At 41.1% G+C, this 144,179-nt stretch overlaps 1 protein-coding gene and 1 pseudogene across 2 annotated transcripts; one reads left to right on the forward strand and one right to left on the reverse strand.

Annotated features, from left to right (window-relative positions):
- Nucleotides 1–5,509: 5,509 nt before the first annotated feature.
- On the reverse strand, nucleotides 5,510–115,806 carry STMN2 (stathmin 2). The gene is made up of 6 exons (XM_084774215.1): nucleotides 115,803–115,806; nucleotides 55,793–55,864; nucleotides 28,847–28,942; nucleotides 24,763–24,935; nucleotides 15,906–16,097; nucleotides 5,510–6,887 (listed from the first exon to the last, which is right to left on the reverse strand). The coding sequence occupies exons 2-6, from the start codon at nucleotides 55,809–55,811 to the stop codon at nucleotides 6,828–6,830; spliced, it is 540 nt and encodes a 179-aa protein (XP_084630341.1). The 5' UTR covers nucleotides 55,812–55,864; nucleotides 115,803–115,806; the 3' UTR covers nucleotides 5,510–6,827.
- LOC311596746 (large ribosomal subunit protein eL34-like) lies at nucleotides 84,496–84,846 on the forward strand (annotated as a pseudogene). The gene has a single exon. The product of its transcript is annotated as a large ribosomal subunit protein eL34-like (transcript).
- Nucleotides 115,807–144,179: the final 28,373 nt, after the last annotated feature.

The following is a 144,179-nucleotide window of genomic DNA, read 5'->3' on the forward strand; positions in this document are numbered from 1 at the left end:
ATTTCTTAGCCCATAGTAAAACGCAGACCTCATAGCTTGGTCATGCCTCCTGTCTCCTACAGAGGGCGCTGTGCTCCATCAATGGCACCTCTATGACTGGTCACAGTGCAGAGGGAGAGAGGGCGTGGCCAGCCATTATTTCCTCATGAACCCTCTACCTGAAAGTAGTGAGTGCCATTTCTACTCATTTTTATTAGTGAAGTCGAGATGCAGTTCACATCTTCCTTCAGGTGCAGGGCAAGTACTCTCTGAAAAGGACTGAAACCGGAGCTATTCAGGCCACCGCACCAAGGGCAGCCCAGTGGAAAGGGACCGTTTGTCACTCCTGCTGGTAGCTGAAAAAGTCTGTGGTCTGTGCTACAGGAAGCTCGCTCTGTCTCTCCTGTGTTCCCTGCCTTTCTTCGTCCTGCACAGCCTCAGAAACTGAGCTCTCCACACAGCACCCGCAGGGTTCCCGATCCCCTGTGTTTCAGCTGCATTTGGCCAATATGAATTCATGATTAGACTGAAGCAAAGGAGGGAATATATCCTGGTGTTTCTTTGCCACAGCTCTACTCCCACTCGCTGCTGGTAGAGGTTGCATTCCCCTTTGCAGACCAGAGCTCCTAGGTCTTCTGACCAGGCTGGGGGAGGGTTTCTTCTGCTTGCATTTCCCAGACCCTTCAATTGCCTGCACTGGCTTTCCTTAATTTGCTCAGCTACCTCTTATAGCATTCTTATGAACCTTTCCTTAGTCTTTGGAAGGTGCTATTTCCTGCTAGGACCTGTGCTAACAGGACAATCAGTAAAACTGTAATGACCCTTGAGTGTTTGAGCCTGGTGGGTAGCAATGGGCAGAAATACATAGATGCCAGACTGGCATATTTTTTGATGCCCCTGTAGATATAGCCATGAGGAGTAAAGGGCCAGGAAGACAGGTTAGGAGGACAGAGCAGGGAGCTGGGGAGACAGCTCAGTGCTTAAGGTGCTTGCTGTGCAAGCATGAAGACTGGAGTTCGGATCCTCAGAAGCCATCTAAGGTCACCTGCAATCCCAACATTCAGATGGCAAGGATAAGGGGATGGCAAGAGAGAAGATTGTAAGTTCAGGGGTCAGCTAGTCTAGCTAACTACAGAGCCTGTTTCAAACAAGATGGAAGGAAGACAGACATCTGAGGTTTTCCTGAGTCCTCCACACATGCATTGTGTCATTTTTGCATCTGCATTCACACACAGGAACATGTACACAACACATATACAGCTGTCTCTCCCCCTCTTCCCTCTCTCTCCCTATCTTATTCCCTTCAGCTCTGGGGATAAGATAAGGACAGATTCAAAGAATATTTTCAATTCTAACCCTCACAAGGTCTGGCCAGTGGGGATGACAGGATCTCTGTGATGGCTGAATGCTGTGCATCTCTTACATTGGAATGAGCCCAGCTGTGGGCTTGTCCAGTTCAATTTCACCTGTTTCCCAGCTGGGTATAGTGTGTGGGGAATAGTAACTTGATTTTTAAAATTGATTTTGGTTGACAGAACTCTGTGAGGTACTCTTTGGTGTGGCAAAACACCCGGATTAAGCAACTTAAGGAAAGCAGAGCTTGCTTTGGTTCGTGGCTTGAGGGTACAGTCTTCATGGGGGGGGGGCGTGGAGGGAGAAGAGGGAAGGCATGGTGACAGGAAGGAGTGGGAGACCGCTGGTCACATTGCACCTGCAGTCAGGAAACAGTCAGAACACTGGTGCTCAGCTTCTTTCCTCTTTTTCCACTTGTATCCAGTCTGGGAACTGTGGATGCTGTTGCCCATGTTTAAGGTGGATCAAGTCTCTCTGGAAACAGCCTCACAGACACACCCAACAGTGTGTTTCCTAGGTGGTCTCAAATGCAGTGGAACTGAAAATGGAGACTTGTCCCTAGGACTCATGGGTCGATGGAGGAGGGAAGGGGAAAGGCTGTGAGGTCTCCATATTGAGCCTGACACATGACAAAGTGGGAACTGATAGTTTTCTATCTGGAAAACTGTGTTGACATCGGGGTGAAAAATGTATTGAACATTTGGTGGCCAGCAGGGTGGCTGTCTCTAATGCAGCTCACCAAGCATTTTAGGTTTTCTTCCTGAGATTATGATGGGGTGAACAGTCTTCTTCTTCTTCTCCTCCTCCTCCTCCTCCTCCCTTTTCTTCTTCTCCTTCTTCTCCTCCTCCTCCTTCTTCTTTATTTCTTTATGATTTATAAAGTGTTCTGCCCACATGTATGCCTGCATACCAGAAGAGGGACCATATCTCATTATAGATCGTTGTGAGCCACCGCCATGTGGTTGCTGGGAATTGAACTCCTGGCCTTTGGAAGAGCAGATAGTGCTTTTAATGCCAGAGTCATCTCCCCAGCTCTGTAGGGCAAACCTTCTTGTCTGTGTGATGTTGAATGGGCTCATAGCACTTGCTTTGGTGTGCTGTATGACTTCGAGCAGAAGCTTTGGAATAGGCAGTGCTTGGCAGTCATGTTTGTCATTTCCCTTCTCCCCAGTGACCAGCAAAGTCAGCTCCACTGGCCTTTGCCTTCAGAGGGAGCAACGTTACAGAAACAAGTGCACAGTGACCCATGTTCCATATGTCATAGGGACAGCAAAAGTATTGTGGTTTGAATTCATTGTGATACAAAATCATTTTAAGATCACAGCCTGACCTAGACTTTCATCACAGCTTGAACTGTAGTGAACATAATTTTGTGCAGAGCATGGCATGGGCATGACATGTGAAGATGGTGGGTGAGGAGCCCATTGGCAAGTACTTAAGTTTGAGACTGGAATGCTCCCCAAGGTTTCTCATGTTAAAAGCTTGGTCCTGAACACAAATGGGGCCTGGTGGGACTTCCCTCCGTCCCTCCGTCCCTCCGTCCCTCCATCCTCCTCCTCCTTCTTCCTCTTCTCTGTCTCTGTCTCTCTGTCTGTCTCTCTGTCTGTCTGCCTGTCTCTCTCTCTCTCTCTCTACCCCTCTCTGCCTCCCCCTCAGGTGAGCAATTCTGCTGTGTCTCACACAGCTACCATTATGTGTTACTTTTCCATGGGCCCTAGCATAAGAGTTAAGCGATCATGGGCTGAAAGCTTGAAGATTATGAGCTAAAACTTTCTTCTTGATTGATTGTCCTGGGTGTTGTGTGCAGTTCTGGTAGATCTTCTGACACACTAGGCTCTGAGGAGAGGAGAGTATTTGCTGATCTGTGGTTGTTCCATAAATTTTGGATAGAGAACACACAGGAGAGATGAGAGACTCATCGGCTCAATGGGAGTTTGTGAATTTGCACACAACATTTTAGTGGCATTTACACAAATTAGACACAACATTCAACGGAGCAAGGGTGTGTTAAAGAAAATCTAAAGTGGATTCGGGCTATGCACCGGGTACGTCAGTAAAGGGTATCACTCCCACAGATGGCTCTTAGGTCACTGTAAAGGGGCTGGGGAAGCCTCAGATGTTGTAAGCCTTTCTGAAACAATGTGCAGTGTGAGATGCCAAGTTGTTGTCTGTGGACCGCGCTCCCGTTTCTTACCCTTCCCGCCTCGGCAAATCTTTCCTCTACACTTTCCTTAGCACACAAGCAGCACTTCATTTCTTCCTTCTTGGATCCTTTCCAGCCTACCCTTACTGCTTGATCAGGATTACGTGAGTTCCCCTTCGTCCCCTGGGCATCATGGGATGCACTACAACTGAAGCAGATACCCTCTGGGCAGCAGCCTCTGGGACTTGCCACAGGACCGGAGCAGAGTGTTTATAGTGAGGGTTGGGAGACCGTGGCAGCCGGGAACATTGTGGCGTCAGGGTACAAAGCTCGGGGATAAATAGTGGAGGTCAGCAATCCAAGTTTTGCTACCCCGCCTTTTCCACCCCAGTGCTGAAGGTCAAACCCAGGGTCTATAACTTGCTGGGCAAGCGGACGATCTACTGGTTACAAGCTCTCAAAACAACCTCGGGAGCTGCCGCTCTCCAGTAACTTCACAGACATAGTCTGTCTTCAGAGAAATGAAATTTGGGGAGTATTTGCTGGAGAATAACTGTCAGAAGGCGAGGTGTGGGAGTCAGGCACTGCACTAGAGCTGCATCTCTCACCTCTCTGTGGCCTGATTTTATTTTAACATTAGGCAGTTGGAGTGGGTAGGGACACACCGCAGTGTGAGGGCATGCCCATTATTTTTGTACTCAGAAAGCCTCAGAGGAACGATGTTTCTCCTCAACACGCTGAGTAAGCTAACATATCACTTACTGTTTGGGAGGTCAAATCAAGCTTTGGGTCTGTGGTCAGTCATGGTCAAATGGTCCTAGTGACATATGTAAACTAGTATGAAGACAGTGCTTTTCCTGTCCTAATCAGGAGTCCCAGGGGCATTGGAATGGGGTACCCGGCTTGGACGCCCAGCATTGACCTGGAGGTGCACAACCATCTGGAACTCTCTTCTGGCCTCCTTAGGCACTGCACACTGACAAGTAGGCAAAACACCCACCCACCCACCCACCGCCCCCACACACAAATAAAATTTTAAAAAAGGTTTAAAAATTGTATTATTTATTTATTAATTTCAATGTATATGAGTAATCTGTCTGTACACACACACACACACACACACACACACACACACACACTCAGAAGGGGGAACTGGATCACATTACGTATGGTTGTGAGCTACTATGTGGATGCTGGGAATTGAACTTGGGACCTCTGGAAGAGCAACCAGTACTCTTAATCACTGAGCCATTTCTCCAGCCCCTGTGTGTATTTTTTTTTAAAGGACAGGTTCTTACTGTATAGTTTTGCAATTCCTTGGGAGGCAGAAACAGATAGTGAGCTTAAGGCTAGACTGGTTTACATAGACACGTATCCTTAATTTCAGCATTACACAGTGTTAAAAGGATGTCCAAGATATAGACCAGGTGGCCTCAACTTTAAACTTAGCTGGTGTTCTTGTGGGTGACAGCCCAATTTACTTATTCACAAATCTGCATTGCTTAAATTATTTACGACTTTCTGCTCAAACTGGATGCTGCTTGTCTGGTCCTGTAATACCCATCTGGGTCTCTGGCCGGACCCTGCTGTGTCCATGTGTGCAGTGTGCTCATTGGCAGGACACAGTGTGGCAGTGTGGCAGGGAAGTCACATTTTAACAGACGGCCCAGGCTGGGGGTGTCCTGTGGGCAGCGTGAGAGAACTTGAGGTGGTTCCAGGAACCCCGCTATGCCTGGGATGAGGCTTGATTCCTCTGCAAGACTAGCCTGGACCTTCAGCCTCTCTTTCACTTTGCCTGTTGCTAAGGAGAGCAGGTTGAAGGCCTTTCCTACTGTGCTGGCCTGTCCAAGGGAGGGGTAAAGAAATGGCCTGCTGGGACGGGGACGAAGTAGCCTGCTGCTTCACAAAGGAAGTCAACCAGCAGGCCATTGGCTTCCTCCAAACTCATGACTGCCTCTTTGCTCGTGAGACAGCCCAATCTGACAGCCATCGCACTACAATCTGAACACCGGGCCAAGAGACCAGACCGAACCGTTATTAGTTCACAGAACTCCAATTCTTTATTCATCACAGCTTGCTCACAATGACATACAGGAAAATAGCACTAATGAAGAGTAAATATGCAGGCAGCAACCTTCAGGAGGTGGGAGTTGGGGCGGGGAGGGAGAAACGACTTCAGAACTGCAATAGGTCCTTATGCTGGGTATCTGCTGATTCTTTAGTTGGCACAAGCACCCTGCCTAGCACCCCCTAACTGCGTCAAGCATCACAGATGGAGCGATTTGGTCTTACGTATAGGCAGGATTGCCCTACACTGGGGAGAAAAGACCAGCTTGAGTGAAAGTCCACAGTGTTTGCGATTTTGTTTGTGTCTTTAATGCAACAACCAGCTCACAGTCTCCAAGTGGAAAAAATATCCAGTAGCGTCATGTGCTTGTACTACAGGCAAAAGCTTAAAATGAATATCATCACCCATGGCACCCACAAATAAGCCACCCAACACGATAATTACGTCATTCCATCAAGATAACTGAAACAAGAGAAGGAAGCCCACTTCATGAAGAACGCTCTCTCGGCTGCTTGAACCCTCTGGCTTGGCGTTTGCGCTCAGCCCTTTAGAAGGTTCAGCCTTTTGCTTCGACCCTGACTGAGCTCAGATCTGTCTTCCCACCCATCTCTTTCCAAAACCCGCACACATCTGAAGCACATAACACCCACGAGAGGCAGAGAGAGTGCTATTAATGGTTGGTGGATTTCCTTAGCCTGGCTCTGCGGATTCTAGGCAGGAAGCAGGTTATGAGCAGACAAACGTGGAGGCTCCCGTGGTGACACAGGACCTGGAATCTAGATGTGGTCTTGGTCAAGCTCAGAGATTATGGAGTCATCTAGGTCATTAGGCAATGGTGGGTTTCTAGCACCATAGACTGTCTACTGACCTCATTTTTCTGTTAGAGTGAAAAGGGCAGGGACCGGAGTTCAACATGGAGAGCTTTAAAAGGAACAGACCTAGCAAATTCATTTGAGTGGAAAGACAAAACGTCAAAAGCCTGTTACAGGACATGTAAGATTATGAAATAACTTGCATAATGCAATACTTGTATTTTTTAACAAAAATGTAAATATTTACAAAATAAGATCCAAGGTACTTTTTTAAACATCAAGCAAAACATTCTGCAAAGAGACTGCATTGGTTTTATTTTATTTTTTGATTCTGTTTTTTGTTTTGTTTTGTTTTTAATAAGGAATTCTTTTTAAACCATGTCATACATTTCCCATACTGATATCGAATGATCCATTATAATATAGGCAGGGGGATTTACTATGGGAGGGGCGTGCCATACCCGCCATTGCTTCAGCCAGACAGTTCAACCTGCAGCTCCTTGTTCCTGCGCACCTCAGCAGCGTGCCTCTCCTAGAAAACACCAAAGGCAGAGGAGGTCAGTTGGCCTGCTCCAGAGAATGAGGAGAGCACCCTTAGCCATCTCAGGGCATGCATGCCAGGCATAAGCCAGTGGGTGTCTACCTAAAGATAAGAATTCCCAAAGGAATTTTCTTTACTTTACAAGGAAAACGTGGGCCCAAGAAACGTCATGGCAGAGATTAAAAGACACATAGTAGATTTATTATTCTATACAATTCCTCCTTCTGTGTCAATCTCTTATAATGGTCAACCCCGGAACCCAGGGTCTTGTAAATGATGGGTAAGCCTTTTACTGAAGAACTGTACCCTAATTCTGGACAACAAAAACAACAACAATGACAATAACACTGTCCTTTGTTTAAACTATGATCAAAAGGTCAAATGATGATTTAAAAATTCTTGAATATATTGACTTCTATATAAATTCTGAGACTGGTGGAAACATATAACATTGGTGGTTTCCCCATCATCTTAATGTGTTCTTTCCCTTTTTTCAGACTATTTTAAGGAGTCTATGTTTGCCTATGAGCACTTAGGGAAACTGAGATCCAGAAAGGAGATGTTTGTACTATGTCCTGACACTCTGTTTGTGAAGGCCTTTCTGAGCTCCAGTCAGCAACATTTCCAGCCTTGCACTAGCTCTCTGGCACACACTGGACTGACTAGTCCAGAAGAATCATCTTTCCATGCTTCTTCAAATGCCTGGGGTTCCTAGCCTTGCATGGCTATTGGTTAAGACTGTAAGCAGATACTCTAAGGCCCATCACGGCCCTCCTATCTGCTTAAAGGCTTTTCATGAGACCACAAACCAATTCAACATGGGGCAGTTACATAGTTCTAAACGGGAGATTTTCTGCTCTTGTCTTCTTGGCTGTGTTGACTAAAAGGTCTTGCCTGTGCCATGCTTGGCACATTGCATGTTGTTGGTGGGTATTTATTTGCATAAGGAAGCTTTACTAATAAAGATGCTAGTCTTGTCCTGAGAAGTGAATTCTGTAAAGAGAACTGATGGAGAAAATGTGGGTCTACTGTTTTTCAGTTTGTGCTTCTACATTGGATGACAATAGACACATACTTTTGCATAAAAGTCTAAATGGCTGTTGAATCAAAATTTGAAATGCAAATTACTAGTAATATTATTTATTTTCTATTTAAAACACTTAAAAATTGCTTTTCTTCCCATATAGCTCCTTTGATTCATTCTCAATGACCTTGACCATCTATGAAATCAATCTTGTTATTTCACTCTTTTAACACCAAGGCACCTGTGCTTACAGGGTTCTTTGTACTATAACACCAAGCATGTATTTGTTGCCTAATGTATACCACAACTATATCCATATAAATTTTGCTTAGATTAACTTCCTTAATGCTCACAATATTGTAGTAGAAATTCTGTTATACTTATTTTACAGAGTTAAAAAACCAAGGCACAGTAAGGCTTAGTACTTTTCCATGCAGGTGGTTAGATTCAACATGAGTTTTTGTGAACATGAAAATACTTCCTTCCCTCAGATTTAGGATGGGGGGGGGGAGGAGTGCCACATACCCTGTACTTCCTCCAAAGTTGTAAATTGGTGGAAGCAGGAAATAGACTGTAGAGAAAGATTTTCAAAGCAACGTAATTTAATTGGTTTAAATGAGCCTTTCATAGATCTTGAAGCACCATAAAGAGAAGGAAAAAAGTGTATATCGAGAAATCAAGTTATGTTTGGAAATGTGGGGGAAATTGGTACAGATGTAGCTGACTCCTCTTTTGTTCAGTTATTATGAGGCAAAGCTGTAGCAGTGTCCCTTTTTCATGCAGCTAGGGACTCATTGGTGAAAGCTGGGCTCTTATAAAACTGGGAAGAACCCAAGACGTTCCCTGTGCTGGAAGACAAAAGAGCTTCCAGTATGAAATACCACTTCGCAAGAGTGATCACTAGAATTAGCATTATTACTCTACTTTAAAATTCACTTCTTACTCAAATTAGTAAGGATGACAGGCATCAAAGATTTAATCTGAGATTGAGATAACTTTAAAAGGAAATGTAGATAATCCTCTGAGTTTCTCTGAAAATATTTTTGGAAATTTTGGTTGATCTACTATCTGGGAAATTTACATCCACAATATGAAATACATGCTCCTGATGTGTTGATGTGATGTTAAAAGAAAATGTTGGAGAAGTCAGTGCAGGCTTGTTCAGGGAATAATGTCGCCAGTCAGTGTTCCTGATCGGAAAACCGCTCAACGACCAGAAAACTCCAGCTGGGAGCTCATAAGGTAGTTGTGAGTCTCTGACTAGGGAATTCACTAAGGATGCTGTCTGTGGAGGTCACTAAGGATGCTGTCTGTGGAGGTCACTAAGGATGTTGTCTGTGGAGGTCACTAAGGATGCTGTCTGTGGAGGTCACTAAGGATGCTGTCTGTGGAGGTCACTAAGGATGCTGTCTGTGGAGGTCACTAAGGATGCTGTCTGTGGAGGTCACTAAGGATGCTGTCTGTGGAGGTCACTAAGGATGCTGTCTGTGGAGGTCACTAAGGATGCTGTCTGTGGAAGTCACTAAGGATGTTGTCTGTGGAGGTCACTAAGGATGCTGTCTGTGGAGGTCACTAAGGACGCTGTCTGTGGAGGTCACTAAGGACGCTGTCTGTGGAGTTCACTAAGGATGCTGTCTGTGGCGTTCACTAAGGATGCTGTCTGTGGAGGTCACTAAGGATGCTGTCTGTGGAGGTCACTAAGGATGCTGTCTGTGGAGGTCACTAAGGATGCTGTCTGTGGAGGTCACTAAGGATGCTGTCTGTGGAGGTCACTAAGGATGCTGTCTGTGGGGTTCACTAAGGATGCTGTCTGTGGAGGTCACTAAGGATGCTGTCTGTGGAAGTCACTAAGGATGCTGTCTGTGGAAGTCACTAAGGATGCTGTCTGTGGAGGTCACTAAGGATGTTGTCTGTGGAGGTCACTAAGGATGCTGTCTGTGGAGGTCATTAAGGACACTGTGGAGTTCACTAAGGATGCTGTCTGTGGAGTTCACTAAGGATGCTGTCTGTGGCGTTCACTAAGGATGCTGTCTGTGGAGGTCACTAAGGATGCTGTCTGTGGAGGTCACTAAGGATGCTGTCTGTGGAGGTCACTAAGGATGCTGTCTGTGGAGGTCACTAAGGATGCTGTCTGTGGAAGTCACTAAGGACGCTGTCTGTGGAGGTCACTAAGGAACGCTGTCTGTGGAGTTCACTAAGGACACTGTCTGTGGAGGTCACTAAGGACACTGTCTGTGGAGTTCACTAAGGACGCTGTCTGTGGAGGTCACTAAGGATGTTGTCTGTGGAGGTCACTAAGGACACTGTCTGTGGGGTTCACTAAGGATGTTGTCTGTGGAGTTCACTAAGGACACTGTCTGTGGAGGTCACTAAGGACACTGTCTGTGGAGGTCACTAAGGACACTATCTGTGGAGGTCACTAAGGAACGCTGTCTGTGGAGTTCACTAAGGATGATGTCTGTAGAGGTCACTAAGGACGCTGTCTGTGGAGTTCACTAAGGACGCTGTCTGTGGAGGTCACTAAGGACGCTATCTGTGGAGGTCACTAAGGATGCTGTCTGTGGAGGTCACTAAGGACACTGTGGAGGTCACTAAGGACGCTGTCTGTGGAGTTCACTAAGGACGCTGTCTGTGGAGTTCACTAAGGACGCTGTCTGTGGAGTTCACTAAGGACGCTGTCTGTGGGGTTCACTAAGGATGCTGTCTGTGGAGGTCACTAAGGATGCTGTCTGTGGAGGTCACTAAGGACGCTGTCTGTGGAGGTCACTAAGGATGCTGTCTGTGGCGTTCACTAAGGATGCTGTCTGTGGAGGTCACTAAGGACACTGTCTGTAGAGGTCACTAAGGATGTTGTCTGTGGCGTTCACTAAGGATGTTGTCTGTGAAATTCACTAAGGACACTGTGGAGTTCACTAAGGATGCTGTCTGTGGAGGTCACTAAGGACACTGTGGAGGTCACTAAGGATGCTGTCTGTGGAGGTCACTAAGGACGCTGTCTGTGGAGTTCACTAAGGACGCTGTCTGTGGAGTTCACTAAGGACGCTGTCTGTGGGGTTGACTAAGGATGCTGTCTGTGGAGGTCACTAAGGATGCTGTCTGTGGAGTTCACTAAGGATGCTGTCTGTGGGGTTCACTAAGGATGCTGTCTGTGGAGGTCACTAAGGACGCTGTCTGTGGAGGTCACTAAGGACGCTGTCTGTGGAGGTCACTAAGGATGCTGTCTGTGGAGGTCACTACGGATTTGCTTCTTTATTAATATCCACTTCATTATGGATCTCCTACTTAATTTGTCAGGTGCACTTAGAGATTCTGGATCTCTAGTGACTAGGCCCATGCATATCTAAATTGACAAAACAATTTTTTCAATTTTCCTCCTTGCTATTCCTCCTCAAGAGACGTGTAGTAGTATTTTGAGATGTAAACAACAGTTTTAAATGAAGACATCTAGGAAAGGGGGTTTTAGGAAAACTCCCAATCCTCTGAAAAAATGTGACTTAGAGATTTCTTATTGGGAGTCAAGAAATGTAAGGTCATTTCTTTTACTTCCTTTACATCTCAGTGTCTCCTTAATGTTCATAGGTATCAAATATAATAAGAACAGGAATTAGATGACCTCAGGTAATAATTCTATGAAATGCCATTATCTAAGTTTATTTAAATGCAAGATGATGCCAACACCATCAGGTTCCCTGCCTTAAATCAATGCCTATGACCTTGCAGTGTAAAAGAAAGATCAGACGTGAGTTGGAAGAGCTCACAAATGCTGGTGGTCATGGGATCATGGGCAGCCACGCCTATCACTTCTAGTACTTTTGTTGAGAGTGTTTATGGTGTAGTATTTAATGACTAATTAAGAGTAACAACTTCATCTTAGAACAGTTTGGTCTGGGGAAGGCCTGCATTTGTACCTCACTCTTCGCTCTGCTGGCTTTGTAATCTTGTAACGCACCAGGCTCTCTAAAGAACAGGCTCTTTAGACATGGAAGGCAAGAACAATATTGGTAGCACTGCCTGGCCTACACTGAGTAACCAATCCCGGCGGGTTATAATCCCTTTTCCTTTCACTGTTTATTCATTTGACATATTCAGTAGGAACTGGTCACACCAATGGCACTCGTGAATCACCAGGAAAATGAATGTACGTCCGATGGGAAGAATGCAAGGTGGCAAGAAACCTGACTTGATAATGATTGAAATCTATACTTATGCATTATCAAGATTGCCTCTTAGGAAAAGAATCTTGTTCTCTTGAGAAAAAAAGGTCTTTTCACTTTAAGCAGTATCATATTATACTGCTGTTGTCAAGAACATAATGGCCACAGGGCAGCTTCTTGAGGTGGGGTGGATGATTAGACACAAAGTTGCTAACCCTGTAGAGGTCAAGTCAGCTCTGCACTTCTGGTTGGCGAGGGCAAGCCTGATTGCGTGAACTCTACCGGAAGCTCCTTTTCCAGGAAGGAAACTTTTCTTCCAGAAAGAAAGCATCCCTTAGAATTATTCCTGCTTGGTGAGCATGGGTCTTTTCCCTAGTGTGGGAACATTGGTGTGGGTTGATGTCTCCTGATAACAGATAAGTGGTAGGTTTTTCTCTATTTTATTTTATTTATTTTACTTTTAAGACAAGGTCTCACTTATTATGTAGCTCAGTCTGACTTCAAACGGCTGCCAGTCCAGTCTTCTGAGGGCTGGAATTTCAAGTGAGGCCTACCATCCCTGGCCAGCGCGTGCCTTTTTCTATTATTTCCCCTTCCAGGTTTCTAAACGCACAGGAGAGACCCCCAGAGATGCCCACTAAGTGATTAACTCATTAATGTGTCATTTCTGAAGAAATCACCTTTCTGAACGTCAAGTTTCAGAGAAGCACAATACACTTTCAGCATTGCACGACTCTTACTTACCTTTTTTCACTCCACTTAACCAAAAGGCTAGATATAGGTCATAACAAATTTACTTTGTCCTATTTTAGGAAAAAAGGTAGTTTTGGTGCTTACAGGCATAGACATAATAGAGAATGACCATTTTTGCTCTACATCTGCACTTCATTTAAAATGTAGCACTGAGGAGGGGATTTGGTACCTCCTGTGAGGTGTTTTCATGTCACTGAGGAGATAAGAGATTGCATGTTAGTGGCCAGAGTCTACATGCTTTGAGAAGTATCCATTTAACCATGGAAAGAAAACATGGCCCTAGCAATGACCTGGGCTGCCCTTTATGATGTGGGCTAGAACAGAATCCTGTCAGCTGGAATTTATCTGGGAATAGGTGACAGGCTAGTCCTCAAACCTAGCTGTACGCTGGAACCATGCACAGCTTTCAAAAGCAAATATGGATGGCTGGTATTATGGTTTGAGTGAGAATGGCCCCCCTTGGATCATGTGCTTGAATACTTGGCTCCCAGTTGGTGGAAGTTTTTGGTAATGATCAATGGCTTTGTGTCACTGAGGGTGAGCTTTGAGTTTTCAAGAGCCCATGGCATTCCCTGTGTCATTCCCTCTGCCTCATGCACATAGATCAGGATGGAAGTCACCCCGTCCTCTGAGACAGTGTTTCTCTGTGTAGCCTTGGACAGCCTGCACTCACTTTGTAGACCAGGATGGCTTTAGAGATCGGCTTGTTTCTGCCCCACTGAGTGCTGGTATTAAAAGCATGGCCAGAACATTCTCCACAGTTGAGTGGAGAGTGGGATATGACTTTCTCATGTACTCTGGTGCCTCACATTTGACCATGTCCCCTGGAGGAAGGACAGCAGGTTACCAAGAAGAGACTTGATACCCTATGAGCATATACAGGGGGAGGTAATCCCCCTCAGTCACAGTCATAGGGGAGGGGAGCAAGGGGAAAATGGGAGGGAGGGAAGAATGGGAGGATACAAGGGATGGGATAACCATTGAGATGTAACAAGAATAAAAAATAAATAAATAAAAGCATGTGCCACCATGCCTGCCTCAGATACGTTCTTTTTCTTTCTTTTTTTTAAAAAAATATTTATTTATTTATTATGTATACAATGTTTTGACTGCATGTACCCCTGCATGCCAGAAGAGGACACCTGATCTCATTATAGGTGGTTGTGAGCTACCATGTGGTTGCTGGGACTTGAACTCAGGACCTTTGGAAGAACAAGCAGTGCTCTTCACCACTGAGCCATCTCTCCAGCCCCAACAGACATAAGTTCTTAAGCTACTTCTCCAGTGCCTGTTTGCCCACCTCCTGCCGTGTTCCCCAACATGATAGTCATGGCGTTGAATCTTCTGGAACACGAGTCCAAAATTGAACACTTTCTTTTATATGTTTTTGTGGTCACGGTGTTTGGTCATGATGATAAAAAAAGTAACTAAGCCAGCTAGGTGTTTCCCAGGGATGCTGGACCCCGATTCCACGAATTAAAAACTTCTCACAGATGGCATGTTTTTAGGGTATTTCAGGTAGAAATGCATGCTTACACATATGTAAAGCGGCTACTGTGAGAAAGAGGGGCAGGGGATGGGTCAAGATCAAAGCACATAGGGAAAAATGAATTGCTTCTTAAAAGTAATACTTCTAGAAATGCTAGTTAAAAGTACGCAGATTTTACGAACTAGTTTACAAATAAAAGCAAGAAGGATACGCTACAGGCTTGCGTGCACGTTATTTCAAAACCAGTGGTGTTCCTGGACTGCTAGTGATGCAGACTTGTGCGGATACGCCGCAAGGTGAGGCTGAGTTAGAGAGTGAGGCGTGCATATTGCATCCCTGGCAATTTTTTTTAGAGCCTATGAAAGTTGTTCCAGGGTGTATGGTGGAAGGAAGCAAGGAGCTCCTCAGAAGAGATGAGTAAACCGAGGAAAAGAGGACACAACAACAAAGGGAACTTTGCTGTCCTGGCTCTCAGAAAAGCACGTGCTTTGGTACCACCACACGTGACCTGTGAGAGTCACAGTCTGACTTGAGACCTTGGGAGAGACAGGATGCTGCTCTGAACAGCACGGGGCATGCGGCTTATAAATGTAAAGCCATTTCTAACGTTGGCTCTCCCTGCTTCTGCCTGCGTCCCTAGGATGTGTTCCCACATCTTCAAGGGCCTCAGGATTTCACCTCTGTGCCGGACCGTGCAGCCTTTCTCAGGCAGAGCTCCCGAAATCTCACGAAGAGCACACCCGCCCAAAGAGACCTCTGGGAAATCATGTTTTTAAAGACTGTGGCTGGGTACAATGGTGCGTGTCTACAATTTCAGCCCTAAGTCTGAGGCAGGAGGGTTCTGAGTTTGAGCGTCAACTCTCAGTGCTTTGGGGACCACGCTGTCTCTCACATCTGCGGTGCCTGATATAACAGGGCTGTGAGAACAGGCAGGGACGGTGAGAAGTGTAGATGCATCTTTTCCAGACTTCCTATTTTTCAAGCTTAATCCAATTTCTGGAAATGGACAAATCAAAACTACTTATTGCTACATTCTACATCTTCTCAAAGGCAAGCTTTTGGGAGATGGAGTGTGTGTGTGTGTGTGTGTGTGTGTGTGTGTGTGTGTGTGTGTTTGCACATATACAAGGGGTTAATGAAAAAGACCTGAGGATACCAGAACATGGTGAAATAATATTCCCTCTGTTACACTCCCGTAGAAATCCCAGATTTCTTTGTAGATTTTTTTACATGGAGAGAATGGGCTTATGATAAATACAGAATTTAGTTCTTGTATTAAAAATGTATTATTTTAAAGAAATATTATTTGTTAATTTTATAACAACATTTAGTATTAGCGCATTAATAAAATCAGTTAAGTATTAAATATGTATAACTTGGTATTTGTACAGATGTTAAAACCACCCTTCCTGAGTCCGCCGTGAGCGCGCCAGTGCTGGTTTAGCGGGGCCCTTTCTACCACAGGGTCAGGCCTCAGAGTCCAGCTGTGTCGTGAAAGAGCAGCCCTGTCCCCCAGCCCACTGGCACCGGCAGCTGTGCTGCGCAGGCTTGTCCCTCTGCTCCTCCTTGCTCCCCTGCCCCGCCCTTACCTTTTCCTGCAGACGTTCAATGATAGCAGCTAGATTAGCCTCACGGTTTTCCTTGATTTGTTCCATCTTCAGGATCAGCTTCTCCTCCGCCATCTTGCTGAAGTTGTTGTTCTCCTCCAAAGCCTTCTGGAGGACTTCTCGCTCGTGCTCCCTCTTCTCCGCCAACTGCTTGAGCACCTGAGCCTCCTGAGACTGGGGAGGAAGCACACTGGGTTGCGGTTATCAGGACTCGAAACAGCATTAGCTCTCATCGAAGAGTTTCTTTTCTTTCATAATTTTTTTTTTAAAACAAGATGTTGCTAAGGATTTATGCAACAGGAAGTGCTGGAATGAGCCACTGGGCCTCGGCATCCTGTGGGAGCCTGAAGGAAATAGGGAGGGCCTAGTGTCCGGATTTTCTTTTCATTCTGCCCTTTTCTTCACGCCATTGTTTTCTGACTAACAGCGGGCCCTATAGGAGCTTCTGAACTTGTCCATCAAGTTGACTTTCTGTTTTTATTACACGCCTATCCTTCCTTTTCCCCAGGAGCAGCTTATGAAATCTCTTAAGTTGGAGATATGGCTCAGTGGTAAAGGGCGCTTGCTGCTTTTGAAGAGGACTAAGCTTCAATACCTAGCATCCACAAGGCAGCAAGCAGCTGTCCTCAGCTCCAGTTCTAGGGAAATCCAGTGCCTTCTTCCAGCTTCTCAGACACCAGCATGCACACAGCGCACAGACATACATGCACACACACACACACAAAATAAATTCTCTGTAGAGACGTGAAAACCTTTATGCAAATTTAATGTCCTCTTGTCCAAAAACAGAAGAAAGCCCTGGTTCTGGCTGTCACTCTTCAGTTGGACCAGAGGGATTGCTGGAACCCTGTGGTCCTTGAGGAGGGTCAGCAGATGTTGGAGTCAGCTGTGTCTTGTGCCTGCTCTCTCTCCTTAGCATCAACAGGATGTAGGGTTCTCTGCACGTGCCATCACCTGGGCCTGATAACAGCCTAAAGACTCCAGAACCTACCTGCTGAGATCAGTTTCCAAGGTTCTTTAGTGAGGCCTAGGAATTTATACTTCTGATTAACAATCCCAGAGATTCTATTGCTGGCAGGCCACAGTCTATCCTTTGCAAGACACAATGGCTGTCTTTCTGCACCAACCTCTAAGTTCCAGGATTAAGGGAATGAGCCACCATACCTTGAAGTATTAATATCTCTCTCTCTCTCTCTCTCTGTATGTGTGTGCACTCATGTGTACAAGTATACTCCCCTATGCAGGTGTATGTTGGTGTTGGTGTTGGGTTGTAATCCTCAACTGTTTCTCTTATTTATTTATTTATTTATTTATTTATTTATTTATTTATTTTGAGATGTGGTCTCTTGCTAAACCCAGAGCCTGCCAATTTGTAGAATAGCTGACCAGTGAGCCTCAGGACCTACCCACCTGTCCTTGCCGCCTGAGTGATGTACTTAAGACAAGTGATCAGGCACGTGCAATAAGCATTTTACCCACCAGGTGGTCTACCCAGCCCTGGACTCAGTGTTTATGTAAATTCTTCACTAGAACAGAGCTCAGGGGCTCTCAAGCTCTCCATAATTCTGCAAGTGCTGAAAGTCAGACTTAGTGCTTCTTTTATCCAGCCTGTTAAACTCTTTCTGCCTATAACGTCCCTGGCTTTATTCCTTGAGAAACGAATTCCTCCCTGGATATGGATTAATCTTGCAGCTGTTTCACCAAGGGAAAAAAAATTGGCGTTGATTCCAGAATTTGTGTCAGTGAGCAAATAAGCATTAACTTGAGGAAATTACACAAACACGTGGCTTAAAATGAGTGAGAGGCTGAATATGGCAACACATGGTCTGAAAGGGTGAAAGCATGTTCCTGCCTGCATGCGAGAGTGACGTTCTCAGGGCACGCTCACACATGTGTGCCTGCTCGGTGCTGTGGTCGGGCAGATTAGCAGGAAGGCAGGTGGTCTGAGTGGGTTTAGAGAGGGCTAGGGAGATGGAACCTGGTAAAAGTTGTCACATATGAATTGTTCGAAGGTCAGCATTTGGCCTTGCAGGAACATGGCTGAGGGTGTGTTTTAGAAGTAGGTCTCTGAGAACGGAAATGGAGAACTGGGCAAGATAGTGGCCAATTGATGCAATGCAGAAGCAAGTTAAGGAAAATACGGAGCTGAATCACCCAAATCTCACTGAGAAATTTGCTCAGTACTCAATACTGAGAAACAGTAATGAGACAGGGAGAAGAGTCATGGTCCATTAGGAACACTTGAACACTTTGTAAAGAGCCTGAGTGGGATCTCTTACATCACCAAGTCTACAAGTTTAATTACTGCACAAAGGAATTGGATGAGTTAACTAGTCTATAAGGCTCACTTCTTCACACACACAGAAGAGATTTAAGGCTACACTTCAGATGCCACTGGGTTTCCATTACATGGGAAGTTCACCCATTCCTGTTGTTTTAGCCTCGTGTGCCCACGCATCATTTGGGGGGGGGTATTACTTGATACTCAGAACCATTCATTAAACACCAAATCTCTTAGTTCCAAGGTGCCCTTCTGCTAGTAGGCTGGGGACTGCCTCTGTAAGGACCGGGCTTTGTGTCGAAAGAGCATTGTTGACCTGGCTAATGGCACAGAAACATGTGCCAAAATGCAACAGTTAACAGTTGAGTGCAATTGTGTGAACCAAAGACCACAGCACTCACTTCATGCTGAAAAGCCAGTGGCACAGAAAGAGACACGAAAAGAAAATCGTGGGGCTGCCCAACGAGCCCTGCTCATGCTGAAGCCTGTTTCCCACCCAGGAAAAGGACTTTGGGTGATCTTCCTTGCCAAGAAGAGCACAAATAGGAAGATTTTTTATGACTGTGAAGTACACTGGCTTTCTCAATACCGAACTGTGACTGTATAAAAACTGCTCCCTCCCAAGTGTCATTAACCAAGTTAAGATGACAGCTGCAGGTGACACTTCTCAACAGAATACAAACTTGTCTGATGAGTCCAAATAGACTGATTGGGAGGCAAGTCAGTGTGAAGCATTGGAGTATTGCAGGGCTAGGACCTAATTACAAGTTGTCTCAGGCTATGTTGGGCTCTTGAACTGTCACCATCCTCCTTTGTATGTGACCTAATGTCCTGGAGAGCATCATTTGGAACCCCTGAGACATGTTGGCCTAACAGTCGATGAGATTTCACTAACCCAAAGCCTCACACAGCGAGGCCTGTAGCGGAGGGCTCTCTGCCTTCCTGTGATCTGTCCATTGTCTGTTTCCATCAATGCATTTGAAAAGTGTCTTGATTTATGGCTCTGTTTGTTCTGCTGCCAAGAATCTGGTCATCCACTTGGGATGCGCGGAGGCCTAGTTCTGTAGCCTTGCTGACTTGAGTGGGCATGGTGCTTGACTGGCCAAAGTGCTCACATTATTTCCCATTGTGGTTACTTGCAATATGAAGAGTTTAATTAAAGAAAAAACAGGCACCGATTACCAGGGGTACTTCAACAAGGAAGAAAAAGCAAGAAAAATTTCCCTCCTTTTCTGAATAAGCTTTGCTATCAGCTAAGCCATGGAGCATTAGTTCTGGCTGGAAGGAGCCTATGAAGTACCATCCAAGCTCATCAGCAGATGGTCAGTGCAATGACAGTGTGCGCAGGAGGCCTAGGGACTTGGGGGAACTGCCAGGATATTTAATACACAGTGCATCTGGTCCCCAATGGAGACAATGTTCAGCAGCCTTCCAGCCCTGACTTCAGAGAGCCCCAGGCCCTTGCTTCTCAGCGACAGGCCTTAAACATCCCAATAAGTGGGTTTGTGTTTAGAAAGTCCTAATAAAAATCACATTTCAAACCTCTGCCCATGTCTACCTCTGTACTTACCTGGAGTTAGGATGATGTCAATTTGGTGAGAAAATGCTTACTATCTTAAGATAGCTAGGGAGTATTTATCAGCAGTAAAAACTGAATTTCTTTATAATAATAGCAAGATATTCTTAACACACATGCAAATGCCATGTGATTTCTTGGCAGGATCTTTACAAATTTGTAATGTATGGGAAAGGAAATAGGCTCAGGGCAATGTGACCTGTGACTATGGCAGAATCCCGTTTCTCCGGTTTCAACAGTGTTTTAAATGTTTTTAAACATCTAGAAGCATTTATATTATGCAAAAAATTATTATCCCTTTATGGCTTACATAGTGGAGTCTGGCCTGGCACTCCCTCCCTACTGGCCTGCCCACTAGTCTAGATCACTGCCTTCAAAACATTTTCTTAGCCAAGCTTGGTGGCACATGCCTTTAATCCCAGCACTTGTGAGGCAGAGGCAGGGGGATCTCTATGAGTTTGAGGCCAGCCTGGTCTATAAAGTGAGTCCAGGACAGCCAGAGCTATTACATAGAAAAATCCCGTCTTAAAAAAATCCAAAACAAACAAATGAACAAACAAACAAACAAAAAACAACAAAAACCCATTTTCTTTACGCTTGCCTCTGTGTATACTTAGTATCTGATTTTTTAGTCTATAACAATGTCTGGTTTTACCTATTTATCTAACACCAGGTTTTTCCTAGTTTATCCATCTAAAAACAGATTTTTCTTTAAAACTGTGCTGTGATTCACATCATGCACTGACATTTTCTTTCTCTGCCTTCCTTTCACATGAACTCACAGCCAGGCTCCTTAAAGAAGCGCCTCTGATGTCAGCATCTTCTCTGTCTCCTGTGCTCGGCATTTCAGTGTCACAGGCCTTCATGGTGTTTCTCACACACCCGGAACCTTCCTGCCCCAGGGCCTTTGCACTTGCGGCTCTTCCTGCTCAGAACACTCCACACTCACGGCTTGTTTCATGGCTCATGCTGCATTTTGTTCTATATGCTATGCGATGTTTATGGCTGGTTCCTTAGGGAAAGGAAGCTTTTTTTATCTTATAAATCATATGTATTTTAATATATTAATTAAATAGCTAATTAATATACATACATATGTACTTTTTATTTTTTTAATTTAATTTTTTATTTTTTATTGAAAAATAAAATCATTCATATTACATCTCATTTGCTATCCCATCCCATGCATCCTCCTGTTCCTCTCTCCCTCCTGCCTTCACCCCATTCCCCTTCTCTATGACTGTGACTGAGGGGGACCTTCTCTCCCTGAATATGATGCTAGGGTATCAAGTCTCTTCTTGGTAGTCTGCTATCCTCCCTCTGAGTGCCATCGGGACTCCCCATCAAGGGGACATGGCCAAATATCGGGCACCAGAGTTCGTGTGAAAGTCAGTCCCTAGTCTCCACTTAACTGTGGAGAATGTTCTGTCCCTTGGCTAGGTCTAGGTAGGGGTTTGATGATGATTGCATGTATTGTCCTTGGTTGGTGCCTTAGATCGAGCAGAATCCCTGAGCCCAGATCCGCCCATCATAGCGTTCTTGTAGGTTTCTAGGACTCTCTGGATCCATCTATTTCCCTATCTCCTATAATTCTCTCACCTAGAGACCCAATAGGATGTCCTCACCTCTATCCCAAGGTTAATGAGGATTCCTTGGTTCCAGGAGTCAGGCTTAGGATGACGAGCGGGTCCTTGATAAACACCTGTCAGTTGTGTGCATTTGACTTCAGGACGTGTCGTTTGGAAACTTACTGCCTATAATTTTGCTTTGGGATGGGAGTGTGGAATACAAGGTTTACGCAGCTTACATAGGAACCTTAATTTAAGAATTGTTAATTCACTTAAAAGAGTAAAACTTGAAGTGATATAGCCAGGCACTCTTACCACATATCTTTACCTTCATGAAGTTTAATGGAGGTGAACGCAAATAACTGTGTCTTACCAACCATGCTAAGTCCTGGGAAGGGAGGTCTGGGTACTGTTAATACAGCAGAGAGTAAGAGAGCTGCACCTGGTAAGTCACAGGCAGACACTATGTGACCAGAGACTACAGGAAGCCAGAAAGACAGTGTGGGGGCCATAGGCCCTGACAACACAACGAGGAAACCACAGCATGGGATGGCCTCTGCTTTCTAAATGCCCATGCCAAGCTAATTTCTAGAGATTATGTATTTCAAAACACTGAATCTGAGTAGTTATTTGGTATCAATTTGAAAAGGAGATGCTAAGTTTTCCTATTGCTGAGAGAAGTTGTTTGGTTTATCAGCATGTGGGCCGTTCACCTGAGTGGCTACTGGCCACAGCTGCACAGAGTGGATTGAAATGTACTGCATGGGTAAACCACACTCCACACTTAAGACAGTATGAGAAAGAGAAACATCTCACTTATTAGCATTCCTCTACTGGTCACAAATTTGACACAATGCTTTGAGTGTGAATAATTTAAAGTACTAATAAAATTAATTTATCACATTTCTGAATACTAAAAAATTTAAGTGTGTAAGTGGCTACTGGGTTTCCAATCAGTAGTTTAGGTTTATGCAAAGGCATGTACACATAGCTTTTCACTTTTTATTTATATTAAAAACAACCACACAGGGTGTCATCAGGCAAAAGAACTACACGAAGAGCATGTGAGCTAAGTCCTGGTTGTTTCAGTAATGATACTTGTGGTTTTGAGTCTCTGAGACTCACTCTCACCTTTTTCTGGTGAGAGATCTTAATTTTCTTTTGCCTCATCCCCGGATCCTGTCTACCCATTTTTGTTGGCAGTGGGGGAGGGAGTGGACAACAGCCCAGACTTGAGCATCACACCCTGCATCTCCTCAGCTTTGGTACAACTGCGGCTGCCACCTGATTGTAAGAAAGAGAAGTTCTATTGCTGCTAGAACCACTGTGTTGGTAGGAAGTTACCAAGGGCAAGTAAACTCTCCTGGAAGTGAAACCAATTAGAGACAAGAAGAAATGTTGGCCTGAAAAACAGAGTTTCCTGATGACCACGCATCATTATGTAAATTCAGCTAGCCTGCTTCTGCAGTCACTCCTTGGCTGTTTGGTCCTGCACTCACATTCTGTTTTAGCTGGCACAGTTGCATTGGGGTTATTTGTGTGTCCTCACTTGATAGTCACTGAGATATATACACTTAATTGCTGAATAATCTTTAAAGTGAATTAGCAGTTTTTCACACGAGTGCTAATTAAGTCAGCACAATCCAATAGAAAAACAAAATCAATGGATGACTGTTTAGGTTGGTACTTTCTCTTAATTAGCTGTACTTTTTCCTAATTAAAACTCTAAGACTAGGACAAAATTACATAGTGATTTCTTGACTGAAAAATTTCCAAGTTGCACAATAAATTTACGGGGATACACCATTTTAAAAAATGTTCCAAAACATTTTTTTTTCTGAACATCAAAATGCTGGCTGGGTCCATTTGTCAGTGTCCTTTAGCTACATGGTTAATATTTAGTTTGACTTAATTCTTTAAACAACTTTTAATAGTTGATTGTTGTCAGGATGTAGGAGTTTTACCAGAACCATTAATTAGTTGCCTCAGTGAGTTTTAGAAGTTTTATAAATTAACACCCAGTTAAATTTTATTACCTCTGTGTTCTTTCTCCTTCATCCCTTTTCTGTGGCTTAACTACAGTAGCTAGAAATGCCATCAGTGTACTAGTCTATGAAGAAGAACTTTGCTTGCTAATTTTTAATTTTGGACCAGGCTCTGTGTCAACTTTAGATATGTGTGTGTGTGTGTGTGTGTGTGTGTGTGTGTGTGTGTGTGTGTGCTCCATGCATACACCTTCCTGTGCTATGCTGTGCCCATTAAAGAACACGAGGCTATAAAAATCTTAAGTCCTATGCATTTGCTTGGGTAAGTAGCTCAGCTTCTCCATCTTTTTTCTTTTTCCCTGAGACAGGGTTTCCCTGTGTAACGTTGGCTTTTTAGGCTATGTTGGCCTCAAACTCACAGAGATCCACCTGCTTCTAGCTCCCTGAGTGCTGAGATTACAGGTATATGCCACTGTGCCTGGCTCCATCTTAAATCTAAATGTATAACAATATTAATAGATTATAGTGTTTAATATATTGGCCAATTTTTTTGTAGACAACATAAAAATGTAAAAAAGCATTGAAATGAAAGTTTCATTCACATAATAAAGCTGTGTGTACAAGATACACTTAGCGACCAGATGAGTCTAAAATACGTCATGATAAAGCAAGTGGAAAATACAGTGCTGGATGAGTTATGTAAAAGAAGGCTTGATAGGAAAATACAACCCGTTGGGACAGATTCATCCGGATAGAATTTCTTTAATGCATAGATTTGCTAGGATATCCTAGTGCCCTTAAATCTTTTAAAATATGTATTTTTAAGTGTGTGTGTGCGTGTGTGTGTGTGTGTGTGTGGTAGCGGTGGGTATGGTATGTGCCAGGAAGTGTTGATTCCTGTGAAAGCCAGAGGCAATAGATCCCGCTGGAGTTGCAGGCATCATGAGTCCCTTTGATGGACTTGCATCCTCCGTAAGAGCGGCAAGCACTCTTAACTATTGAGCTATCTCTCCAGGCCCCGCCCTCAAATCTTAATGCTCATACTTTTCTTAGTATCTTATTGTAGAAAGTCAAAAGTGTTCAGACACTGTAGGTTCATCTAGATGTCACTGTCTTTTGGAATCTCTACTTGAAAATCTCTCTCTCTCTCTCTCTCTCTCTCTCTCTCTCTCTCTCTCTCTCTCACTGTGTGTGTGTATGTGTGTAAAAGAAAGGAAAGGAACAGAGGGGAAGAAGGAAAGAGAGACATTAAAAACATCTGTGATTTTGAGGACAGCCTGGTCTGCAGAGCAAGTTCCAGGACAGCCAAGGATTTTAAAGAAACAATCAAAAGCAACCAACAAAACAAACTCCACAAAACAACAACAGCAGCAGCAGCAGCAACAACAACAACAACAGCAGCAGCAGCAGCAGCCATGGAGGAAGTTACCTTTCTTCTTTCCTCTGCAGCCTCCAGCTTTTTCTGGATCTCCTCCAGAGACAGGTCTTTCTTCTTTGGAGAAGCTAAGGTTCGTGGAGCTTCTGAGATGGGAGATGGCGGCTTTAAGATCAGCTCAAAAGCCTGGCCGGAGGCACGTTTATTGATCTGCTTCACCTCCATATCTACGGAAGGAACATTGGAGATCGTTAGGCAGGCAGTTGAATCTTGCAACTGCTTTAGTGACTTGGGGTCCAGCGATGGCAAGTGGCATCTTATTCTAGGAAATGGAAACCAAGTGGTGCATAAGTCACCAGCTCTAGATGGTTTTCAACTTGTATGAAGTTCTACCTCTCAACTGTGTACATACTTTAACAGCATAAATGTTTTTTTTGTTGTTGATAAATTTAGGACATTGTGTCTTTTGCAGCAACACAGATAAACCTGAAGTGCATTGTAGTAAGAGAAAGCCAGGTACAGCAAGACAAAGATTTCCTGTCCTCCTCGTAAGATAGGGTGTAATGTGGCTGCCAAGGCTGATGGCTATTGGGCAGATGTTGGCTAGATGGTACAACATTTTGGTTAGCCAATTAAAATACATTCGTGAGTGCCCCAGTATGCTGTTTGTCACTGTGGCAAAAAACAAAAACAAAAACAAACCCAAACCCAAACCAAAACAAACAAACAAACAAAAACCATGACCAGAAGTAACTTGGGAGGAAATGTTTTATTTGGTTTATGGTTCCACATCATAGTCCATCACTGAGGGGATCCAGAGCAGAGACTTAAGCTGAAACCTGAAGGCTGAAACTGAAGCAGAGACCACGGAGGGACACTGCTTATGGGCTTCCTTTCCGTGGTGCATCCAGCTTGCTTTCCTATACAATCTAAGGGCATCACCACCCACAGTTAGCTGGACCCTACCACATCAATCAGGAAGATGCCCCAGAGACATGTCCACCAGCCAGTGTGATGGAGTCAGTCTCTAACTGAAGTTCCCTCTTCCCTAGTGACTCTGGTTTGTGTCAAACTGAAAACAAACAAACATCCATCAAAAAAACCAAAAAACCAGAACAAACAAACAAAAAGCCCAACCAGCACAGTGTGATCTACAGAGATGATAGTAACAATGTATTGTGTTATTTTCACATTCATATTCGCACCCCCACTTTCCCCTCTTGTCTTCTTCTGTCTCCCTTCTGTTGATCCCCTTCTTCCCAAATGTTCGTCCTTCTATTTTCACATCATATATACATTTTACATTTACTTATTTAAATGTATATCTACATGAAAACATATGAAAGATGAGATATGTGTCTTTCTGATTTTGATTTATTTTGCTAATAAAATGATCTCCAGTTCCATCTATTCTTGCAAATGACATTTTTTTAAAATGACAGACTAAAACTCCATTTTATCACCAGTCGAAGCATTTTTAATTTACTTTCTCTGATTAGCTTCTTGCCAGAAATACACAATAACACATGAGGCATGCATATGTTAACTAAGGTGATTTAGCCATCATAAATGTATATTTCAAAACATGTACACTGTGGACACACGCAACTTTAATTGTCAATCAAACAAAACCCAGAAAATTGCTTGCCGTGGCTCTCACTGCCTTAGGTATTAATCATGAGTAGATTACCAGACTTTCAAGTTTTAATCATATGTAGTATGATTGATATGCTGATTATCAGACTTTCACATTTTAATCTGGTGATATCATTTATAATCTAAAATAATCTATAACATTAAAAAGTAATAGTGTTTTTGAGGACATTATAACATCATAGCTCTCATGTAGGAAATTGTAACAATTTCTTTAAAACTTGATTGCTCAGTTTTCAGTCTTAGCTGAGTGCTTTGCTTTGAGATCCATACCACTGATCTTTGTTTGAAACCAAAATTTTCTTGCGATGAAGCCACTGCTATGCATCACTGATATTTCAAGTGTAGATACCTCTTGCTAGCCTCCAGGGTGATTCTAAGACCCTCCCCCCCAGGGGATTCCAAAACACTCAACGGCCAAATCTCTTACTGTAATGCATAGTGGCATGCCTCCAGAAAGGACACTTCACTTTATCACTTCATGGCTCAGTTGATTACTAGCAAGACAGAAAATATGAGGCCAGGTGACCCCTTTGGGAATCTGAAAGTCTCCACTGAGTTGTTTGAAGTGGTGCGTGAGTAATGTGGAGCTGTCTCCAGTGTCAAACAGCTCACACAGCTTTCCTTCCACCCCTCGCAGTCCCAAAGCAGCAGAAGTGATCCCAGCCCTCCTGTCCCAGCCATTTGGCATCCTCCTTGCTCATCATTTGTATTTGAAGACTGTTTTATAGAGCTGCGAGTCAAGGAAGGCAGCGGGCATGCCGAACTCATCACTGGGTCTCAGCAACTCCTCAGATTTTAGACTCTTAAGAAACACAGCCTGGTGGTGCATGGTGGTGCAAGGCTTTAATCCCAGCACTAGGGAGGCAGAGGGAGGTGGATCACTGTGCGTTTGAGGCCAGCCTGGTCTACAAAGCGAGTCCAGGACAGCCAAGGCTACACAGAGAAACCCTGTCTGGAAAAAAACAAACCAAACCAAACCAAAAGCAACAACAACAACAACAACAACAACAAAACAAAAAAACAAAAAAGAAACGCAGCAGGAGTCCTATTGTCAGCAACATCAGACAGGATTGACTCAATGAACTGCCAGGAAGTGGGCATGCTGCACGCATTCTTGTGGATGTTTTGGTTGGAGATGGATTGGCACATAGAACTAGCTACTTCTAGAAAAATAACCAGCCCTTCTAATGTGTGTGCCATCAGCACAGCACTGTAAGAAGAATGGCTGAGTTCTCAAGTAGACTTTAAGGCACTTAAGGTCAAGAGCCTGCCCTTTACCGTGCTTTTAATGGTCTTTATATATGTGGGAAGGTGGAGTAATTGTAAGCCACAGGTAGGTCTGGGGCAGACAGCTGCCCTATATTGATTACACTGGCTGAACTAGGTGAGGTTGGTAGTAATAGTGCTGATAGGGGATAAGTACAGAACAATTAATTACTGGGTACCTCTTTTAGGCACCAAGCTAAGATATGAGATGCCTTCTCACAAACATCTCTAAGAAGACAGTAAATGATGTTTAAGGAGTCTAAGCATCGTCTTGCCTGAGGCTACACACAATGTAGAAGATTCCAAAATCCTACCAAATGAACCTGATCACCGTGATTGGGAGCAAACAAGCCTAAAATGGTGCACGTCAGTAAAGTCACCTGGCGGCCTGGCAAGGGGGTGGACACTTTTAATCCTAGCACTTGGGAGGCACGAGGCCAGCCTGTTCTACACTGTGAGTTCCAGGGCAGCCAGGACTACATAGACAGACCCTGTTTCAAAAGCAAAGCAGAACAAAACTACAATAAAACGCAAGCAAAACAAACAAAACCAGAAAATAAAGTCAGCTGTTGTCAACTGTAGAGTGTTGCTTAGCTTCCTTCAACATGGTCTTAAGTTCTAGCTTAACCTTGAACTTGCAGTCTTCCTTGCTTCAGTCTTCCAAGTGCTGGAATTATAAGTCTGAACCATCATGGGTGGTATTAAGTTATTTTCTTCTTAATCCCTCTCTGCTTGTGACCTCAGTCATAGTCAATTTTATTTAGGAATTTGATTGTTATCATCAGCTTTGTTACATTTACCCACAAAATATGGGTGCTGTACATACTGATGATGGTAGGTTTTCTCTTCCTTGAGTGGTCTATGTAAAAAAAACAACAACAGTCTCTTGTAAATTAAGATGCAGTGTAATAGTTTAGTGTGTGTCATTATCTGAAAAGAAAAACTTTGGACATCCTGTGGATGGTGACATGCTGACGAGGATGCTGACAACAAGCCAGCACTCCTTTTAAGAGACATTAATGTGCTATTAGTAACACCGACTTCAGACTGTTGAGCAATAGGCAATCAATAAGACCTAATGGCTGGGCACAGCCGAGCAACACGGAGATGCAGAGAGTGCTCCTCTAATTATGTTAGGAGCGCTGAGGGGGAAGCGCGTGTGTTCACACTCCTGAAAACTACGCAGCTGGAGTTGCGTCTGCTGCAGGCTACTCACCGTCGTAAGTGTAGATGTTGATGTTGCGTGGCTCCGGGTAGAAGCAGGAGCAGATCAGCGACAGCATGGACAGCTCCTTCATTTTTTCCTTGTAGGCTGAAAGGGAAGAGTCAACATTAGGATGCGTCCTTCTCTGAGGTTCCTCTTTCACGCCCCTCTAAATCTGAGCAATAGTTGCAGCCTTCTGCAGAAGGCAGGCTGCTTTGCCTTGCTTTTCCAATGATGGAGCGATATAAGCAACCCTGATGCACACTGCAGTCATTGCTACAGACGATGAGAAGGGCGTATTCCAGTAGGTTAGGAAAAAGTGAAAGCAAGGTAGAGTAAGGGAAAAAGGACTTGGAATCCAGCAGGAAAGAAGAGGAAAACTGGGAAGACAGTGAAAAAGAGAACCGGGGAATTAGCAGAGGCAGGCGCGTTCTAATTAATGTGTGTGTGTGTGTGTGTGTGTGTGTGTGTGTGTGTGTGTGTGTGTGAGTCTTCTCACATAAGTTAAGGTTCTCCTGGGCTCCTCCCGCATCACCACTATTCCTTTGGGGATAGTCATAGAGCTCATCGGGAGAGTTGTTAAGCAGTTTTGCCCTCCAGGGAACTCTGTTGCTGGTTTCTATTAATCCCCAAGTGCATATTCTTATCTCGCCTTCTTCCCACACACTGAGATCTGAGATGTGGTCAGGATCTCCCTCTCTCTCTCTCTCTCTCTCTCTCTCTCTCTCTCTCTCTCCCTCCCTCCCTCCCTCCCTCTCTCCCCCTCTCCCTCTCTCCCTCTCTCCCTCTCCCCCCCCCTCTCTCTGCTACACAGTCTGGGTACCAGCCTCCAAAAGGAGCTATAGCACATCTGACTGTGATAGTCCCAGTCCTCCCCTCCTCCTCTCCACTGTGTGCTCTCCTTCATCCTCTAATCCACCTGCCCAGGTAGACCTGGTGAGCATCTCATGGCTATCAGGAGGACAAGTGTCTAAGGGCAACAGAATTGGGAAGAGAAGGTGGGACATTTTCACTTCTGTTGGTTATTTCATTGATGAAATTACTTAAAGAAAATGGATGGAACATGATGACGATATTATATAGTAACTTATGGTAAGGAATTGGATGTCTATGACCTAGCATTATAACCTCATGTGTGACACCTATGTCTTGGCAGGATCTTTTAATCATCATTGTAACCCAAGGGGCAGTGTCTAGACCTCGGGGAGAGAAAGAATCCCTAGAGGATGAATTTGAAAATTATTGACAGTGACTTTTTTTTTTTTTTTTTGCTGAGCAGGAAACAGATCCTACAGATGTTTAACACAGACTTCAGGTCACACGCAGGCGAGGACAGCTGTGACTGTAGGCCAGCACAAGATTGTAAATGTACCTAAAAGTATAGGAGATTTATTGTTTTTTGTAGCTGAACTGTGTGCTCCCCAATTCTACCTTTTGCTGACATGCCACAATGTCAGGAGGTTGACAAGAAGTGCTAAACTAAGAAGTTTCTAAGAGATTTTTAAATCCACAGTCCACCTGTTCAATAACTGGTTTTATGAGTGAGAAAACTGAGTCTCACAGAGGCCAAAGTCACTTATGCCTGACAGCAAAGATGAGGCCTCTGGTTAAAAAGCAGAAGGACAGTCCATGTCAAAGTCGCCAAGGAGTCATCCAGGCCTACTTCTGGGATAAAGTCGAGTGGCCACAGGGTTTAAGGTAGAAGGATATGATCCAACCACACGTAAGGATCAATACTTTCAATTTCATATAGTTCAGCGTACCACACATCCACATGATCTGCTGAAGGAATTTCTGCTAGATTGTTTCCTAAAAAGGAGAAGCACAATCTGTTCTGAGTCATGGGCATGTTTGACTGCCCATTCTGAGATCTTTTATTAAAATTTCAGTTTTAGAAGGCTGAACCATGCTTCTTTGGCTTGTTTCTTTACTCGACCAGTCACTTACAAATCTCTAAGAAAGTTTTCACATATATGTTCAGTGTGGATTAGAATGTCGGTCAGAGGATGGTGTGTTTGACGGCTTAACACACCGACTTCCGCAAATAAACTGAAAACAAGAGAGCCAGGCCTGGTATGTTAGAATTGCTGCCCTTCTAAAAAGTGATTACGGTAGTGCACTGCAAACATTTTGTTAAATGATGTAGGCAGCTAGCTCTCCACATCTTTGTGGGCTAAACCCATTAATTCAGCAAACCTCAGACTGAATATATTTGAAATAAAACTGCCTTTTGCAATGGTATGTGATTCCCATGAAATCAATACTAGAACAGTATTATTCAAAGCTGCTTTGTGCAGAACATATATAGATATGTTTCTCTGATTTCTTAAAGATTTAGTTAATGATCATTTACATAGTGTTTACATTGTAATGAGCAATCAGTAGCTGACTTAAAACCTAGGACTGGACATAGATAGGTTATATGCAAATACTGTATCATTTTCAATGAGGGACTAGGACATCTGTAAATTTTGTATTCCCAGAGGCCTCTGGAAGCAATTTCCATGCACACTGAAGGATGGCTGCGTACCATATGTCCATTATAGATTCAAATTTTACTAAGAAGTAGTCTAAACACAAAACTAAAGAAATATCAAGTCAAAGCTATAAAAACACGTAGGTTTCTACTGATTACTCTTCATATCTGTCATTTGTGGCAGATAATTAACGTCAATAATTTTCAGTAAGACCTCTCAGCTAAGAAGAGAAAGGTGAGCAGACTGCCTATGGCTTACACATTAGAGTCCCTGTGTATAATGAACAACAACTTATGCTAATAAAGGAATTATTTTATCCTCTGTCCAAAAATTCAGAGGGCAATTTTAACTTGTAATTTGGTGATATTTGGATGTGAAGACTTTGGGGATCCAGTAGTAAAATCCAAGTCTTCATGAATGGGTCTAATGCTCTTGTAAGGGGCCAGAGAGCTGGATTCATCTCTTACTGCGATGAAAACACAAGCAACATTGTCTGATCCTTGAAAGAGAAGCCACACCAGAGTTCCACCATGCTGCCACCCAGCTCACAGACCTCCAGTTGTCAGAGCTTTATGAAACCATGTCTGTTGTGTCAGGCAAAGAAAAAACATTGACTAGAAGAAATATTAGTTCTATGCTGTCCTAGGTGATCTGGAAAAATGTAGTTGATTTCTGTGATTTCATTAACAGTATCTTTACTTTTCAGTATGGTTTTTTTTTTGAGTCAAGGTCCCATTATTTAGCTTTAGATAGCCTGGAACTAACTGTGCAGGCTGGCTTTGAACTCACAGAACAAGCTGCAAGTATCAGGTGAATTCTGATTGTCTCTCTGTGGCCAATGGACACCTGATGTGAAGGGCATGCTTTCACAGTGACTATGCCTGAACATTCTACCAGGTAGGGTTACATGTGAATATTTGCTCACTCAAATCTTCTCCAAAGCAGGTCTTAATTCAAATCTCCATCCCCTAAGCACACTCTTTCTTATTGCCTTCTTCATTGACCTCAGTAGGCTTATGATATCTCACTTATAAACTGGGTCTTTTGATACTGTTTTCTGATACATAATTTTTTGTTAAACTATGTATTCTTTGAAAGTGCACACTGTGTGCTCACTAACAAAACAATTTATAGAATAGTTCTGGAGAGATCAGAAAGTGATTGCTCAGGGACTTAAGATCAGTTTCCGTTACAAGAACTTAGGTTCAGCATCTACGGGCAGGCGTTTCTGCGCATGCTAATATTCTTACCATATCCCAATACCAGGTAGAATTGAAGGCATCTTTGCAAAAATGTGGGAATTAATAGGTAGTTCCACACATTCCTTTTCAATGGTGAGTTGGATGACTTTGCCACAAACTACAAATGTTTACAAATAGGTACATTTGTCTAGCGAATTCATTTAAAATTCATCCCACATGAATTATGACTATATAGTAATTGTCTCTTAACCTAACGATGTATGAACACTAATTGAACTTCTTCATTCTTCCAAATGGCTACAATAAATCGTGAGTAATGGTAACAGCTGCTCTTTGCTGAGCACAAGCAATGAGCTAAGGCATCGGTAGACATTTCCCTGTTCAACCATTTCAATGAGGCTCAGAAAGGTCCAATAAATACTCCAAGTTTATAGGTGGGGAAGAGACTCAGAGATGTGGGACTAAGTTCTGATGGGTTCTAAAGTGTGATGCTCAGTTTTCATAAAGATCTGCTTGCCTCTTTCCCCTCCTTTAATGCCGTGCGATGCTGCTCACCTTCCTATCAATTGCTTTCCGGGTCTCTCTCTCTCTAGTGTTGGTTTTGAACTCAGGGCTTGTGCATGCTAAGCAAGAGGTTCACATTGAGTTTTAGGCCTGGGCGCCTTTCTAGCAAATTGCTCAGGTGATTGCCTCTCATTTTAACTGTCTACATGTTTTCAGCAAGAAACTAATAAAATAAAACTCAAGTCCTTTGTCTTTGGCATTTCCTCCCTTATCAGAACACGTGGATTCTCAGGCTTCCTGAAGAAAGGGTGTAGTATTTGGCAATTGCCTATGTGTAGCTTCTTTTAGTGCCTCTTCCTTCTGGATACCTTCTAAAAATTATTCTGCTTTTGAGATCATAATATAATTACAACACTTCTTTATTCATTTCCTTCCCTGAAAACTGTTCCACATACCCATCCTTGCTCTTTTTCAAATTCATGGCCTCTTTTCCACTAATTGTTATTGCATGCCTGTATATATACATAGTCTGTATGATGTATGTGTATGTTTTTTGAATAGTTTAAACCATCTCTCTATTATTTTCATATCTAACAATATGACAACTATGATATGGCAGTAAATATTTGTAACGTGCTTGGTTCAGGGGGTTTTGATATTAGTACGCATACATTTAATAAAAAGATTCTTTTGAATATTTTCAATTTGTGACTGAATTTATGGATGCCAAATCAGAGGGATGACTGGGTAGTTTTACAGAAAAAAAATGCACCACATTTTAGTGTGTACATTGTCTATGGGTAATAAATATTGTATAGAAATGACTGGAAACATCAGGAACAACTTCTCAAAAGAATACAAAGATTTCACAACCAGCTGAGATTGTATTTTAGATGAAAGTATCATGACAATTAGTTTACTTTAGAAAACAAAGCATGAGCGTGTAAACATGTCTCCCATTCACCTAAATGGGTAGTCACAACCTCTGAGCTCTACCCATGCTTTCAAACCCATCTTAACTTACATGTGTCTTGCTTTAAGTAGAAAATAATATACATTATTCATGATGTTATACTCCATTATTTTTTAAAGATCCAAACAATTAGAAGTAAATGGCTTAAAAATTTTCAATTTTCCACTTCATTTGGCTTATGTGGGAGTAACCATTAATATGACATTTCATACATATCATTTTGTTGTTATTTAATTTCAAATTGACAGCCTTATAGAAAGTCCTTCTGGTTATTCATTCTGGAAAAAATTATCTGAGTTCTTACTTTTGGCTAATATTCAATGCGAAAAGGAATAATATGTATTAGATTTTGTGCTAACATATGAAAGATGGTACAGAAAGTTCTGGAGATGTCACATTGACATAGTACTTTAGTAGAAAACAACTCCTTGGGCGTCTTGGCAAGTCTTAAGCTGTCCATTTGGATATAAATTCTTGGGTCAAGACTTACTAATTTTTATAAACAGCGACAAAACACTGTTTTTTTTTTTTTTTTTTTTTTTTTAGAAAAGAATGACTCTGTCATTTCCAGGCAGAAGAATCTTTAGTATTTAACTAGGGGCCCTGTTTCCCTTACAGTCTTTGTAGCTTGTTCCAAAGATTTATTCCATTTTCCTCCAAAGTAGAGTCTCATTTTGCACTTTGTAGACCAGGCTTGTCTCAGATACCCACCTTCCTTTGCATCCAGAGTTCTGGGATTACAAGTGCGCACTCACCACTTCTGACTCATGACAACACACAATGAGAAAACACTAGATTCTGACAGGCTGTGTGTGTGTTCAGTAGCTGGCGCAGTGGTCCACTGTGAGTCACTAAGTCAAGGTCAAATTATTTACGCTTCACTCAGATGTGCCATTTCATCTAAGAATCTATCTATCTATCTATCTATCTATCTATCTATCTACTTATTTATTTTTAGGTTTAAGGTAGGGTCTCATGTATTTAGGGCATCCCTCAAATGTGCTTTGTATCCAAAGATAATCTTGAGCCTCTTCCTTTCCTGTCCATGTCTTTCCAATTAGAGGCATGTGTTACCATGTCCAGTTTATGTGGTATTGGAGATCCAATTCACAGCTTCATCTGGGCGGCATAAGGACTGTACAAGTGCACCGCATGCCCAGTACCTTACTTAACAAGACTTGGAAGCTCCCTGTGGTGTTTAGAGGTGAAATAGACAGTGTCTGAATCTCATCTGACTGCAGCACCTGCTGTGCAACCCTGAGGACCCTAGTTTAGATCCCCTGCTTTTATACCAATAACTCGGCGGGTATGTGGGGGTGGAAGTGGGGCAAAGACAGGTGGACCCCTGAAGCCCACTCAGCCAGGCAGCTGAGGCCCCTGAGAGAGAGGCTCTGTCTCAGAACTAAGTGTGTCAAATAATCAAGGAAAGATACTTGACATTGACTTCGGGCCTCCACATGCATGTGCACACACATGCATGCATACCTATATGCACAGGTGCACTAACCACTTTAACAGGTCCTTATAGCACACTGCAGCACACAAACAAAGAAATAGATTAGTATGAATTTGCTTAAATATATTTTACATGCAGCATTAATTTAAATTGGGAGAATTAAAGTACTTTTATTGATGAATAATGTAACTGAAGATATATCACTGAAAAAGAAAACTGAATAATCCACAAATTTAAAGGCCAATTTTAGCATCTTTGAAAAGCGCTGATATGAGGCAATGCTTCTAGACATTTCTGATGGATGATGTAATGTTAATTGGTTTAGTATAAAATTAGATTCAGTTTCTAGTCTACCCATCTCTACCCACAGGAATTATGTCACCAAAGCCAGAGAGGTTCTGAAAGATCCATATTTTGGCCAGCCAAGGCGTTCCAGTATTCTTTGTAGGTTATAGCTCTAACATCAAACGAAAAGGACATTTAAGAGAGTTAAAGCAGTATCATCCATCACCAGGTCTTACAAAATTGTCTGACGCGCTTAACTTTCAATTCAGTGGATTCTTGGCACCAGCAGTAGTGACAAGGAAAAGAAATGGGCTGATGCGAGTCAGTTCTGATCCACCCTGGTATCACTTGGGAACCTCACAGTTCTGACTGATCGCAGCTCCTTCAGTAAAAAATTTGTACAGGGCACGGAGGGGGTGGGGCCGGGGGGAGGGGGAGGGGGAGGGGAAGGGGGAGGGGAAGGGGGAGGGGAAGGGGGAGGGGGAGAGTTGTCCCTTAAACCTCTCTTAAAGTGAAAGATTTTAAGGTCCGCGGAGGCCAAGATGCACTGCAATCTAAAGAAATCGTAGAAGCAGTTTATTTTGCTTATGTTTCAGATTTTATCACCAGGCCTAACTGTGAGCTCTGATGGATGCCTTCCTCTTCAATTTATATTTGATACTGCCGGGAGCAGCGGCCATGTTTGAATAGTTTGATTCAGCGCTGGGACGGTGTACAGGTGTACAGTCAAATCATGGAGGGTTCTACAGCAGTTTGTGATTCAATCTCTAGCAGTTGTAGCCAGCTTTCTTTCCTCTATCAGGATGAAAATCCCCTACAGGTTCAATGCATTTTTCTGGAAGTACTTGCACACAAACCTCTGCTTAAAACTGATACAGAGCTTCACTGCATTCAAATGGCATTATGTCACTGTTTTAGTTCTGAGTTTATCTTAAAACAAAACAAAACAAAACAAAACAAAACAAAAAAACCATCATGGCTTGTGTTTCAGTTCTGTTAGTGTCCAGGGCTGATTGCTTTGGGAGAGCTGGGTTCTGGAGCTCCCATGTTGCTCTGGCTTCTGTTGTTTGTGCTTTTATGCTGGCCTTTAGCTATACTTTCACAAAGACACTAAGAGAAAGGCAGAGAGAAGTGGATCTGCTGAAGGCACACCAGCACTTATCTGGGTTTTTTTCCCCCCGATAAAAAAAAATTCACTTTATTATTATTTTCTTCAAGTTTGGCCATGCAATACACAGATTTTATAGGTGTTTGTAGTTTGAAATCCTAATTTGGAAAAAACTCAATGCTCTATCCAGGTGTGGAGCACTTTATCTCTTTAATCCCAGCACTCTGGAGGCAGAGGCAGGTAGAGCTCCGTGAGTTGGAGGCCAGCTTGCACTTTATAGAGAGTTCCAGGCCAGCTAGAGCAACACAGTGATTTCAGTCTCAACAACATAAAAAAAAATCCATGCCATGTATGTTAGTGTTAGTACCAACTGTGAAGAAAAATAATTTAACTTTGGTATTATTGCCAAATAATAGTTGTGATGTTTGCATGAAATAAAAATTCTTGTCCAGGTAGTGGTGTTTGCATTGGCGTTACAGCAGTTTTGCTTACTTCTGACTAGAAGGTAACTGTCTCAGGCACAAGCCACAGATGCTTCACGTGCCAGCCATCTTTTGTCTGATTCTCCAAACATAAGAGAAACACGAATAAAATGTACAAAATGCCCTGTACACAGCACTTACTTAGCAGCATCCTGGCAGGGGTATCTCCAATCATAGCTCACATAGTGTGAGCCAGGCACTCACTGAAGGAGCGTGCAGTATGTTTATGCATGTATGCTATGTTCATGCAAGCAGATGCACCAGAAAAGAGTTCTCTGGATGAAAGCAGGTCCTATGAGCTATAGTTGCAGCCACGCCTTATTGCTGCTCTGTGTTTCAAGAGAACTCAGCGAGTGCACACAGGAACAAACACAAGTGGAAAATGTGGGTGCTGTCAAAGGTTAGAACTATCTTGTCTTACACATGTGTTTTAGGAATTTTTATGATAAGGTAATATATACTGGGAAGTCTGTGTAGATTGCAAATGCTCTCAGCATACGCTCAGAAGGTGAGCACGGGCTGAGGGAAATGTGAATTAGTGTTTTAAAAATATTTCACAGTGTACAAATACGTTAAAGCATTATATGGAGTCACGCATCTACACCTACATTTTATTTGTTAATTGTATCTTAATGAAGTTGAGGGAAAAAACCCACCACAATTTAAATTTAAAGAAAGGGCCAATTTTTGCCAGCAGGTAGGGTTTGTACATTTATGCTATGATAAATTTAAGATTGCTGTTCTTTCAATGGCCCACTCTCACCACTATGCCTTTGGTTGTAAATGATGCCCATGGGGCCGAGAAGATGGTGCTGTGGAGGGCTGGATTTCGTTTACTTGAAACAATCAGCTGTACAACGCAGGAAAACTGAGAAGACTTAAGAGTGGCTATGCTTTCTTGTAGGTGATTTTCTAGACACGGAAAACCTTAAAGATAACAGGAAGGATTCCGGTGGGATCAGGTACTTTCCACGTGTTGTGAGGAGTTTTATTTGTCTTGGTTGTTGCATTTTAATTTTTCTCTTTTTTTTTTTTTAAAGAACTAGCTGAGTCTGGTTGGTAAGTATTCGCTGCAATGACTTCTAACGCACTGATGTTGAGGAGCGTAGATTATTGACAAGCTGGCACTTGGCTTCATGCAGTTAGAATCCCCAGCCATCAATGAGTCATTGCAGTGAACATTTGCAAGTAAAGCTGTGTGGACAGAAGGGTACACTGTGTGGCACACTCACACACTGCAGCTTCCATGGTGTGCATTTAATAAACAGTTCTATTTTCTATTTTCTTTTGCGGGGAGGTCACCAGGGCGGAGGACAGATATGGAAGGGACTGGGAAAGGGGTGGGTTTGGGGTGTGATGTGAAATTCACAAAGAATCAATAAGAAAAATTATGGGGGAAAAAGAATCCCTAGCCATAACAGCTCAGACTTTAAAAACCACAGAGGAAATTCCCTAATGATGTTCCTATAGATAAGGAAATCAGACCTGGTAGCATTTGTAGATCATCTGGGCTCCTCTCTCACTTTGGGGGTGCTAGGTAGTGAGTGGGTAGGAGCAGAAACAGGGTGGAAACCAACTGAGAGAGAGAGAGAGAGGTAGTGAATAGAGTGATGGTAAGTTTTAAAAAAGAAATATGTGTTTTTCATTTACTATTTAACTCCCTTTGTTCTAAATTTGCTTGTATGTTTTTGGTGTTGAATAGTTAATATGATTTATTTTCTTAGGGGCAGACCTCTTAGTCAATAATCTCCCCCAGAGAACTTGGGGGCAGACATGTTGCTGAAGTCTGTCCCCAGAAGTGAAGGAGGCCTCTGAAGATGGAGACTCGAGCCTTCATTAACGTGAGGCTGGAGTATAAATCCAGAAGTGTGGTGCTCGCCGCTGCTCCTCCCCATCGCAACATACATGCACATTAACTATTCCACCCAGTCTCCAGTTACAAAACGTTCATGAAATTGACATTTCTTTCTAATTTTATACATGTGTAGAATGTGCTCCTACTCTCTTAAGTGAAATAATGCTGATAAATATAGGTCAATATGTTGTTAATATAGGTGAATAATTAATGTGGATTGATTTCCCGTTATAGATTGGAAAACAAACTGTGAGGGATAAAGGTATTAAATGAGCTTTAAGACATTTTCATGACTTCAATTCCTTATCCTTGCCCCCGACTCCTTTTTTTTTTCTTGGGACTAAGTTCTCTGCCCAGGAGCACGTCTATAGCCCCAAAGGTCTGCAGCACCTTGAACATATCACCTCAGCTCTCTGGATACTATTGGATGTCATTATTCTTGATTTTTAACTACTCAATAGATTTGAAAATGGAGTAATTTCCCTATCACATACACTTTATGGTTTAATGACGTGAAAGAAAAAAAAAAGAAGTTTAATGTTTATATTTCTGTCAGATGTTTTCCTCTTTCTGGATCTTTGTGTCTCATAGTAGTAGTAGGTGTGTGTGTGTGTGTGTGTGTGTGTGTGTGTGTGTGTGTGTGTGTGTGATGTGTAAGCTTTATCTAATGCAACAAATGCTTCAGAAAGCAGCCCATGCCTCTGATTCCAAGTTGTTAAGTTCTCAGAGCAAATCCCACTCTTCCCTCTTGCACCATGAAAAGCCTGCTTTTGGCTTCAAATATTCTTTCTCACAAAAAGAAAGTGATACATAAAGCACAGCCCTCTGGACCTCTCTCTGACAGTCATTCTTACACTGTGAAGATTCCATGCTAGTGGAAGTGGAAGGATGGCCTATGGACTTTATTGGTGGCAGCAAATACTATTCATTGGTTAAATACACAATACAAATAGAATTAATCATTTGATCTGCATAGATAAATATAAATTGGAATTTGGCATGGTAATGTGCTATTATAAAAAAAATCACCAGTTGGTAAAGCATTTATCCAAAGACACAATGCTTGTTCTCCTCTGTATTCTAGTCACGCTGGATTTATTTATGCTAAATATTTTTCACAAAAGTAAGATTTTCAAGCTGGGCACAATGGTGCATGCCTGTAATCCCAGCACTCGGGGGAGGCAGAGGCAGGCAGATCTCTGCGAATTTAAGGCCACCCTAGTCTACAATGCGAGTCCAGGACAGCCAAGGCTAGACAGAGAAACTCTGTCTTAAAAATCAAACAACAAAAAAGTAGGGGTTTCCTTGGAATATTGCTGGCATTTAAAAAAATTCAGCCAAGGTGTAAGAGGTTGAGTGGCCAGAAGGTCTGTCAAGTAGGATGTGGTGACTACTTGTAGTTCCCAAAGCTACGTGTGTATTTCCCTCAAACCAGAATCAAATTTTTAAGTTCCTATTGCAAAGGCTTTGGGGTGCCTTTGACTTTTTGAAGAAACAGCCCCTTTCTGGGCTTGCTCTCCTCCACATTAGCCCTGTTTCCTTCCTATTGCTTTGTTTACTCATTTCTTTTCAACTCTGCAGTTTTTCAGAGGGAGAGAGGGTGTTTTTTTCTAATGTCCTCTGTTTCCCCCTCCATGTATGCATGTTCAGCAGCTACCACATGGTCTACAAATGCTTATCCTCTAGTTGCCTTAACGGGGGATGGGCTGCTATCAGGAGTAAACAATGGCTGCTGAGTTTGTCCCCTGACTTTGTCTTAGATACTGAGCTTAGCTGGTGATTAACAGCCCATCCGCAGCAAATAGTGTGGTGAAGCTGTTTCTCCCAATGAAAGTCACTAGCCTTGCCTCTTGCTTGAGAAGGCTTCCTCTTAGAGCAGACAAGTGATTGTGTGTGGGGGGTGGGGGGGGTGGGGGTGGGGGTGGGGGTGGGGTTGGGTTGGGGGGGTGGGGGTGGGGTGGGGGGGATGGAGAGGAGGAGATATGTAAATATTTCTTCTGGTACTTGCTTCCACTCTCAATAATAACCAGAGATGAGGAAGTAGTCCCCTAGTGTAATGGAGAAAATATGAAGTGGAAGGCAAGGCTTATGTTCCAGTTCTGGATCTAACCAATCATAGGTAACAGTGTACCTTCTAAACATAAGTTTGCCAGCCTTAGATAAATAGACCTTTTAAACTTGAGTTTGTCAATCTCAGATAACATATTGGACCTTCTGAACATGAGTTTGTCTATAAATGTGGGGGAGGTGATGCATTGAGAAAGTGAAATTCTGACATATTACTAATAAAGATGACTCATCACCAAGTTGATCTTTGTTTTTGACACATTAAAAAGCTATAGTTAAACCTGCTGGCTGGTTTATGTCAACTTGCTACAAGCTAGAGTCATTTGGGAAGAGGGCACCTTAGTTAGGAAATGTCTTTACCAGATTGGCCTGTGGGAGCATTTTCTAGATTAATGATTGATGTGGGTAGGGCCATCTCACTGGGGGTGGTGCCACCCCTGGGTGGGTGGTTCCAGATGGTATAAGAAGGCAGGCTGAGCAAGCCTTGGGAGCAAACCAGCAGGCAGCACCCCGCAGTTGTCCTTCGTCAGCTCCTGCTTCTGGGTTCCTTCTCGGACCTGGCTCAGTGATTGACTGTGATGTGGAATTGTAAGCTGACCAAACCCTTTCCTCCTCAAGGTTTTCTTGTTTTTGCTTTTGTTGTTGTTGTTGTTTTTTTGTTTTGTTTTTTTGTTTTTTTGTTTTTTTTTTTTGATCATGGTATTTTATCATAGCAATAGAAAAAAAAAGATGCTAAGTGTGTGGAACTTTGATTCTTACAATTCTCATTCTTTAAAAAAATTCTTTCACTACTGTATTATATATATGTGTACATGTGCTTTGATCGTATCGTCCCATTATCCTCTTACTGAACCAATCAATGAGCTCCCTTTTCTTACCAACAACTGCCTCTCATTTTCATAACATTTTTGTTCATTTGTGACCCCCTGCATGTTTTTATAACTTACTTCATTCTTACCACAAAACCCACCAAACCTGATCAGAACCCCTGTTCCATGCAAGGAGACTATAGGTTGGGATTAACTAAATGAGCTCTGGGTCAAAGCGACTTATTTAAAATTCTGACCCTAGTGACTGTTGGCTACATGCAATTGTGTTTCTTCTCTTTTCTCACATGCAGAGATGTAGATGATAATTCTTGCAAGGTTCCTGACACAGTCACACTAATAAGCATGGTAAGCAGTAATGCATGTTAGCCCACAGTAGTACTGCAAGGAACACACCTGCTATAATGAAGAAAAAGTAAGAGAAATATGTCTGGCTCCAAACCAGAGCCTGGTGGAGGGGAAAGCAAGAGAAAGAAGTGTCTTATGTTGAGACAAAAAGTATAAGCATTTCACATTGCAGAGCTGGGAAGGCAGAGGGGAGGCTGTGCCTGGTGAACAGTAAATGATAGGCAAGATGAAAAGAAAGAAAACTGTAAGGAGGCTTTATGTCTAGTTGCCAATTTTGTAATGAGATGATTCTGCGGAGCTTGCAGGAAGGAAAGATCAAGGAACGCTGGTTAGAGGGTGCCGGGGGGAGCTTTAAGGACAGCATACAGCAACCGTCTCTGGCTTCTTAGCTGATTCTTCTCAGACAGTGTCTTCATAGTTATAAAGTTTATCAAAAGTGACAAGATATGTAATGATCTGGACAGAACAGCAGCGTCGCTGTGTGTGCTTCCTCACAAGCAATAGCTTCCAGTTTTGAGCTATTTAAAATTTTATTTTCCTCCCTGAGGGCAGGTACACAGCTCAGTGCTCCTTGTCTCTCTCTCATTTTTCTTCTCTCTATCTCTCTCCCTCTCTCTCTCTCTCTCTCTCTCTCTCTCTCTCTCTCTTTCTCTCTCTCTCTCTCTCTCTGGTTTTTTGAGACAGGGTTTCTCTGTGTAGCCTTGGCAGTCCTAGACTCACTTTGTAGACCAGGCTAGCCTCGAACTCACAGTGATCCACCTGCCTAAAGGCATGCACCACCACGCCCGGTCAGTGCTCCCTCTCATGTGGCTTGCATGCATGTAAGTGTGTGAGTATATGTGTGTGTGTGAGTGTCTTCATTTTCACAAATGAAATCCAGCTCTTTTCAAAGCTGCTTAATTTCTCAGTGCCAGTCCTCAACCCAGAAAAATAAATGCACCCTAAATACTGAATTTGATCTTACTTGCTTTACTATTAAACTTTAACACTCAAGGCTGAGAGAAAAGCACCATGCCCTCTGCCTGTTTGCCATCAAGGGCACTTCAGACTCTCCTTACAGAGTTTAACGTGAGAAGAAAATGGCTACGGTTTTCAAAGCCAAAGGGAGTTCTGCTGTCCTGCAGTATTATGACCTTGTGAGGATTTAAATCATACTGGTGCTTCCACGCGGAGCCCCTTCTTTTCATTATTCCATGTTTATAAGGAAGTAGGGTTATATCTTATTACCTGATTTTTATAGCTTGTAAAGCTGACAAAATAGTGAGTGTTTTTATGTATATTATTATAAGTACCATCTAATCAGAAACATACTTGTACATATGAGTACAGAGTTCTCTCAGTGTGCCTATGGTTACATCATAAATATAACCCCTTGTTTATATACCGTATGTTTTTAAAAATTGCTCTTTTGGAGAAATAGCAAGGATGTTGGAAATTGAAGTGGGGGGGGTGCATGGCAAACAGCAATGAGATTGGGGGATGGAGCGGCCAAGAAGGAAAAAGAACTGGGGTCTGGGGAAACTGGTGATCAATAGCCTTTTAGGAAAGGTGTGTGTGTGTGTGTGTGTGTGTGTGTGTGTGTGTTGTTGTTGTTGTTGTTGTATCCTTTTTCTTACTCTTAAAGAGGCCTCAGTGTAGACTTATAGTTCAGAGTCAGTTTTAATTTCTGCTGATTTAGTTGACATCTATAGTGATGAGCCTTCCTGTGCAGGCAGGAGAGAAGACTCAGTTTTGCTGATGTTACCTACACTGTCAAAGTAGGATGAGATATTAATGTCAGGGAAATGTGACAGAAATACTATTAAAGATATATGCTTACCTTAATTATCTTTCTTGCTGGAGTACCTTGACTCAGATGAAATGCATTAACTATTAAATTCTGGCCTTTCTCGGAATGGGTTTTTCTTGGAGGTTTTACTACCTGGGCAATTGGGTAGAATGTCAGCCTTCCTTCAGCTGCTGGCAAGTGCTCATCCCCACAGCCTCAAGTGCTTTCCAGTGGGTTGTCATGATGTGTAGAAACTAACAAGAATTGAGGTGGTTAGTCTTAAAATTATGTTTATTTAGTGTTTTCATGATAGACTCAGGGGGTCAGAGAAGGTGATCAATCTCTTCTTAAACTGTCAAGTGCTTAGTATTCAGTTGCTTACCTAATTCTCTCCTGAGCAGGACATAATTAGGCATTAGTGCCCCCTGTTTGTGATGGTGGGTATTGCATTACTACTGTGGAATCAATGAGCAAAGTGCTCAGGGCTTCTCAGGCAGTGAGCAGGGTGGGGTCAAGTCACATTGATGTAATCCATGCATGTGAGCACCAGCCTCACCACAGATCTTCCCACCTGGAAGAGGCTGGTCCAGACACAGGAATTTTGGGGAACTGAAGTGTGCTTTTTTTCATTTCCACAGGGCTTGGCATTGATTACACTCTGTGAGCTGTGTCTCTCACTGCATGGAGTTTTGTCTTTCTAATGGGTCTCTTGAGAGCAGTTTTTAAGGAAGCTTCCAGTACATGTGAGTATTGGGCCTGGGTATTTTCTCTGATTAGGATTTGATCTGACTGACTCAGAGGTGGAGAGTGTCAAGATGATGCCTGCAGGGGCAACTGTAGAACTAAAGGTGGTTTGTTCTGTCTTTCTTTTATCAGCCCTTTCCTGTTTCCCTGTGTCTGTTTTTTGGGTACTTGTGCTAGGCCCAGAGATTCCTTCAGATGAGTACTTGCTGTCTTGGGCCACCACCCATCAGCCTGGCCCTGAAGAAGCTTAGATTGGGAAAGTTGAGAAGGGACATGGATGGGCCTTTGGGTGAGTTCATTGCTACTTCTCAGGAAGAAGGCTCAAGGGTGCTCAGCAGGGTTCTGGTAGCCAGCCCTCAAAGCAGTACATCTGCTGCCTGAGGAAGTCAACCATCATTTTAGCTCGCTTTTCATTATTTTGAAAGTGCCTTCCAAAAGCAAATGACTTCAGATTCAGACTGTTTTCCCCTTACTTATTCTAATCACATGCTCATTGCTATTTACACATGACCCCTGCCCCCAAATCCTGCCAAGCAAGTGTGCACACAAGTAATCCCAGCAATTGGAAAGTGGATTTGGGAGGGGCACACACATTTGTGGCCAGTCTGGGCTAAAGAGTGAGAATATCATCTCTCTCTCACACACACACACACACACACACACACACAGAGAGAGAGAGAGAGAGAGAGAGAGAGAGAGAGACAGACAGACAGAGAGAGAGAGAGAGAGAGAGAGAGAGAGAGAGAGAGAGAAGAGATAGAAAAGACAGAGACAGAGACAAAGAGACACACAGAGATGAGAAACATACAGTGACAGAAACACCTACAGAGAGACAAAGAGACAGACCCACAAAGAGACAGAGAGAGACAGAAAGAGAGACACACAGGCACAGAGAGGACAGTTATATCTAATGATAGAAGAACACAAGCTCCTGCACTTATGCAGTTATTTGACGGACTCTAATCACTTTCGCATTTGCTTCCTGGATCTAATTCCAATAAGGCAGATAGTATTGCTGTTTGGCAAGTGTTGAATTAGAGGCACACACACACAAAATCACCTTGACCAAGTGTAGTAAGAGTGAAGAAGTAGACCCAGGCTTCTCACTACAGCTCCCCATCTTTCTTCAGCGCAGCATCACAGCACTTCAGGAAAAAGGCTAGAGCTGTTCTTTTGAGTTTTGTTGCAGAAGTGCAAGAGGAAATCCTCCTGCGGCAGGCCCACTGGGCTCCTCACTGGTCACTGTTATGCTGTGTGGTGTACTCGGGTGTGGGACTAGACCAGCTGTGTGAGCACCATATGGGAGCCTGTGAGATAATGGAAGTTCCCAGGGCCAGCTTCAGACCGTGCTAGGACAGAACATCCCTCCAAAGTGCTACCAATGCCCCGGAAGACATGAGGAGTGCTTTTAATCAGAAGATTCCAAACAGCTTGCGGCATCTTTGAGATTGTGGTCCTTCCTAATTGAAGTTATTATGCACTGACTTGTCATATGGTTTGGGTGGCATAAGTGTTAGAGGGGAGAAGCCTTTTAGGCAGCCATAACTCTTGCTATCGCTTCTCTATTTTGTTGGTATGTATAATACCCCCTTATCTCCAAAATAGCAAATCACCCAAGACTGAGGATCAGACTCATTCATATCCTTAGAACCCACAGCTAAGGCTTCTGAACAGAGAGTTGTCCTTAAAGTAAGTAAATTAAGGACTGCTAAGTGTTTTTCTTAGAGACATTAGCTATCAATGCTTTTGATTGCAGACAAGTTTACCTATTATGCCATTCTTTTCATGCATGTTTGACTTCAGGACAGAGGACCAGGTGCTAACTATGATTAGTTTTCTACCCACATGTAATCTACATTGAAATTGATCTATGTCTACCTTGCTTACCTATGCTTTTTTCTTGCTCTACATTTGATGGATTAATTCTTCTAAGTTTAAACGGACTCATCCTTAGCAGAGTGACGTCTACACTATGTCCAAGACACAGGAATTACACAAAGATTCTTTTTTAAAGATGGAAGGAACAACTGAATGCTTTAAAAGGTGTTTGCCCATGTAGACAGCTTATGCTGTCTATTTTTTAAAATATTTATTTTCTGTGCATGGGTGTTTGTCTGTCTGTCTCTCTGCACCACCTGAGTGCCTAGTGCCCGCAGAGGGCATTGGCCCTCTTGGGTCTGGAGTTCTGATGGTTGTGAGCTGCCATGTGGGTTCTGAGGATTGAACCTGGGTACTGCAGAAATACAACCAGTCATCAAACAAACAAACCCCAAGCAAGTCTCAATCACCTGTGCTTATCAGCTCCTTTCTTAAAACTATAAAAGGAAGAATTTACTCTGACTGAAGTAGACTGAAAAGAGAGGTTTTCAAGAGGCAGGAGTGCGGCTCTTGCGATCTACCACAGAGACCTGAATTGACTATGATAATTTTCACCTGTGAGTGGTTATCAGGAGGAGGACGTGAGCTGGAACCTTGCTACGAGAGAGTAACAGAACGGCAGGAGATATTTGCGTTGGAAGTGAAGAGAACGCTGCAGTAGCGGAGACTGTGTGTTAGCCTGTGTCCCGAGGCAGGCTCCTGAAAGGCTGCCATCAGTCTAACTGCACAGCACGTTCAGCTGCCTGAGATGTCTGGTGCTCCCTAACACCAGACGTGGGCTTTCCTGGTCTCAGTTTTCTACATCAATATATACCATGAGTTGCTTTTTCTCCCCCATGGAAATTAGGTTTCTGTTTACTAAGGAAACCAAACTGGAAGACTATTAGGTTTACTGTGAACAGTTTTATTCAACAGAAATTAAACTTTAAGGGTGATACTCCTAGAAAAATAAAATCCTTTAAAAAGAGCAAGATTACTAATCAAAATTTAATTTAATCTTTAAAATATCTATTGTAAAATGTATTTGGGGGATAAGACTGAAATAGATTTGATCTAATTATCTTTATCTTGATATAAGGAATTTCAATGGGCTGGCCGTCTTGCAGTGTTGACGGTCTGTTGTTCTCCTAAGCTCTTGGACAACAGAGGAAACAGCACAGACTCCAAGACCCCAAGCATAATTACTGTAGAAGGACAGCCACTAAGCGGGTCCTTTCGACAGCGCTGCACTCCGACAGTGAGAGAAGAAAGTCAGCGCTAGACAATGCACCAGTGAAACAAATTTGCCTGAATGTGGTATTTGAGAACGGTGATTATCTACTTCTTGTCAGAAGCCAAATTTTCTAAGGTCAACAAAATTGTAAATAAAAGACATTCCTAAGGATTTCCATCTGCTTTATAGAAGAACATGGGGCTCCCGTTGGGCAGGAACCTGGGACTTGCTATTTCCAGGTGACAGCTTGCCGAGTGCCGAGATGCATTAATTAACCTTTACATTGACACAAACGTGCTTTGCGAGAACGAATGTACACAAAATGTTATCTTTAATCATGACTAATGAAAATGGGTTACTATAAACACAGGTTTTACTACTGCAAATGTCTCCTTGACAAATGATAGGGCCTGATTCTTTTATTAAAGATAATTAAAAATTTTGCACAAGGGAGTCAGAGCCTTCCCACAGATCTCTCTTGCCTGTCTGTTTTTGTGCTACTAAGATAATCTTGAAATAATATATAGTCCTATTAAATGTAGATGCTCAGACTGTACTTCTTTTATATCTAACTTTTTTAAAATAGAACTAAAGATTAAAATTAATCTGGGTCTATGCTGGGAGCGAGAGACGCAGCTGTAACAGAAAAAATGGTTCTTAAAGTGACACTACAGTAAAATTGTTATTACAGGACTGAACTTTTCTTGTTCATGTCCTCAGTTTAAATTTCTACTGTCTCCAAATGTTATTTCTAACACTGCCAGGATTAACCATGTAACACACTCAACCTCTGTAACACTGTCCCTAGCATTCCTTTCTTTAAAAACAAAATAAAATAAAGCAAATAAACCCAAACCAAACAACATATTAGCAACTACAGCAATCTAAAATAGCAATTCTCAACCTGTGGGTCACAGTTCCTTTTTGGGGGTTTACATATCCTGCATAGCAGACATTCACATTGTGACTCATAAAAGTAGTAAAATTATGGTTATGAAGGAGCAACAAAATAATTGTATTGTTGGGGGTCACCACAGCTCGGGGAACTGTATTAAAGGATCGCAGCCTTAGGAAAGGCGAGAACCACTGCTCTGAAGTTTTCAGTGTCCAGAGACCTGGAAAAACCTGGCACGACCTGTCAAAAACTATAACAAATGAAAGATAATCTTACTCCAGTTTTGGGATGTCACCGCGTCCTACCACCTGTGCCAGCTTTTATTTGGGATCATGTCTTAAATGCTCTCTTTAAGACGTTTTCTGTTTAGTATTATTTTTGCCCTGCAGAATTTACGGGTCTGTAGTAATGTCTTCGTGGTCTGCCACTCATTGCGTGGGTCAACTGACACATGGCATTTTTGATGATATTCCTTGATGACCTATTTTTCTTCCCTTTCTAGACCAACTTTTTCAGAAGAGTAATATTGAACAATGGAGGCTCTTTATTAACTTTTGAAAGCAGAATTTTTTTTTTTTTTTTTTTTTTTTACTTATTTGGTTTAAATTAGGGTCTCAGTATAGCCCAGGCTGGCCTTGAACCTAAACCCATCTTACCTCAATGTCCCAAGGTATGGTATTTACTGGCACATGCTATCTGCATTTGCCATATCAATCCTAATCTGTTTTCCGAAATAGGATCATACCTTATAACTCAGTAAATTCCTAATACTTCTTTTCATGCAGTATCCAGGATGATTTACCCTGTGGGAATTACCTGGGAAGTAATAACTACACATGTACACTAACCTCAGAATGGCTTAAACTTGTTTTACTTTCTCCCACATATGGAGTACATATCCTGAGTTAACTGTCTAGTAAATTGTGCATTATCTTCCATTTAAAAGGTTCTGTTTTTAACTTCTATTCTGAATATTATTTGTAAATAACAGCAGTCTGGTGTGGTCTATTATCTCTTCTTGACTGTGCCACAATCTATATTATTCTCACAGATACAAACAAGCATAGAATCAAACTCTTATTTCTCCTATAAATTTTCTTCAAAGTCTTCTGTTGAGTCCTGTAATGTAAATATATTTAAAACAATGTAATTTAGCATGAGTGGTGGCACAGAAGACATACCCTCAGAGGAATTAAACCCCTATGCATATGAGTTTGGAAGTGAAACAGTCTGTAACCCATGGCCGCAGATTCAATGGTCTTAGGACATATGAGGGACCGTGGACATCATAACTTCGTGTTCTGCCAGTGATGGCAAGAATTGGCATCAGCCAGCAGGTTGTCAGAGTTGGCGATTTCTCTCCACCCCGGCCTACCCCATTAGAATCTAAGCTGAAATGAAAACTAAAGTCTGAAAAACATATTATATGATACAATCAAATATCTTAAAGGTAGGTTATAGTTATATAAAATATATAGAAGAGAACGTCCATTTTCTTTATCATTGAAACAGTTTAGTTGGCTAATCATCAAAATTAATTTATACTTTTCTGTTTCTGCTTCTTTAAAGTGGGTATACGTTATTTATTAGACCAATAAAGCTATTTCAAGGTTTTAAGACTAATTTTTTTGTCATCTTTCAACAATTATCAAGTATAAATGTATTTATAAATATATCATGTAAAGATCATGATCGTTGCTGAGGTTGATGGAGGACACCTGCAATCCCAGCACTCGGGGGCGTAGAGGCAGGGGGATCTCTGTGAGTTTAAGTCCAGTCTGGTCTACAAAGTGAGTCTGGGACACCCATGGCTACACAGAGAAACCCTGTCTTAAAAACAACAACAAAAAATCATAATCATTGAAAATGCACAAAAATTGGATGGAAGTCACATTAGATTTTATTTTAAACAATATTTTTGGGGGAGGTTCCCCTTTTCTGAGAGACAGGGCATGAGGCATGGGATAAAATGGAGGGGGTAGGACTGGAATGAGAGGAGGGATTGAATAAATAAATTACTTAATATTAAAAGTCAATTTGCTTTAAAAAAAACCATTATTCTTTCAGAATTCAGGCAAGCAGCTGCTGTTAGTTGGGGCACACCTCCTCATGATCATATTTTTCTGCCTGCTTTACTTACTTTTTTTGCAGCTTCCCCTAAGGTGGAACCACTGCCAGTAGCGCTGTCCCCAGCATGGGGCATATTTAAATAAACGAATGAATAAGTAAAGAGAAATTTTAATTTATTCCTTTACTTATGGATTAAAGCATCTGTTTCTAGATAATTTTCCTATTACTACTGACATTTCCTACCATTTATATACCATACAAGCCCAGAAGTAACATAAATGATGTAATAATTATGCTGTAATGAAACTGGAAAGAAAGATCATGAGGAACTAAGTATCCTAGGGCGCTGCCAACTTGTAGATTACAATCACTCACGTAATGTACTCCCCTTCTCGTTCACTGGAGAAAAGCATGGCATTACTTTATTAAACGAACAACTGAACGATTCCAATAAAAGAAAAGGCTTTATTGAACAGTTAGTGTTGGAAGTTAGGTTTAAATCAATCATAGAGAAACTGATTGCCCTCTAGTGGCGTGAACAGTTAGTGCAGCCTCCATGGTCTCCGGATTACAAGAACCAGGAAGAAAATAGCTTTGGTTCTGGAAGAATTTGGGTCACTAACTACTGTGAGTTTTCTTGTGGACCAGCACATTCATACAGTGTTACAGAGTACATAGTAACAATACTGTGTGTTTTTCCACAAACAAAAGAAAATTGGCGAGAGCTAGGGTTAACTATCAGTGTGAGGCTGACCACACCCAGGTGTCGGTTTGTGCAGTTAGCTGCCACATGCTTCGAGACCAGTTTTAACTAGCTTTATGTAGGCAACTAGTTATCGAATTGACTAGAACAAACCCTTCATCTTAGTTAAGGAATAAAAACATCAATATATAAAAAATACATAGAATATATATTTTCTTGAAGGTATACTGTATTTATCAATGAGAAGACATTCAATATGGATTCTAGTTTTATATATTATATATATGTGTATACCTTTCATTTTATATTTAGTTATTTGGGTTTTATACAAAAATCTTGCTTGACAGATATCATTAAATAATCACAGAACTAAGTAACCATTTTGATCCTAGATTGCAAAAAGAAACTATTTTGTTATATGAACCAGCTTTATGACACAAAATGGAACTTCTTGCAGCATTTTTGTCACTTATTGTGCCCAATGACCTAATGCTTATTTTCTATGTCACTATTTATCCATAAGCAATTAAAAATTTAAATAAAACTAGTGGTAACTCTTTTAAATGCAAGAAGTCAAATCCTGCCAACATTTTTCTAATGACTAAGGAAGAAGCAACAGCTCTAACAAAAAAACAAAAAACAAAAAACAACAACAACAAAAAAACCAAATCTTTCTTCCTCTCTGCATAGAAACATTTCCCACAGATCTGTCTGTAAGTCAGTGCCAAACTATTGGGAATTCTGATGACAGAGGGGCCTAGATTTTTATTATTATTTTTTAAAGCTACAAAACTTGCAGTCTTAACGATCATTTAAAACCATGCTTTCCTTCATAGATCTTTAACATATGCAGGCAAACACCGCTGGATCCATGCATACACAGCACCCTGCCAGCGACTGACAGTGTGCTTCGCTGGGCATAGCCGTACTTGCTGCTGCCTACTCACTTGGTATGACTTAGATAAACGTAATTAATTGACAAAACATGTATTTCTTTCAGTTTTTTTCTTAAATACTGATAAAAATCTTCAGCCCTTTTATTTCTAGTTCTACATGCATCACTTTATGCTGTGGGCCCATTTGAGAAGAGAACGGGCAATACAATATGTACTTAGCACAGACATACTGAACGCCCTAATTGTTTAATGAGCCAGGAGAAAAGCACTTGCCTTGCAGATTAATCGGTTGCTTTCTGCAGTTGGGATGTTTTTTAAAAACCAACAAACAAAACAGCACCTTTCTGACTGTGGAGGCAATGTCTCTTCTCACGGTCACAAGAGCAGCCTAACTATGGCAGATGGGACCTTTGCACCTGTCATATGTGGGGTGGGAGTTTCATTGATTGGCGGTTACCATTTCACGATTTTTGTTTCTGGGTAGAATAGAGGCTGTATCAAAAAGCACTTGGAAGAGGAGTTTTGGAGGAAAACAAAAATTGCGTGCAAAAATCTACATTTAAATGTTTATAGATAAACCGTCCTGTGGAGGGCTATAACATCTCAGTTGTATTTTTGTCCATTGAAACCACACACGACTCTCCTCTGTGGATAATTTTCCAGCGCTCACTGGCACACAGGCTGTCCTTAGCAAGTACCAGTGCATATGCCCCAGACACACGAACATACAAAACAGCGACGGGAAGCCAACATGTATTTGCTTTGTAGAAACTTAAATGATCAAGCGGAGACAGGATCCTCTTTGGGTTGGGCATGGGGAGAGGGCGGAGGCTGGCAAAGATGATCAAGAAGAAGCAGCGGCAAGGGCTAATCCTTACCAAAAAGGGCACCAGCATCCTTTTAGACCAAGTGAGACTAAGGGAGAATAAAAGTGAGTCTTGGAATAACAATCAGGATGAATGAGAACTAGCCTGTGGTCTGCGGCGGAAACCTCTCCGTAGGAGTACATAGCACTAAGATCACCCCATCCCCATCAGTACCACCTCTGGGCACTCGAATTGACTGCAAATTATGGCATTCGGGAGTAGCTCAGGACACTGCGCAGAACCCTCTCCTGGGATACTCCTGTGGGGGCGAGCGCCCAGTTCCGAGAGGAAGGAGAGCGCTGCAGGACTGGCCCGGGTCCACGCGCGCCATCGCCACGTGCGCGCTCGCCAGGCTCGCTGCTTCGGGTCTAGCAGTGAGGGGTGGGGCCGAGCCACGCCCCACTGGAGGACCCTCAGAGGGGCCTCTATCCCGGAACACAGTATGGGCTTGCCTGGGGAAAAGGTCCTTGGGTTCTGTGTGGGAAAGGAACCTCAGCGAATGGGTCACCTCTGCGGTCCAAGGGCCTGGCAGGGCGCGGCCGCGTCTTTGTGTGGCCGGGCGGGGCTCGTCTTTCTGCACAGCCATCCATCCGCTGGGAGGGGCTTGGCCCTGCGACTGAGCCAGGCCAGGTGTCTGCACACCCTGAGGAGCTCGAGGTTGTTCTGGAAGGCAGGGCTAGAAAGAGGGGTGCCCACGACTGCAGACTGCTCAGTAGCCCCACCCAAGATCGTGGCCAGCCAGCCTGGAACCTGAGTGTCCTGGGCTCCGCAGACCGGGTGGGGCAGGGCAGGGCAGGGCAGGGTGGAGTCAGTCCACATGCTTTGCCCTGCTCTGCACCCATAACCAGTCCAGGGAGAGGGGTGACTCCAGCCGCCTTCCTGGTGCAGGCCCCTCCCAGTCTGTCCACCCTAAGGCCACAAGAGGCACAGGACCTATTTGGAACGAGGGCCCTGGATCTGGATTCTCTTGCGGTTTTACATAGCCCAAAAGATTTACTAATATTTGGCTCCGTCTGACCCACAAAATGGAAATTGCACGTGGCTCATCTTGAAAACCTTGACCTCTTTTGCTTTATATACCATGCTCACACATCTTTATCTGTATTATTTTCTATACACCCTTTTAGGTTCCCTAACCTTCTTCTCCCCTCCCCCCAAAGGACTTAAGGAGTTTGGAGTAGCTCCCCCCTTCTTTTCCTTTCCTGCTTCCCCCCCTTTCTTGCCATTATATAAAAAATTACTGTTTAATGTGGTTCTGAAATATATGTTAACCCATTGACCGCTCGCCCTACTGTAGAACAATGAGGCCAGGGTGGGGCAGCCGAGGTTAGTCGTCAGGTCTCTAGGAAGCAGGCTGCTAGTGAGTGAGCGGGGCGTGGCGGGGCTCCGCTGTCCCCGCAGGGCTTGATTCTCCAGTATCTTGCTGGCCCCAACTCGGGGATGGGGAGTGTGTGTGTGGGTGGGTGGGGGGGCAGCTTTCTACTGAGGTTGCGAAGCTGGGTCAGGGCGGGGACAGTTTGACTCCGCACTGGGTGGGGCGGTCCGCATAGTGTGCCCAGCGCTGCAGGTGCCCCCCACCCCCACCCCTGGGACCGTAGCTCCACACACAAAGAAACCCCACCCCGGAGCCTTGGGAGACTGGTCCCTCTACCCCTCCCCGCCGTGCACGCTTCCCCGCCCCTGCAGCTGCCCACCCGCGCCCTCCACGCCCTCCTTCTTCTTCCCCTCCCGCTCCCTAAAACAAAGGAGCTAAGGTCCTACTCCACCCCTCTGGCCCCCTTACCTCCCCGCACAGCTCCCCAAGACTAACGGGTTTTCCAACAGAGACAATACCATTAAATGTGCCCACTCCCCTCCCCCGTTCCCACCCATCTCTCAAACCGCCCGGATGGGACCGCTTTGACTTTGCGTTTTCTCTTTTCTTTCAACCTTATCCCCTTCCGTTTCTATTTTCTTTTAAAACTACAGGACGGATATAGGATGCTCCAAACCACTTTCCTAAATGTCCCTTCACCTCACCGAAGGCAGATAGTTAAGGTGGCCCCCTCCCCTCCAATGGCGCTTTAATTTTTAAATATGGAAGCAGAATAAAATTCCTACCCATCTGAGGGCAACTTACCTGCTTCTAGCTTTTTAGAACAAATCATTTGCTTTAGCTTTTCAAAGACACCTCTTTTGCCCTCTCATCCCCGCCCAGAGATGCCTCCGACCTTCCCAGCTCCTGGGTATCATGAATGGGTTTTCCTTCATAAAATATCTCTTAATGTCTTCAGAGCCCCGAGAGAGAAGGGAAGAGACTGGCTCTAGATCGAGCCTGGGGAGAGCGAAGCGCGATTCTTACCCATTGCTGTTTTAGCCATTGTAGGGATGTGCACGGCGCGGAGCGGTGGCGAAGGCAAAGAAGAAGAAGAAGGGTCCAGCTGTAGCCGCGGAGAGAGCGAGAGAGGAGTCTGAGTAAGGCACTGAGTCTGCAGAGGGGGACCGTGCTAGAGAAAGAGCAAGAGGCAGGAGCCCATGAATAATTATCACTCAGAAGCTCAAGCAGATTGGCTCCCAGGGTCCCCTGACATGACTCCCGCAGAGTCAGAATCTCCAAGCATTAAATATTGATCGGCCAATGGTGCTGGAGCACAAAGTACCAGAATGCAGTTTGAAATGGAAATCAGCCCTTGCCTGGAAGCTCCCCCCCAGTTTGGAGCCGGATAGTACAGTCCAAGTGGAGTGGTGCCTTAGCCTGGGAGCCTCCTAGGAGCTAAGGACTGGGCTGTGTCTACCTGTACCCAAGAGGCTATACTCTGCTCACACTTGTGCCATTGCATAGAGTGACAAAGAGAAGGAAAAGACCCAGGGGCCTGAGAAGTCACCCCAGTGTGGCGGAGTGGTGGAGAAATATGTTTAAAGCTTGTGTGATTACTATTCCTTGTTTTTTTTCTTCCACCTTTGGCCCTGTCCTTGGTGCATGCTGGACTCTCTCATAGATGATGGATTTCCCAAAGCAGCCCAGGTCTGGCTGTGGTGGCAGCTCAGAAGTGATGACCAGGGCTGCTGTTTTTCCTTCTAGCATAGCAGGGCTTCAAAGTCCATGAACTCAGGAGGGTCTCAGAGGAGAGGGAGGCCTAGCTTTACCTCTTCTTAGCACAGAGGAGGGAACTGTTGGCTCCTTGGGCATGCATATATGCTCCATCTATGGACGAAATGCAGGAGAGTAAGAGAACCTGCATTAAGGATGACTTTCCTGATTCACAGTCAGATTAAGCAGTATGACATGTAAGGGCCTTTGAAACAAGTCAAAAAAGGCATTCATTCATTCATTCATTCACCTTTTCTTTCTTTCTTTCTTTCTTTTTTTTTTTTACTTTTAGTCAATGTCCATTATTTCTCAATTCATATATTTACTGAGCATGTGCACAGCACTGAAGAAACAGCAGCGGGGATATTTTTTTGGATTTGTGCTCATGGAGCTTTTATTTATTTATTTTTTTTATTTTTTATTTTTTCCCTGAGACAGGGTTTCTCTGTGTAGCTGCTTTGGAAACCAGGCTGGCCTCAAATTCACAGAGATCCATCTGCCTCTGCCTGCCCGAGGGCTGGCATCACAAGGCGTGTACCTGGCTGCTCATGGAATTTTTAATCCACACAACTGAATTCTATTGTACTGCCATTGGATTGGCCTTAGTGCATGTAGAAATTGTGGTGTAGGTATTTAAAAATAGCAAAGAATAGCTAATTCCATCTCAGAGATAACACACACACACACACACACACACACACACACACACACACACACACACACACACCCCACACCCCAGAATATTGTTGCAGTCATGAACATGTAGGAAACACTGTCTCATTTCAAAAGTATTGAAAATTAAGATTTCTCCCATTAGCAAGTTTTTTGGTAGGTACTAAGTTACACTTTAACATTTCCTTTTAGCATCCTGCACAGCATGAAATGCAAATGCATGGGGTGAAAAAGGCAGAGCACTCTCCTTGGTGCTGAAATGTCTCTGCACTTCCTATAAACTTGTACAGGATGACTTGCTGAATGAGACAGGAAGCTACTGGAACAGCAGCCTTTCTGACCTGCTGAATCACGGAAAAAATAAAAAAAAAATAAAGTGAAGATCAATAAAATTATTTCTTGAACAGGAAGATCAGAAATTATTGTTCCTGTCATCGAACAGGCCCACGGTTATGATACGGCGAGAGTACAGTATGGAAATTGGCAGGGTCTGGAAATAAATGACCATTTTCTCCCCCTCAAAAGCCATTTCCAGTATAAATGTGAGAGCATCTTCCTTCTCAGTAGAGTAGTTAGAAGCTACAAGATGAGCAATCTTCAGCATGCCTGTGTGACTAATGTTTCCCCGGCACCACACCCCTTTCCCCCCAGGCTGTGTGTCATGTCTATACATTCTTCAACATCCTTGGAGGATAGGGCCTTCAGACGTGACATCATGTCTTTAACAGCTACCATTGGCAGTTCAGGGAGATCTATTGCGCTTGTGGGCACAAAACGAAACACTTCTTTTACTGTCCCCACTTATTTATTTTTTTTTAAGTCTCTGGTGAGTGCTCTTTCCAGATGGACAGGAATGTGAGAAGGAGGTCAGTGTTTGCAGGGGTCGATCTTAGATGAGTGCCTCTTTAAAAGAAAACTTTTGGCTTTTTGGGTGCTAGCCACTTCACCACAGCCCTGTATGAATTTTCCAGTAATGCCAAACAGAACCATGACAGGTTAATATAAATTACTGTAAAACACAAAGATAGTGAGTTATTGTCAACTGGATAAGAGAGTGAAATGAATCAAAAGATCTGGTTCTATGTCAGTTAATGCCTTTTGTTTTCTTCTGACATTGCAGTGTGCTATCATGCTTCTTGTTGTGGGAAATTATAGCAAAATGGGAACAGGAAAATTATTTCATATTCTGTACTTTGTCCATTAACTCACTTCTTCAGCCAGTTCATCTAGTCAACAGCTACTTATTTAATGAAGTTTGGGCTGTTTATAATACAACCTTAACTAAGCGTCTCCTTATTGTATAAAAAATAAAAAGTAAAGAAAAGCATAGACCCCTCTCCTGCCATACAACAGTAAACTTTGGAAGACGATGACTATCTTTTGAATCAGTTAGGGCACATTTAGTTGTAAATAATACAAATAAGACCACAACCAAACAATCACACAATACCTCTGAAAATAAAATGGCTCATGTAGCTTTAAAAACAGAATGAGCTCTAGTCATCCTTTCCAGAAGCAAATGTTTTTCATGGTTGTTGATAATCACTCAGATTAAAGAGCAGGTACCCTAAAAGTCCACTGTAAAATAAGAAAAGTGGCACAGGGATTTGGGTTAATGGGCAGATTATCATATATAAGTGTCCTGCATCACCACAGACGCACAACAAATTATAGGTTCTGTGACTGTCTTATAGCTTCTAACACATTTAAACATTTTTAGAGCAAAGGCTGAGTTGTGGATATTTTTGTTTCCTAATTCCACTTGGATTCATGATTCACTTGCTATGTTAATAAATGCTTAAATAATAATAATAATAATAATAATAATAATAATAATAATAATAATAATAACAACACCACATTGCTGAGCTCTATGAAGCCATATCAGTGTTTATAATCATGTTTGCTGAGTCCATGTTGAAAGCATGTACCAGACTGTTCGCTGTTGTCTATTTATGTCTTGCCCATTCCTTAAAGGGCAGAAGTGGATATGATTCACATCAGTAGGAAACCAATGACAATTTTTGTTTCCTTCAATGGTAAAAACCTGAGGCAGTGGAAGTCAAAGTTGTATTAATGATATTTAATATTTTTCTAGTTCTTATTGGACATTGTCTCTGAGAGGAGGTCCGAGGGGTTGGATTCCTTCCAAACTGGAGGATAACAGTTGTTTTGGATGCTGATGTCATCTGATACAGTCATATGATTTTGCTGTTAATAAACCAAATGTCTGGGAAAAATCTTATGCTAATTATTAAAAGACACCAATATAGGAAAATCATTACCACTCTTGAATTGTTTTGATTTGACTTAACCTGACTACAAAGAAAAATTGAAAGGAAAGAACCACAGAAGTTTTCTAGGTGGTTAGAAATTTAGTTTCTTTTTTGTAGTTAACAAAAAGAATATATGAAAAAATAGTTGGCTAGGAGGTTTATTTTATAGCATATTTATATCCTCATAGATTAGTAGGAAACAAATGTGTATCTTTTAATAGAAATGTACAATATGGCTTATTTGATAAGAACGGCAAGCCAAGGAGAGAAGTCTGCTGTTCCTTGTTAACAATCTGAATTGTTTAGCATTATTCTTCCTCATTTTTGTTAGCCCTTTAAGAATTTAATACATTTCAGATCCACCCCTTTCCTTCTTACCCAACTCTGTGTCCCCACCCCCTTTTTTTGTTTTAACACACTGAGTTCTATTGTGCTGCTCATGTACTCTTGGGTGTGTGACCATCCACTGGACCTTGGTTGACTATGAGGAGCCACATCACTAAAGAAAAATGATACTCCCTTTTCAAGAAGCTATCAATTGTTAATGGCTCCTCATCTAAGGGTGGGACTCTGTGCCTACCTCCTCTCTCTGCACTGATATTCTATCTAGTTTAGGCTTTTGTAGGTCTTTTTTATCCTGTCAGTTGACCTATGAGTTTTTATATAAACTTCCCTGCTTCTTCCAGAAAACATGTTTAATTATCCTCCATCTCTGGTTTACACACTTGCACTGTTTGCATTACAACTATTTTGACATGCAGAATAAATGACATTTTATTGTTTTCTTCAGAAATTACCTATCTACAACTGAAGGACATTTAGTTATCTTCTTATCTACTTTCTGTACCCAAGGTTTTCTTTACGTTTATGTGGGAGTTGTACATATTAATAATTAATATAATCCACCCCAGAAGCAAAGGGCCTTACTGAAATTAGTAAATCTTATTGCTGATTTTATATTTGAATTTCTGGGGATGAACTTGCTCTAATCATAAGAAACTGGCATAAACCTAATAAGCTTAATATACATTAAATTGATGATGTTGAAAAATTGCTTGCCATCTTGTCAGTCATTGCTGGAACATTTTTTCCCATCTCTTTTGAGTTGCTTTACAGCTTACAATCCAGGGAGAATATTAGTTGGACATTATTGAAGCTAAGAAGTTGGTTACCCTAGGGATTCCACTCAGCTTCTGAGTTTATAAGCCTTGAGAGAGCACATGAGTGTGATGGTGCCTAGAAAAGAAATCTGGAAATATGACCTACTCTGTTTCGTTCCTTAAAATTTAACTAGCACTAATTGTTAGTTGCTTAAAAATTCCTCTGTGTCACAGTATGGGGGAAAAGGAGGAGACTTAGAGAAATGGACCCCAAGCCTGAAAGGGCTACATGGTACTGGCTTCCACATTGACTTTCCTGTGAGTACTTTACTAACTCATTTTTGACCCTTTAAAACTCTCCACTCCTTCTTAGTCTATTATCAAATAGGATTAAATTAACAGACACAAAAGGTAGTTTGAAAAGTTCCTTGATAAAAAATTCAGCTCAGTAATAACATAGTCTTGAATGAAACTGCAGAACATAGAATATCATTCCAAATTTCCTTGTCTCTTCATACCTTGAAAAACCCTTTTCTTTCACCTTTTTAAAAAAAACTGTTGGTTGTTTTTTGAATTATAGGCTGAGAAACACTCCTAAAGTTTTTAGGATTCCATTCAGCAAAATGAGAGCAATGTGTCACTCTCTCCCACTTATTGTAGTATCTATATTGCTGCTGTATTTACCAGATACATTGTTGAGTTTTTAATGAAAGGTGCGCTTCTGAAAGAACACTTCAAAAGAACTGTAAGCTGTCAAATATTTATATCAGAGCATAAAGGCATCACACTTGAAATTTTGTCACAATGTATTTGAACTGATCCGAAGCAGGGCAGAAGGGCAGTATTGGCAAAGTCAAAAGGTTGCCAAGGTCACTCAGATGACGTTTGGCCAAAAGCCACAGGGTATGGGTTGGAGCAGAAGACACTCAGAGGCCTGGGAGCCATGAAGATGAGCAAGTAAGTGGTGCAGAGAAGGGAGAGAATCTGAATGGTGTGTGCACAATAAAGAGAGGCCAAACTGGAGACTTGAGGGTAGAGAGTGAGTAGCCTCCCCTGACACCTGAGGCCATGGTGGTGATGTCCTCTGCTGCCAGTGAGGATCAGGTCTGGCTCTGTGGCCTTGCAGTAGCAGTGGAAAGCAAGAATCTGTTTCGATGTTACCACCATAGGCCATGAAGAGGTCCCTGGTCTGGTCCGCTGCCTGGGGCCAGGTTGATGTCTGTGGGCAGTGCAGAACTGGCTATGGCACTCAGGAGATCAGCAAGTGAGCTGGCCCCACCTCTTGATGTGGCAGTGCTGGAGCGCTTGTCCCAAGGTCATGAGAGCTGGAGATCTGGCCCTGCACCTCATCAGCTGCAGCCCTCAAGAGAGTGGGCCCCGCACCTTTCCTGGTCAGCTCTGGAGAGATGGCCTTGATGGTGTAAGTATTGGAGATCTGGCTGGCTGACCAGCTCAGACCTAGATCTAGGCCTAATCCCACCCAGGCCTACATCTAGAGCTTTGAGTTGGCCCAACCCAACACCTACCCCATCTATGAACTGCTGGAGCATGTGAGGGGGCTGGTCCTGCAGAACCAAAGCAGCAGCATCTCCATGACACAGGACAACAGCAAGGTATCTGAGAGGAATCCCAGTGAGCATCCAGTATTGATAGTGTAGCAGAAACCAGAGGCCTAGAACCAGACCAATGGACTCATTGCCATTAAATATTTGAAAGTAAATATGTTTGGGCAAAATGATGTGATACACCATGACGTGCCACTGCTTCTACAACTCAGTTTTGTTAATTTCAATTTTTTGTTTTCTTTTGTGGAAGGGGTTGCAAAGGCAAAGGGTGGATATGGAGGGGTGAGGAAGATGAGTGGGATGGGGGTGCATGATGGGAAATTCACAAATAATCAAAAAGGCAAAAAAAAAAAAAAAAGTCACCAAAGTTTCTTTGCTTTCATCAATTTTCTTTCTTATCTTTACAGCATCCTTTAAAAGAAAACCTCAGGAGTGGGCCAAGGTCCTCTACATAGATGTAGGCAATGGCAGCTCAGGCTTCATGTGGGTCCACTAGTAAGGGGAGTGGGAGCTGACTCTGACATGGACTCTATTGCCTGCTTTTTGATCAATTCCTCCTAACAGGACTGCCTTGCCAGGCCACAGGGGAAGAAGACCTGCTCAGTCCTGGTGCAACTTGTTGGGGTGGGGTGGGTGCATAGGGCGGCTCCCATTTTCCAAGGAATAGGGGAGTGGGGATGAGGGAGGTGGGTGGGACAGGGAGGAGGGTGGGGGCTACAACCTGGATATAAAGTGAATAAATAAGTAAATTTTAAAAAATCTCAGACACCATTTAAGTTAATTCCTAATTTATATCCTTAAAATACCCACATTTCTGATACAAAGTATAATTCATTGATAACATTTAACACCCAGTCCACAATCACCTTTCTGTGATTATCCCAACAATGCTATTCTGTAGAGGCCTTGTTTGGTATAGGATCAAAATACCACCCAGTGTACTTCTCGAATCATGCTATTCTGTAACACAGACCCCTTATTTTTTTAGATTTCTGTCAGTTGTGTACTACAGCAAGTAGGTTTCTTGAAACTTTTTATACTTTGGATGTGTCTGTTTGCACATCTAATTTGTCGCCATTTAATTTGTTCTGATGCTTTTTGTAAGTGGAAGCCAACCATTGAGGTTTTAGATTCAAGATCATTTTATTAAAGAATGACTCAGGTGTATTGGACTTAATTAAAATACAGCTGACATTTAGTCACATGCGCCAAAAGTCGGCCGTGCTAAAGGAATCAAGGAAAGGGATTATAACGCAAAACTCACTGCAGACATAGGAACACTGAGGTGTGTTTTTGTGCATGGGCAAGCTGGTGAGTGCAAACTGATCAGGGGCAGTGCTTTCTATGAACTCCCTGCATTTACCAGGGAGTTGACTGCAAAAGAGTGTCACTGGAAGCAACACAAAGTAATGGTTTATTCCAAAATGTGGCTACTGTTGAATTTCCTGTTAGATCTCTGCTGAATACTTTCTCTCTTTCTGCATTGTGATGATTTTGGTCCTCTTTGGGTCAGAGTCTGCATGTGGAGCCATGAAGTCTTAATATCTTTGCTGCGGCACAGTGATGAACTGAAGTCTCCACACATCTCCAATTTATCTGCTGAAGCCCGATGATGACAGAGTTAGCAAGTGATGTTTTAGAGAGTGAATAGGTCACGACAGTGGATCCTTGTAAATGGCACAGGTGCCCCAGAAAAGAGACCCTAGTGATTGCTCTTGCTCTTTTATGTGTGATGACACAGCTAGAAATCTGCACCTTGGTCTCTAACCTCTTAGCTTTCAGAACTCTTGGAAACAAATTCTGAATGTTGATAAGCAGTCGATTTATGGTATGTTTGTAACGTCAGCACAATGAGACCACACCGCAATGTGGTCAGCATGGCATCATGTCAGTGTACTAATTTTCAGCATCTTCGTTATTCAGTAGAAAAATTAGCACGTTAAGAAATATCTGGGCTGGCTCTGGAGGTGTCAGCCTATAATCTCAGCTACTTTGGAGGCTTGCGGGAAAATTTCCAAGCTCAAGAGCTGCCTAATATAGAAAGCCAATTGAAGACCAGACTGGATAACTTAGTGAAAATGTTTTCAATATAAAAAATAAAATGAATGGGGCAGTGGTGGTGGTATACACGTTTAGTTCCAGCACTGAGAAGGCAGAGGCAGGCAGATCTCTGTGAGTTAGAGGCCAGCCTGGTCTACAAAGTGAGCCCAGGACAACCAAGGCTACACAGAGAAACCCTATCTTGAAAAGCCAAAAAGAAAAAAAAAAGTAAAGCCAGCACTAGGGATATAATTCAATGGTAGAGTTCTCAGCTAGTATGAGGCCTAAATTCAGTCCCCAGCATGACACACACATGCACGTAGGCATGCAAACAGGGAGGCATGTGGGTGCATATGTACCTTGGATTTCCAGTTTGTATCTAGTTTTCAACTGACCTAGAACTAACTAGGAGAATAAAGATCAGTCCGGCTAAACTTGAGTAAGTGTCTTACTTTTCCCTTTCTAATTAACTCTTCAGCTTTCTTAAAAGTTTTTTTTTTTAAATACAGGTGTTATTGTATTGACTTAATAGATGGTTGGTCTGCAAATAGTCTGAGACAATTTTTTTTTATTAAGTAAGACTATCTTAAGCAATGCATTTATGTGATTGGGTTTCTGAACCTTGGCCTGTTTATTTGTCTTTGGTCATAGTCTGTTATAAATTGTGCACAATGTATTTCAGTGTGAAGAAGAATTTCTCGTAGATATATGGTGTTTTGAATCCTTTCTGATGAAGCCCCGTACAGTCTTCCTCCAGATACACAAAGCAGAAAGTTTGCTTTCAATCTGCGCAAAGGCAGAGTGCTCTTGACCAAGCATAGGTCACACTTTGATGACAGCAGCCTGGGAAGATCATGCAATTTTGCAGGGAAAGTGATGCCTTGAGTGGGGGGGGCGGGGAGTGTGTTGAGAGAACATAAAGATGACCATCAGTTGGTGTCGGTTGCTAACTGCATGTGTTTTGTTCTAATTCCAAAGAACCAGCAGCTAGGTTGGATTCAGCAAATCAGAGCATCGTTCCCAATTGATTGATTGATGGGAAAATAGTGACCACAATTTGGAGTATTAATCATCCTTCTCTTCCTGTACCCCTACATTCCATGCTGAATTTGAGGCTCCTAATCATTAAATAATATTAGTAATTCTGGGTGAGGCTAGTACATGAGTTAGATAGGCTGACGTCAATACTTTTTAGAAGTTTAGAAGTTGGCTGCTATAGCAGTTGCCTGTTTATTCCTGTCAACCGCCTGCTTCTGTAAGTCTTTAGGTGAGTTCAGGACTAGATCTACGGAGCTGATACATGTTCACCCATTAAGGGTCTTAATGTGCTTGCATTGAGAAGGGTAAGCCCAAAGCTTGTGTTTGCTGGAGTGTGAGAGCTAATGATACTAGTGATTAGAAACACTTGACTTTTTTTTTTTCAATCTAGTTCTAAGCCTGGGTCCCAGTGGTGTCTCTTTGCATATAACCACTTGATGAGTATCATATAGAGGTGTTTTCATGGACAATCTCCGTAGGAAATGCGACGATAAGTGTTTGGTATGGTTTTGATCTGATCACAGGCTTTAAAACCAATCAAATAGATGAGAAGATGAAAGACAATACTGGCTAGTGAAGGAGTGAGAAGTTTTGAGGAGTTTATAATGTATTTTGCATCATCAGTAATGTCAAGGTAAGGAATATTAAATCTTTTTGTAAATAAGACCATGCTGATTTTAAGTAACAATGTATAACACTTAAACTCATTGATTGATTTTCTGTCTTTCAATAAAATAATATTTCTTGAAAATTTCTTGTTTGTATAATACAGTGACTCGCATATATTATAAGGTTAAAAAAATAAACTAAAGTAATCTCATTGTTCAGAGCCAGACTTCTTACTGTGGGATAATAGAGAATATATGTGGAGTTGGAAAAACTAGAAAAGAATTCTTTCATGTCAATAGAGCTAGAGTTACATGAATCCATGGTATACGTGCTTTATACATTTCTTTTATTAAGACTTATTTTTGATCTTTGAGAATTATGTATATGCATGTGTGTTTGTGAAGGGCTATATTCATGTGATTACTGTTGCCTGAAGACAGAGAAGGTGTCAGAGCTCTTGGAGCTGGAGTTACAGGTGGCTGTGAGCCACCTGACACGGATGCTGGAAACTTAACTCTGGTCCTCTGAAAGAGCATTGTGCACCCTTAACTGCTGAGTTATCTTTTCATCCATGAAAGCCTGTATTTCCTAAGAAATATGGAAACTTAGTCTACTTCCTAAGTGAACCTAAGAGCAATTATACCATGCTCTACTGAATACAGAGAGCACTCGTTATGTTTTGAAATAACCAGATATTGTCCTACTGTATAAAGAACTTGGATAAAATAAATACTTGAAGAGGAGAGAAGATACTGTCAAATGAAGGTAATATTGCCTAACTGCATAGAAAAAAGTATTCCTGCAGCTGCACTGGGGTTTTCTTTCTTTTTTTAAAAATTATATTTCATTTGTATAATACTTGTATTACTTAATTATCCTAAACAGCATGCAATATCACTTTCAAGGTATTGGAAGGAAACCTTGTATTATAATGGAGTTGTATGGGTACAATACCTAATATTAGAGTAGAAATACACACACACACACACACACACACACACACACACACACATATATGTAATTTTGTTCTGTATTTAATCTTAAATTTGAATTCTATACCAATGTATCAAAATTAAACTTATTTTGCATAAATATACAACATTCTATACCAATGAATTAAAAATAACCTTATTTGTGAGTAACAAGGCCTTTAGTTGAGGAGTAGATTCAGTAATCTGCTTTTTCTCCTATCATCCCTATATATTTCTATATCTCCTTTCTTTCCTTTCAACTCTTATCTTCATATCTATGAAAGAAAGATAAAGGAAAAGAGAGACATACCTTAGTTCAACCTCATTTTCTATCTGAATAAGACCAATAATAACTTATAACCAACTCCCAATGAAAATAAGCATCCATACCCAAAGAGAGCAAACAAAAACCTACCCAATCCCCACTAGGGGAAATGGGGCATCATTCTCTTAAGGTTTCTTCTAGATAATTTGGGGACAATAATACCTTTGTAGGGGCCCAACTAAAATTGGGGAAAATGGATGAAAAAACCAGGAATAGCATTTGTGGTTTAGTTAGTTGGGAAATTCCAGGCTTAATAGGAGTCCTGTGTGGGACAGTCTGAAATGTTGGACCAATTGAGATTGGAAGCTTTCTTCGCAGCTGTCCTGTTCTGATGAGTAACAGCAACTGAAGCACTTGGTGCTGGAATATGAAGGATGCAGGATGTCAGTGTCCAGATCGCTGAGAGAAATGAATCCTCTCAGGTCTGATCTGGAGTCAGGCATTGGGAGTTTTTATTTGGCAACCCATGGCTTCTTGTGGGGTTGTGAATCTTGTATTGTCTTTGTTGTTCCTTCATATTTGTGCTAATTATAGAAAAGGCAATGTTTATTTACTTGTTAAGGACTCTACAGAATGTTTCCCAGAGAAAATTGTGCATATATGACATACACATATAATGTGTTACATATTGTTAATTCTTTATATCCTTGGTGCTGGGGTTTGAACTTATGGCTGTGTACATGTACCCCAAGTGTTTTACTACTGAGATACATCCTTTTCTCTGACACTCTGTCCTCAGGCAAGTGGAATCAAAGGAATATAGCCCTTCACAAACACAGGCATACACATAATTCTCAAAGAACAAATTTTTGAGATATTTGGACCAATCTGCCTTTGCCACGTTGAGTGTTTTGTGTAGTGCTGGACGTTTATTTGGGTATCCCTGAATGAGTAAATAATTTGGGAATATCTAAATTTATCCTTAAACAATAGGTAATGATGGTATGCTTTCTCTTTCTTAAAAGGACAGATATATTTGATAAAGTTCTTGTGGTTACAAGGACTCAGAAAGGAAACTTTTATATAACACCAGAAGTAACAAAATCAACGAGTTGTGTTAGTTAAGCTTCTCTAGGTAAATAGAATGAATGCTTACCAATACGCACATGTGTAAGGTTGATTTATTTACTTATCTTAAGGAGTTGACTTGTGTAGTTATATAGGCTGAGCAGATGCTCAAATCAGCAGTCCAGAGGCCCAAGAACCAAAACAGCTGTTGGTTTAAGGTCTAGTCTAAGCTTAAAGGTACAAGGCTGAGACTGAAGCTGGAAGACCTTGGGCAGAAACAGAGCGTCTTTTCATCATGTTTAGGCCTTTAGGTGATTAGATGATGCCCAGGGATACTGGGGAAGATGCCCCACTCTCCATAGTCTATGGCTTCAAGTGATAATCTCACCCAGGAATTCATAAACACACTCAGAAATCAGGCTTGCTGTGGTAGTTTGAATGAGAATGCCCCATAGGCTCTTACATTTGAATGCTTGGTCCTCTGTTGGTGGAACAGTTTGGGAAGGATTAGGAGGTGTGGCCTTGTTGGAGGAGGTGTGTCACTTAAGGGTGAGCGTTGAGGTTTCATTTGCCCATGCCACTCCTAGTTAGTGCTCTCTGTCTTGTGCTTGTGGGTCAGATGTAAGCTTCCAGTGACTGCTCCAGTGTTATGCCTGCCCACTGCCGTACTCCCCTCTATGATAGTCATGGACCCACCCTCTGAACTGTAAGCGAGCTCCAACTAAATGCTTTCTTTAGTACGTTGTCTTGGTCATGCCGTCTCTTCTCAGCAATAGAAAAGTAAACAAGACACTTGCTAAATATCAGGCTATGTCAAGTTGACACATATATCTAAGCATTAGAAAGGAGTTTGTGTAACACAGTCTATGAACAGGTTGAATTTTTTTTTTCTCTGCCTCAGCAATGTGAGCTTTAGTTTCTAACAAAGATTTCTTTTGTACATTGAGCTCAGGCAAATAATTTCTTTCTTCTTCAAGATTGATCATAGTATTTTAGAAATTTAGAAAACCTCCTTGCTTGTATGCCTTGTCTGTAGATCTGTGTATGGATGCTGAATTTCCCTTCTGTATAGAAGGATCTAGTGTCTGGTTATCATTACTTCTAAAAATTATTTCCAGTTGTTTTGTCTAAATTGTATCATTCCCTGCACTCCCACCCCAAGACTCCTATACTTGGAACCTGGCTGTTTTTGAGTAAAATAACAGCTGTTCCTTCCTATCATGGGTCCCAGTTATCAAAAGTCACCCTCGCTCCAGAGATCCACACAGTGTGGTCAGAGGTCCTGTTTTATGATGGAGCACAGATCATTAGTATGCTCTGAAAAGCTTGCTTCATTTTTTTCTCTTTAAGAGATATTGAACTGCATTGTATAGCCTCTCACATGTTGAGGTTCCATGTGTGTGCCATCATGTCTGGTGTTTCTGTTGCTTTTCTTTCTTTTATTTTTTTAACCACATATAGGGAAAATTCACAGCTGTATGAAATAATGGCTATGTTAATTTGTTTTATCTTAGTAACTATTTTACTATATAACTATCTTATAACATCATGCCATATATCTTAATTTATTTTAAAAGAGTTTTATTCTTATTTTATGGCCTATTCTGAAGTCCGGGAAGCCATTATCAAAAGGATTTTTATAGGAAACTTGTCATTATATCAGCATAGAGGCATATGTTCTGGTACTTAGATCTAAGCTTTTTAAAAAATTGCTTTTGAACAGACAATAAATTTAAAATGAAAGTAATAGCAAGTTCATACAGATATTAGCAACCACGACCTTTTCAGAAGCAAAGGTTGTTCAGTAGAAATGCTATGCTGTACGAAATTTTGCTGGTGAGTCCTTGGCTTTTCTCCAAACCTGGACTATGCAAGGAGCCTGCAGATGTAGATCTCTTTGACATGCTGAGTCCATTGCCAGGATACAAGCTCAGAGGGTGGCTGTGCTACAAGAGCATTTTAAACTTTTGAGGCACTTACTGTTTTCCCATAGTTGCCCCACCATTAATACCACACTTAGATACTCTTCTAACACTCGGTCCCTTTGTCTTTTGGAAATAACCCTATGGATAAGTTTTTCGTGGCACCTCATAGTGTGTTGGATTTTCCTGATGACTAATGATGAGTAGCAACTCTCCCCACCTGATGGTCATTGTATGAGGTTTCCCCCCTTGATCTTTGTATTCCGTTTCATTGGTCTGTATGAATGATTTTTCTGCCACTACCAAGCTATTTGCTTTCTATAGCAATGATAGTTAATTGTGTGTGACAGTTTGGCTGAATTAAGGGGCATCTAGACAGCTGAACTGATCTCATTTTGCAGGGGTGTTCTTAGGGGTAGACTGAGATGCAAGTTGAGGGCTGAGTGGGGGGAAGACCTTCTTTCTGAGTGGTTGCACCATGCACTTGCTGGAGGTTCAGAGAGTAGAGGCACCATTTTAGGTTTGGTTCCTGTTACTATGATAAAGCACCCTGACCAGAGGCACTTAAGGGAGAAAGGGTTTATCTGTCTCACAGTTCTAGGCTACAGCCTTCATTGCAGGGAAGTCAAGGCAGTAGGAACTTGAAGCAGCTGGTCATATCTGGTTCATAGTCAAGAGCAGAGAGCAATGCATTAATGCGCATGTGCTAATGCTCAGCATACTTCTCCACTCTTATTCACATCAGGTTCCTCTTCCAGAGAGATGGTCTTCCCACTTCAATGGAAGTGGTTAAACGTTATTTTATTTTTATCTCTCTCTCTCTCTCTCTCTCTCTCTCTCTCTCTCTCTCTCTCTCTGTCTCTGTCTCTCTGTCTCTGTCTCTCTGTCTCTCTGTCTCTCTGTCTCTCTCTCTCTCTCTCTCTCTCTCTCTCTCTCTCTGTGTGTGTGTGTGTGTGTGCGTGCATGTGCATGTGTGAAGGCAAATGCCCACAGTAGATAGAAGAGGGCATCAGACTTCCTGAAGTTGGAGTTAAGAGGTGATTTCGAACTGCCTGATGTGGGTGCTGACAACAGAATTTAGGTCCTCTGCAAGAGCAGTGCTTGCAGTCTTAACCAGTGAGACACCTCTACAGCCCAAATTAAAAAGGAATTCCCAAAATGGATTGAACTAGAAATTATCATAATAAGTGAGTTCACCCAGAAGCAAAAAGAGTCAAATGATATATACTCACTTATATCTGGACACTAGCCCAAGGGGCATGTCCCATGAAAGTTTTAACTTACCAGGAAAGTGGGTCAGAGGGGAAGACATCCTATTGGGATTTTAAGTGAGAGAAGCAGGGGAGAATGGGGAAATAGAAGGATCCAGAGGGTCCTAGAAACCTACAAGAAGAACATTATGACGCGTGGATCTGTGTCCAGGGGTCCTGCTCAAACTATGGCACCAGCCAAGGACAATATAGGCAGTAAACTGTGAACTACCCAGATCTAGCCGATGGACAGGACATTCTCCACCGTTGAGTGGAGAGCGGGGTCTGACTTTCATGAGAACCCTGGTGCTCCATTTTTGACCATGTCCCCTTCATGGGGAGACCTGGTGGCACTCAGAGGAAGGATAGCAGGTTACCAAGAAGAGACTTGATACCCTATGAGCATATACAGGGGGAGGAAATCCCCCTCAGTCACAGTCATAGGGGAGGGGAGTAGGGGGAAAGTGGGAGGGAGGGAGGAATGGGAGGATACAAGGGATGGGCTAACAATTGAGATGTAATATGAATAAATCAATAAAATATAAAAAAACAAAATGAAGACAATCACCCACAGGCTAACTTAATCTACACCTTTACTCATTGAGGCTTTAGGTGATTCTGGATTGCGTCAAGGTGACAACTGAAACTAACCATCAGAGCTGGGACAATTGTTTCTTTTATTCCTAGACACCAGAACTCCAGACTCTTCCAACTTCAGACTTTGGGGCTTGCACAGTAGACTGCTAGACTCTCAGTTTTTACTTATAGACTGGTAGTTATGTTGTGCACTTCTGTTTCTATAGACTCTAAGCTGGGACAACCATTTTCTTGGCCTTCTTGTTTTTTCCAGCTTTAAACAGTCTACTGTGTGACTTCTCAGATTTGCATAATCACAATAATTATTACTTTTTTTGAGACAATGTCTCTCTATGTAGTGATAACTGTTCTGGGACTCTCTGTGTAGTCTATGCTGGCCTTTAACGCACTGAGATCTGCCTGCTTCTGCCTCCCAAATGCTGGGATTAAAGGCATGTGACCTGATGCCTGGTCTTTACATTAATTAATTTAAAAAACAAGTAATCAACTATTATCTTACTTTTCTATTATATATGTATTATTTATCTATCATCCATCTGCCTTCTGTTTGCTAACATGTATGTATGTATGTACGTATGTATGTACGTATGTATGTATGTATGTATGTATGTATGATCTATCTATCTGTGTATCTATTACCTATCTATCTATCTATCTATCTATCTATCTATCTATCTATCTATCTATCTATCTATCATCTCTCTATCATTTATCTATTATCATCTATCTACCTATAAAGTGGAAGTTTCTGGTTTCTTTGAAGATTCAATTGTTTAATGTAGAATGTGTTTTTTATTTTAGTCTCAAGTATAGCATGTGGGAGTGTTTTTCTGCTGCTGAAGACAACCTCGTGAACTTTGTTAGAGGAAAACAGACATGTGAGAGGGTGTGTGATGTTTTGCTGGAAGCTGTCTTGTGAGAGTGAGGGTGATGTCTTGCTGGAAGTTGTCTTGTGCAAGGGGCATGCATGCTTTTTGTTAGCTATAAAACCCATCTTGTATGGACTTTGAGAGGAGACAATAGAAACCCACAGATAGAGAGACAATGATTTTGAACCATTACACCTTGCAATGGTTTACATTGCTTTTTTGGTCTTCATTTTTTGATACTTTATTTCACAGAGAGAAATGTTCCAGAAGACTTTTTGTGGTATTCCTGCTGAGTCTGGCCACTTCTGCTGACTTGTACAGATTTGATGGAGTTTTGGTGTTTCTGCTGGATCATGCTACTATTGTTGATTCATGTTGCTGTTGGTGTTTTCTATTTGGCTGGACTGCTGGTATCCTGACAATGCAGAGTGGACTCACCCTAATAGGAATCATCTAAGAAGGTCCATATCCCCTACCTATACTAATCTTTGTTCTCTCCTTGCTCTGGTTGGTGCGTTGGAAGGGAGGTAGAAGCATTTAAGAAGAACCCTAAATAAAGTAGGTTTTTGAAAAATCTAAGCCTACTCTCTGTTTTTCATATTTATCTGTCTGTCTGTCTGTCTGTCTGTCTATCTATCTACCTACCACCTAATCTATCTATATTCCTCTATCTATCTACCTATCGTCCATCTTCCTCTATCTATCTACTCTCTCTCTCTCTCTCTCTCATCTATCTATCTATCTATCTATCATCAATGTATCACTATATTCTATTTGTTAACCTATTCTTTCTATCTATCTATCTATCTATCTGTCTGTCTGTCTGTCTATCTATCTATATCTATCTATCTGTCATCTGTCTATCAATCATCATCTTCACTTGGTTTTTTTCTCTTGGCAATCATGATTAATACAGTAGCTTTGTAGGTAGCAACAGATGTACCCTGGTATCTGTAGAGTATTTTCCACAGATACCAAAATATGAGGTTGCATAAGCTCATTATGTAAGGTAATGCATTATTTAGATATAACCTACAGACAGTAATATATATATTATATATATTAGCCCATATATAATATATATAGCATATATATATATATATATATATATATATATATATATATATGGGCTAATAAACTGTGGGCCATGATTCTATATGCGATCACATAACTGAATGTGAGGTTTGTGAAAAATATGGCAATGGTGAAGTCTTTATGAGTGTGCAATAGCCCAAAATTATTTCAAAATCAAACATGTAATGAATCCAAGTATTTTGTAGGTTAGTTTTATGCCAGCTTGACATGAGCTAGAGTAATTTAGAAAGAGGAAAATCTCAATTGAGAAAATGCCTCCTCTTGGAAACTTGATACCCTATGAGCATATACAGGGGGAGGTAATCCCCCTCAGGAACAGCCATAGGGGAGGGGAATAAGGGGAAAACGGGAGGGAGGGAAGAATGGGAGGATACAAGGGATGGGATAACCATTGAGATGTAACAAGAATAAATTAATAAAGTAAAAAAAAAAAAAAAAAAAGAGAAAATGCCTCCATTACAGTGGGTTTTGGATAATCCTGTTGCCCGTTTTCTTTTCTTTTCTTTGTTTCTTCTTTCTTTTTGGCTTTTTTTTCATGACAGGGTTTCTATATGTAGCCTTGGCTGCCCTTTACTTGCCTAGTAGACCAGGCTGGCCTTGAACTCACAGAGCTCTGCTTGCCTTTGCCTCCCTGAGTGCTGGGATTACAAGTGTGCACCGCTGTTCCCAGCTACGGTGCACTTTCTTAATTAGTGATTGATATGAGAGGGCAGCTCACTGTGGGTGGTGTCACACCTGGGTAGGTGGCCCTAGTGTATATAGGAAAGCAGGCTGAGAAAGCCTGGATGAACAAGATCTTCCATGGCTTTTGCTTCAGTTCCTGCCTTGAGTTTCTGCTCTTACTTTCCACAGAGATCAAATGTGACCTGGATGTTGTCACATGCTTTTTCAGCATTTAAGGAGATGATCACGTGTTTTTTCTTTCAGTTTGTTTATATGGTGGGTTACAGTGATGAATTTCCATACATTGAACCATTCCTGCATGTCTGGGATGAAGCCTACTTGCTCACAGTGGATGATATTTTTGATGTGTTCTTAGTTTTGTGAGTATTTTATTATTTTTAAATCAATGTCGATAAGGGAAATTCATCTGAAATTATTTTTCTTTGTTGGGTCTTTGTGTGTTTTAGGTATCATGGTGACCATAGCCTCATAAAAATGAGTTTGGTAAAATTCCTTCTGTTTCTATTTTGTGGAGTAGTATGAAGAGTATTGGTATTAGCTTTTATTTGAATGTCTGATAGAATTCTGTGCTGAAAAAATAAGGCCCTGGACTTTCTTTTTGGTTGGGAGACTTTTGATGACTGCTTTTTATTTTTTTAGGAAATATAGGACCATTTAATTTGTTTACCTGATCTTGATTCAATTTTGGGAAGTGGAGCCTATCAAGAAAAGTTTCCATTTTTTTTTTTTAGATTTTCAAATTTTGTGGCATATAGTCTTTTGAAGTATGACCTAATGATTCTTTTAATTTCCTCCATGTCTGTTATTGTATCTCCCTTTTCATCTTTTATTTTTGTTGATTTGAATACTCTCCCTCTGCTTTTTAGTTAGTTTGGTTAAGGGGTTGTCTATCTTGTCCATTTTTTTCAGAGAACCGGCCTTCGGTTTTGTTGATTCTTTGAGTTTTTCTTTGTTTCTAATTTATTGATTTTAGCCTTGAGTTTTATGATTTCTTGTCGTCTACTCCTCTTTGGTGTGTTGGATTCTTTTTGTTCTAGAGTGTTCAGGTGTGCTGTTAAGTTGCTAGTATGGTATCTCTCCAATATCTTTATGAAGGTACTTAGTGCGACGAACTTTTCTATTAGAACTGCTTTCACTATATCCCATAAGTTTGGGTATGCTCTTCCTTCATTTTCATTGAATTCAAGGAAGTCTTTAATTTCATCCCTGACCCAGACGTCATTGATTAGGGAGTTGTTCGGTTTCCATGAGTTTGTATGCTTTCTGTTGTTTCTGTTGTTGTTGAGTTCCAGCTTTAATCCATGATGGTCTGATAAAATGCAAGGTGTTATTTTGGTCTTCTTGTGTCTGTTGAGATTTTCTATGTGACTGAATATATGGTCAGTTTTGGAGAAGGTTCCTTGAGGTGCTGGGAAGAAGGTGTATTCTTCTGTGTTTGTGTGAAATGTTCTGTAGTTATCAGTTAGGTCCATTTGATTCATGATGTCTAGTAGTTTCATTATTTTGATGATCTGTCTATTGGTAAGAGTGGGGTGTTGAAGTCTCCCACTATTAATGTGTGGCATTCAATGTGTGATTTAAGTTTTAGTAATGCTTCCTATATGAATGTGGGTGTTCCTGATTTTTGGACACAGATGTTCAGGATTGAGACACAATATTGGTGTATTTTTCCTTTGATGAGTATGAAGTGTCCTTTCCTGTAGCTTTTGACTAGTTTTGGTTGAAAGCCTGTTTTATTAGACACTAGAATGGCTACTCCAGCTTGCTTCTTGGGTCTGTTTGCTTGGAATACCTTTCTCTAGCCCTTCACCCTGAGGTAATGTCTCTCTTTGTTGATCAGGTGTGTTTCTTGTATGCAGCAGAATGATGGGTCCTGTTTTCACATTGGCCACATTGGTGAGGAACAGAGAAAGAGAGAGAGAGAGAGAGAGAGAGAGAGAGAGAGAGAGAGAGAGAGAGAGAGAGAGAAAGAGAGAGAGAGAGAGAGATCCAAGCCCAAAGCTGTTCACATGCCCCACAGGCCTCCTCTGCTGAGTTCTGTCAGGATGGCAGTTAATGTGGGTTGTGGGTTTTGGTCCATGCCCACCTCACCTCTGTTGGTTTGATGTTTCCCAGATGGGCCAGGCAGGTGGGAGCAGGTGGAGAGTGATTCAAGTCCAAAGCTACCTGGCTCCCTCTTGGGCCTCCTCTTGTGTTATTTTTTTTTCATTTTTTAAATTAATTTATTCATATTACATCTCAGTTGTTAGCCCATCCCATGTATCCTCCCATTCCTCCCTTCCTCCCACTTCCTCCCTACTCCCCTCCCCTCCCCTAAGTCTGAGTCTGAGGGGGACCTCCTCCCCCTGAATATGCTCATACGGTATTTTATTTTTAATATCATTAAAAGTGCAATTGTTTTCCTTGCTGATATTATTTACTAGTATAGAATACTACTGATTTGCATGTCTTCTCTCATGCGTGAGATATGTATTTAAGTTTATATATATATATATATATATATATATATATATATATCATTTAATTTTCTATTGCTGTGAAGAGACACCATGATCATGCCAACTTATAAAATAAAGTATTTAATTGAGGCTGGCTTACAGTTCAGAGGATGGTTCCATGATCATCATGGTGGGGAGCATAGCAGCAGACAGGCTTGGTGCTGAACAGTAGTTGAGAGCTTACATCTGATCCACGGGTACTTGACAGAGAGAGACCTAACTTGAATGACATGGTCTTTTGAATCTTCAAAGGTTGCCCCCCCAGTGACACATCTCTTTCTAGAAAGTCACACCTTTTAATGTCTCCTAAACAGTTCATTAACTGCAGACCAAACATTCAAATATAGGAGTCTATGGGGGACATCCTCATTCAAATAACATACAATATATACACACAGACATACAGACACAAACACACATAGACAGACACAAACACACATATATAAATAGATGTGTGCACACATACATACAGACACACACATGCACACACATGCACACACACTGACATACACACACACACACATACACACACATGCACATAGACAGACAGACAGACACACACTCAACTTGACTTGATATGAGACCAACTAAGAGACATACTACTTGTGGGTCTGGGTGGGTATCTCTAAGATAAACTGTGGGGAAGAATTTCCCCTAGAGTGGGCTAAACTTTCTGGTGTGGTCCAGATATGAAGAGGGAAAGACAGAGATGCTTTTTTCCTACTTGCCACTGTCCTTGATTGAAAATGAATTTACTTTTCTGCTGCTATTGCTGTCACTCTTTGTGACATGAAAAGTCAGCCTCATCATCTTCCAGTATGGACTGAAGTGGCTTTCTAGGAATCCTCCAAAATTTAGCACCAGATTGGAACTGGCAAGGTAACCAATCTTATTGACTGAGCTCCACTGGGTCCCCAGCCTCTTTGGTGAATAGATTGGCATTGTAGGACTACTAATTCTACACTGTTCAATCCAATCTACTAAGTCCCCCTTGGAATACATATTCATTCTGTTGGATTATTTTCCTTTAGAGAATCATGATTAATAAGCTTATAAAAGACAAATTTCATATAGTCTGTCAGATATACAGAATGCACACACACACACATACATAGATACATACATTGATACATGACATGAAAGCAGAGGAAGAGGAAGACTCTTTGGGGAAAGAGAGGAATTCGTGTCTGTGGAGAGGTGGGCCAAGAGCAGGGGATAGAGACTGAATATGGTCAATGTTATTTATGTAACAAATGCCACTATTTTGTATACTTACGAACAATAATGCCAGTGATTTTTGTATACATGTTGGCTCCCTATAACTACTGAATTCATGCAATAGTTTTAAGTGTTTCACTGGAGACTTTAAGGTCTTGAATAAAGAAAATCACGACATCTGTGAAATAATAGGAGAACTTGACTTTTTCCTTTCCTTTTTGGATACATGTTATTTCTTTTTCTCGTTTAGTTGCTCTGTCTATGATGAACTGTACTATGTAGAACTGAAGTCATGATGAGGGTCATGTTCATTTCAATTCTGATCTCAAATGAAAATCTGAAAGCTTCTCACCATTGACGTGTATTAGCTGTGGGCTTGCCATACGTGGTCTTTGTTGTGTTGAGGACAATTCCTCTATATATAATTGCCAGGAGTTTCAATTATGAAGGAATGTTGAATTTCATCAAGTGCTTTTTTATGTATTATTTGAAAGGTTCATATGATTTGCCATTTGTTTGGTAGCTACTTTGTTTTGTTTTGTTTTTGTTTGTCAGATTGACACAAGCTCGAGTCAATTGGGAAGCAAAAACCTCCACTGAGAAAATGACAACACCAGGGACAGTTTCTTGATTAATGATCGAGGTGGGTGGCCCTTGGTCATTGGAGTGGTGCCACCCTGGGCAGATAGCCATGGGTGGTATGAGAAAACAGACCAAGTAAGCCATGAGAAGCAAGCCAATAAGCTACACTCTTCCATGGCTTTGGCTTTAGTACCTGCCTCCCGGTTCCTGCCCTTACTTCCTTCAACCTGAGAGTTGTAAGCTGAAATAAACCTGTGCCTCCCCAAGATACTTTTGGATGGGTCCTCCAACCCCCATACAGCAATAGAAACCTTAAGACATTAATTGGTACTAGGAGTAGAGTATTGCCATGTCAGAGTTGACCATGCTTTTGGGAGAACTGTGGAAGGACTTTGGTACTTTTGGGCTAGAAAAGTCATTCAGTCTTCAGAACTTAATAAGCATATGGGTCCTTATAAGATAATGCTGGAGCTGAGAAATTGTGATGATTAAGAAGAGAACAGTGCCAGACTGCTTTCCAAAGTGGTTGTGCAAGTTTACACTCCCACCACCAATGGAGAGGGGTGTTCTCCCTTTTCCATATCCTCACCAGCATGCGCTGTCACTTGATCTTAGCCATTCTGATGGGTATAAGGTAGAAACTCAGAGTCTTTTTGATGTGCATTTCCCTGATGACTAAAGATGTTGAACCTTTTCTTAAGTGTTTCTTGTCCATTTGACTTTGCCCCAGTCTATTAATCCTGGAGTAAGAAATTATGTATTTTGTTTTTGATTTTGTGGGAACCCACAATTATAAGACTTTGCATGTTTTAGAGAAACTTTGAAATTTGGGGGAGACTTTGTATATTTTAGAGATGCTTTCATCTTCGAAAGAGACTTTGAATGTTTAAAGAGATTGACCTTTCAAAGAGTTTAAAAAATTTAAGAACGGTGTGACTCTAAAAAGTTGGAATGTTTATTTTGTGATATTAATGTTAATATATCATCATGGAGACAAATGCAAAAAAGGTTGTAGTTAAAGTAGTGATGTGCTTGTGTGTCAAGTTGCCAAAGGGTCAATTATGCTGCATAGTTTTATGTTAATGGCATGAACTAGAGTAATTTGGCAGAGGTAATCTCAAATGAGCAAATGTCCCTATCAGAGCAGCCTGTGGGGCATTTTCTTGATTAATAATTGATGGCGTGGGCCCAGCTCACTTCAGGCAGTGACATCCCTGGGCATTTGGTCTTGAGTGGAATTAGGAATCAGTTTTACCAAGCTGTGAGGAACAATCCAGTTAGCAGCACTCTTCCACGGCTTCTGAATCAGTTCTGCCTCTAAATTCCTACCTAACATGGAGCCCCAGCCTTCCTTTCTTTCCTCCTGTTCTTTTACTTCTCCTTCCCTTCCTTTTTTAAAATTCATTTTGATTATTTGATACAGACTCTTTCTACATAGGTCAGGTGGGCCTTGAATACCAGGCAAGTGGCATTATCTTGACACCATATGAGCCATGTGTGGCCATGCATACCTGTAATCTCAGCATAGAAGACCCTGAGAGAAGATGCTCAGTAAGACCACAGCTGGCCTGGGTTACCTAATGAGTTTGAGGCCAGCCTGGCTACACTGTGAAAGGATTTTTTTTTTCTTAAAATAAAGCCAAGACAATGTCTAAATGTGCGTTGACAGTGTTGTAAATCTGATTACATCGTGATGATGTTAGAGAACAAAAATTCTTCCCAAATTGGGCAAAAATACATATTGGTAGTTTGTCAAATTGCATGACTATCACAGGTATTTTTGACAGAGCATTTTTATTATATTCACTTTTGTTCATGGCCTCTTTTTCTTTAGACGTTGCTACATATCTTCCTAATATAAAAACAACACATTCAGCCCGTACAATGTTACTTGTGTGTCCATGTTTTCAAGGCTGACCACTGAGGACTGGATAGCCAATTAGCATACTCTTTCCCGGGGAGCTGGGGAGGACTCCTTCTGCTCTTGGTGCTCCTTCATATCTGTTCCCTGTGTGCAGATGCAGCTTCCTCTCTTTAACATTAACATATCAATTAACGTCTTCCTTGTTCAGGGAACCTTCATGGGTGCAGTTTCTCTGACATTTTTAGGAGACGTGATCTCACAGTAAATTTTTTCTTCTTTTATCTTTTAGATCTTTGATGCTAGTGTGAAAAACATAATGTTTTCTAACCCTATTTGACAGCATCCATGTTTTTCTCACTGATTTACAATGCTACCTTCATTACACAAAATGATGCACTTTGAAGGTCCTGATATGAGAGGTAGATAAGACTTTAATATTTGACAGAAACAACATGCCTTTATTTTTAAATAACACCATCTTAAACTCACTCTCAAATTTAGCTACAGACATTTCATGCTGGGTCTTACTGAAAAGCAAACACAGTGGATTAAAAACAGAAGTACAATTTCCAAGGCAATGTCATGCCTAATACTTCCAAGATGCTTTTGGCGTAGAGCTCTGCTTAGGAGCTCGTACTTGAAAGAGAGATTTACAAACAGTAGTTCATTTTGATATAGTTTCAACATAAAGGCTGCTACCAATCTATGCTCAGGACCTGGAAAGATATATTTGTTGGTGTTCATTCTTCAAAAAATGTAAATAAACAAAGAATGTGAAGGAGTATAATTCTATGTATTATATTGTCTTTGATTATTAAGTTATTTGCTCTAATTTTTTAAATAGACCTAAATGGCAGGAAGTCAGTGCTGACAAGAAGAAAAAACAATGTTCAGACATCAAGAAGGGAGAAATGACGTGCAGGGGAGAGCATGGTGCTTGTGGAGCCTTTGGGCTCTTGGGGAGGAGCTAAGGGTTTCATGTTTCATATTTCATCCAGGGCACATTTTGGCATCCTAGAGACTTCCAACTCTTCCTGTGTTTAGTATCTGAAAGTCTAACCATTTGATGGAGGGTCTTCCTTTTTGAGAACTGGCATCTCCAGCGCAGGGAATGTCCGAGGGGCTTGGAATGGTTTTTAACCAAGTGGCAGATGCACCTGCTTTGTGCCCGAGGCTGTAATATTAATGGACTTTCCAAGACTTATTTTCCAGGGTTCAGAGTCCCTTGATGTCGAAGAAGAGTAGCTCCAGCCTCCACCAGCAGGCTAATTAGACTGCAATTTTTCTCGTTTCTTGCTTGGAATTTGAGCGATTGGAAGAACTTTCCCTCATTTGTCAGATGCTGAGGAAACTAACTGGAAAATGAATTCCTGGGACAAAGACATATGAGCCTGTTTTTTCACTGCAGCAGCTTTTCAGGAAGTGCCTGGGGTGAATGTATTTCTCCTTTGGAACAAGCTGCAGTCCCAGACTGGCACTGTATGTTGGAACGCTACCCTGGGGAGCAAGGGGATAGAAGGCACTGTTAAAGAGACGCCTTGACTAATAGCCTTTGTGAATAATAGCCTGCCATTTCTCAATCAATGTCATTCACAACTCCTGCAAGGAAATTATTTGTGGGGAGTGGTTATCTGACAATTCATCTATCATTTGGATATGCAATTGCCCCCCTGGATTTGGTCAGAGGGATTTAGGGTTTTAATTAAAAACAGGTACAAATTGAGGTGTGTCTTTGGAGTTGGCTGAAATGATCACATGCACTCACAAGCCTAGGTTGTATTTTCATTTATAGGACCACTATACTTACTTTCTTAAAGCTATGTAAAAAGAAATATTTGGGCACACATCATGGGGCATGATATAAGTAAGTGTCAGAGATACAAAGAAACAAAAAATTGAATACCCAATAAGCAAGCTTTGCCTCTTCTCACTCTTGAGTGGACTGCTGTCTGGAGAAGACCTGGAAGCTTGGTTTTCCTTCAGGATATCTGTGTAAATTAATTCTTTTAGATAGTTGGCTAACAGAATCAGTAAGTCCAACCATTTATATTAGTAATTTTACTTAGTGTGTGCTAGTGGTGTAATATACACTTTTGCTTTGTTTAACTGTCACTTGGACCTTATGAGATGGTCCCACAGTCTCCACTTTGCAGCTATGAAATTTTAGGCCTAAGGGGCTAATTGCTTGTATAAATTTCCAAAACCATTAACATTTGGACCCAGGCTGATGCGATTCCATAACACAGTAGCTCAGTGGTGGGCTATTCTTTACTTATGTAAAACTCCTGTGTTTAGACTTGAAACTGTATTTTAGATAGCAAATATATTTAAAATTTGGTGTGGTATCTTGGATAATAATGAGAAATTTATGAGCAGCAGTTTGAGGTCTGCACATTTGGTATATAGCACATGGTAACTAAGGAGGTATGGTTTTGCTATGTATCTATGAGTGAATGGATGGACTAAACCAGTGGTTCTCAACCTTCCTAATGCTACGACCCTTTAATACAGTTCTTCATGTTGTGGTGACTCCAATCATATAAATATTTTCATTGCTACTTCATAACTGTAATTTTCTACTGTTATGAATTTTAATGTAAATATTTATATTTTCTTATAGTCTTAGGCTACTCCCAAGAAGAAAAATCATTCAACTCCCTAAAGGTGTTGAGACTCAAGAACCATTGGACTAAACTTTTGATAAAGAAGTTAGTATTTACATACTAGATACATAAACTTAGGGATTTCTGAGCTAACTGATGGGAGTTTCATTCTGCAAGTTGCTTTTCAGAAATTTATTATATAATTTTCCATGAAAACAATGTTTACATCATGTTTTATGTGTTAGGGACAGCCCATAGAAATCCATTATTTTGAATTGTTAAAAACTGATACTAGAGGCTGAAGAGATGGCTCAGCAATTAAGAGCACTGGCTGCTGGGAGTCCCAGCATCTGTCCCAATGGGTGGAGTATCACAGAGTACATCTATGTTAGGTTAATATACTCTATCTGGGTGGAGTGCTGAAAATGGTATGGAAGAGTGGGGGAATGGAAGGACCCAGAAGATTCAGGAGCCCCACAGAGAAACCATCAATGCCAGTGGATCTAGACCCAGGGAGAGTCTGCACCAACCAAGGACAATGCATGGAGTAAACCTAGGCCCCTGCTCAGATCTAGCCAATGGACAGCTCATTCTCAGTTATTGTAGAGGGAGCAGGGATTGCCTCTGACACGAACTCTGTTGCCTGCTATTTGATCACTTCCCCTTGGCAGGGAGACTCTGAGAGCACACAGGCCAGGGATGCAGGCTAGCCAGATGAGACCTGATAGGCTGTGACCATATGGTAGGGGAGGAGGCCCCCTTCTGCCAGAGGTCTAGGGAATTGGAATAGGACAGAAGAGGGAGGGAGAGTGGGAACACGAAGATACAACCGAGGGGATAACAATTGGGATGTAAGACGAAGAAATTGTAGTAAATAATTTAAAAAAGAGTACTTAAAAAAAAAAAAGAGCACCATCTGCTCTTTCAGAATCAGCCTTTGATACCCTACCCTTATATGGAAAACAAAAGTTCTAACTCCAGTGCCAAGGTAGATGATACCCCCCTCTTCTGGTCTCTGCAGGAACTGCATGCACATGGATTATAAATACATGCAGACAAAACACCTGTACACATAAAACCAAAATAAAAAATTTAAATGTTCTTTAAAAAGGTACAGATACTACATTTTATCTGAGACACAAATCCAGAAAGAGCCTCTTCTATGGGCAGTGCATATATGCACTAAGAATGGTCCAGCATTTGACCTAACAACTTAGGCCCTCCTACAATACATCCTCTAAGCAAACTAGGTGTCTCGAACCCCTGGCAATGGGATTGTTTACCTGTACACCAAGAAGATTGGGAAAGCACCTAAATCTGCATGCGGTGTGTGTCCAGGCAGACTGTGAGGGAGACATGCTGTGAAGCCTAAAATCATTATGAGGCTGCCTAAGACAAAGGAGCACGCCAGCAGGGCCTATATGGCTCCATTGTGCCAAGTGTATCCATAACAAAGTCAAGCGAGCTTTCCTTATTGAGGAGCAAAAAATTGTTGTGAAGGTGTTGAAGGCACAAACACAGAGTCAGAAAGTGAAATAAATATGCAGATTGTTTAAGTAATAAAAGCCAAGCAATGGTCAAAAAAAAAATCTAGAAAAAATCCCTTATTTTACGTCTGTTTATGGTCAAGAATATTTTATAGAACAAATACATTAATAAATAGGTGAAAAAACCATGAAGAATAATATCAAGCATTGAAAAGATTAAATAAAAAAAAAAGAAAGAAAGAAAGAAAAAAGAAAAAAAAAAGAAAAGATTAAATCATTATTTAAATGATTTCTTTTGCACGTGCATTCAGACTCTAGGCTTTGGATCCATGTCCTGCCCCAGAGCACACTAGGTCATTTCTCCCAGGTTGGAGTTGGGCATCTGTCAGGCCTGGGATCACTGTTAAGGTGCAGGACTGAGAAGGGGCTCCTCATGAGGAGGACTTTGGATAGGAGCAGGCATGGGTGGTAGGGATGAAAAAAAGGTTAACGTGAAAGGAACACAGGGCAAAGTAGAGGGAAATGGTTTCCATGTTGTGTCATGTCTATATCAGATAGAAAGAAATCCTTCACCCTGGCTAAGTTGGCCATAACATCGCACAATTACATGTAGATAAGGATTCACGTGCATGCACACATGTTAAGTGGGCCTAACAATTATGTGTAAATCAACATACATGTGCATGTACACAGTGCAATGGGAAGAAGACTGTAGGCTTTCGTCTTCTAAAATCCTATTTTATTTGGGGTTCCTTAATGCCTCTATTTACCTTCCAACCCACCTACCCTAGACAGGAGAGGAAAAGGTTAATAGGGACAGAAGAAGTAGAACTTTTTAGATTTAGTCCCTTGGGAAGATTCCATTTTTTGTTATCAGGATTATAGCAGACTCCGTTAACCAGCAAACCCTGAAATTCAGCAAAAGCATCTGCAATTACAGTTGCTGGGACCTAGGAGTATTCTCTGGAGTGTTTCTCTCAAGGAGTGTATCAAAGAGATGGACAGCCAAGTGACGTGAAGTGATGCAAAACCTGAAAAGCTAAGCCTATGTTTTGGGTCTCAAATTTATCTCCTCTCAGAGTCCGTACCAGGATCGTTGTCAACTGGCAGAGACCATGTCCCCCACATGAGGCAATTCCTCTTCTAGTAGACAAACATCACATGCTCTCTCACAAGTCTGTTTCTAGTGGACAAACATCACACTCCCTCACATAAGTCTGTTTCATAGCCCACACTTGGGATAAAAAAAAAACATGTTTATATCCACTACAGAAGATTGATTTTTATTGCACAAATGGAGATGATCATACTAAGTGAGTTACGCCAGACCCACAAAGACAAATATCACATATTTTCTCTCACTTGTGGTTCCTAGACTTTCTGTCGATACATAAAACTGTGCGTGTGTATATGACATCGAAGTACAAATGAAACTGTCTAGGGATGTAGGGGACAAACAAGAAGGCAAAGTAGAAAAGGGAAATATGCTTAATGTAAAATAGATACTTGTATGAAAGTTAAAATATCAAGATAAAAAGGAGCAGCATCTGGAGATATGGCTTTTCGCTTGAGAGCACTGGCTGCTCGTGCAGTGGCCAGCTCAGTTTCCATCCCCCACATGGTGGCTCATGATCATCTGTAACTCCAGTCTCAGGAGCTCTGACTCCCTCTCCTGGCCTCCTGTGGGTGTCAAGCATGCATGTGGTATACATACATATATACAGGCAGGCAAGACACCCACACTTGTAAAATGAAAATTAAGTAAATGCTAGATCAAAAAGAACAAGGCACAAAGAACAAAGAAAATAGTTAATAACTACATAATGGACCATTAAGTGCAGCTAAGAAACAAAATAGTTCTGAAAAAATTTGAATGTCTCCTTCCATAAAGCAAAGTTTAAAAAAATTATTTGTTTTTACATGTATGAGTGTTTTTTCTTGCTTGTATGTCTGTGCACCGCATGGGCTTTGCTCAGGGAGGCAAGGGGAAGGCATCATATCCCATGGGGCTGAAGTTACAGACAACAATTGTGAGGTGCCGCCTGAATGCTGAGAACCAAACCTGAGTCCTCTGGAAAAGCAGCAAGTGCCCTTAATTGCTGAGCCATCTCTCCAGCCCAGGCTGCTGTTTTTTAACATGTGAAGCATCTTTTCACAAATTAACAGTTCTTAAGGGAGATGCTATGTGCAGGTGAATCTGGGAGAAGGTAGGAGTAGGGAAGTGAATGATCAAAACACATTACATGCAAGTATGAAAATCTCAAAGAATGAATACTATATTATTCTCAGTAAGGAAATATTGACAGTAAAGAGAACTCTTTAATCTTTTCCATCCACCAAGGCACAGCTTTATTTAGACTGTAGAGCTATTTACAGAAAAATGGGCAGGTAGCCTTCCAAGAAGAGCTCACGTCTAAGTTTCTAGGTGCAGACGTGTCCCTGGGGGCGGGGAACATAGTCATTCTTACAGCATGGGAACATGGGGTCTGCTGAAGTAAGTGAGCGAATGGATTTTCTTAGTATTCTCTTTCCTTTGGAATATGTTTCTGTTTTAATCAGTGATCATTTCACTGCCAGCTAGCAACTTTCAAATTGTTTAAGTGAAAGCAGCAGGGGTTTTTTCCTTTGTTTTTTTTTTTTTTTTTTTTAATAAAAGTGAAGCCAGTCCATCACAGAGGGCTGTGGTGAGAAGTGGAGAGTCACTTTGTCCACTGTGATTTTGTTCTGTGTCCCTGTTTCTGGGCTGACATGGTGCCCCTGAGCATTCTTCATCTCCCCTTAGTCTTTGTCCTTATCTCCTTTTATCCTCTGTGTTTTTTCCCCTCAACAGTTTGACTTACTTATGCTCATGGTAGAAAATGGCCTTTCTAGATTCCATGCTAACAGAGCAGAGACAATGTAGCATTTCCTAATAAATTCCTAGGAGAGAAAATCCTGGCCTCTCCTACGAATGACAGCTGCAAAAGTTCATTGCTGAAGGGGACTAATGGGACGTTTTCATAAAATAAAAATGGCAACAAGCACATATGCAGCATCACTATGATCTGCATGCTGTTTTGTGAGTCAGCTCACAGTCAGGAGGCAGTGTAGGCACGTCCCAAAAGGTGTGCAAAGCAGTTTGGCATTGTCAGGAACTGAATGGCCATCTTTGAGTTCTGTTAGATATATGTTTTGTTATTGTTTTATTTTTTTAATGTTTTTTCTCTTCTTTCTTATTAAATATTTTTTATTTTTTACATACACATTTATATTATTAATATATACAATAAACTACTTAGAGCAAGAAGAACCATGACACAGTCAGGAATCACATAAATGTTACATTCTTAATGTTTTGGTTATTTATATTTGACAACATTGAAGAAAACATCTTTCCTATCTTGGTGCATCTAAAATTCTGAATGTAAATTAATATCTATCATATCTTGTAGTTATTAACTTAAAACATCTATCTAGACCTAAAAATATCTTAACCCATAACAATTAAGCTTAAGTGTAAAAGTAAACTATCTGGTCTTCAACAACATCAGACACTTGAGAAGGAATAAAATTGATTATCTGAATATACTGGGAGTGCAGATTAGTAGCTTCCCAAATGAGAAAATGACAGAGACAGTTTGCTACCTGAATAGTCACCCTCTATAGTCACTCTCTGTAACATTGGAGCACCATCTTCAGCCTTCTGGTCCAATATATCTGAAAGACATAGTTGTCAGGCAGGAACTATTGAGGACTTGCTTACCCTGTTTTGGTAGAGTTTGGCTGTTGACTCTGTTTGCATCCAAGCTTGCCCTTTTTAAGGAAGAATTCTGTCTGTGGTAGAAATGAGAACATTTTCCCCAGTTGCTTGTTTGCCACATTTGAAGCCATCTCCAAAAAGAGGTTCTTTGATGCTCATCATCCTCTTTGAGGTAGGCTGGGTGTTGCCGGGAGTTAACTTGTCTCATTTGTCAGTGAATCTTTTAAATAATAAAAACATTTTAAAATGCCATATTCTTTGTTTCTGTGGTTTCTGAAGACCGTATCTATAGGTATCTATCTGTTACATTTAAGATGTTTATTCTTGTGATAAAAATAAACTAGTAATTGATATGACCATGATTTGGTCAACCAGCAATGAACTTGTATAACTTATTTATCCTAAGCAGCCTGCAATAGCACTTTCAAAGTATTGGAAGTAAACATTGTACTATAATTGAGTCATACCTCATATTAGAGTAGAAATATATATAATGTGTGAAGAATAATCCTACATTTGAATTCTATACTACTGTATCTAAAATTAAACTTATTTTGCATCTAAATACAAATTCTATTCCAGTGAATTAAGAATAACCTTGTGAGTGATAATTAAGGCATTAAATTGAGAAGTAGATTCACTAATCTGCCCTTTGTTCAATCTTCCCTATATATTTTTATATTCCTTCTTTTTTTTTCAACCCCTATCTGCAAACCTAAGAATGGAAGATAAAGGAAAAGAGAGACATCACTGAGTCCAACCTTGTTGTCTCTCTAAATAAGACCAATAATAACTAATAATCACCTCCCATTGAAAATAACTCTCTACAGCCTAAGAAAGCAACCAAAATCCTACCTGACTCCCTTAAAGGAATGGGGTGCCATTCTCTTAAGGTTTCTTTCAGCTGATTTGGGATGAATAATACCTTTTTAGGGGCCCAAATAAAATTGGGGAAATGGTTAAGCAAGCTAACAATAGCATTTGTCATCCAGTTGTAAATGTTGAAACATTCCAGGCTTAATTAGAGTCCTGTGTGGGTCAGTCTGAAATGCTGGACCAGTTGGGATTGGAGGCTTTCTTTGAAGGTGTCCTGGGAGCTGTCCTGTTCTGATGAGGAACAGCAACTGAAGCACTTGGTGATGGGAATCAGCAGCACTAGTGGTTTGTAGATCTCAGTTTGGTCTTTAGGTCACTGTGCAATCCTGTTGTCTAGTTACTCAGAAGCAGTGTGTGATCAGAGCAGCCATCTTGGATTTCCTCCTTGTTTTGTTTTTCAACACAGGGTTTCTCAGGTCTCATCCTGGTAGCCTGCTATTCTTCCTCTGAGTGCCACCAGGTCTCCCTGCCAAGGGTAAATGGTCAAATTGGGGGCATCAGAGTTCATTTCAGAGTCAGTTTGTGCTTTCCACATAACTGTGGAGAATGTGCTGTCCATTGGCTAGATGAGGATAGGGGTTCTAGCTTTACTGCATGCATTGTCCTTGGTTGGTACAGTAGTCTGAGCAGACTCCCCTGGGTCCAGATCTGCCAGCCTTAATGGTCTTCTTGTAGGTATCTAGGACCCTCTGGATCCTTATATTTCCCCATTCTCCCTTACATCTCTCACTTGGAGTCCCAATAGGATGTCCCAGTGTTTACCCCAATCTTCTACTAAGTGAAGACTTTCAGGAGACATCTCTGTTGAGCTAGTGTCCAATTATAAGTGAGTATATACCATGTGTATCTTTCTGGGTCTGGGTTAACTCACTCAGGATGATCATTTCTAGTTTCATCCATTTACCTGCAAATTTCAGGATTTCCTTGTTTTTAGTAGCTGAGTAGTATTCCATAGTATAAATGCACCACAGTTTCTTTATCCATTCTTTGGCTGAGGGACTTCTAGATTGTTTCCAGGTTTTGGCTATTACAAATAAAGCTGATATGAACATGGTGGAGCATATGTCCTTATTGTGTGGTGGAGCATGTTTTTGGGTATATTCCAAGGAGTGGAATACCTGGGTCTTGAGGTAGCCCTATTTCCAGTTTTCTGAGAAAGCGCCAGATTGATATCCAAAGTGGTTGTAGAAGTTTGCACTCCCATCAGCAACGAAGGAGTGTTTCCCTTTCCCCACATCCTCACCAGCATGTGCTGTTACTTGAGTTTTTGATTTTAGCCAGTATGATGAGAACCATTTTGATTTGCATTTTCCTGATGGCTAAAGACGTTGAGCATTTCTTTAAGTGTTTCTCAGCCATTCAATATTCCTCTTTTGAGAATTCTCTGTTTAGTTCTGAGACCCATTTCTTAATTGGGTTATTTGGTTTGGTGGTGTTTAATTTCTTGAGTTCTTTATATATTTTGTATAGTAGTCCTCTGCCAGATATAGGGTTAGTGAAGATCTTTTCCCAGTCTGTAGGCTCCTGCTTTGTTGTGTTGACAGTGTCTTCTGCCTTACAGAAGGTCCCATTTATTAATTGTTAACCTTAGAGCCTGGGCTGTTAGAGTTCTGTTCAGAAAGATGTCTCCTGTACCAATGAGTTCCAGGCTCTTCCCCACTTTTTTCTCTCAGCTTTAGTTTTTCTGGTTTTATGTTGAGGTCTTTAATCCACTTGGACTTGAGTTTTGTGTTTTATGGTGTGGGAGGAGTTCCCCTTCTGTCACAGACCAAGGGGAGGGAAATAAGATGAACGAGGGAGGGAGGGGGGAAAGGGAAGATACAAGGGAGGGCATAACAATTAATGTGTAATCTGAATAAATTACTTAAATTTTTTAAAAAAGTGGAAAAAGACAGTGTTTCTTTGTGTACCCTTGATTGTCCTGGACTTCCGTTGTAGACCAGGCTGGCTTTGAACTCACAGAGATCCACCTGCCTCTGTTTCCCCCTATACTGGGAGTAAAGGCATAATTAAAAGTAATATTTAAAGCAATGTCTGGATGCTCATAACTGCAATTCTAGTTACTTGGGGGACTGAGGTCAGAGGATTACAAGTTCAAGGCTTACCTGGGCTACAAAGTCAATTGAAGTTTAATATAGACAACCAAGTGAGAATATATTTCAAAATAAAAAGTGGAAAAAGGAAGGTGGAGACATACTTCAATGATAAAGCCAAACACACTTACCAAAGCAACAGTTAATGAAATGATTTCTGATGATACTGTGCTGTACTTATACATCAGTGCCTAGCTCAATCATCATCAGAGAAGCTTCATTTAAAAAATTATTCAGATTACAACTCAATTGTTATCCCATCACTTGTATCCTCCCATTCCTCCCTCCCTCCCACTTTCATCCTATTCCCCTCCCCTAGGTCTATGACTGAGGGGACGTCCTCCCCCACTATATGGTCATAGGATATCAAGTCTCATCTTGGTAGCCTGCTTATTCTTTCTTTGAGTGCCATCAGGCCTCCTCACCAAGAGGAAGTGGTCCAATATGGGGCACCAGAGTTCATGTCAGAGTCAGTCCCTGCTCTCCACATAACTATGGAGAATATCCTGTCCATTGGCTAGATCAGAGTAGGGGTTTGATGTTTACTATTTGTATTGTCCTTGGTTAGTGCGAAAGTTTGAGAAGAGCCCCCTGGGCCCCAATCCATCTGTCATGATGTTCTTCTAGTAGGTTTCTAGAACTCTCTGGGTCCTTCTGTTTCCCCATCTCCTATATTTGTCTTACCTAGAGTCCCAGTGGGATGCCCTCACATCTATCCTAAGAGAGAAGGTTCCTTAAGCAGCTAATGGGAGTAGATACAGAGACCCAAAGCTAATGGGAGTAGTGTTTATTTGCATAAAACACATGTAGTGATATTTCTCATGACAGTCACATGTTTCTAGACTTATGACGGTGTTATATTACAATATTACTTGTAAATTGAAAATATTTAAGTTAAAATTATTTTTTACAACTCACCTACTGATCATCACACTTTATCACTCTAGAACAGTGTTTTCAAGTTTTTCCTTTTGCAAAACATTGGACCTCTGAAAGCAAGAGCATGACTTCCAGAGAAAGGTCCCCGGATAACATTCTAAAAAACCTGCAGTAAACCCAAAGTAAAGAGAAGGAATTTCCTTCTGTAGCGGCAAAGCAGATGAATCATAGAATCAGAATAAAATGAATCTGGCCCTTTTGAAGGAACCAACTCCCTGATAAAAATATAAGTCACAAAACCAAGCAGGTCATAAAGGCCCCTTCAGTCCAGGGTGGTCCACAGTGAGGCGATGCCTTTGTGGACATGGCTCTTCTGTTTGGAACAGGTTCATCACTAACAGAAAGAGTGGGGGCCCAGCTTCCAGGACAGGTATTGACTATCCATAAATCTCACTGGGTAAGTGAACATTATCATTCAAATTCCATGCTTAAAGACAAATCTGTTCTCAGGAGAGAGGCGTGCTGACATTTTGACAACATCTGGTCTCAATCAGAATTCTTGCTTGCTCTCTCACCATAGTTGCATGGAGGTACAGAGCCATCTTAAAGAGTCAGGGATTCCTGCTCTGGATCTTTCTTTTTCTTCATTTTTCTAAGTTCCTTAGCCATAGCCACTGAACGACATAGCATAGCCATAGCCACTGAACTACATAGCATAGGTGTCACACACTTTATCCTCTGGAGGATGTTTCTGTTTTCAGTGGGCTGCCGAGGACATTGACTAAAAACATCTCTCTGAAGACCAGTCTTACCTTGACCCTCCTGGTTGTCAGCACCTAATTTGTTTCCATCATCCAGCTTATATCTTCTCATAAGAAGATCCTTGCCTTGTTCCAGTAGAACTCCAGCTATATTATTTTCTCCTTTGTGCTGGGTGTCTTCTGGTTCTATAGCCTTGCTTTGTCTCATCTCACCATGCCCAGGAACTGGAGTGCTGACCCAGAATCACAGTAACCCTGGCTACATAGTTACGAACTGCAAAACTCCCAAGGACCATGCTCCATGGTGCTATGAGAATTCACTGTAAGATCCTTAACTATTGTCTTTTTTGTGTTCAGCATTGTTCCTCCAGGATCCTGGATGGGCGTGGCCTATGCCAGGTGTTTATACAATTTTTTTCTTATTTTGTTTTCTTGTTAATAATTGTTCTTGTCACTTGCTCTGCCTTAACGAAATCTCATTATCTGGTTTTAGTCATCAGATGTCTGACCCCCTCTCTGCTGATTGATTCCCAATACTGACATGCATAATTCAGTTAGAGTACCACGTTAATGCTAATTATTATTCATAGGACTACTTCGCACTTTTCATCATCTAAATGTCTTTCAATTTTAGTTAATTAATCAAGCACAGATTTGTGTGGAGGTGACTATAAAGTCTGATGTGATGATAAATCAGTGCCAGGTATCATGGTCCTTTTTAATAGGGAGAGATAAATGTGAGGAGGATTCCCAATGACCTGCTTTGGAGCCTCTGATTTCTCTTCCTGAAGCCTCTCAGCATCGTGAGGTCTCCCTGTTACATTGCTTGCTTTATCTTCTCAGTGACTGGGATACTATCTGGAAAGTCCTTTCTCACACTTTTATCTTCAAGGTTCTTCATGCATTTTTTTCCCCTGAGAGGTTCTGGGTTTTAGGTTATGGTGTTTCATCTATTTGGAGTTGATTTTTTGTGCAAGGTGAGGCTTAATGATCTAGTTTCATGCTTCTATACATGGCTGTTCAATTTTCCATGAACAGTGAGATTTAAGGTCAGTTTTAGCTAAGGAATTTTAAAATGTTTTGTTTTTAACTTGGTTTTGAAATGAAATCATTGTGGTCAGATGTAAGTAGCCTTGAAAATTGTTTTTTACTTTACGAAACCTACAAAATATTGTTGGGGTAAAGGCTCTTTTATCCAGTGTTCAGTTTTTCCCTTTCTGCATTTAGAGGTCTGTTTCCCATGAGCCTTGCCCCATTTCGAGTGTCCAGATTTTTCTCTCATTCAGCATTTAGTTATTGTTATTTAACTTTTTCCGTACAATATATTTCACTCATATTCTTTTTTAATTTAATTTTTATTTATTTATTTATTTTATTAATTTACTTAGATTACATGTCAATTGTCCCCTCAATTGTCCCCTCCCATTCCTCCCTCCTTTCCTCTTTCATACTTTTGCCCTCCCCTAGGTCTATGACAGAAAGGGATCTCCTCTCCCATGATATGGTCACAGCCTATCAAGTCTCATCCTGGTAGCTTGCTTACCCTGCTCTGAGTGCCACCAGGCCTCCCCACAAGGAGAAATGGTCAAATATGGGGCAATAGATTTCATGTCAGAGTCAGTCCCCACTCTCCATGCAGCTGTGGAGAATGTCCTGTCCATTGACTAGATCTGAATATGGGTTCAATGTTTACTGCATGTATTGTCCTTGGTTGGTGCAGTAGGTTATGCAGACCCACCTGAGTCCAGACCCACCTATCATGAGAGATGGGAGGACTTCCTATTGGGACTCTAGGTTAGGAAAATATGAGAGAATGGGGAAATAAGAGCATTCACTCATATTTTTTCACTTCCTTCATTGCTTCTCAGATCCTTCCAACTTCCCTTTCTACCCAACTTCTCTCTTCTCTCTTTGTCTCTTCTACCCAACTTCTCTCTTCTGTCTCTGTCTCTATCTGTCTCTATCTCTCTGTCTCTCTCTGTGTCTGTGTCTCTGTCTCTCTGTTTCTCTGTCTCTCTCACTTTCTCCCTCCCATACAAACTCTTAAACCAAAATGAAACAAAAAACAGAATAAGGCAAACAATACCAGGCACTCCTCCAGATAGTCTTCCAATGGGTAGTGCCACTGTACAAGTCTCTGTCTTTAAATGCAGGCACAACTTCTAATTTGTGCCCAGAGAGTCATATGTGGCAGAGACATCTGTGGTGGGAGAGGTACTCCAGCCATCACACAGTTCTGCAAGACGCTGTCTTGGCACATGAGGAGGGATATGCTTCACATGCTTTCAGAGGACTGAGCTGCTTTGGTGCAACAGAACTTGTTAGGATGCAAGGATAGTGAGCAGTCTCCAGGAGCAGAGAGCCACCCCAGGCTCACATGCAGTGGTGAAAACAGATGCACCATGGCAAGGAACAGCCCTCCCAACACTGGTATGGGCTTTGATGAACACTGGAAGCTGCAGTTAGGGATGTAGGCTGGAACCTGGCTTTTTAGCTGAGTCCCAGCTGATTTTTAGCTGGGACTCATGTTCCATAGAGAGTGACAGAAGATGAATAGACACTGACTTTGTCTGCTGACTTTGTGGTACAGTAAGAGAAAACTAATATGTACTTCTTTCATTGGACATGTCACACACATCACTGAGTGTCCTCATAATGTTCAATAACATTGTTTAACTATTATAACATGCTCATCTTAGTAGAGATCGTATCATCTTGTCATTTATTGTGGCTTGTCTATTCATTGTGTCACGTTTAGTGATTTCCAACTATTTTCTTTCTGCTTTTTGGGGAAAAGTCTTGCTGGGTTCCTAAAGCTGGCCCCAGGCTTGCAATCATGCCGCCTTAGTCTTACAAGTGTTAGGATTACAGCTCTATACCATAGTGCTCAGGTGACCCTAGGCAATTTACAAACAGCCAGGCAGACTGTAAGCCCAGATATATGCTACGTATTTACAGAGTGACCTCAGGCCAGGCAACTACTTGGAAAGATTTGTGTGTCCTGGACACATTTAAATTCTCAGTCTTTCGACTCAGAGAGTAGGACCACAAATCCTGATCGTCTTAAGAAATCGTTTTCCATCAGTCCACAAGGAAAGAGCACATGTCATTGTGTCTGAAAAAAAAAAAGGGGGGGGGGTGAATGCTTAGTAGGCTTTGAGGTAAAGAAATATAGAGAATGGAGATAAGCTTAATAATAAGCTTGACATTGTTATGAAGTTCTTCTTAGAGGAAAGGTGCATAACTTTTATTTTTATACCTGAAAAAAATATGAGTTGTCAGATTTTCCTCAAGTTGATATCTTATCCCATTAAAAATGAATGCACAGATATTGCCTTCACATATTTTTCCAAACTTGAGATGAAGAAATTTTACTTGTGCTGTTTAATATTATTTTAATATTCAAATTCTTCTTTAATGCCTGAATGACTTTTGACGTTCTTTATTTTGAATGTTTTGGTCTCAATAAATTAACCTAAGTCATTACCACCAAAAGAAAAGATTTCACCACAGAATTAAAATAAAAAGCCATGAACCATTAATCATATAAGCCAAATCTGTAAAAGCAGTTCATTTTTATTTTATTTTATCTTATTGTTTTTTTTCCCCTTGAGTCAGGGTTTCTCTGTGTAGCTCCGGCTGTCCTGGACTTGCTTTGTAGACCAGATTGCCCTCAAACTCAAGAGATCTGCCTGCCTCTCTCTCCCTGACTGTTGGGCAACAGAAAGGGGTGGATCTGGATGGAGGGGAGGTGGGGAGGAATTGTAAGGAGTAGAGGGGGAGGAAACCATAATGAGGATATATTATATTGAAAAATCTATTTTCAATAAAAGAAAAAAAAAAGAACTTTTGGTGAAAACAAAACAAAAAAACCTGACGCAATCAACATAAAAGGAAATATTTGTTCTAGCATACAGTTTTGAAAGAAATTTTAGTCTACATGTCAGACCAGGCTTGGGGTCAAAGGGTTCAGGACACTGTGGCTGGAGTTCTATGTTTTTTTAGACAATTGGCCAGAAATTAAGCTGATTCAATAAAAAAAAAAAAGAAACTTAAAGCTTATTTTTCCCTAGGATGTGTAGTATTGCCTTGTTATACGATGTAATTTTACAATTGGCTGAAAACCACTCTATACACACACCAGTAATTTAGAAAGTAGCTATTTCTTTACCTTTGTCAGAGGAAAGGATGGGTGAATGAGGTAGAGAAATTAGGAGAGAGGCCTGAGCTTTGATTTGGGGTCTTTTCTCTTTCTCATTTCATTTCCCTAGCTATGGGTGATCCATTCCAAGCCAAAAAAGACAGGTGTAATTCCAGACACTTTGGAAGTGCTATTCCATCCTCCCAGCCCCGTTACTCCTCAGACCCTCAGTTTGTATACGTTCCCGTCTTTACTGTTTTTTTCTTAGCACTGTGTGCGACAATCATCTGTGATGGTAAACAAAACCAAACAGATGCTGGTACCCCATCTCAGACCAAATCAGCTAATGTTTCCTGTAGACAAGGGAAAAACTCAGTTGTATAAAAATGTTTACACATGATTATCACTCTCATCCCTCGTCAACAACTGTCAGGAATGGACTTCTGCTCATATTTTGGGGACAAGGACTGAATAAGTCTCTCGCTGTGACCTTTCCTATGGGAGATCCAGTGTCAATGACGGAATGGTGGCTGCCTTCTGACCTGTTGAAGTCGACAGTGAGACGGGACCCGACATATAGGTTGCTTCCCAGAATGCTGCCATCAACAAATATGGATCAAAGGAAGTAGAAAAGTTTCCATAAAACCATATGGAAGTTAATTATTTACACAGACTTTGAGTACTCAGCTGAGGAGAGTGAGAGTTTGGGCAGTGGGATGGGCGGTGACTAAACTAAACTGGTTATTGGCACACAGATACTCTTGTTTTCTCTTCATCTGTCCAGTCAGACAGTTCTCCTTTGTTTTCTCTAAATGGATGGAGACTATTTATTTCAGTGTACTAGCCTATGTATTGTCTATAGTAAATCATATAAATGCTACTGACAAAACACCAATCTATTTGCTTATGCTTCTGAGAGTCAGCAATCTGGGCTGAGGCTCCTAGGTCATTCAAATTCATGGGCGAAAGGAGGACTGGATTATTGATAACAGCTTCATGTGGAGTGGTTAGTGGGTTGTCAAGCCGAAACATGCTGTGTTACTTCAAAAGGTCCACACTATGGATGAGATTCATCACATTGTCCCACTTGAAGTCCGTGACTTGAGTGTCTTCAAAGTCTTTGTCCATTGCACGCATGCTTGCTGTTGGGATTTGAATAAGAACTCTATCTTGTGGGTCCATGATTTTGAATACTTTATCCTCAGCCAGTAGAGATGTTTTGAGAGGTAGTGGGGCTGTTAGGAGACGGGGCCTCACCGGCGATGTGAGACAAGAGAGGAGGATAGGCCTTGAAGTTTATAGCCGAACCTACTACCTGTCCAAGCTCTGCTTTCAGGTCCCCGAAGATGTGAGGAATCATGAACACATGCACAGCCACCACTGTGGACTTCATTTTACTTCATCTACCGTGATGGATGGTACCACCTCTAGCTAGGTGAAGTGAGCCTGCCCTTCCTTAGGTTGCCTCTTGTCAGGCGTTGAGCCACAGTGATGTGAGAAAAGTCACTAGCGCACTTACTTGTACCATGTTGTCCACAGCCCGTTAAATACCCAAGCTTAAATTCAAAGAATGGAGAAAGCCTGTGCTTCTTCACAGGAGGCGAGCAAAGGGCTTTATGTGTAGTGACGGTTGAGCTTATTCAAGTCACCGCTGGAAGGGAAGCTGTGCTGGAAAATAAACACTGATGTTTTGCATGGGCTCAGAGAAATGTAAATGAAAAATACCCTAGCAACTGAAATGGCAGAGTATTGAAACAATGGAGCAGAAGACACAAAACGGAATGGAATGAGGCAAATAAGTATTGAGCAAATTTAGATTTAAGCAAACATTTTATTAGTATGACACATTCCTATATTCAAATCTCATTTTTCCATACAAGTTTTACCCATTGGGGAAGATTATAATGACTATCATTGACTGAAGCTTTGAGGCATACCAGGCTGTGAATTATACTAGTTTTCACCAAATGAAAGCTTGCATAAATGCCCAAGCATAACTTCTAAAGTTTCTTAATTGAACACTGAACATGTCACTAGTTCAGAATTCTGACTGGGAAATGAGCAGCTGCTACTCTTGAAAACTCTCAAGTAATGAGGCACATTAATTCTGAGCAGAGATTCAGTTATTGCTCTGAACTCAATATGATCTTTTAATTCCTCTCTGCCAATAAAACATTCATGGACTAGGGCTTGATGTAGCGAGCCCATGTTTCTAGTAAGGACACATGTCTCTTCTAATCTGAAGTGTGTTTAAGAACAATACAGGCAGGGAAAATGTTTGATTTTTGTTCTAAAGCACAAAACTCAGGACCAAAGAGCTATGACAGTCAGAAATATCTTGTGCAAAATTTCATGGGAGTTTCTGCCTAAGGCTACAGGACAGTCCACTTTCTAACATAGCAAAACACCGCAAGGTGCTTCTCTCTCTTTTATTTTCCACTTTGGGTTGGCTGTGACTTGAATATTTCCCCCAAAGTTTCATGTGCTAGAAGCTTGGCCCTCGTGTAATTAATGGTGCTGAACCTTTTAAGGGGAGGGACCCCATGGGAAGTGATGAGGTCATGCATCGTGAGCTTTAAAGGATGTTAATGTAGTTCCAGTAGACTGGATTTGTTCCTAACAAAATGGGTTGTAAAAACGCAGCCAGCCTGCAAGCTCAGCCTTCTTAGGTACCTCTTCTCCTTTTCACATCCTCCTCTCTGCTATAATGTGATGCAGGGAAGGTAGCCCTTGTTAGTTGCTGGTACTATGCTGTTTGGACTGCCAAGTCACCTGAACTATGACCCAAATAAGTCCCTCTTCTTTATAGATTACCAAGAGTTAGATACTTGTTTTAAAACACCAAACAGATTAAGGTTCTTTCCAAACTTTCATTTCATCCATGCCTGTTTCTATAATTTGCTCTCTCTCCCGTTTTCTCCATTTCAATTTACTCTTCCTGTCAGCTCTGTCCATCGGATACTCAGACATCCCATTAACTGACCTCTTCCATATTTTTAATGTAACATTTAGTTCACTGTTACAAAGTTAGCTTCATCTTCAGACATTCACTCTTTAATTAGGAGTATGACATTTATAAATAACACACACTCTCAAATATGGATATACGTACATTTATATAAAATACCTAAATTATACATTTATGTATATCTGCCCTTTTGTTTTTCATGAGAAATTAGAGAAGGTTAACATCTAAGCACCATTCACATTTTAATTATTTCCTGCCATTGCACAGTGCCCTTGTGACTGCAATATTATTCTCTTCATATTTGTTCTCTTCTCCAACCAAATCTTTAGCAAGCTTAGTATCTATGTTCAGCATGATGTGATGTGTGATTCAACGTTCCTCTCCCTTACATTTCTGAAGATCTTCGCTGCTGTCCTTAAATCCTAGGCATTCTCACCGTTGCATTCTGGGTTTTGCCATTAACAATCCAACTCCATCACAAAAATCCACCAAGAAATGAATAAATCAAAGGAAATGAAGAAAGAAACAAAACGAGAAAGAAAAGATCATTAAAATAAGTTGGAACACCTTAACAGGACACATCAGGTGACCAGAGTGTGTATTGTTATTTTCTCAGAAAGACAAGACAGGCAGAAAATGGGGAAAAAGATATAAAGTCTCGTCTCGCATTTCCTAAATCTGGATGTGGAATGGGCAAGGGGGTGTGGGTGATAACAATAAAGCACTTGACAAGAAACAATGTAATGAAAGTGAAACCTATCCTTTAGACCTATAGGAGAAAGAAAGCTCAGGGAAGTAAAAGCTTAGAGAGGTCATTCCCAGTAGACCTGCAACAAATAAAGAGGACCTGCTTCATCTGGGGCAGTGGGCAGGTGTGAAACATTGCTACGTTATTGTCAAAATCTTTAAAGGTCACGGTTAGCGTTAAAGATTAATTCTTTAAGTTCTTACTGTCAAGGCTCATCAGATGCTCATTTTCTTTTTAAATAAGCAGAAATTATTAGGGATTGCGGTAATTTGATTCCTTAATTAGCAACCGTTGGGTCCTCCCTGTTGGCCTGGCTGTCTTGACCAAAATGACTGCCAATCAAACAGTTACATTTAACTGATTACCTTTATGGCTGCACCAGCTGCTCTGAGCACATCGTGGAGACTTCAAGGAAGCCACACAAGGACTGCACCGCTTTAGATCCTGAAACTATATCTTCAGCTGCCACCTATTTAACCCACTGCCAATGGATCTTTTGCCCTCACAAGTGTTGATCAACTTTAGATGACCTTGAAACCATTTTCTGAAGGAGGCACTTTAATGTATTACTAGAGGGAGTGCTGTGACTAGGGCAAAAGTAAGCTTCATCAATGTAAGCTTTCATTTGCATGTAAGGCTGTGATGGGTGCTACTTTTTTTAAAATATGTTTTTATTGAAGTTTCTTATACCTCTACCTTCCTTCCACCAACCCCCCAACACTAGGTAGGAATGAAAGAAAGCCAGTAGGGAGAGGCGGAGGAGTTCTCTTTAGCTACTTTCAGCTGGTTAAGGTTGTTGGGTTCTTTGGGGGCAATACCAGTCTCAGCCATCCAATTGTCCAGTAGTCCAGCAAAAAGCAAATAGGAAATGAACCAGGAGTTTTCTTTCTCTTCTGACCATCTCTGTCTTCTCAAAGCCTCCTTCTCTCTCTGGGATTTGGTATCTATAGCCTCTTTGAGTCTTCGGAGTTCCAATAACTGTGGCTGGCAAAGACCACACCCCTCCTGGAGCCCCATAAGGCAATTCTCATCTGTGGACACAGGAAAAGCAGCTCTATATCCCACACTTAGGATTAAACCCAAAACCTGTGTACATAATAAAACTAAGGTTTTGTTTTTTTTTTTAAAAGAAACCGAATCTTCCATTATAGGTGCCTGGTTATCTAAGGATTTTGTTGTCTCACTTGGTAAGCAGACAAGGGGAGGCCATGTTAAGGCTTATAAAAGGCTTCTCTTATGTGCTTGTAATAGGGTGGACAAAACTTCTAACATAAAGAAAAGAAACGACAGCACTGGGAACAGCAGAGCTGCAGCTTCAGGGGCAGCAGTACATCAGAGTGGCCTTGAACTCGTCATTCCTGCTCCTGGTTCCTGAGTGCTAGGATTGTAGGCATGTACCACCATACTCAGACAGATAAAACAGAACTAGTCTTGGTATGAAACTTAAAACACAAAAGCATCAAGAGTGACTCTAATTGTAAAAGATTTTTTTTCAAGTGATTGTACCATAGAGATATATTTAAATTGTGTCATCTGTATCATGGGACGCATGTGGGAAGTTAAGTGCTATAAATATCAGTATCAAAAGAAGATATAAACAGCCTATGTTTATAGTTCAAGGAAACTAGGAAATCAAAGGAAAAACAAACCAAGCCCAAAGTTAGCAAATGGGAGAAAAAAAAAAAGATAATTTTTTGAAGGCTTGGATAAGCACTATCACTCCAACAGGTTCATATATTGAAGGCGTGGTCATCTGTTGATGGTATTGTTGAGGGTAAGTAAGTCATGAACTAGTGCTATAATGCTAACTTCCACCAACTGAAAAATTCTTTGATGAGTTTAAAGCTGAATAGGCTATCAGAATTTGGGCCTGCTTGGAGGGTTGGCTTACTGGAGGTGTGCTATTACAGGGCATGCTTGTCCATAGTGCCCTGTACTTTACTGTGATGAGTGCAGCTCCTCTCTGCCATATCCACCTAGTATAGTGTTTCCTCCTTACCTCACGCCTATGGTGAACTATGGTCTCTAACCTCTAAAGTCATAAAACAAAGGAAATCTTCCTTTTAAATTGTGTTTCTCATGTATTTTGTTATAACAATGTGAACCAAGCACAACAATAATTGCTGGCACACAAATAAAAAAGGAAAGGAAAAATAATGGCAAAATCAATGAAATTAAAGTATTTTAAAAAAATTGGCTAAACTAAATTGATACTCTTTGGTAGAGAAATACTTTTAACTTTAAAAAAAAACCATAAGAAACATGAATTTTTCTAAGACAATTTCAAAAGGAGATGTCACTTGATTTCAATGCCAGGACACTATGAGACAAGGAAACTCTAGTCCAATATCTCTGTGACAATAGAAGAAAATATTTTCAACAGAATATTTCAAACTGAGTCCAGCATCGTATCAAAAAAGTATGTACTATAACCATATAATGGGGATATATGCAAGGATGGTTCCACATGCACAAATACATTAAAGATATATAGTATAGTAACAGAATAAAAATACCCACATAGTGATCCCAATAGAGCCAGAAAAAGCACTTGATACAATTTCAAAATTCTTTAAAGATCAAAAACACCAAATTTGGTAAAGGGTGTGTTTCAACATAACAAAGGCAATTTGTGATGAGTGATCTACCATAAGACTAACTGAAAGACAAAAATCACGTGATCGTCTCATTAGATTCAGAAAAAGACCTTTGACAAACCCCAACATTGTTTCATAATAAAAGTCTCGGAGAGATCAGGGATGCAAGGGACATAGCTAAATAAAATAAAGGCAGTTTACTGCAAGCCTGTATCCAACATCAACTTAAATGGAGAGAAACTCAAAGCAATTCCACTAAAATCAGAAATAAGACAAGGTTGGTCACTCTCCCCATCCTATTCGATATAGTACTTGAAGTCTTTTCTAGAGAAATAACACAACTAATTGAGGTCAAGGGGACACAAATTGAAAATGGAGTCAAAGTATAATTGCAGATGGTATGATATACAGAAGTGTTTTAATCAGTGTTCTACCGCTGTGAAGAGACGCCTTGACCAAAGCAATTCTTATGAAAGAAAGCATCTAATTGGGCCTTTGCTCACAGTTTCAGAAGGTTAGTCCACTGTCATCATGGTAGAAGGCAGAAGAGCATAGCATTGGAAATATAGCTGAGAGCTTTACATCTTGGGCCAATAGCTGCAGGAAAAGTGAGACACAGCCTGATACATGCTTTAAAAACCTCAAATCTCATCCTCATTGACACTTATTCCAACAAGGTCACACATAGGACAAAAAAAAAAAAAACCCACAGATACTAATGCTTCTCAAATAGTGCCATTCCCTGGTGACTAAGCACTGAAATATGTGAGCCTATAGGGACATTCTTATTCAACTCACCAGAGTAATCAATTAAAAACATTCTATCTGGAAATTCCTATAGATGACAAACACACACAAGCTTGATACAGACAGAGTCAATGGCGAAACCATGCCAAGACAGGGAAGACCAGATAGTTTAGTTTTACAATTAAGCTTAGTTGTTTAGGGGTTAAGATGTTTTTAGGTCTAGATAGATATTTTAAGCTAGTAATAATGAGATCTGATAGCTATTGATTTACATTCAGAATTTTAGATCCACCAAGAGAGGAAAGGTGTTTTCTTCAAGGCTACCAAATACAAATAGCCAAAACACTATGAACATAATATTTATATAATTCCTGATTGTTTCTAGTTCTTCTTGATGGAGGCAGTTTATTGTATATATGTGTAATAATATAAATGTATATGTCAAACAAGAAAAAAAGAAAAGTAGCTGGATACAATTAAATTAAAAAGAAACCCAGTAGCTTCCTATATACAAATGACAAACAAACTGAGAAAAAAGTGGGGAAATAACACCTTTCACAATACCATTAAACAATATAAAACATCTTGGGGGTACTTTAGCCAAATAAATGAAAGACTTATATGATATAAACTTTAAGACAGTCAAGAAAGGAATTGTAGAATGTATCAGAAGATGGAAAGATCTCCCATTCTCATGAATGGATAGGATTAAGACAGAAAATATGGGTATCTTACCAAAAGCAGCTACAGATTCAATGCAATCCCCATTACATTTCTAATACAAAATTTGGCAGATATTGAAAGGACAATTTTCAGTTTCATATGAAAACACACACACGCTCGCGCGCGCGCGCGCAAGAGCGCACGCGCGCGCACACACACACACACACACACACACACACACACCAGGATAGCTAAAACTGAATAATAAAAAAAACTGCTGGAGGTATCATTATCCCTGATCTCAAATTTTACTACGGAGCTATCATAAAAAATAACTGCATAATATTGACACAAAAACAGACACATTGATCAATGAAATCAAATAGAAGATCCAGACATAAATCCACACACCCATGGACACCTGATTTTTGGTATGTGTCTGAGTTAGGTTTTCTGCATAACTGTTATGGTTGTGTAGCTTGGTGTTCTTGTGAGACTACAAAGAGTGAGAGTTGGGGGTGTCTCTGACTCTTTTGTCTGTACATGGGACACTTTCCCCCCAACTGGGTTGCCTCATCCAGTCTTTACAAGAGGGTTTGTCTCTAGTCTTATTGAAACTTGTTAAGGCATGCTTGGTTGATATCCCTCAGAAGCCTGTTCTTTGTTCTGAAGGGAAATGGAGGAGGAATGGATCTGGGAGACAGTGAGGAGGGGGCTGGGAAAAGTGGAGGGAAGGGAAACTATGATTAAGGTATAATCTATGAGAGAAAAGTAAAAATAAATGGAACCCCAAGGTTTACTTCCAATACTTTGAAAGTGCTATTGCACGCTGTTTAGGATAAGTAAGTAATTCAAGTTATTTGTTAGTTGATCAAATCATGGTCATATCAAGTACTAATCTATATTTATCACAAGAATATACATCCTAGGTGTCACAGATGGACATGATTCTATAGAAAGGTAAGTTAAAATAGATAAGGTCTTCAAAAACCTCTGAGACATTCAGAATACGGCATTTAATGATGTTTTTATTAAAGATACATTTACAATGAGACAGGTTAACTCCTGGCAACACCCAGCCTACCTCAAAGAAGATAATGAACATCAAAGAACCTCCATATGGAGATGGCTTCAAATGTGGCAAACAAGCCACTGGGCAAAATGTCCTCATTTCTACCACAGAAAGAATTATGCTAAAAATGGGTAAGTTTGGGTGCAGACGGAGTCAACAGCCAAACTCTGCTAAGACAGGGTAAGTAAGTCCTCAATAATTCCTGTTTCACAAATGTGTCTGTCAGATATACTTGGCCAGAAGGCTGAAGAAGATGCTCCAACGTTATAGAGAGTTTGGGTGACTGTTCAGGCAGCAAACTGTCTCTGCCATGTTCTCATTTTGGAAGCTACTAAGCTGCACTCCCTGTAAACTCAGGTAAGTATTTTTATTCCTTCTTACGTCTCTGATAGGGTTGAAGACCAGATAGTTTAGTTTTATAATTAAGCTTAGTTTTTTAGGAGTTAAGATGTTTTTAGGTTTAGATAGATGTTTTAAGTGATAATAATGAGATATGATACATATGAATTTACATTCAGAATTTTAGACTCACTGAGATAGGAAAGATGTTTTCTTCAAGGCTGTGAAATACAAATAGCCAAAATACCATGAATGTAATGTTTATATAATTCCTGATTGTTGTGGTTCTTCTTGCTGTAGGTAGTTTATTGTATATATGTGTAATAATATAAATGCATATGTAAAATATTTAATAAAACATTAAAAGTTAAAAAAAGAAGCAAAGGCTTCTACAAAGCAAAGGATACAGCATTTTGACAAAGCTATATCTTATAGAATAGGAAAAGATTTCTAGGAAGTACACATCCAATAGAGGTATAATATCTAAAACATTTAAAGAATTCAAAAATAGATATCAAGAAAACAAACCAATTAAAAATGGGGTTCAGATCTAAGCAGAATTCTCAAAAGAGGAAACTCAAATGGATAAGAAACACTTAGAGGGAAATGTTCAACATCCTTAGTGATCAGAGAAATGCAAATCAAAACTACTTTGGGATTTCATTTTATATCCACTAAAATGACTAAGATCAATAAAACAAATGACAGGTTATGGTGGAGGGTGTAGAGTAAGGGGAACACTTCGTTGCTTCTGGGAATATAAACCTGTATAGCTACTGTAAAAATCCATGTGGCAGTTCCTCATGAAAATGGAAATTAATATACTCATTGTACTCTTGGGTATATGCCCAAAGGATACTTCATCTTACCACACAGACACCTCTCAACCATTTCACTAATGCTATATTCATAATAGCCAGAAATTGGAAACAACCTAGATGTCCCTCACCAGAAGAATGGTACATTTACACCACAGAAGCATTAAAAAAACCCGAAATCATGAAATCACAAATGAATGGATGGAGGTAGAAAAAAAATTATCCCAAGTGAGTTATCCCAGACCCAGAAAGATAAATATGGTATATATTTCCTTATATGTGGATATTTTCTATTAAATCAATGATAACCAAGGTACATTTTGTAGAATCACAGGGTTAAGTACAGAGTAAGGGACTAGAGAGGACAGGTATGTCTTGCTAGGAGAGGGAAATAGAATAGATAGTTATGGATAGATTTGGAGGGGCTGAAATGGCAGGTCAAATTGGAAAAAGGGAAGGGAAAGGGGGATGGCAGACGGTATATTGTGAGAGACAGCTAAAAATTAGGGCCTTTTGAAGGATAGTATGAAACTTAATACAATAGAAGCTTCCTAAGCTATATACATATATAAAGGCAATCTAAATGAAATTGCCAAATAATGGAGGAAGACAGAGCCTCACTGGCCTGCCTTCTTTACGTGATAGAATGTACCTCAAAACTGTGAGCCAAAAATCACCCTTCCTTTCCTCTCACTTCTGTCTGTTATTTCGTCACAGCAGTGAGAAAAGCCACCATTGCACTGTTTGTTGTTGTTGGTTTTTTATTTTTATTTTTATTTTTTACCTTTACTTTTACTGCTATTCTCTCCACAGCTCTTTGCTCTAGTTTCAATCTATTCCTTACCTTTCATTTCCCCCAAGTCAGTGTTGTAGAAGGGTCAATGGAAGCTGAAGTTTCTTTCTGGTATTTTCCTCCCCAGAAGCTTTCTCCACAGGAAAAAGGAATCTGGATCTCTGTTCAAGTTTGGTGGATTCCAGTTGGTGGAATACACATCATGCTGAGTGAAAGTGCTTTCCCCATTACCTCCTTGAAAATTCATTATTTCTTTAATCAAAATTATTTTCATTACAGTGTTGTTTAAGTAACAGTTTTATTCTAAATGGATATCTAAGTGAATTCTTCATCACCAAGGTCTGTTAGTTGTCAGCTTTGCTAAGTTATCATGTCTACTATTGCTTTCCACTAATATTATTTTTTAAAAATGTAAGCAGGAGATGGCATTATGGTGAACTGTTGATATTTGCACTGGGCTTAAAATGAAGTGAAAATGTCAAAACAAAGAAAATACAATGTAATGGACACAGTTATTGGTTTTATTTTTTTAACCACAAATGTTAGGAGACACGAAGGCTCAGATATTTCTCAGTCTTACATAATGGAAGCACAAAGCCCTTAGAACCAACGGACCAGTTATGTCACTCAACCAAAGACTGATGAGAGAGAGATGAGCTTTGGAAGACTGGTTGGTTTGAAGTCTGGAAACTTTGCCAACACTTGGCCTTTCCATTCTAGTCTTTTCACTATATTACATAACATTGCTTTTTTTTTCAGGGTTAAATAAAAAAAAAAAACCTTGTAATAAGTAACTCCAGTATATGCATGCACCCTGGCAGTGGATGGATATTACTTGTAGCCTGGAGCAAAGTAAAACTTAACTAGTTTTTGGAGATGAGTCTGATGGTGCAGGCCTGCAATCCCAGCTACCCAGCAAGCGGAGGCAGAAGGGTTGCAAGCTTACGGAGTGCCTAGGCTCTCTGGCAAGTTCAAGGGAATGTGAGGCAACTCCATGAGACATTGCTTGGAAAAATAAAAACAAAAAGTGAAATAGAGGTCAGTGACTGTAAGTCAGTGTGAGAATGCTTATTTAGCATACACAAGGTTGTAGGTTCAACACTAATTACAAATAAGTAAATCACTAGATAAAAACTAGTTCCTGTTAGATGATGTAACGTAGTACAGAGTTGCAAGCATTCTTTTAATTTGCAGTGAATAATGGAGGGAACAGAAGCGATTCCATTTCTCTTCAACACACTATTCAAAAGAAGCTATAAATATGGGTGAAATTGCAGATGCTGCACTGACTTCAGTTTTTTGCTTTTGGCATATTTTTATTGTTGATGTCAGAGGATAATATTAATTTCTTGTGCCTCTTTAGATATCACAGGGTTGAAATCATAAAAATGTAATAAAAGTGCTACTTTACCAAGAAGAAGTTCATTTGAAAGAAAAATCCCATCTACCCTGCTTACTGAGCTTGTTAACACCTTGCTTTGCTGATTTGTTAAGGAATAGTAGTCACTGCCTCCAGTAGTAAACATGCCACTAAAGATTGTGGGAACGCCAACAATGTCTGCTTTACATGTAATGAGCATTATTCACTTTAGAAAATCCAATTTTTTGAATCATATATTGTCTGTGAACTTATCAGAAAATGGTAGCAGGATAGAAATGTATCTTTAGATTAATCCTTCAAATGTCTGAAAAAGTCATGATGAATCATACTATTTACCTAAAAAATGAAAACCTATGACACATACATACATACACACATATATTGTAAGTCTATATAAATACACATACATAGTTTATTTTTCATCATTTATTTATCTAATTAATCACTTTACAGCCTGATCTGAGGCCCCTCCCTCCTCTCCTCCCAGTCTCACCCTCAGCCCTTTACCCCAACTTCCCCCTTTCCTTTCTCTCCAAGAAAGGGAGGCTAGCAAGGGGTACCAACCCTGGTACCTCAAGTTGTAGCAGTACTAAGCATATCATCTCCCACTGAGGCCAGACAAGGTAACCCAGTTAGTAGGAAGAGGTCCAAAGGCAGGCAACAGTAGGGGAGTCAGAGACATCCCCTACTCTAATTGTTAGGGTACCCAATAATGACCAAGATGCATATCTGCTACATATGTGTAGGGGCCCTGGGTCAGTCCCATGCATGCTCTTTGGTTGGTGGTTCAGTCTTTGTGTGGCCCTATGGGTGTAGGTTAGTTTACTCTATTGGTCTTGTTGTGGTGTTCTTGATGTCTCTGGCTCCCTCAATTCTTCCTCCCACTCTTCCACAAAACTCCTTAAGCTTAGTCTACTGTTTGGCTGTGGGTATTTGCATTTGTTTCCATCAGTTGCTGGATGAAGCCTCTCAGAAGACAGTTATGCTGTGCTCCTGTCTTCAAGCATAGCAGAGTATCATTAATAGTGTCAGGGAATGACAAACAAGTGACTGGCCCAACCTGAGACCCACCTCATGGGAGAGAGCCAACCTACGACACATACATAGTTTAAATGAAAAATTTTCATCTGGTTCATAACATTCCCTCCAGGAGGCAAAGACTATCTAACAAAATTCTCAACATTAGGTACAAGAAGCCCCCTTTAAGTTGTTGGTCAGGGATGTCTAAGAGATTCCTCAATCATAACAAACTATTGCTATTTTCCTTTGTTGCTCCTAGAGGCAGATGATATGTCCCTATTGGTGAAGACAGTGTGTCTTTCAGACCCAGGACCTACGGGCCCCTGAGCTGAAACTGAGCTGAATGCCTCCTGTTTAAGGACTAACATTCATGGTATCAGAAGGAGACATGCAAGGTTCCAAAGGAGAGAAGCAATTAACAGTCCTGTCTAACTGTGGTGCCTATGGTCACAGCAGTGACCAGCATGGTGAGTTAGTGGTACACATACCTTGCCAGTAGCCAGCCAACCAACCAACCAACCAACCAATCAACCAACCAACCAATAGCTCACTAATTAGACTTGAGATCTTCTCAACTAAAGGAAAATATTGCCTGGTTTTGAAAACTTAGCCAACTATCCAAGCCTAGTGAAATCATGGATCTTAGAGGAGAACCTACGACCACTACCTTACTAAACCAACATAATCCCTGACTGCATTCTAAATATTTGTCCTTATATCCACTGGTAAGTGTATTTCTCACCTCTTATCAAAGAATCTTCTCTCTGAAACAGATGGAGACCATCAGAGAAACCACACCCAATCAAAATGCACAGTTGTGGAGCCCAGTCCCAGGGGAAACAGGTACAAAATAGCTCCCTCACATAAGGCTTACGGAGAATTGTGGAAGATGGGGTGGAGTGATTGAAGAGCAAAAGATTGGAGAGTTTGCTGTGAGATTATGTCTTCAAAGAATGTCAGAAGCTACACTCGTAAGGCCTCATCAACACCACTGCCTAAACGTGAGCTAAGGAGAGCAATAGACGTTCTAAAGTGGGTGAAGGACAGAGTACAAGGCCCAAGCCCTACACAAAGAACGACAGGCAGCTAAGGAATGCTGAGTGGAAGAAATAGCTTCACAAGGAAGAGCCCACTGACTGGTTATCCATTGCCAAATGGTCAGCCCTGAAAACATATACATACTTAGTCTGTACACTATACAGAGTAAGCAGATTTTATTTAGGAATATATGTAAACATATGCATGTAACAACAATAAATAAAAAAGAGGCTATGAATTTGAAAGAGAGCAAGCAGTGGTATATGAGTTTTGAGGGAGAAAAGAGAAGGAAGAAAGGATGCAATTATAATATAAAAAAACCAAAAAAGTAATATAATATAAAATTAATCCCTAAAAATACTTAGTTTATATACATATTAATATTCATGCTATGTTAATTATCACTTATTTGATTATATAGCTTTTTCTTTTTTATAACTTGATAATTTGTCTTTTTGTGTCAATTTCCAGCTCATATATTGTAAATTTAATATGGGAGTGTCCATCTTTTGGCTAATATGTAGATGCCAGTGTGTAGTGTAAATAATAAGCCTCTCTGGCATATTATTTTTTAATCTTAATGTATTTTTAATAATTTTTGTCTCATCTAAAGAGAAATCATCTAGAATTTTTCAGATTTAGCATTTTCTTTGGTGTTTGTTTCAAGTTCCTATTGGGACTCTAAGTGAGAGAGGTAAGAAAAAATGGGGAAATAGAAGGATTCAGAGGGTCCTAGAAACCTACAAGAAGAGCATTAAAGCTGGCAGATCTGGACCCAGCAGTAAACCTAGAACCCCTATCCAGATCTAGTCAATGGACACCACATTCTCCACAGTTGTGTGGAGAGTAGAGCCATGAACTCTGGCGCCCCCTATCTGACACTTCCCCTTGGTGGGGAGACCTGGTGACATTCAGAGGAAGAGTAAGCAGGCTACCATAAAGAGACCTGATAGGCTGTGATATTATAGTGGGGGATGAAGTCCCCTTCTGTCACAGACCTATGGGAGGGGAATAGGATGAAAGAGGGAGGGGGGATGGGAATATGCAAGTGAGGGGATAACAATTGAGATATAATCTGAATAAATTAGTTAAATAAAAATTTAAAAAAGATAAATCATCTAAATAAATAGATGGTATACAGTCTCTTACCCATATCAGTATAAAAATAAACCCACACTTTGTACCTGCTGACTCTCCCGAGAACACAATCCCCAGGGGAAGGTCTGTGCCCGATGCCTCCCAATACATTCATGTAGTCTGAACAAAGCTCGGAGCTCATTCTGTGCAAAGGAAGTGATCTTGTGCTGAGACCTGGTGGCCAGGTCTGGTCCATACACCACTTATAAAGCAAAACCGATGCCATCTTACTGACACTGAGGTCCTTCCTCAGTGGGCTGGAGGTGGAAGGAGCTTGGCGGTGAGATCACCATCTTGCCAGATGATGGCCACATGGCCCAAACGGGCCCAACTGTGGCACTGTGAGTGTCCACAGCAGAAGCCCAGGCACATCTTCACCCTGACAATCCCCAGTGAGGGAAAAGTACCACCCAACCTCTACATTCAAATGGGTAGAGCCAGGGGAAAGATAGACAGGTGGCTACCACTCTGAGTCCTGGCCTTGTAGGGGGTTAGTGTGTGTGTGTGTGTGTGTATGTGTGTGTGTGTATGTGTGTGTGTATGTGTGTGTGTGTATGTATGTGTGTGTGTGTGTGTGTATGTGTGTGTGTGTGTGTATGTGTGTGTGTATGTGTGTGTGTGTGTATGTGTGTGTGTGTATGTGTGTGTGTGTATGTGTATGTGTGTGTGTGTGTGTATGTGTGTGTGTATGTGTGTGTGTGTGTGTATGTGTGTGTGTGTGTATGTGTGTGTGTGTATGTGTGTGTGTGTGTATGTGTGTGTGTGTGTATGTGTGTGTGTATGTGTGTGTGTGTATGTGTGTGTGTGTATGTGTGTGTGTATGTGTGTGTGTATGTGTGTGTGTATGTGTGTATGTGTGTGTGTATGTGTGTGTGTGTATGTGTGTGTGTGTATGTGTGTGTGTGTGTGTGTATGTGTGTGTGTGTGTAGCTTCCATCTAGAGGATAGTGTAGCCACTCAAAGCTGTAGCCGTTCTCTCTAGGTGGCCAGCTCCCAGCACCCCAGAGCCACATAACTGCCCTGAGGGATATCCAGCTGAGGCCACAATATCCCCTGCTGGAGGGTGTCATAAAGCCCCTGTGGAGCCTCATGATCTAAGCTGCACAGACATTTTAGTCTCATGCCCTAGGGCCGGGGAGCATGACATCTACTGCATGATGTCCCCCAATTTTGTGAGCCACCAAACCCGGCAGCAAAGGGAAGCTTCAGCCACCCACCTTCACTTCCTCCCCAGGAGCTGGGGCCTCAAGAACAACCCAAGCCTCTCCGCACTCCCAGGCTCCTACAGCCCGTTGGTTTTAGCTCCTCCTGTTCTCTTTTCTTCCGGGCCCACCCTGACATCCTCTAGATTCAGGTTCCAGGATGGAGGGGAAGCAGGTCACCCACAGGGGACTGGCCCCCCATGGAAGCACTGAGTTAATCTTGGACAACTGAGATTTGAGGAGGAGATGGAGACCAGAGACTTGGGAGGCTTGAGGACAGAACCACAGATAGACACAGGATGCAGGCTCTTTGGTTTGGAAATGGGGGAGTCTAGGAGTGAGCCACACTACCCTTGTTCACACACTCTAATGGCCTCCTAAAGACAGCAGAATTCCGGGCTGCTGGGACCCAGCCACATAGGTTCCTGTAGTGGCAGGGAATGAGAGAGCAATGCATCCTCAACAAGAAAGATGTCAGTCCATAGGGTACCTGTGCAAACTAGTAAACTGCTCCTCTCATCAGGACCACACTTGTGTATGTACAGCCTTACTCCCTACATGTCAGTTCAGTTCCCACAGGGTATGAGGGGTCATCCTCAGCTGTGCCATGCAGGTTGGGTGGGGGAGGGAGCACAAAACACAAGGACTGTCCTGAGAAAGTGGTGGGACACTTCATCCCTGACTGCTCACACCCACAGGTACCCATAGGTGCCCAGATCGGCTGAGCTTCGGGAGAAGGCAGAGAAGGAGAGGTGGGAGCTGGAAAGTCACCTGAGTCAAAAAGAATGTGAACTCCTGTGGGAGGAAGGAAGGTCCAAGTGTCTGTGAGCCTGCGTGGAAGCATCTGCACCTTGCACACCTGACGCCTGGTCCTTTCTCTGCCTTGGAGACCAGATGCCACCAGGCCTAGGCCAGGCCCCAGATGTTTGCTGATGGCTGCAAAGCAACAGAGACCAATCCTGTCACATGACATCTGTGCAAGGTAGAGTGAGGGTGCAGTGGCAAGTTCATCTGTGCTGTGAGTCACACCATGTTCACCTAGTCAGTTACTAAAGGTGTGCAAGGTCCATGTGGAAAGGTCTATAGATATGGGGCAGGTGTAAAAACACACACACACACACACACACACACACACACACACACACACATGCAGCAAGTGTACACTGGGGTGGCTGGACATGTTCACAGGCATCTCTACACAGGCCAGTGATGGGGAGACAACATTCAGAAGAGGCTTGGTGGGTAGCCTTTTCCCTGGTCCAGGCCATGCCTTTTGTCCTGATCCTGTCCCTGGTTGCCAAAGCCAGCCTTCATGTCCTACCACAAAGCTGGAGTTGGAAGATCATAGTAAAGACCCAAGTCAAGGAACGGGAAGGGAACACCACCAGAAAGCTGGGGTGACTGCTTGAGGCAAAGTTGGACCTCTTGGACTCCTTTGATTCCTAGGAGCAGCCTCTGAAAAATAATGAGAGAGGTGTACAGGGCAGGGTAGCCCACCCCCATCTGCCCTGCAGATGAGACCCAAACAACACTGGCCTTCCCACCCTGTCCCAGAGGCCTCTTTGCAAACAACTCTCAAGGAGTAAGGGCAGGGGCGTGGAGTCTTCCCTTGCTTTTGCTTTTTAAAAACTAAAATATTTACTCTGTTCCCAGCCCCTCCTGTCTCTGGAATACCTCACTCAAACACAAATTTAAGAGGGGAAGCCGCTGTTCACAGCTTCCCACTGCGGTCTCAAAAGAAGCGAGCCTCGCGGAAGGTGGCAGTGATGGAGTTGGTAGTGATGTCCATCACGGTAACTTCATTTGAAGGGAGCATGGGTGTCCAGGGAGGGGCCCATTGGCCGGGTAGGCTTTTGCCTCCTCCTCAGGGGGTCGCTCCACAGGCTCACAGTGGCTGGTGGCCTCAGCAGCAGAAGTCGCTTGGGTTTCAGATCTCTCTTCCTATACCCTGATGCTCTCTCTCTTTCCTCCTTCTCCTCATAGGCTGTGACAAGGCAAGGGTCCAGGATGTGCTCCTTTGGCTCCCATGTGCTGTACTTGGGGGCGGGGTCATCCTTTCCACTTCACCAGATATTCGACTTGCCCTTCTTCCAGATGCTCTCCACCGCAAACACCTGTTCGCCTATGGCTGACAGCTCCACGCAGGGCGGCAGGTGTGTGAGCCCAGGGCAGGGCTCTGTCAGATATATTGCGTGGTTGTGTTTCATCAACTTATTGGTTTACAACTTTATGATGGAGCATTTGTTTAAAAATGCTTTTATCTCCTTAAAAAAATCTGTAGGTCCCCTTTTGAAAATGTCATATGGACACCTACTGCTTTAGAAGCTTCCTAAAATAAATTCATACACACATAGAAAAGAGTTTAGTCATGTTAACCTATATTATGGTGACATTGTACATACTGGACATGCTGCGACACAAACAAAAACATCTGTAGGTCATTTAGTTCAACAGGGCAATGGAAAAAGAATGATATATTTGATGTTGTGTGACCCTGACACATGGAATCTTATAGAATTTGGATTTTGAAGCAGAAATACACAGGGATGAGTTATTGCATGTATGTTAGTGTCTCTGGCCTCTTCTCCTCCACTATTTATGTTACAATATCTGTGTGCAGAGGGTGATGCAAGTGCACATGGCTCCAGCTCTTTCACTGCCTAGATTTCCTTTAACTGCAGGATTTTTAGGGAAAGGATAGCAGAAGGCTTATTTTAGTGAATGCTGTTCATCTGCTTTGGCAAGCAATACATGCCCTATGCAGTCCAGTTTTCTTAGAACATCTTAACATTTTTCAAGGACTGTAAACTATCTACTCTCTGTACTACACTGGTGAATGACTCTTTTCAAGATAAACACATATAGGAAAAATAGAGCTTGGAGTCTTGTTCTTGCTTTTTGAATATTTCTCATGTTTAATACAGATATGATTTCTCTTTACTTATTTATTTTGTTTTATTCTGGTTTTTGAGATAAAGTCTTACTGTGCTGTCCTTTTATTCTTTATCCTTCTGTCTCTGACACCTAAATTTTGGGACAACAGGCCTGCTTTGAACTTGGTTTTACAGGCATTAACTCTATGGCATAAGCAATGATGTAATAGGAACAGAAGAGTGCATAGGCTAAAAAATGAAGAAAAGACTGGAATTTAACTAAAAATTTGCTTAATAAAAGAAAGAGTGGAAATTTCCAGTGGACATAATTCTCCGGATGAACTGTCTGTCCATGGGAAGTTTAATGATACAGCTCCCTCTGCAAGGGAGCTGCACTTATGCAGAAGAAACAGGGAATGACTAAGGACAAAGCTTGCATTCTTCTTTTCTCTAAGGCAGAGAGCAGTCATTCTCTTTGGAGAATGTTACAGGAAGCTACTGACGTAAGTATTTAAGGGAAGAGGTCAGGTCACTGGCAAAACACAACTCCCTGTAAAAGTGTCAGCAAAGGGATACTGGATAAGAACTGGCAAGGAAAGGTACAGTTATAGATAGAAAATTTATAGCAGTTTTGTGTCTGGTCCAGGTCCACATGAAGTTGTTGGGATCTTTTGTCCTTCAGATGGCTGGCCTTTGATACAGCATCTTCAAATGATGCCTGGGAAGAAGGATTGGTTCTGTGTGGGCTGGAAGATTACTCTGTGATGCCATGGTGTTTAAGAGACTAGAATAATGAAGGAGAAAATTTCTCTGTTCTTTCCTTCAAGGGATAGGCATGAGTGTTATGCTTGCTTATAATTGCAGGGCATAGATCTGGAACTAGCAGTTTACATATCACAAAGAAATCTTATGCAGCCCTTTTATTACCAAGTTTATGTCTCAGGCCATGATTTTATTGTTCTCTATCACATTCCAGAGATTTTGTAAATTAAGATTTGATAGAGACACTGTTATAAAATGTACTGTATAAATCAAGAGGGAGGACCCAAGATGCAATTAACTAAAATTCTCTCTCAATAATGAAACTATGGTTGAATAATAATATTTGGAATAAGATAATAGTTGGTATATACACACTGACCAATAAAGAAATTTGTTTTTTAATACACTCTCAAGATAGGAATTGCATCTATAAAATTTTAAAATCATAGCCTACTAGAACCATATAAAATTATATTTTTCTTGTACATTTAGAAGAGTTTTAAAATGAACAAGAAGGACACTGCATTATTAGTGTATATGCTAATAAGATATTGGAATGTAGGCTTTTGGTGGGTGAAAAGAGGAAGAGGAGAAGAAAGCCACTGGTTTGAAAGTGAATGGTCTCCATAGGCTCATATATTTGAATGCATAGTTTGTAGTTGGTGGAACATTTGGGAAGGATTAGGGGGTCTGGCCTTGTTGGAGGTGTATCAGTGGGGGAGAACTTTGAGAATTCAAAAGCCTGCACACTTCCTAGTTATCTCTTTCTCCTGCTGCCTTGTGGTTGTGTCTCAATATGTAATTTGCTAGCTACTATTCCAGTACCATTCCAATTCCTTCCCTTTAGTCCTCCAAAATCTACTCCCACCTCCCTACCCTAGTATTTTCCTTTTTCTAAATTCAATAACCCACCCATTCAGTTTGTGCTGTTCATATACTGGTAGATGTGTGGTCATCAACTGGAGCATGGTTGACCTACCAGAAGCCATGCCTTTAAAGAAAACTGATTCTCCACTCCTTCATTGCTGGTGGGAATGCAAACTTGTACAATCACTTTGGAGATCTATCTATTGCTTTCTCAGAAAACTTGGAACAGGGTTTCCTCAAGACCCAGCTATTTCATTCTTTGGAATATACCCAGAAAATGCTCCACCACACAACAAGAACATATGCTCAACCATGTTCATAGCAGCCTTATTTATATAGCCAGAACCTGGAAACAGCCTAAATGTCTCTCTGTTGAAGAATGGATAAAGGAACTGTGATACATTTACACTATGGAATACTACTCAGCTATTAAAAATAAGGAAATCTTGAAATCTGTGGACAAATGGATGGAACTAGAAATGATCATAATGAACGAGTTAACCTAGAAGCAGAAAGACTCACATGGTATATACTCACTTATAATTGGACACGAGCTCAAAAGGCATGTCCCATGAAAGTCTTCACTTACCAGGAGATTGGGATAGATGTGAGGGCATCCCACTGTGACTCTAGGTAAGAGAAATATAGGATAAGGGGAAATAGAAGGATCCAAAGGGTCCTAGAAACCTACAAGAATAATACCATGATGGGTGGATCAGGGCCCAGGAAGGTCTGCTCAAACTATTGCATTAACCAAGGACATTACAAGTAGTAAACATTGAACCCCTACTCTGATCTAGCCAATGGACAGGACATTCTCCACAGTTATGTGGAGAGCATGAACTAACTCTGACATGAACTCTGGTGCCCCATATTTGGCCACTTCCCCTTGGTGGAGAGGCCTGGTGGCACTCCGGGAAAGAATAAGCAGGCTACCAAGATGAGACTTGATAGCCTATGACCATATAGTTGGGAAGGAGATCCCCCTTGGTCCTAGACCTAGAGAAGGGCAATAGAGTGAAAGTTGGAGGGAGGGAAGAATGGGAGGATACAAGTGATGGGATAACAATTGAGTTGTAATCTGAATAAATTAAATAAATAAATAATAAAAAACAAAACTGATTCTCCCGTGTCCAGAGGCTGCTGGCTATCAATAGCTCCTTAGTTATAGCTGGGGACTCATAAATCTATTTCCTATTTCATACTAGACTGTTGACTGGCATGATATTATGGAGATCTTCTGCAGGCAGCCACAGCTGCTGTAGTTTATCAGTACAGTCCTGTCATGTCCAGAAGATAATTTGCTGTGGTCCTCCCAGAGCTCTGCTCTTACAATATTCTTGTTCTCTTATTTTGGGGGTTGGTCCTTGAGCTATAGGGAGCAGGGTGATAGATGTCTCACTTGTGACTGAGCATGTCACAGTCCCTTATTTTCTGTGCTTCTATCAGTAGAGAGTTTCTGTATTAAGCACCATCACTGTATGAAGAAACTTCTCTGATGAGGCTTAGACGTCTAGTAATGCATGGGTAGAGAGAAACAAATTTAGAGGACAGTTGCATACTATGACTATTTGGTAAAATAATGGTAATAAGTTCACCTCTCAGGTCCGAGCTCCTCAAATTTGGGTTCTTTATCCAGATTTATAATACCAGACATGCTTTTCCTTCTCCAGAATGAGTTCATATCTAATCAGAAAGTAATTGGTTATCCTATAATATTTGTGCCACTACTGCACCCACAGGCATATCTTGGCTACTAGTTCTTACTGAACCTTACAGGGTTCTCATATAGCTAGGAATGTTGTTGGCTGCCCACACCTCCAGAAGCCATAAAGCACTTTCCAGTACTGTGGAAGCTAGACAGTATGGAGGAAGCTTACTTGTCAACAACAACTAGATTTTTCCATGTCCTGGGCAATATGTGTAATTTTTAGCAACAGGGTCTTATCAAGTTCTGGCAGGTAACCAAGAGCAATAAGAAGAGCCTGTATTATTTTGAGCTTCTCCAGCATTCTTATCACAAAAACTTGAGGGAAGCATTTCATACTGGCACTGGGCTTTTTATTTGGGAACCAATGGCTTATGGGTTGAAGATATTTCACTGTGTAGGGTCACACACACACACACACACACACACACACACACACACACACACACATGAAGTTTCTAAAACTGTAAGTTTTCAAATGGCCTTTTCAAATACCTTTTAATGTTAGTTATCAGCCCTAGACCTTTTCTCTGCTCTACTCTTAGATCCTTTCTCTTACTTACACCTCCCGCACCATCATTCCCTTTTCTCCCCTGCATAGTACCTGTTTAATACTATCTTCCCTATCTTAACCACTATCAAGACAGATTTGCTGCAGAGATTCAGTTCAACATAAATGAATAAATGTAACCCAATACACAAAAAGACTCAAGGATAGAAACCACCCAATCATCTCATTAGATGCAGAAAAGACCTTTGGTAAAATCCAATATGCTGTTATGATAGATGTCTTTGGTTGGTGCATCAGTTTGTGCAGGGCCCCCTGGGTCCAGTCCACCAGTCTTGATAGTCCCCTTGTGGGACTTCTGACATCCTCCCACCCCATCCTTCCTTTCCCCATCTCTTCCACATAATTTGCAGCTCTTAACCAAGAGTCCATCTTTGAGTCTCTGTATCTGTCCTGATACCCTGTGGGGTGGAGTCTCTCAGAGGACATCTATGTTGGGCTAATATCTACTTACAAAAAGGTATATACCATAAATGACTTTCTTGGTCTGGGTTACTTCACTCAGAATTATTGTCTCTAGTTCCATCCATTTGCCTGCAAATTTCATGATTTCCTTGTTTTTGATAGCTGAATAGTATTCCATTGTGTAAACATACTGGAGTTTCTCTATCCATTCTTTGGTTGAGGGTTGTTTCCAGATCTATGTTGTTTCCAGATTCTGGCTATTATGAATACGGCTGCTATGAACATAGTTGAGCAAATGTCCTTGTTGTATGGTGGAGCATCTTTTGAGTATATGCCCAGCAGTGGTATAGCTGGGTCTTTAGGTAGCACAATTACAAATTTTTTGAGAAAGAGCTAGAATGGTGGGTACTGTTTTCACATCCATTCTATTAGCTTGTGTCTCTTTATTGGGAGTTGAGGCCCTTGATGCTGAGAGATATTAATGACCAGTGGTTACTGGTTCCTATTTTGTTTATGTTAGTGATGTGTGTGTGTGTGTGTGTGTGTGTGTGTGTGTGTGTGTCTGTGTGTGTGTCTGTGTGTGTTTGTGTGTGTGTCCTTTCTTATGGTTTTATGGATGTGGGGTTATTTATTTCCTTTGTTTTCCTGGGTAAAGTTAGCCACCTTGGGTTGGAGTTTTCCATCTAGTATCTTCTGTAGGGCTGGATTTGTGGTTAGGTACTGTTTAGACTTGGTATTGTCAAGGAATATCTTATTTTCTACATCTATAGTGATTGAAAGTTTCGCTGGGTATAGTAGTCTGTGTTGGCATTTGTGGTCTCTTAGTGTCTGCATGACATCTGTCTAGGCTCTTCCAGCTTTCATAGTCTCTGTTGAGAAGTCAGGTGTAGTTCTGAGAGGTGACTTGCCCTTTTTCTCTTGCAGCTTTTAATATTATTTCTTTGTTCTGGTAGTATCAAATGGCCCTGGGAGTTGTTGCCTGTGTTCTTACGATGGCCTCTTCCCATTGTGATGTCTCTGGTATTAGTAGGTTTGGTGGTCTCTCATGGTCACAGGGTCTGGAGGTAGGTATAGATGATGGGGTTTTGGCTTCACACCCTACTCACTTCTTCTGGGCTCACTGTCTCTATTGGTTCCCTATTTATGACCCAGGTAGACCAGGCAGCTGGAGAGCAGGCAGAAAGGTGTCAAAGCAGAGAGCAGCTCTGGCATGCTCGCATGATTCCTCTGTGCATAGGTCAATGGGACTTAGTTTCTGTGCATGTGTATGTCCAGGGTCCTACAGCAGGCAGTGTCTCTGTTGAGGTCTGTGGTTTATATTATTATTGGAGGACACAAAATGTCCATCATCTGTGATGCCATCTGAAGCCATGTTGATGTCTATGGACTGAGCTGCTGCATAGGGTCATATCTGGATCAGTTGTCCTACTGCAACTGGGGTCCATGTTGAGGTCTGTAGCCCATGTTACCACCAAAGACCATATAATGTCCATGGTCTGTGTTTCCATTTAGATTTGTTTTGTCGTTTGTGGGCCATGGTGCTGCCAGGATAATATTAATGTGAGTAGCTTGCATAATGAGAGTACACTGCCACCTGAGACCATCTCAGGGGCTAGGGGCAGACAGTTCCAGTGCCCCCCAATGAATGCTTCCTGGATGCCAGGCTCTTGTCACCCAGTTCCTCTTGCCTTTCTGAACAGGACTCCTGAGTTCCAGAGACCCATGGCTTCAGCCTCCAGTGGCTCTACCCAGCTCCCTCTGGAGACTTTCTAGACAATAGGAGAATACAGTGTCTTGTTCCAAGATTGTGGTCCCAGAGCATGGAGTCTGAGTACCAAGAGTACAGCTAACTGTGCAGTGTAAGAGACCCTCCTGCTGATTCTGAAATTCTAGCATCTCTTTGTGTTTCCCCTGAGAGAAGAGAAGGTCCCAGCTGCCAGACACCTTAGGTTCCAGCCTCAGACCTCCTGACTGTTCCTGCTATTCTGAGGATGATTCCAGATTCTAGAGATACACAGATCCAGTCTATAGTCCAAGCCTCTACTATCCATCTTGAAGAGTCCTGCTGGACCTCAAAATCACACAGGTTAGACACATACAACATAGTCCCCTGCTATAGGTCCAACAGAGACACAACCAGCACAGAAGAGATGCAGGCTATTCCCAGAGATCCAGCCCCTACCCCTGATCCAGTGCTATCTTCACATGCTCAAGAAACCTAGCAAGACTCCAGGAACAACAAGATGGCTAAATGCCAGTGTAAGAAACCAATCAACAAAAAACAGGGCAATATGGCATGACCAGAACCCAACTATCCTAATACAACAAGCCCTGGATAATCTAACACAGATGAAACATAGGAAAATGACCTTAAATCTATGCTTGTGATGATGATAAAGGCCTTTAAAGCGGAAACCAATAAATCCCTCAAAGAAATATAGGTAAATTCAAATAAACAAATAGAGGCCTTTAAAGATGAAAATAATAAATCACTCAAAGAAATACAGGAAAATACAATCAAACAAATAGAGACATCTAAAGAGAAAATGAATAAATAACTTAAAGAAATTATGACAATAACCAAACAGGTGAAGAAAATGAATAAAATGGCTCAAGACCTGAAAATGGAAATAGAAAAAAAAAGAAAATGGAAATAGAATCAATAAAGAAAACATAAATTGAGAAAATTCTGGAGATGGAAAACTCAGGGAAGAGAACAGGTAATCGTCATCAACAGAATACAAGAGATGGAGGAGAGACTCTCAGGTGTAGAATATACATATGAAGAAATTGATGCAACTGTCAAAAAAGACTATTAAATCAGAAAAGTCCTGATACAAAACATCTAAGAAATCAAGGACATGATGTAAAAATGTAACCTGAGAATAACAGGAATAGAAGGAAGCAAAGACTCCCAGCTCCAAGGACCAGAAAATATTTTTAACAAAATCACAGAAGAAAATTTCTCCACCATAAAGAGATGCTTTCAAACATACATGAGGCTTAGAGAACACAAAATATATTAAACTAGAAAAGAAATCCTTCCTGCCACATAATAATCAAAACACTAAGTATACAGGACAAGGAAAATATTAAAAGCTGCAAGGGGAAAAGGACATGTCACATATAAAAGCAGACCTACAAGAATTACACTTGACTTCTTAATGGAGACGCTATATCCAGAAGGGTTTGGAGAGATGTCTTGCAGACCCTAAGAGACCACAGATGTCAAGGCAGTCTGTTATATCCAGGACAAATTTCAACCACCATAGACAGAGAAAACAAGATATTCCATGACAACACCAAATTAAAAAAATATCTATGCACCAACTCAGCCCTATAGAAGATACTAGAAGGAGAACTCCAACCCAATGAGGTCAACTACACCTTGAATACACAGGATACAAATAACTTCACTACAGCAAAACTAAAAGAAGAGAAGTGCACAAATATATTACCACCATCAACATCCAAATAAAAGGAATTACAATTATTGGTCATTAATATCTCTCAACATGGATGCACTCAACTCTTCTATAAAAAGACACAGGCTAACAGAATTGATATAAAATCAGGACCCATCATTCTGCCTACAAGAAACACTCCTCAGCAACAAAGATAGACTTTGCCTCAGAGCAAAATGCTAGAAAAAGGGTTTCCAAGAAAAAGGATGCAAGAAACAAGCTGGAGGAGCCATCTGAATCAAAAGAGATTAGTTCTCATCAAAGGAAAAATTCACCAAGAGTAATAATGCACATCTATGCCCCAAATACAAGAGCATCTACATTTGTAAAAGAAGCATTACTAAATCTTAAGTCACACATCGAATCCCACACATTAATAGTGGGCAACTTCAACACTCCACTTTCACCAATGGGCCGATTATTGAGACAGAAACCTAATAGAGAAACAATGAAACTAACAGATGCCATCAATCCAACAGACCTAATAGATATGTACAGAACAGTTCACCAAATCACAAAAGAATATGTCTTCTTTTCAGAACCTCAAGAAACCTTTTCCAAAATTGACTATATAGTCAGTCATAAAACAAGCCTCAACCAATACAAGAAAACTGAAATAGCCTCATGTATCTTATCAGATCTCCATGGATTAAAGCTGGACTTCAACAACAACAGAAATAACAGAAAGCCTATGTCATGGAGACTGAACAACTCAATGATCACTGGGTCAGGGAAGAAATAAAGAAATTAAAGACTTTCTAAAATTCAATGAAAATGAAGGCACAACATACCCAAACATGTGAAACACAATGAAAGTAATGCTATTAGGAAAGTTCATAGTGCTAAGTGCTTTCCTAAAGAAATTGGAGAGATCTCATACTAATGATTTAACAGCTCACCTGAAAGCTCTAAAAAAGAGGAAAACACCCCTAAAAGAAATAGATGACAGGAAATAATCAAACTCAGGGCTGAAATCAATAAATTAGAAACAAAGAGAACAATTCAAACAATCAACAAAACCAAGAGCAGGTTCTTTGAGAAAATCAACAATAGACAAACTCTTAGACAAACTCACCAAAAGGCAGAGAGACAATATCCAAATCAACAAAATAAAAAATGAAAAGAGAGACATAACAACAAATACTGAGGAAATACAAAGAACTGTTAGGTCTTATTTCAAAAGTCTATATGGCACAAAATTAGAAAATCTAAAGGAAATGGACACTTTTCTTGATAGATTCCACTTATCAAAGTTGAATCAAGATCAGGTAAACAAGTTAAATAGTCCTATATCCCTTAAGAAAATAGAAACAGACATTAAAAAGTCCCCCATCCAAAAGAAATCCCAGGGCCAGGTGGTTTCATTGCAGAATTCTACCAAACTTTCAAAGAAGAGCTAATATCAATGCTCTTTAAACTATTCCACAAAATAGAAACAGAAGGAACATTGCCAGACTCATTCTATGAGGAGGCCATAGTGACCCTGATACCTAAACCACACAAAGACTCAACAAAGAAAGAGAATTTCAGGCCAAGTTCCCTTATGAACATTGGTACAAAAATACTCAATGAAATACTTGCAAACTGAATCCAAAAAACATATCAAAAATTTCATCCCTCATGAACAGGTAGACTTCATCCCAGGTGTGCACGTGTGGTTCAATATTTGGAAATCCATCAATGCAATCCACAATATAAACAAACTGAAACAAACTCCCATGTGATCATCTCTGTAGATGCTGAAAAAGCATTTGACAAAAAATACAATGCCCATTCCTGCTTAAAATCTTGGAGATATCAGGAATACAAAACATATACCTAAATGTAATAAAGGCAATATACAGCAAGTATATAGCCAACATCAAGTTAAATGGAGAGAAACTCAATGAAATTTCACTAAAATCAGGATCTAGATGGGCTGCTCACTCTCTCGATAACTCTTCAACATTGTACTTGAAGTTCTAGCTAGAGCAATATGACAACAAAAGGAGATCAAGGGAATCCACATCAGAAAGGAGGAAATGAATTATCCCTACTCACAGATATGATAGTGTATATAAGTGACACTCAAAATTCCACCAGAGAACTCTTACAAATGCTAACCACCATCAGCAAAATCACCATCCATCCATGGCTGGATACAAAATTAATTTTAAAAATCAGTATAGCCCTCCTGTATACAAATGACAAACAGGCTGAAAAAGAAATTAGCAAGATTACACCCTTCACAAGAGCCACAAATAATAGAAAATATCTTGGTGTAACTCTAAACAAGCAGGTGAAAGACCTGTATGACAAGAACTTCAAGTCTCTGAAGAAAGAAAATGAAGTAGATATCAGAAGTTGGAAAATGTTTCAAGCTCATGGATCGGTAAGATTAACATAGTAAAAATGGCCATCTTACCAAAAAACAATATACAGATTCAATGCAATCCCCATCAAAATATCAACACAATTCTTTAAAGGCCTGGAAAGTACAACTCTATACTTCATATGGAGAAACAAAACACCCAGAATAGCTAAAACAATTATATACAATAAAGGTACTTCTTGGGATATCTTCATCCCTGATTTCAAGTTGTACTGAAGAGCAATAGTAATAAAAACACATGGTTATGGCATAGAAATGGCCTAGTTAATCAATGGAATAAAAAAGAAGGCACTGAAATAAACCCACACAGCTACACAGGAGCCAAAATGTCACAATGGAGAAAATAACATGTCTTCAACAAATGGTGCTGTTCCAGCTGGAGACCTATGACAGAGTAGGTTCCTGGGAGGACTGGGGTTCATGTTGTGAAGTTTCCAATTAAACAATAGAAATATTAAGAAAAGAATAAAAGACATTTCAACACAGGTAACACACACACACACACATACACACACACACACACACACACACACACACACACACACACACTGAGAGAGGGGGTGGATATGACAGGAAGTTTAGGTTGTAGAGAAGCCTGAAATAGAATAGCCTTTTTCTCATGTATAATATTATACATTATATAATTATAATATTTGGACAACACGGCTGGTTGATATCCATGGGAGGCCTGCTATTTTCCAAAGAGAAACAGTGGAAGAATAAAGAGAAAGGATTTTCTTTATTTATAAGTAAAAAAGGAACAATAAAGAAAACAATTGGCCCAGCTGTTTTCTGAAATGGCTGCACCACTTTGCATTGCTACCGCCACTACCTGAGGATTCCGGTTGCTTCACATCTTCATTAGTGCTTGATACTAGTGCTTGTTCTTGCAGCCAGCCTACTTGCAGACTAATGGCATCATGCTTGGTTGAACTGAATTTCCCTGGTGACCAATAGTATAGAAAATTTTTGAAGAACGACATTTATCATTTATATTTCTTCTTTGGTAAAATACCTCTTTGAAGCATATTATGCTTAATTTTTAGTGTTTTCTATATGTTCTGCTCCAAACTGATTGGCTAACTTTTATGTGTTATTCAGTATTTGTGGCATAGTAAATTTCTCTTTGAGTTAGCTTTTTAGTTTTGCAAAAATTAGTAAACTCATTCATTAAATGGAACTGGTATACTGAATATATTCACAAAAAAGAAAGGAAAAAAAAATAAAAGAAAATGGATCTCTACTCCGACTTATGCCCTTTATATAAATGCACTCAAAGTAGATCATAGACATAAGTGTAAAAGACACAGCTATAAAACTCCCAAAATATACTGAAAGAACATCTAGATGATTTTGGATCTGGCAATATATATTTTATATAAAACACACAAATCGTGATCCAAAAGGAAAAGAAAAGTTGGATTTCATAAAAACTTAAAATATCACTCTGCAAAAGAAACTGTTAAGCAGTTGTTAACTAATTTGAAAGACAAACTACAAGCTGATAATGAAAAATGTATGCGGAATGCATATCATTTAAAGGGCTTGTATCCAAAGTTTATAAATAACCTGTAAACTGCACCAAATTGAAGAAGAGAGAGAGAAAAAAAAAGGTCTATTAAAAATGGCTGCGTAATCTGCGCAGACGCCTCACTGCAGAAGATGTATAAGTGGAAAATTAGAACATGGAAAGATGCCCAACATCTTTAGTAAAAGAACAAATTAAAACAAAGAGATGGCACTGCATGGCTAGAGGCTGGAAGCAAGGCACTTCAGGTCACAGGACCATGGTGACAAAGTAGAAAGATGAGTTCCCTCTTGTTTTTGATTGGAATGCCAGATAAGTACCTGATCTGCTTTGGACAACAGCTTGGCAATTTCTTCCAAAAATAAACACGCTTTGATCGCTTGATTTAGTAGTGTCTCATCCCTGTGTGTTCCCACAAAACCCTAATTCCCACAAAACACTAGTACTTACAGCAGCTTCCTTTATAATTGAGAACACTTGTAAGCAATCAAGATGTCTTTTGATAGGAGATGGGTAAACAGACTGGGAGAGAGGCAGGGAATAGCTAGCTGTTTAGGTATTAAGATAGATAAAGGGCTTGGGATATAGCTCTGTGGTAGAGAATGTGTGTGGTGTGTGCAAGGTCCTGGGTTCAATATTCAGTGCCACAGAAAACAATTTGATTGATTTGCAACAAATCTGTCAGCCTTAGAGACCGAGGATGAACCATAAGTTTAAAGCTAGCCTGAGCTACACAGAAGTATTTATCTTTAAAAAAAAAAAAAAGAAGATGAATCAGTTATAAATCATGAAATGACAAGATGGAACTTGAATTGCATATTGCTGAGGGAAAGAAGCCAGTTTTCAAGACAGCCTATTTTATGAGCCCAAAAGTTATGAAAGTTTTAAAAGGGTAAAGGTGTAGACAACATAGAAAGGACCAGTGTTTGCAAGAGGTATGACCTTGAAGGGGATTGGGTGAACAGATGGAATGTGGCATGTCAAGAGCAAAGTAATTATTCTGCTATGTGAGAAAATGTCATTATATATTTGTCAATACTTAAACTGTGCTCTGCATTTTCATTTCCTTACAAAAAAAATCTACCATTATGTAAAAATACTTTCAATTTTATTTTGGGACAAGGTCTCAGTTTGAGCCTAAATTGTCTTAACTCTCCATGTTACCCAAGCTAGCCTTGAACCTGCCATAATCTTGTTGGCTCAGCCTCTTGAGTGCTAGGTTGCAGGTATACAGCATCACGTCTAGATCAAAAGCACTATTGATTAAAGACTCTGTAGAGCATTTTGCATTGTGTGATGGCCATGGGTCTATGGAGACCAACGATGGAATTTATAGTTCAGGTATGAAATGTCCCTCAGAGGCTCATGGTCCCTTCTTGGTGGCACTGTTTAGAGACATTGTAGAGCCTTTAGGACCTGGGGCCTATCCAGAAGAAATAGATATGTGCAGACAGCTCTTGGAGGTCTTACCCACTTCTGGATGTTTTCCTAATGAACCAAATTTGGAGAGTGGGTAGTTGCAAAGTCCTGCAACCACAGACCATGTTGCCAATAATGGCCCAAACTGCATAGATAAAAATTCCACTTACTTATCTATCAGGAAAATTACACTAGAATGCCTATCATGAAAATAAAGTAAACAAAGAACCAGATTCTGTAGAGGATGTTGGAAGAAAGGAATATAAGCTATTCCAGTCATATTCCAGGCATCTGGAAGACACTTCAAAGTGCAAAAAAAAAAAAAAAGCAGAACTACCTTTTACAGCTCTTTATGTGCATATGTGTTTATGATGACAGTGTTCTGTAAGCCTATGGCATTAGCTTAGCCCATCATAGATAAATGGATAAAGAAAATGTGGAATTTGAGCACAATGCTCAGTATTTGGCTATACACACTTCGTATGCCACTGGCAGGGTTGTAGAAAAACCTGGGTCTCATCACGTAAGGTCAGCCAGATTCTGAGGCAATGGCAGGACTTTTATCGCATTAGAATCTTGGTTCAAAACAGACTTCATAATAGTGTGAGAAAGACCATTTGGGAAGAAAGGAGCAAGTAGGGAGGGAGAGATGAGGCTAGAGATAGTCATGGGATACAGTTGAGTTTCATTACAAAATTATCATAATGAAACATTATATTGTTCAATTTATGTACAGTAATTTAAAAAGAGTGCAATCTAAAGGACATTTTGTATTTGCTTTCTCATATCATGTATAATATTTGTTGCTAAGTAATTTTTGAGCCTTTGTAAATATTACTTTCAAACTGCAGATTTAAATTATGTACAGTCTCCTTAGAAGATGTGCCTGGACACGGTGCTCATGTGGTGTGCTCCTGCTACAATGATCAGTTCCAGAAAATTATTTATGTATTCTTGTGGCCTTTGAACAGACATGATTTTGCTTTGTGCATTTTTCTGTAATCTTACCTTTGACTTTATATTAAGCTTCTAGGATTTCCAAAACAAAACACTGTAAACTCAGGTACTAAAAAAAAAAACAGATTTTCTTCATCATAATTATGGAGGCTTAAATCCAAGATCAAGGCACTAGCAACTGGAGTTTCTTTTGAAGCCTGTTTCTTTGGCCTGCAGCTGGGTATTGTCTTGCTTCCTTATATTGTCTTTCTACAACACACACACACACACACACACACACACACACACACACACACACACACACACACACCTTAAAGAGTGGACCCAGGGCTTCTCATGAGTAGACAAATGTTTGCCACTGAGTTCTACCCTCATCTCATCCCCCCCTATGTAATATGTAACACCATTTAAATTAAATTTATTATTATTAGATGTGTATGTACGTATATGTGTGCATATATGTGTGTGAGTTTATTGTATGTGTGTGAGTGAGTTTATGTGTGTATGTATGTGTGTGTGTGAGGTTATGTGTCTGTCTGTGTGTGTGTACAAGTGTGCACATGCCAGAGCAACTGGGGTCAGAAGAAAATGTTCTGGCATCAACCTTCTCCTTCTCCCGTAGGATACAGGAGTGGAGCTCATTGTGAGGCATCTGCAGCAAGGTTTTTATTCAGTGAGCCATCATGCTGGCTCACATTTATGGTTTTGATCTTTGTTAGGTTCACAGGTCAGGCTATTAAGTACATTATGTAACCATCACCACTGTATTTAAAACTTAAGAACAAAACATCCCAAATTGAAATTGTAACTCTTAACTGAAAGGCTCTGACCTCCCTTCTCATCTCTGGGAGCCTCTGTTCCCCTCCTGTTCTTATGAATTTGACTGTTTGATATAGTTTGTATATGTGGAAGCATATACTATTTCCTCCTTGAATCTGAAATTTTTCCTTTAACATAATAATTCTAAGGCTCGGCTATGCAAGAAGCTCATTCCTTGTTATGGATAATATTGTGACATTGTAGAGCTTATTCCGTTTGCTTCTCTGTTTGCCTGTTGATGGACCCCTGACCTGGGTTATTTATCCCCTTTAAGCAAAGATGCATTGAGGTCCCTGCTGGAATATGCTTGTGTGACCACCGCCCCCCCCCACAAGAGAATGAATGGATGGGTCATAGAGTAACTAGAAAACTCTTTGACAATTGGCACATCATGAATGTGACATTCATACTGAGTCATACTGAGTTCAGGGCTGGCTCCATTGTGTATGGTTTAATCTCTGTCACTTACACGGCCGTGATGCTACTTCCTGGTTAGTTCATAGTCGGAGCCCCCTGGGTTAGAGCTTTAGTGAACTTTCTTGAGGATGGTTGTTACAACAGAAGTTTGTCCATGCACATTTATGTGATTATTGAGATCTCAGGGTGGAAACCTAAAACTTTTGGTTTGTTTTCTAGCGGTCTTGTGTGCCCTTGTTTCTGCTTTATTTCCTTGTTTCTTTCTTGTCTTTTATTTTCCTTTTTGCACATATTACAACTTCCTCCTTAAAAGCTGGCACCTTATGTTTTACAGGACACTCGCCTCCTACTCTATACCTTCAAGTGACAATATACTGTGGCAAAAATCAGTAAAAATTTCATGATCAGACATTCCTACTTTCTTCCTTCTGACATTGAGATATGTTTTTACATTTTACTCATCTTGTAATATTTATCTCATGGTGCATGTTTAAAAGTGTGTATTAAAATTGCCAATTACATTCCCAAGAAATAAAAATTTCATAAAAATACTTGTCTTTAATATTTGCCTGCACACAGTGTTTCCAGGGGTTTCCGTTCTTTTGTGTGGACACAGACTTCATTCTTTTCTTTCTGCTATCCTTTGTCTTTTTTTATAGCACAGTCACTTTTTGAATTCTTTCAAGGTGTGTATATTGTCTTGTTTTATTTTCTGTTTCAGTTTATCTGAATGGGTGCTTTGCTTTAGTGAACACATGTCTGTGCACCATGCACATGTCTAGTTCCCATGGAGGCCAGAAAAGGGGATCATATCTGCTGGAACTGGAGTTATGGATAATAATGAGCTGCCATGTGGGTGCTGGGAAGCGAACCTGGATCCTTCGGAAGAACAGTCAGTGCTTTTAATTTCTGAGCCATTTTTTATCTAATGTCTTACATACCTATAACACAAAATTAATGACTTTGACCTTAATGCACTCCATATTTCTCATTTATATTTTCACCAGTTGTATATGTGGTCCTATAAAGCTTTATACATTGTGTAATAATTGCAGTCACAAAGGTCACTTATGTTATCAATAACTTTATAACTATATCTCAATCTCTCCTCCTCCTCCTCTCCATCTTCCTCCTTAATGAAATACATTGTTGACTTGGAGTTAAGCAATAATGGGCATGATCCATGCAATTGATGTCTCCTCAGCCTGTTTACAAGCATTGGTTCTGATGTTCTTTGTGTAGTTTCCTTCAGATCTTAACTCCTTGGATCTGTTGTGCTGAATAATTTTCCTGAGGAGATTTTCCAATGCAGAGGGAGCAGACAGAACAAAGATTCTGTGAAATCCAGTTTGGTAAAATAGGTGAATTTGTTGGGGTTACTTATGGAAAGATGGGTGACTTGTGGCAGCTGTTCCATCAAAAAAAAGTCTCATTTCCAGGAATTCTCTTTAACTCTTGTATGATTTAACCTTACTAACATTAGTTATAGCTAGGGCAGGAGAAGGTGGTTTGACTCTCAAGGAATGATCAGGTGAGGGTTTTATGAATACCTAGTGATTCTCTCATGTCTTCAGAAGGGAGTGTTAACATCCACATTCCTACAGACCTAGATTTCCACTCTGTAGCTGCTTAGTTTCACTGCTGTGACTTTGCTCCAAGCTCTCCCATGGCTTACCCCACTGCTCGCTCCACAGTAGTGATGGTCAAGAGAAGTGCTGAGGAACCGCTTTCAACACATGTAAGATAAATTGTTCATCCACTTATAAAAACGATATTTGAACATTTCTTCCCTTTTTCCTGTCTTTCCACTCCTTGCATTATGTGTGTTTTAGGTCATTGAATGTTGTCTATGTTTCATCTGAACTTAATATTTGTTTTGTTTTTGTTTTTTTCCATCTATTTTTCCTTCTGAATTGCTTTCACTGGACTACCTTCAAGCTTACTATTTTTTTTTTTGTTAATGTGATATTATCCTTGACCACTATAGAATTATCTCAAGTGTAATGTTTTCCACTTTGAGGCTAGAGATACATCATCATTAGGCTCTTTAATAGTTTATTTAATATGATCAATGATTCCTTAAGCCTTTTGTCCACATGGAATATTGTTATAACACCTACTTAAAAGTTCTCCCTGCTAACTCTGCCATCAGTCTTATTTTTGGTCCTATTGCAATTGGTGGGTTGTATTACCCAGCTTCCTTACTTGCTTTGTAATACTTTCTTGAATGCTAGAGTATGGATTTTATCAAATGTGAATATGAATGCTTGAAATTGTATAGTCTATAAATTTTCTCTAATTATATTATATACCACAGCTAATTTCTTAAGAAACAGTTTGATTTTCTTAAGCAGGGTTCCCACAATATGGTTTTAAGAAGATGAGTCTACACATCTTTGTGTCTGTGTGTATGTGTGTGTGCCTGTGTTTGTTTGTGTGTGTGTGTGTGTGTGTGTGTTTAACTTTTTTGTGTGTTTAACTTCCCTCTGTCTAGAGACAGTGGCTGTTGATGAATGAATCTTATATGAGGCTGGGGTAATAAAGGGAACTGAGGCTAGTGCTCTGCAGTGGCGTGTTTAGAAGATAAATAATCAGTGTCTCCTTGAATTATGAGGACAACTTTATTTGAGTTTGTTTAATATTGGTCACTACAGACTATATTATTCTTGGTTAGCAATCGATCCTAAATTGCTATGGCTTAGCACCAGAGAGGGGTTTTTTTTTTTCTGTTGTAAGAGAAGGAAAAGTTGAGCCTTTTTTTTTTTTTTGCTTATTTTCTTAAAACCAGCACAGAGAACAGTGAGCTTTATTGAAGCATTCACACATGCATATCATGCAATTTGTCCACACTCACCACTGTCATCATTTGTCCCATCCTCCCTGAAACAACAGACCTCTTCTCCCTCCCAAATAATCTCTCTGATTTCATGCCATATGTTTAAAACTTAGATTCCATATGCGAAATAAACCATACACTATTTGCTTTTCTGAATCTGGCTAATTTTGTTCTATGTCTGCCTTATTTTTGGCAAAAGACATAATTTTATTATTTATTCCAGAGTAAAACTGAATTATGCATAGGTACCACATTTTTCTTTATGTATGTGCATATGCTATGTGAGTGTGTATACCTTTGTGTGTGTATGCACATATGTATGCAGGTGCATGTGTGTGTGTGTGTGTGTGTGTGTGTGTGTGTGTGTGTGTGTGTTGTATGGTCAGAGGTTAATGTTGGCTATCATCCCCTATTACTCTAAACTTAACTTTTGATACAGGGTCTATCACTGAACTTGGAGCTTACTGATTGGGCAAAGCTTGCTGGTCAATGAACTCCTGCGATTCTCCTGTCTCCACCCATACAATGCTAGGGTTATAGGTGCATGCCATCACACATGGCATTCTTACATGGGTGCTTGGGATTCAAACACATGTCTTCATGCTTGCACAGCAGATACTTTACTACCTTAGCTCTCTCCGTATATTAACCTTTCATCCATTCATCTGCTGATGAGCATCCAGGTATTTTTTTTGACTGTTTTAAATAGTGAAGTAATAAACATGGATGTACATTTGTGTGCTGTGCTGACTTAGAGTCTTTTAGGTACATATCCAGGAGTGGTACAGCTTGTTATATGGTAGTTCTATCTTTAGGTTTTTGAGGAACCTACAGACTAATTTCCATAGTGGATTGCACTAATTTACATTCTCAATAGCAATATATATTTTCCTGTGTCTTAATCACCAAGGTGCAGCCTAGATATGATATATTCCATTTATTTTACATTTACTAGTGGCTTATTTAGAATTATAATGGAGCGTGTAGGCTTTACTTAACTTTATGGAAAGGCTAAGAAGTGTAGGGGAGAGAGAGGAATGTTCAGTTTTGCCTTTTCTGTTGCATACAGCAAATGGGTCCTGAATATTTTTGAATTTCAGTTCAAGCAGTTATTTATTTATTTATATTTATTTATTTATTTTTTTTTTTGGATAGGGTTAACTTTGGTATCCTGGAACTTACTATGCAGTCGAGGATGGGCTTGAACTCACAGAAATCCTTTTGCCTTTGCCTTTCAATTGCTGGAATTATGTGCATGAGCCGCCACACTTGGTGTTTATTATAAGTGATCTTCAAACCATTGTGAAGTCGGAGCAGAGTGTTGATACTGTGTCCTGGTGAGACTTTGTGCTGTGCCATGTGACCAATGGCATGAATTATAGATATCAGTTGGAAGGGAGAGAGGGAGAGAGGGAGGGAGGGAGGAAGAGAGAGAACAGTTGTTTTATTAAAGATAGAATATGAAAGATCAAGATCAGTAGACAGTCCCTGATTATTCTCTCTCTCTCTCTCTCTCTCTCTCTCTCTCTCTCTCTCTCTCTCTCTCTCTCTCTCTCTCTCTCAAGCTTTGCTGTATTGTGAACGACGTCTCTGCTACATATTGATTTCTGGTTCTTCCTATAGAATTTGATGCTCAGCTCTTTCCTAGTTAATTCTAGGTTGTCCACTGTGATTTGCATCCTTTCAGTCACATTACCATGTAACTAGTATATTCCTGCATTCACACAGTGCTGCTTATAAACTAAGGCTGAACACTTACAAGTATACCATGTCCTCGTTTGTCCTTAGAAACAGATCATTAAATATGGTAGCTTTTCTTGATATATACTAAGGGTAACTGCATTTAGACAAGCAGTTGATAATGTAAGTGAAGGCATTAGAATTTTATGTCCCTGTTAGTTTTGAATAGAAATAAAAAGCAATTCATCTGAGTATGTTTAAGTGAGCCATCGCTTAAATATACTTTATTTTTATACAGTAAAAGTATTTTTATTTATATTTATTTAAACAGTAAAATGTTTTACTGTAGTTACATTTCCACCTTTGTATCTGTAGTCAAAGAAAATCTACTAGTATATTTTACTTCTAGTATATTTTCTCTCCCTTTGCATCTATATATAAAGGAAATCTTTATTTTACTCTCCTTCTTGTCTTCTTTTAAGCCCCCATTCTTTTTTTTTTCTTTGCCAGTTCTCTTTATCATTTTTTATAGTGTACAATTCCAGGGATCTTCCAATCCAAGAAATGGAGATCTAAAAATACCAGGTTGTGAAAGTTTATATTTGGACTGTTACTAATGGAATTCAAGCCTATCTTGTTGACATTAAGCAATACACTGACTTCCACTTTTTCTTTTTTCTTAGCGTTGAGGTGTAACAGAGCTTGGGATACAGCCTCTTCTAGACCTTCACTGTAAAGCCGGGACAGTGGCCAAAGAAATGATGGTTTTCAGTAATATTAAAAGAGACATGCCAGTCAGCGTGTGGGGCTCTGGGAAAGAATGACCTGTCATGGTGTGTCACTGGCTTGATGCTTTTGTGTAGCAAATGTTTTCTCATTATGCCCAGAAAGCGCTTATTTAACTTCAATTTTTAGGAAGTCTGAAGGAGCTATGGCCAACATTTCAACTATTTGTCTATTTATGCCAAGGCTATACACAACTTGAGAGCCACTGGACTGAGCTGGGTGTAGTGCTGCATACCTTGTGATCTCAGCACTGGGGAAGTGGAGGCAGAAGGATTAACTGTTACAGTTGATACATAAAAACAAAACAAAACAGACAGACGTTCTTGGTGATATATGTCTGTAATCATAGCACTTGGGAGACCTGGGCAGTTTGAGACTATCTTGGACAATGTAAGGACACCCTTTTCTAAAATAGAACCTCCAAACAAGAACAACAACAGCAAAAAAAAAAAAAAAAAAAAAAAAAACCAAAAAACCAAAAAACAAAAAAACATTCCTTATGTCTTGTGACTATTAATAGATCTCTTAATAACACCTAGAAGTTGTACATAAAACACTCAGCAAATGACAGGTAAGCAACTTCAGCATGTGTAAAATCTTGGCAATAAGTAAGCAGAGGCAGAGACAGAGGCAGAGGATGGGTGTTGGCACACTTATGGGTGGCTCTTCTTGTATATGAGACTCTACAATGAACCAACAGACAAACAAACAAATGAAACAAGTAGGGCTGGGGATGCAGCTCAGTGATTGAGCACTTGCCCATGTTGCCCATGGCCCTGCTTTGATCCCTAGAAACACAAAACTGAGGAATAAGTGTCCTAGTGACCAAGCCACTGTAAGCATCCACCAATGAAGCAATGCATGTATATATAAGTAATCTGGCTGTAACATGTCTGCAGGTCAATGCGAGGCCAAAGTGAAGTATGGACCCAGCAAAATACACATGGAAAGGATAATTACAATAGAAATAGAAATGGAAAAAATGTCTGACTAGTATATATATTTTTTGTCAACTTGATACATGTTAGAGTCATCTAGGAAGAGGGAATCTTAATTGAAAATAAAGCTGCCCCCATGTTTGCCTGTGGGCCATTTTCTCAATTAATGATCGATGTGAGACTTAGTTCACTGTGGGTCATGCCATTTCTGGGAAGGTGGGGCAGAGTTATATAAGAACAGAAGATCGTATAGAGAAGCAGCACTTCTCCATGGCTTACGCTTCCCATCCTACTTCCAGGTTCTGCCCAGCCTTCCTTCAGTGATGGAATGTGACTTTGCAGTGTAAACGTATATAAACCCTTCCCTCACCCAGTTGCTTTTGGTCCTGATGTTTTATCACAGAGATAGAAAGTGTAACCCAGACAGGCAGAAACTGTATAATAGAAAATGCACATCACAGTGGAAACAAAATGTCTGATGATTAAAATAATAAAAATTTGGGGGACAATCACAATCCTCAAAATAGACAATGAAAAAGAAAATATAAACTTACTCAACTTAATTTTGTGTCTGAAATTTTGTTTTCTTTTTTTTCATTACTACGGTCTCCTGATTTATGTAAACCATAAACCTCAAAACCTGGGTCTATTCTTGAATATCCACCTGCTGGAACTAGTGCAACCAGGGACAGGAGTGTATGAGTTAGCTGAAATCTGCCTTAAGGCCAGGAACTGACAATCTTTCCTCCCATCAAAACTGACAGGGAGCTACAAGTGGCACTGGCATTTGAATGCTTGGGCCAGACAGAAACCCAGTACTTAAAGTAAGTGTCTTGAACAGGAATCTGGGGCCCAGGTCCAGGCTTGTTTTATTATACTTGGCTAGATGTGCACAGAATATTCTTTTCTTCTAAGTCCAAGGAATTTGTTTTTTGTTGTTTTGTTTTTTACGTTTAGCAGATTATCTAATTCCTAGAGAAAGAAGTGTGTGTTTTGTCTGCAGCTGCCAGATCCCATCAGGTACACTGACATATCTAAGACACAGTCCATGGTCTTTCAGTTGTTTGTATGGTTGTTGAAACAGAATAGCCTTATGCTATCCAGTATGGCCTCAAACTTCAAGTACAGGGGTTACAGATGTGTGCCACAATGGAAAGTTAAATAAATAATGAAAGTAAGACTAATCCTGCTTTTTTTTTTTTTTTTTTGGTCTTTGTGCGTGTGACCGTGAACCTTCTGTCTTTTTCTTTTCCTTCCCTTTGTTTCTTCATAGATTCAACAAATATTTTCTTATTCTTGATCTGACACATGTTGTGTAGAAAAACAAAAAAATATTCAAGTTCTAGAAGCAGTGTTTTGTTGAGAAAGTAATGGAGTCTTCCTTCTTTGCCTATCACCATTATGAAAGGTTTTGGTAGAATCAGAGTTTCTACAGGTTGTAAACAAAGCAGGCATATACAGTAAAACACAACAAGCATTACAGTGAGAATGGAGGCCCAAGAACATGGGAGGGGACATCCTAGCCTAGAAGAGACAAGGTGGATTCTAGAGTGAGGAGCAAATGGCCAGAGGAAAACATCAGGCATTAGGTCATTATTATTCAAGCCCCTGAGTGGACAATGGTGCTGAACACTCTGGAGGGTTAGTGACAACGCACCACATGAGGTTTAGCTACTGGCTTCAGACTCGCTCGTGTTTAGGAGTAAGAGACATGAAGCTACACTGCAAGATGTCTGACTGTAAAATGAGTTGGATGTGCTAAGTATTTGCTGAGGACCCTTTAGATTTAGGGTGGAGGATGGAGGGATGGATGAAGAGAGGGATGTGAGGAGGTTATGCAAAACACTTGGAACTGGTTTCCCAACCCAGAGGCTGCTTCCTGAATAATTTCATTCTAAATAGGCACCACATTCCTTTGTTTTATACCATGAACTAATGAATGCATCTCTACTTTTCTTCTGTGTACAGTTAAACTTAAATAACCTTTTGTACTCATTCCAGCTTGTCTAAAATTGATAGGAGTTGGACTTTCTTAGGAGTTTTTTTCCCCTAATAAATCCTGCCATTATTTTTGTGAACTTGGGGAGGAGGGAAGTGAGAACTATTTTGAGTTAGAAAACCATCTTTAAGTCATTTGAGCTGTTAAGTTTACTTCTTTGGGACACAGTTTCTTAAATGATGAAATGTGATCCCAGTGAAGATTTAAACACTTGGCAACCGTAACAAGTTTCTGAACACTCCATGACCAAAAATTTATGAAAACCCAAACACATGATGAACCCAAGGTGTTTGTGGCGGTGCTTTGTCACTTTGCAACCCAGGACTTCACTGCAGCTTTGGCTCAAAACACACCATACATGCTTACCTGCTCATTACCTCCCTCTACACATACATGTCCTGTCTCTGCACATGCCCTGTCTCTGCACATGCCCTGTCTCTGTACATGCCCTGTCTCTGCACATGCCCTGTCTCTGCATGTGTCCTGTCTCTTCATGTGCCCTGTCTCTGCATGTTCCCTGTCTCTGCATGTGCCCTGTCTCTGCATGTTCCCTGTCTCTGCATGTGCCCTCTCTCTGCATGTTCCCTGTCTCTGCACGTGCCCTGTCTCTGCATGTGCCCTGTCTCTGCACGTGCCCTGTCTCTGCACATGCCCTGTCTCTGCATATGCCCTGTCTCTGCATATGCTCTGTCTCTGCATGTGCCCTGTCTCTGCACATGTCCTGTCTCTGCATGTGTCCTGTCTCTGCACATGCCCTGCCTCTTCACATGTCCTGTCTCTGCATGTTTCCTGTCTCTGCACATGCCCTATCTCTGCACATGCCCTGTCTCTGCACATGCCCTGTCTCTGCACATGCCCTGTCTCTGCACATGCCCTGTCTCTGCACATGCCCTGTCTCTGCATATGCCCTGTCTCTGCACATGCCCTGTCTCTGCATGTGCCCTGTCTCTGCACATGTCCTGTCTCTGAATGTGCCCTGTCTCTGCACATGTCCTGTCTCTGCACATGTCCTGTCTCTGCATGTGCCCTGTCTCTGCACATGCCCTGTCTCTGCATGTTCCCTGTCTCTGCACATGCCCTGTCTCTGCATGTTCCCTGTCTCTGCACATGCCCTGTCTCTGCACATGCCCTGTCTCTGCATATGCTCTGTCTCTGCACATGTCCTGTCTCTGCATGTGCCCTGTCTCTGCACATGCCCTGTCTCTGAATGTGCCCTGTCTCTGCACATGCCCTGTCTCTGCATGTTCCCTGTCTCTGCACATGCCCTGTCTCTGCATGTTCCCTGTCTCTGCACACGTCCTGTCTCTGCACATGCCCTGTCTCTGCACACGTCCTGTCTCTACACATGCCCTGTCTCTGCACGTGTCCTGTCTCTGCACATGCCCTGTCTCTGCACACGTCCTGTCTCTGCACGTGTCCTGTCTCTGCATGTGCCCTGTCTCTGCACATGTCCTGTCTCTGCACATGCCCTGTCTCTGCACATGCCCTGTCTCTGCACATGCCCTGTCTCTGTACGTGCCCTGTCTCTGCACATGCCCTGTCTCTGCACGTGTCCTTTCTCTGCACATGCCCTGTCTCTGCATGTGCCCTGTCTCTGCACATGCCCTGTCTCTGCACGTGCCCTGTCTCTGCACATGCCCTGTCTCTTCACATGCCCTCTCTCTTGGCATAAGCCTTCCTCTGCACAAGCCTTCTTTCTGCACATGATCTCTGACTGGGCGACGCTGTTGAGTGGACAATCTTGAAACACCTGGGTTCAGACTATTGTGGGTTATGAACCACAGTGTTTGTCCTATACATGTGAAGTTGTTTGCTATGATAGAAGCAGGGTGGCTTAATAATTAAAAATGATGACTGTCCAATATTTTCTTACTGTCATTTCTTAGTTTGTAAGAATCAAATCAATGTATCTTTGAATTGTATTGTGTTAGAATGTTTGATCTTTAACACTGATGCTTGAATTGCTGACTCAAGCTTTGCAAAAACTCAAACTAATTAACTAAACTAACTAGTAACAAGGAAATATTAAGTGAATTTTGGCTTGGGATTAGGACAGACTGTCCAATGACTTTTTTGTTTTTGTTTTCTTGTGGTTTAAAAAAATTTTTTTTATTGTATGTCTATGACTTACATATCATACATCAAAATCCCTCTCCTCCCCCCAATAAAATAAAACAGACAAACAAAAAATCTTGTCACAGAAGCTGTAGTGTATCACACAGTGTAGCCTTTTGTCTACCTTTTGTCTATGTTTGCTTTCAAACATTCATTGCTAAGAGTCATGGGTCTGGTTGGAGGCCTACACTATCATTACTGGATCCTCACTGGGACTGTTGTCAGATATCCCATTGTTGCCGTGTGTCAAGGAGATTCTTAATCTTTGAATCTGCAGATCTGGCCCCTTCATGTATTCTAGCAGGTCGTACATGAGGTAGATGTTGGGGTGAGGTTCATTCAGAGCCCTGGATCAGAGCCACTCCCTTGTCCTCAAGGCAGGGCCTGCTCTCTCACTTGCATATCATCATGGCAGGGCCAGCTCTCCTGCTCCCCTGTCTCAGGGCAGGGCCAGCTCACCTACTCCCTTGTCTTCAGGCCAGGGCCCACTCTCCTGCTCCCATATTATCATGGCAGGGCACTCACCCGCTCCTGTGTCCTCAGGGCAGGACCCGCTCTCCTACTCCTGTGTCATCAGGGCATAGCTGGCTCACCTGCTCCCATGTCATCAGGGTAGGGCTGGCTCACCTGTTCCCATGTCCTCAGAACAGGGCTGACTCACCCGCTCCCATGTCATCAGGGCAGGGCCTGCTCTCCCACTCCCATGTTATGATGGCAGGGCTGGCTCACCTACTCCTGTGTCCTCAGGGCAGGGCCCAGTATCCTGTTCCCATGTCATCAGGGCATAGCTGGTTCACCTGCTCCCATGTCATCAGGGTAGGGCCTGCTCTCTTGTTCCCATGTTATCATGACAGGGCTGGCTTACTTGCTCCCATGTCCTCAGGGAAGGGCCTGCTCTCCCACTCCCATGTAATCAGGGCAGAGCCTGCTCTCCTGTTCCCATGTTATGATGACAGGCCTGGCTTATCTGCTCCCATGTCCTCAGGGAAGGGTCTGCTCTCCCACTCCCATGTCATCAGGGCAGGGGCCAGCTCTCCATCTCCTGTGTCCTCAAGGCAGGGCTAGCTCTCAGGCTCCCATGTCCCTAGGGATGGCTCACCTGCTCCCACATCCTCAGGGCCTGAAATACATCACATTCATTTTCATGAACTCAGCTGACACCTGGATGGCATATTTTAAAGTTTTCCTTGTAAATCAATGATACACTGTAGGCTCATGTTTGCATTTATGCATAGATTAATACTATGGGAGTTTCTGGCTCAAACAGAGTATACTTTAAAACACTACTTCCTTGTGTCATTAATCAACAATATAGAAGAGTTTTCTCTAAACTGTAATTTAAATGTATGTATCTGGACCTTGTCAGTCATTTTCCATGTAGCCAAGTAATGATAGAGAAAGTTATGCTACTATTCTTTGGCTTTTAGTGACCAGAATGGTGTTAAAACATACAGTGTTGCAGAATTTTTACACATTTTTTATTCCTGTTATTTGTTCACCTAAATGCTAGGGTTTTTTTCTTTCTGAAGAAATATGTAGAATTCTATCCTATTATAATTAATCTTACCATTGATTTTGTTTAGGTCCTCCTCAATACTGAGCTTTATCTGGTCAATATGTAATTTCTTAATTTTATTTTATGTGGGTAAGTGTTTTGTCTGCATGCATGCTTGTGTACTATGTGCGTATATGATGTGTGCAGAGGTTAGAAGAGGGAAATGGATCCCTTGGACCTGGAGTTATGAACAGTTGTGAGCAGCATATGGATGCTGGGAACCAAACCTCACTTCCTGTCAAGAATAACAAGTGTTGTTAACTGCTAAGCCATTTTCCCAACCCCTGTAAACTATTTTTTAATTGT

This window comes from Acomys minous (genome assembly GCF_964271855.1).
Source record: "Acomys minous genome assembly, chromosome: 1".
Taxonomy (NCBI): Eukaryota; Metazoa; Chordata; class Mammalia; order Rodentia; family Muridae; genus Acomys; species Acomys minous.

Coding starts and splice junctions, on each gene's coding strand:
- STMN2 (XM_084774215.1), bottom strand. Junction 24,936..28,846: donor CAACATCTACACTTACGACG/GTGAGTAGCCTG, acceptor TTCCTTCCGTAG/ATATGGAGGTGAAGCAGATC. Junction 6,888..15,905: donor TTGAACGTCTGCAGGAAAAG/GTAAGGGCGGGG, acceptor GGTGTTTTCTAG/GAGAGGCACGCTGCTGAGGT.